The following is a 122,479-nucleotide window of genomic DNA, read 5'->3' as shown; positions in this document are numbered from 1 at the left end:
GTCATAACAACTTCATTTGTTAAAGCATGTTTCAAGCCTTAATCAAACTGGGGGAAAAAACAACGTTCCTAACATGTTAATGAATAACAGATGTGGACAGAATGACTCTGCATAGACACGGATGGTCCCGTGTCTCAAGGGTCGCTGTTGTGAGAGCAGTCATGTGATACTGCTTCACATCCTTTTAGATAACTGAACCTAGAAGCTTGACATAACTCAAACCCCATCCTGTCTGTGTTTGTTCAATTCCATGGACGATTGGCTAGACACCTCTAAAAATAGATACATAAATGACTATCTTAGGCAGCCTGTCCTATAATAAACTACTGGAGCCTAATGAATTCCCAAGATAATTGTATAGAATAACATCTGTGCTGTCTACTGTGTACGGTTCTAAAGTATTCTATCACTTGAGTTTTAGTTAGGCATTGATGGGCATATGAGCAGGGTGTCTGCTGTGAGACAGGTTCCCATCACAGTCAGTTGAAATGAAGATAGAAGAAATTAACTCCACTGCAGGCATTTGATAGCTAAGACAAAGATATCACAATGACGTGTGACATTCCATTATTGTCACCTCAGGTACCTGAGATTCCTCCCATATCTGCCCTCTGGGACTTTCCAGCCATGTCTTTATGATTACTCACTCTACTCTCCAAGCCTCATGTGCCTTCCTTTCCCAACCCACGGACCCTGTTCCCATACGCCAGCCATTTCCTCCTGAGAGAGACACATGAAAAGCAGAAAAACACACAAGTTTGTTAGACTAAATTGGTCTTGTTCTTTCATATTTTTACAGCCCTGATTCAAATGGTATTTGTCAGATGCTCCGAACACAACAAACATAAGTTAGTTGAAATCAAATCAAATCATTTAAATACAGTAAGACATTGTTAGTATGGCAAAAAAACCTAAGCCAACATATTTGTGGGTTACATCTTTTGTCCAATGGAAAATAATTGCAAAAAAGGCAGATGACCTATGTAGTTAGTTAGGCTAAATTAGGCTAAAGATCTTACAGTGAAATGCTTACTTACAAGCCCTTAACCAACAAAGTAGTTTTAAGAAAAATAAGAGTTAAGAAAATATTTCCTAAATAAACGAAAGTAAAAAAATAAAAGAGCAACAATAAAATAACAATAACGAGGCTATATACAGGGGGTACCAAGTCAATGTGCAGGGGTACAGGTTAGTTGAGGTAATTGGAGTAATATCTACATGTAGGTAGGGTAAAGTGATTATGCATAGATAATAAACAGCGAGTAGAAGCAGTGTAAAAAAGGAATGGGGGGGTGGGGGTCAATGCAAATATTTCGGGTAGCCATTTGATTAACTGTTCAGCAGTCTTATGGCTTGGTGGTAGAATCTGTTACGAAGCCTTTTGAACCTAGACTTGGCGCTTTGGAACCGCTTGCCACACGGTAGTAGAGAGAACTAGGGCGGCTGGAGTCTTTGGCGATTTTTAGGACCTTCCTCCAATACCGCCTGGTATAGAGGTCCTGGATGGCAGGAGGCTTGGCCCCAGTGATGTACTGGGCCGTACGCACTACCCTTTGTAGCGCCTTGAGGTCAAAGGCTGAGCAGTTGCCATACCAGGCAGTGATGCAACCAGTCAGGGTGCTCTCGATGGTGCAGCTGTATAACCTTTTGAAGATCTGCTGACCCATGCCAAATATTTCAGTCTCCTGAGGGGGAATAGGTTTTGTCATACCCTCTTCACGAATGTCTTGGTGTGTTTGGACCAGGATAGTTTGTTGGTGATGTGGACACCAGGGAACTTGAAGCTCTCAACCTGCTCCACTACAGCCCCGTCGATGAGAATGGGGGCGTGCTCGGCCCTCCTTTTCCTATAGTCCATGATCATCTTCTTTGTCTTGATCACGTTGAGTTAGAGGTTGTTGCGCTGGCACCACACTGCCATGTCTTTGACCTCCTCCCTATAGGCTGTCTCATGAATGCATTTGTTTATAGAGATACTTCCATTTTCCTCCAAGAGTGGCTGAAACTCTTATGTAGACCCAAAGTCTTTTAAGCCGCCATGTGTTTTCCCTGTTGCCAGGTCGGATTTGTTTTTCATGTCAGCTATTAACAATCTGTAGCAGACGATCCACTACAAATACAGTGCGGCTCAAATTAACAATTTGATATTCAAAGTACTCTGTTCTTTAATTCAATCCAAGGGAGGTTTTTGTCCAGGAATAGTTGTTTGGAGCTTCTAAGTGCTCCTCAGAGAACAAAGTCTGTTGGTTCTAATGTAAAGACCATTCAATTCCATGTTTTCAGTGAAAGCTCATATCCACTCTGGGCCTTTAGTGTGGGGAGTCTGATACGGGGGCAGGAGGTTTCAGAGATAATGACAGCCCTAGTGGGTTTCTCTAGATTGAGACTGCTGGGTACAGTAGCCCCAGGTTCCTCTCCTTGCAGGGGTTACCTCAGCCTGGGATCCCCTCCCTCATGGCTTTCTGGCTCCACTTCTCCATCCAAACACTTCCTCTTGACCAGAGAGTCTGGAAGCCCTGAGGCTGTCCCTGGCTGAAGTCGACACTTATTCATGAAAAGCAACAGGTTGCCTAGCAGTGTTTTTCCTCCCCTGTAAAACACGGACTCACTGCTCCCAGAACTGACCACAAGACACACATGGCTGGCGTCATGTCAGGAGAGTGGCAATGAAACCTTGCAACACCTCGAAAGTGGCACGACTACTGAAAAGTACTGCCATTTTCCGCCTATAAAGTAAAATTGTTCTGAAGTTCTGAAGAAAATGTCAGAAACATTTGCAAACATACTATATGCTTCTGAGCCTCTATTAGCATTGGGGCGGCAGGTAGCCTAGCGGTTAAGAGCATTGGGCCAGACACCGAAAGGTCGCTGGTTCGAATCCCTAGTAAAATCTGCCGTTCTGACCTTAAGCAAGGAAGTTAACCCCCAACAACACAACAACAACTACTCCCTGGGCGCGGATGACGTGGACGTCGATTAAGACAGCCCACCTCACCTCTCTGATTCAGAGCGTAGGGAGCCTCTGATTGATATACCATGAAGTAGGTGTGATTAACGGTGAACTCTCACCGGGGTCGAGGAGAGGGGGAAGTGCGAAAGAGGTGAAGCCAGGCCAGGGCATAGGCAATTAGCGATTAGACAGCTGACGCCAGACCTCTAAGAGCACTCCAGCTCCCCTGAAGCTCCATCAATCACACACAGATAAAAGGGTTGAGCTGCAAAGGCCATGTTTAAGCAGAGGAACACTGTCAGACGGATAACACAACTATTTCCTCCTGTGTCAGCCAACCACAGATGTGGGGGAAGGACCATCATTTCTGAGGCTAAGCTAAAGCAGTGAGAGAGACAATAATTCCTGGGCTACGCAAGCAGTACAGTGAGGATATTGGTCATGCATGGGTTAAAGCCATTCTCTTTCAGGTGGGGAAAATACATACATACAGCAGGCTGGGGGAGTGGAGGCATCGGAGAGACAGGCAGGCTGGCAGTCTTCAAAGCGGCATTGAGATATCATCCAGACAGCAGACTGATAGTTCCATCAGGGATCTGAAGCTTAACAAATAGACTGGGGGAAAACGACAGCGAGTGAGACCATGTAATGCTTCAATGCATTAACATCAGCAGACTGACTGCATAATCTTATAGTTTACAGCTTTGAGATAATGAGGCTTTTTTTCTACATTTCTTTAGGGTTTTGGGTGACTCACTGCAGTGCATTTTATACTCTATTTTAGAATAACTTCATTGTAAGGTTCACATAGTTTATCCCATAAGAGTGAATGGATCTGGAAAGGGTATAATGTAAACTGACATATAAAAGCAGCTAGCATGAAAAGAGACTCAGGGTAGAGCCTGTCAGAATGACTTATTGACAATCCTTGAGTAGCCTACTCTCAGTGGCTGTGATGTTCAATGTAAAGCCACAGCCTCTGCTCCATCAAGATTCAAAGTCAGCTCACTTGTCAAATGTTTCACCCTCCATACACCCTGTAACCAATACACCAGCTGCCACTGAGACATCTCAACAACTACGCTATAGAGTGATACTCTGCAAAGTTGACTTTTGTATATACAGTACCGGTCAAACGCTTGGACACGCCTACTCATTCCAGGGTTTTTCTTTATTTTACTATTTTCTACATTGTAGAATAATAGCGAAGACATCAAAACTATGAAATAACACATATGGAATCATGTAGTAACCAAAAAAGTGTTAAACAAATCAAAATATATTTTATATTTGAGATTCTTCAAAATAGCCACTGTTTGCCTTGATGACAGCTTTGCACACTCTTGGTATTCTCTCAACCAGCTTCATGAGGTTGTCACCTAGAATGCATTTCAATTAACAGGTGTTCCTTGTTAAAAGTTAATTTGTGGAATTTATTTCCTTCTTAATACGTTTGAGCCAATCAGATGTGTTGTGACAAGGTAGGGGTGGCATTTAGAAGTTAGCCCTATTTGGTAAAAGACCAAGTCCATATTATGGCAAGAACAGCTCAAATAAGCAAAGAGAAATGACAGTCCATCATTACTTTAAGACATGAAGGTCAGTCAATACGGAAAATTTCAACAACTTTGAAAGTTTCTTCAAGTGCAGTCGCAAAAACCATCAAGCATTAAGATGAAACTGTCTCTCATGAGGACCGCCACAGGAAAGGAAGACCCAGAGTTACCTCTGCTGCAGAGTATAAGATCATTAGAGTTTACTGCACCTCAGATTGCAGCCCAAATAAATGCTTCACAGAGTTCAAATAACAGACACATCTTAACATCAACTGTTCAGAGGAGACTGCGTCAAGCACCACTAAAGGACACCAATAATAAGAAGAGACTTGCTTGGGCCAAGAAACATGAGCAATGGACAAATCTGTCCTTCAGTCTCATGAGTCCAAATTTGAGATTTTTGGTTCCAACCGCCTTGTCTTTGTGAGACCCAGAATAGGTGAACGGAGGATCTCTGCATGTGTGGTTCCCACCTTGAAGCATGGAGGAGGCGTGATGGTGCTTTTCTGGTGACAATATCAGCGATTTATTTAGAATTCAAGGCACACTTAACCAGCATGGCTACCACAGAATTCTGCAGCGATACGCCAGTCCATCTGGTTTGTGCTTAATGGGACTATCATTTGTTTTTCAACAGGACAATGACCCAAAACACACCTCCAGGCTATGTAAGGGCTATTTGACCAAGGAGAGTGATGGAGTTCTGCATCAGATGACCTAGCCTCCACAATCACCCGACCTCAACCCAATTGAGATGGTTTGGGATGAGTTGGACTGCAGTGAAGGAAAACCAGCCAACAAGTGCTCAGCATATGTGGGAACTCCTTCAAGACTGCTGGAAAAGCATTCCTCATGAAGCTAGTTGAGAGAATGCCAAGAGTGCGCAAAGCTGTCATCAAGGCAAAGGGTGGTTAATCTAAAATATATTTTGATTTGTTTAACACTTTTTTGTTTACTACATGATTCCATATGTGTTATTTCATAGATTTGATGTCTTCGCTATTATTCTACAATGTAGAAAATAGTAAAAATAAAGAACCCTTGAATGAGTAGGTGTGTCCAAACTTTTGACTGGTACTTTATACTGTATATTGAATTCCAACCCAATGAAATCACACTTTCATAGTTTACAATACATTAATAATAGACATGAAGAATACAAAAACGAAGCAGCCGCAGGTTGCATTCAGATCAAACATCCAAACAAGGAGAAAACCATCCATCCCATTCTCACATTGAGCAGCTGGATAAGTAGAGCAGAGTGAGGCCTCTAAAAGAGTCATAGGGGTAAAATAAAGAACAAACAAAAAACAGTTTTGGCTGCAGGCACACAGAATGTGATTCCCCTAGCCATGATCAGAGCATTAGTAGTCGACTGTGGGCTGTAGACAGCCTTGTTACCCCAACCTGCCTGCCTGGCCTAATGGCTGCTGTTTAACAGGGGGGCTGCAGGTGTGACTGGAGTCAAGGACGCTGTTATCAGCGGTCAAGGGGAGAGGCCCCTTTGTGTGACAACATCCTCCTTCTAAAACTATGGTCTCGCTCGCTTAATAAATGAAGCATACAATTGCTATTATCTGTGAGCAACAGGTGCTTGTGTGTTTTGCTTATAATATTGTTTGAGAAGCTTGCGAGGTGATGTTAATATTTTGTTGTTATTGAGCACGGTAGGCCAATAAACCTGATTTAAGCCATATCTCCACATACAGTTACAGTGGGGCAAAAAAGTATCTAGTCAGCCACCAATTGTGCAAGTTCTCCCACTTAAAAAGATGAGAGAGGCCTGTAATTTTCATCATAGGTACACTTCAACTATGACAGACAAAATGAGATTTTTTTTTCCAGAAAAGGATTTTTAAATGAATTTATTTGCAAATTATGGTGGAAAATAAGTATTTGGTCACCTACAAACAAGCAAGATTTCTGGCTCTCACAGACCTGTAACTTCTTCTTTAAGAGGCTCCTCTGTCCTCCACTCGTTACCTGTATTAATGGCACCTGTTTGAACTTGTTATCAGTATAAAAGACACCTGTCCACAACCTCAAACAGTCACACTCCAAACTCCACTATGGCCAAGACCAAAGAGCTGTCAAAGGACACCAGAAACAAAATTGTAGACCTGCACCAGGCTGGGAAGACTGAATCTGCAATAGGTAAGCAGCTTGGTTTGAAGAAATCAACTGTGGGAGAAATTATTAGGAAATGGAAGACATACAAGACCACTGATAATCTCCCTTGATCTGGGGCTTTACGCAAGATCTCACCCCGTGGGGTCAAAATGATCACAAGAACGGTGAGCAAAAATCCCAGAACCACACGGGGGGACCTAGTGAATGACCTGCAGAGAGCTGGGACCAAAGTAAGAAAGCCTACCATCAGTAACACACTACGGCGCCAGGGACTCAAATCCTGCAGTGCAAGACGTGTCCCCCTGCTTAAGCCACTACATGTCCAGGCTCGTCTGAAGTTTGCTAGAGAGCATTTGGATGATCCAGAAGAAGATTGGGAGAATGTCATATGGTCAGATGAAACCAAAATAGAACTTTTTGGTAAAAACTCAACTCGTCGTGTTTGGAGGACAAAGAATGCTGAGTTGCATCCAAAGAACACCATACCTACTGTGAAGCATGGGGGTGGAAACATCATGCTTTGGTGCTGTTTTTCTGCAAAGGGACCAGGACGACTGATCCATGTAAAGGAAAGAATGAATGGGGCCATGTATCGTGAGATTGAGTGAAAACCTCCTTCCATCAACAAGGGCATTGAAGATGAAACGTGGCTGGGTCTTTCAGCATGACAATGATCCCAAACACACCGCCCGGGCAACGAAGGAGTGGCTTCGTAAGAAGCATTTCAAGTTCCTGGAGTGGCCTAGCCAGTCTCCAGATCTCAACCCCATAGAAAATCTTTGGAGGGAGTTGAAAGTCCGTGTTGCCCAGCAACAGCCCCAAAACGTCACTGCTCTAGAGGAGATCTGCATGGAGGAATGGGCCAAAATACGAGCAGCAGTGTGTGAAAACCTTGTGAAGACTTACAGAAAACGTTTGACCTCTGTCATTGCCAACAAAGGGTATATAACAAAGTATTGAGATAAAAGTTTGTTATTGACCAAATGCTTATTTTTCACCATAATTTGCAAATAAATTCATTAAAAATCCTACAATGTGATTTTCTGGATTTTTTTCTTCTCATTTTGTCTGTCATAGTTGAAGTGTACCTATGATGAAAATTATCACATCTTTTTAAGTGGGAGAACTTGCACAATTGGTGGCTGACTAAATACTTTTTTGTCCCACTGTAAGTTGTAAAATCACAACCACATGTTAAACAGTGACTAAGGATCATTATTATGCAGCTACAGTTACAGCATAGGGTCTTTAGTAATTTAATTTGTCTTTTTCTCCTCTTTCATTACAGCTCTTTCAACTCTATTCAGAATTCTCTTTCAACCTCTTGATTCCCACTCAGCCTCTTGACCGACTGAAAATACCTCCCACGTCCCAGTTTCTGTATCTCTCGTTTGATCAGATTAGGTTGCTTTCTTGAGAACCACACAAAGTTGAGTGACTAAATGTGAACAGATGTTTCTGATCAAGCGTATCTCTGACAGTTAGGCGGAGCCAGTTAGGCGGCCTCTCGGAGACTCTTGGAGCCCAATTCCAGCGGATGTTGAGCAGTAATCCTGCCTCTCCCTCCCACCGAGTATCTGCGCCCACCTGACACCTCTGTTGCGCTACACAAGAAAGGAGGCGCGTGAAACATTCATGATAATCTATTAAATATGAATCCCATCAAACAGAAAGGAGGCAGATGAAGATTAGGCTCTGTCGTCATCCAAAGGCCTCGCATATGGCTTCTTCCCATCAATTAGTAACAAGAGACCTCAGTGACTGTTTTTCATTAACAGGTGAAAGATCAACTCAAGACTGGATTGCTGATAAAGGTGATTGAGAGCTGTAGAGAACACCTGGGCTAGAATCCATGGAATGTTCTGAAGAAGAAGTCTGATGCCAACTGAAACAAACAGGTAGCTGTAGATAAGATTATGTGCCAAAATCACTTGGGTAGCCACAACTGCTTCTGTAGCTGATGAATAACAGTATGGAAAACCACTTCAAACACAGAAAACAGACTATGATCCTAAACAAACAGCCTTTGTGAAAGACATCCAAAGATTTTAGGTAGTTTGTCAACTATAGTTTAATTCAGTAAAACATGACACCATCCTTTCAATGTAGAATCAATATACCAATTTAATGGAGAGAAACCTAAATACATTACTGCTCAAGTGCTTGAGCAGAGGGAAGAGAATATTAAAGAATGAAATGAAATGTTTCTAGCATTTCTCTCTGTGAAGCACTGACTCACTCAGCTGCAGTCCCTTTTGTCCTCTGAAAAATGCAAGTCTATCCAACCAAGAAGAAGCAGCAAGCATGCCATTGACCTGCCACTGTAGAAAAATAAAGATTTTAAGCCACTACTAACTGAATGAAACCACCAATACTCTGTGATTTACAATATTCAAAAGAGGGCGAGACAGTGCGCGCGAGAGAGAGAGGAGGGAAAACTAGAGTACAGGACTATGGAGCCTCTGATTAGTAACGCTTGGTTCTGCTTGTCAGCTGACAGAGATATCAGGTTAAATTTAGCAAAAGTTCAGTGAGGCGAACGGAAGAGTCAGTGTCAGAAAACACTGTGTTTTACAGTTGTGGATACTTGCCTTAAAACTTCATGTTGGGGTTTAGTTATGATTTATTTACATTGTGTGGTACTGCAGGAGCTATTTTCATCATAGTTCCTTTGAGTCTAACGTTGGCTTCAGGTCTGTGTACTGTTAGTTGTCAGCTCTCTACTCTTTTAAATGGATTATGACAGTGCTTAATTCATGGTGTTTGTCCTTAAAGAGTAACGTCAGGGATGATGAGCTGCTGTGGAGAGAGTTAATACACTGAACAAAAATATAAATGCAACAATTTAAAATATTTCATATAAGGAAACCAATCAATTAAATAAATGAATTAGGCCCTAATCTTTGGATTTCACATGAATGGGAATAGAGATATGCATCTGTTGGTCACAGATACCATTTAGAAAAAGGTAGGGGAGTGCATCAGAAAACCACCATGTAGCCACTAGCCTCGTGTAGCCACTAGCCTCTGCGTAAAAACAAAACGAAAGAGTTCATCTCCTTCGCATAGAGTTGATCAGGCTATTGATTGTGGCCTGTGGAGTGTTGTAACAGTCCTCTTCAATGGCTGTGCGAAGTTGCTGGATATTGGCGGAAACTGGAACACACTGTCGTACACATCGATCCAGAGCATCCCAAACATGCTTAATGTGTGAGTATGCAGGCCATGGAAGAACTGGGAGATTTTCAGATTCGGGGAATTGTGCACAGATCCTTGCGACATGGGGCCATGCATTATCATGTTGAAACATAAGGTGATGGCGGCAGGTGAACGGCACAACACTGGGCCTCAGGATCTCGTCATGGTATCTCTGTGAAGAGCACACTTCTCCAGCGTGTCAGTGGACATCGAAGGTGAGCATTTGCCCACTGAAGTCAGTTACAGTCAGGTCAAGACACTGGTGAGGACAACAAGCATGTCGATGTGCTTCCCTGAAACGGCTTCTGACAGTTTGTGCAGAAATTCTTCAGTTGTACAAACCCACAGTTTTATCAGCTGTCTGGGTGGCTGGACTCAGATGATCCCGCAGGTGAAGAAACTGAATGTGGAGGTCCTGGGCTTGTGTGGTTACATGTGGTCTGCAGTTGTGAGGCCGGTTGGACGTACTGCTAAAATCTCTAAAATGGACATTGGAGGTGGCTTATGGTAGAGAAATTGACATGACATTTTCTGGAAACAGCTCTGGTGGACATTCCTGCAGTCAGCATGCCAATTGCATGCTACCTCAAATCTTGAGACATCTGTGGCATTGTGTTGTGTGACAAAACTGCATATTTTAGTGGCCTTTCATTGTCCCCAGCACAAGTTGCACCTGTGTAATGATCATGCTGTTTAATCAGCTTCTTGATATGCCACACCTGTCAGGTGAATATATTATCTTAGCAAAGGAGAAATGCTCACTAACAATGCTCACTAATAAGTTTTTTGTGTGTATGGAGAATGTCTGACCTCATGAAACACTTTACATGTTGTATTTATATTTTTGTTCGGTGTAGTATGAAGATAGTATACATTTGGCATGAGGGGAAGCATAATGAAAAGCATGCAGGATTTAATACTCCCAAACAGTGTGACTTTGCTCCCTCTCCTTGGTGTGGTACACTAAGCACACTAAGCCAAGCAGGTGCTCCACTGAAACATGAGTGTTGCCATCTGTCTGTTTAAAACATTTAATAGGTAAATCATTACATATCGCACCATGTGAAAGCACAGTTAATATGTTGTCTTACAGAGATGCCTGCATTGACAGCTTCAGGGGATTTCTATGAGAGCAATACATCTCCCAAACACCTCTTACAAACAGCAAGCAAATTATTTCCTAAATGCTGTGTCAGAAGTCACTGGTGGGTCAGAGTGAATTCCTCCTGGGTCATGTTCAGTAGGGCACACCGTAGCGAAACCTTTTTCAGTGGAAAACAAAAATGTATTTGTATTCTGTATTCTTAATGGACTAGAATACAACCCTCATGTTATGGCTTTATGATTGGTTAGTGGCTTAAAATATGCTTGAGTAAATTCAAAGTATACTGAACAAAACTATAAACGCAACATGTAAAGTGTTGGTCTCATGTTTCATGAGCTGAAATAAAAGATCACAGAAATGTTCCATACGCACAAAAAGCTTATTTCTCTCAAATGTTGTGCACAAATGTGTTTACATCCCTGGCAGTGAGCATTTCTCCTTTGCCAAGATAATCCGTCCGCCTGACAGGTGTGGCATATAGAAGCTAATTAAACATTATGATCATTACACAGGTGTACCTTGTGCTGGGGACAATTTTTGTGCATACAGTATGGAACATTTCTGGGATCTTTTATTTCAGCTCATAAACATGGGACCAACACTTTACATGTTGCATTTATATTTTTGTTCAGTGCAATTAGGGGGCTGTGAGTCACAGTGCTATAAGATATTTAGACAGCCTGTGCTGCCTTGCGCTGGCTGATGCATTCTGGTTGTTGTACGGAGACCAACCATCTGTGCACCACAGACAGGTCATTGGCGTCCCTGCAAAGAAGCATCGTCATAGCTGTGTTCACCTCAGAGATGAAAGAAGGCCAGAATTCAAAAGGACAGCCAAGCTCTACCCACCACTACCCACCCAGCCCATTTAACTCATCAGTGGCACTGCCAAGCCCAGCCCAGAGCCCATCCACACTGCTGACAGTCACAGGAAACACAGATAACTGAGCCAACAGATAGAGCCAGAGCATGGCAACAATTGCCTCAGCCAGACCATCAAATCAGATATATGACAGAGTCATCCAACCATCCCTGGCCTCTACTACCAGAGCTGCCATGGGGGTTTGTGTCTGGCGTCCACCTCGGCTCACCATCAGTCAGTCACAGACTTGTCGCCAATAGAAATTAAAGGACACCTGGTTTCCACATTGGCCACACATGATCTTCCAATAACTTCAACATGCTGCCCTCAAGGCATAGAAGTGTTTGATTTGCAATGTTGATGTACTCAAAGTACTAAAGTAAGGCAAGGAATTGACGTACTCAAAAATGGTTGAGCTATCTGATATTTTGGGATAATGACCAGCTACCCTTTTCTCTATCGCCGCATAAAAAAGTAGGGCATTTCCATGTAAAAAAAAAAAAAAAGTATGATTACTAACATGTGAAGTTCATATGAGCATATCAAATTTGGTGTCAAATGAAAGCTAAGAGTCTGTGTTTTAGAAATTAAGGCATACAGTGCATACGGAAAGTATTCAGACCCCTTCCCTATTTCCACATTTTGTTATGTTACAACCTTCTTCTAAAATCGATTAAATAAATAAAAATCCTCATCAATATACACACAACACCCCATAATGACAAAGTGAAACAGGTTTTTAGAATTTTTTGCAAATGTATTAAAAATAAAAAACAGAAATACCTTATTTACATACATATTCAGATCCTTTGCTGAGACTCAAAATTGAGCTCAGTTGCATCCTGTTTCCATTGATCATCCTTCAGATGTTTCAAGACCTTGATTGGAGTCCACCTGTGATAAAATCAATTGATTGGACATGGTTTGCACACACCTGTCTATATAAGGTCCCACAGTTGACAGTGCATGTCAGAGCAAAAACCGAATCATAAGGTTGAAGGAATTGTCTGTAGAACTCCAAGACAGGATTGTGTCGAGGCACAGATCTGGGGTAGGGTACCAAAAAATGTCTGCAGCATTGAAGATCCCCAAGAACACAGTGGCCTCCATCATTCTTAAATGGGAGAAGTTTAGAACCACCAGGACTCTTCCTAGAGCTGGCCGCCCAGCCAAACTGAGCGATCGGGGGAGAAGGGCCTTAGTCAGGGAGGTGATGAAACAACCTGATGGTCACTCTGACAGAGCTCCAGAGTTCCTATGTGGAGATGGGAGAACCTTCCAAAAGGACAACCATATCTGCAGCATTCCACCAACCAGGCCTTTATGGTTGAGTGGCCAGACGGAAGACACTCCTCGGTAAAAGGTACATGACAGCATGCTTGTAGTTTGCCAAAGGGCACCTAAAGGACTCTCAAACCATGAGAAACAAGACTCTCAGGTCTGATGAAACCAAGGTTGAACTCTTTGACCTGAATGCCAAACGTCACATCTGGAGGAAACCTGGCACCATCCCTACGGTGAAGCATGGTGGTGGAGCGTCATGCTGTGGGGCTGTTTTTCAGTGGCAGGGACTGGGAGACTAGTTGGGATCGAGGGAAAGATGAACAGAGCAAAGTACAGAGAGATCCTTGATGAAAACCTGCTCCAGAGTGCTCAGGACCTCAGACTGGGAAGAAGGTTCACCTTCCAACAGGACAACGACCCTAAGCACACAGCCAAGACAACGGAGTAGTGACTTCGGGACAAGTCTCTGAATGTCCTTAAGTGGCCCAGCGAGAGCCCGGACTTGAACCCGATCGAACATCTCTGGAGAGACCTGAAAATAGCTATACAGCAATGCCCCCCATCCAACCTGACAGAGCTTGATAGGATCTGCAGAGAAGAATGGGTGTGCCAAGCTTGTAGCGTCATACCCAAGAAGACCCGAGGCTGTAATCGCTGCCAAAGGTGCTTCAACAAAGTACTGAGTAAAGGGTCTGAATACTTATGTAAATGTGATATTTCAGTTTTTATTTGTAATATATTTGCAGAAATGTCTAACAACCTGTTTTTGCTTTGTCATTACGAGGTATTGTGTGTAGATTGATGAGGGAAAAATACTATTTAATCAATTTTAGAATAAGGCTGTAATGTAACAAAAATGTAAAAACGTCAAGGGGTCTGAATACTTTTTGAATGCATGAAACAATGCCAGAAACATCTGGCAGAACAAGTCTTAAAAGGTATCAGAAGTACATTAAAACACAACAATGTTGAAATAAAGACCCCTTCCAACTAATAAACACTTATATTTAGTTTAGGATATTTTTTTCTGCCTTCTGTAAGTTTAAGAAACATTACCTTGTGCCTTGAAATTTCGTTACCAAAAACCCACATATATAAGCTATTTGTTTATTTCTCTCCCTCGTGAGGAGGGAGAATAATGACAGTTTACAGAAGTAACAAGTAAAGGTAGACCTACCAATACAATTGGTAGATCTACCTAATGTATTAAGTGATTAAACTGCATCATTCTGTTTCCAAATCAGTAACAGAATGACCCAAACATTTTTACCAGAATGAATGCAACTGAATTGGCTACAATGGTTATTCATAGTGGTCACAAACCACAATTGGGCCACCTACTACTGTCCTCCCTTCCACTGGCTACTGTTATGTTCAGCTCATAACTGTTTTATTTGTTCTGCCTCGTGGTGATTAAAGCAAGAGTGTGAAACCATTCTGGACAACTCCTGCCTCTCTCACTCTTCTCTCTCTCTCCAGTTAATAGCAGCTCTCCGAGCTCTTACTGACACCTATCCATGAGCCCTGTCTATTTTCATTTACTGTAACCAGCCCTCTCACCCACTGACCATCAACCGACACTGAACATCCATGGACGTTGAAAAGTAGTTGGAATTTGGTCAGTCCAAATCTGAACCAATCATAGGTTTCTGTTTCACAAGTTTGAACAGCACAGTGCAGTATAACACCCTAGAGTAGAGTACAGTATGATTTACTGTATTGCACTGTACTTTACTGAACTACACTGTACTGTAATGAACTCTAATCTACTGTAGTGATCTGTACTGAACTTTACTCTACTGTACTATACTGTTCTCTACTGTGCTGTACTTTGACGTCCAAACTTGTGAAACATAGACATCTATGATTGGTACAGATTTGGTCCGGTCAAACCAAATTTGGTCTTGTTTGGGGGCGGAGCTCATTCGAATAATAGCCTGTGTGTAGAAAAATACCCAAACATACAAAGGAGGTTCTTCCATTTTTCTACTTAATCAGGATACATCACCATATTGAGAATGACATTCATAATTAAGCCTGTCTGTATAGTATAGATCAGGGACCCATGATGTCATTCTGTTACCATCATTCTCTAACCAGATGTTAATCAACTTAATTTACTGTAGTTCAATAACAAAAAGGTGTTTTATCATAGCTGACACCCTATTCTTTCTGTAGACATCTTTGAATCTTAATTCAGGGTAGACATTTAACAGGGAGTTTGGAAAACGTCACATAAACTGAGGGAAATTTTACCGTCATTATGTCACTAAACTTTACATCTGAACTGTTTGAGTAAGTCTGTTTTTGTACAGTTTTCAGTATAAATTGTTAAAACTAGTCCTTGTGCATGGAGTTGTATTGTTTGTTTAACTTTGCAATCAATGTTTTTTGTTTGGCATACTATTTAAGTGAATAATCAAAGTCTCATTCTGTTATTCCATTATCGTGGAATAGCTCAGTATACATTCCCAAATTATTGAGAGATAATAAAATCAAAGTTCTTGATAATGATGATATCTTCAATAAAACCAATCAGATCTCCACATATCTTCTAACTCTGGACCATTAGATCACTTGGTCACACAAGAGCAAGTGATAAAAGTACTACAGGACAGCTGCCATGACATCATAAAAACGAGCCATGCAAATATTAGATCTGGGAATGTTTATGCCATTCTTAAGTTACTGATATCAACTTACCCCCACTGGCAACTTCCTGCGTGCCCTTCACCTATTTCTGCCATGCTTACATATAAGACCACCACTCCACAAGCACACTGCTGTCTCTGGCAGGCCTCCAAAACGTTTGACTGACTGACTAATCCACACAGTGGGGCACTGCTGGGGTGCAGAGATCAGCAGTTAGTACATCACCACCCAACCATGCATTGCATTTCTCCGATTGAAATATACAGTATCATCTTTTCTCAGGAGTGGCAACAGACCAAAACTAGAGCGAAAGGCCAGCCTTAATACGAGGAAAGATATAATAAAGAACATACACTGCTAGTCCAAGATCACTTATCTCCCATAATTTGATCAGCTGCGATATGGGCTAGCATAAATAAACCTAGTCCTTAAGGCCACACATCTCCACATCTCCCAGTCTATCAGCCTCACAACAGATGATAGGCCTGACAGTTGACTGACAACTGGTTTAAATGGACTTGTTTACTAGGAGGCGCAGTAACCACCTTCAGCTCTGGGTCTTCTCTCCCTCTTCTCCAGCTTTATCCTAGCAGCCTGATGCTTGGTAACAGACTGCGACCACTTCCTTCCCCCTTAAGTGCAAGAGGCCTGCCTTGGAAAGGCTTCAGAGGGGCCTGTCATTGAACCATGGGATACAGGCTCCAACATGTTCCCCTCTACTCCTGTGTTCCTGTGCTGGTTCAGAGCAGCTGAGCAGGCTGTCTTTGGGGAGAAGGAGGAGAAGGCGGTAGACCAGGCGGCTGGGAGCACGTCTGGCTGGTGCTGATGACAGAACCGTACAGCGGGGAGAGGCAAGAGAGACCAAGCTAGAAACCCCAAAGTCTGTCAATCCCATCAGAGTTACTAACCATCACACAATGCTAGGCAAACCTGGCCAACATGGGGCCCACTCTCAGTCCTAGAAGAATGTGAAAGCCAAAACGGGAGTGGAAAGTGACCCTGCATCATAATACTGAAGCACAACATCTTTCTCAAATCATCTGCTGTTTCTATTTTCTAGAAATGTTGTTCTTGCAGGCAGTTTCAGTGAGTAATACTGAAAGTGGGATGTAGGGTGAAAGTAGAATTAATTTCTTCCCTGTACTGGAACTCATGGGCCTGCACCAAACATTTTATGGGGCTAATCATAGAATTACATACAGAATCCCTATTAATTCAATAGGATCTCTGTGGCCATATTCATAAAGATGAATCATTTAAAATGTATTACCTTTTATTGTGGCATAAACACAACCAGTCTGATTGTCAAATAATCACTTCAAAGGGCTCCTTTACTAGACTACCAGCGTACGTTCATTCACTTGCAACATATTTCCAGCCTCCAAACAGTGGTGAATGGAAAGAGACATCTGTTACATAAAACACCAAAAAGTGTAATGACATTTGGTGATTGTCATTAGGCCAGAGTTTATGCGTCCACTGCTGTCCGTGCGTGTCTCGGTGTCGGCCACTCATCTCTGCCTTGCCAAAATGTCAGTGTTCTCGTCGAGCCACATCGCATTTTGGAGCGTAGGCCATAAGCTACCTCACGTTTTCAAGTCCATTCCCTCATTTTTCATGCCTCTGACTTCCGTGATAAAAAAAGGGGTGTAATAGCATACAGTTTTGTTGACATTTTGTTTTACTTATGTGATAGGCTCATGTTTTAGCAGTATGGTGTACCCCCACTATTTATCTTGCTGGGATGCTGTACCGGACCGTACCGCCTAACTATGAAACACCATGGCACAATCAAAAATAATAGCTAATTTCATCTCACTACCTCTGAAAGGCCTCCTAAACTATTGTGTCAATAAAACATTTTAAACACAAGGATAATGGACAGACTGCTGTACTGTACTTTATTCCCAGTGTGCCATGCTGTGTTCACACTCCTGTCACATTCTTTTATAGACGGCCAGACTGGCACATGGGTCAACACAGCCTGGGGCCAAGCTGCCTGGTGCAGACAGCCCTCTTCCTGGGCACGGGCGGGCAGGCACGAGGACATCAGAACTATTTATATCCATTTATCTCCACTTATTTGACCAGCACTGTTTTCCTAATGAAGCTGTGTCAAATGATAAGGCAGGAAGAGGAAAGAGTGGACCCAGATCTACTTTATGCAGTACGAAATCCCCCTTGTAGATTGTACATATATTCCAACCTTTAGGGAACCACTCTAGCCCTTGATATTGATGGATGAATGCCAGAGGAGCAAAGTGATTATTCAATCTACTTCATAGAATGTTTTGTTTTTGTAAAAAAAAAAACTATTGAGATGACCCAGTTGAGTGAATTATGCCATTATTTGCAGCAAAGCATGTAATTGTATAATATATCTGATTTAGAGTATACACTGACTGTATAAAACATTAAGGACACCTGCTCTTTCCATGAGATAAACTGACCAGGTGAATCGAGATGAAAGCCATTATCCCTTATTGATGTCACTTGTTAAATCCAATTCAAATCAGTGTAGATGAAGGGGAGGAGAGGTTAAAGAAGGATGTTTCAATTGCCTTGAGACAATTGAGACATGGATTGTGTATGTGTGCCATTCAGAGGGTGAATGGGCAAGACAAAATATTGAAGTGCTTTTGAACGGATATGGTAGTAGGTGCCACTGGTTTGTGTCAAGAACTGAACATGGGCCAACAGCTGTGTGGATGGGGGGGGGGCATGGGTCAATAACTATGAATGTTATGAACGTAACCAGACAAAGGCCATTACCTTATCAGGATCAGCTAACAGACATATTCTCATTCCGCCATGGCCAAGACAAAATATTCATAAAATAACAGGAAGCTGACACAACACTGTGAATCCATCACCCCAGTCACCTTCTTTGAGTCTCGCTGGCAGTACAAGCAATACAGCTGGAAAGTATTCACTGTGAACAAAGAGAAATTGTGAAGGGAAACTCAACAATCATCCTAGGTTTAAGTGGTAAACTCGTGCACAATCTCTGAGCTCCGATTTCGCACACATGCTGAACTCTGACGTCATATATTAAGGAAATTGTCTCAATAACAGCATTTTCGTCAGTAAAATGCAACAACAAAACAGTATTATAGAAAGCAATCTATTAATGTGTTTTTTTAACACTATAATTTGTTTGCGAGCATGATAGCTGTACTTTTTGTCGATGGTTGACATGAGCCAATCGGCGTTTCTCAACAAGTTCAAAGCACGTGAATGCACCCAACTCGTATTTACGACTTCACAACTGGTAATTACCATCTTCCCACTTAGTTATCAACGCAGCAGAAGTCCCAGCACCCCAAGCGATACAGCTAGCTAACTAGCAAGCCAAACCGGCTTTTGACAAATATTTCCTATAACAAATAATTTGTGGGTGCAAAATCAATTTCAGATTAATACATAGGAAACGGACATTATTGATGTTGCATACTGAATAGGTCTGTATGTTCTGGCTAATATAAATGTGCCTCAACAACCCTACATCCTTGCAACAAAACAAAAATACTAACTTAGCTAGCTAATGCTTTTAGCCTTAGTATAGGCAACAACAAAAAAACATGTATAGTTAACAAGTTAGGTCACAGATGAAAGCGTTAGTTATAAGTATCTCTGGCTAGGTAGCTATTTTTACTCGATTACAAGCTCGGGTACATCAAGCAATGTAGCATGTCAGAACGAAAGAGGACGCAAATATCCGTACCTGAGTCCGAGGACCAAGTAAAAAAGGTCGTGTCACAGAGACAGGTGAGGTCTACCGTCCATGACCATGAGAGCGATGATGTTAAACCAGGGACAGTGAAGAGTCAGTACTTCTCCAAGGAGGGGGACCCTCAAAGGCTTGGAGAAGAGTTCTTCAACCAGCCCTGTATAAGTTTGGCTAAAGCATTCCTGGGAAAGGTACGTTTCCTAGAATCAAACATCATTGTAACCCAAACCGCTGTTGAATAACCCTTGATCAGATATAGATTATAACACCGTAGATAGGCCTAGGACTAGGGCAGCCCTTGTGATGGGAAGGGGGCTCTTTGTAGACTGTCTACCTCTGATATAGCTACAGATTGTTACACCAGATAATGGGATTTAACTTTTTTTGCTCCCTGAAGTAATCCAACAATGTGTACGCCACCATCTTGTCTATTTCAAGTCTTTTCTCATTGATCGACCCCCCCCCCCCCCCCCCCCCCCCAAGGTGCTCATGTCATGAAGTACAGACACCTGTCTCGATCAATGAGAGAAGACTTGAAATAGACAAGATGGTAGCGTACATATTGTTGGAATACTTCATGGAACAAAAATGAAAAACAAAAATGATTATCTGGTGTAACAATCTGTAGTCACCTCAAAGGATTATTGTTGCAACTAAGAGTTGGAAAGGTCATCTATTTTAATCCTCAACAGAAACATTGTGCTTGCATTCAAACGACCAGCAAATTTCAAAGCCAGAAAGTGCTTGGTATGCAGAGTTACTATTAATAATCATAGCCATGACTCCTTTGCACTTTGCTTCTTTTTAAGCCCTCCAGTGGCTGAATCCTGTGCATGTTTGTGTTTAATTAAGCTATGTATGGACCAGTTTACAGGAAGGCTGTAATAAAAAGTATGAAAGCCATTATCATGTGGCAAGGCTTCCGGGCTGGTTGTTAATTGTCAGAGAAGTTTGGTTCCCCCCGGTGTGATCATGCATTCCACCAGCCTTCCAGCACACACTGCCTCAGAACACTGTGTGGTTTGTGAACAGTCCTTTGCTCAATGCTGAAATAATTGCTCTCCTCAATAGTGACTTCTTTCAACGGCACTGAAAGAAACCCTCTGACTCTGAGTAGTTGGTGCTGACTGAGAGCCAAACAACTGATGGGAGAGGACTTATCTTGTAGAGAAATATTTTTTTCCTTCTCACATTAACCTCATTTTATACTACTTTGCCCCCCCCCCCCCAGCTCCATCTATACTAAATGCCTTCTCAATTGAGTCTCATGGCCTCTGTTGATTTTGGATTTGTATTTATTATGGATCCCCACTCTTCCTGGGGTCCAGCAAAATTAAGGCAGTTTATACAATTTTAAAACATTGCAATGCATTCACAGATTTTACAACACGCTGTGCGTACTCAGGCCCCTACTCCACCACTACCACATATCTACAGTAGAGGTCGACCGATTATGATTTTTCAATACCAATACCAATTATTGGAGGACAAAAAAAGCCGATACCGATCAATCGGCCGATTTATTTAATAATAAAAAACATTAATATATCATACACACACACACATTAATATATCATACACACACACATTTTTGTAATAATGACAATTGCAACAATACTGAATGAACAATGAACACTTATTTTAACTTAATATAATACATAAATACAGCTCTGAAGTGACAATGATACTGAAGAGTCTGCTTAGGAGACAAATACTCTCAACTGTTTGAATAAAAATAGAGTTTAAGTTACCTGTGATGAATGTTGAAAACAAAAACTTTAATTTCTATATGCAGGAAATCCTAATTTAATAATGGGCATGGTAAGAATTGACAACCAAAGTGCAAGTCATAATTCCCATGACACCTTCTAGCAAAATCTGAAAAGCGGTTCCTTCATTTATTCCATAGGATATTTTTTAGATTCACTTAAAATAAGGTCTGTGTTTCGTGTAGGCTTACATCACCGTGCCAATTTTATAACTGTGTAGATATCCATAGGACAAGGTAACTCTGATCAATATTGGCTAAATATAAGCGAAGATAAAACAAATTGTAGAGTGGATTTATGAAAATATGTTGACAAACGTTACCTTATCCTAGTGAGATTTACACGGGTATCAAAACGTTGAGGTGGTTTAAGCCTGCACGAAACACAGACCTTATTTGAAGTAGATCAAGACATTCTCTATGGAAGACATGAACGGTAAAATAATGAAGGAACCCCTTTCAAATTCAGCCGCAAGTTATTACAGGAATTATAACGCGTCGACTATTTCTCTCTAAACCATATACCTTTGACTAATCCGAAAACTATCACCTCGAAAACAAAACGTTTATTCCGTTCCGTATGTTATCTAACGGGTGGCATCCATAAGTCTAAATATTCCTGTTACATTGCACAACCTTCAATGTTGTCATAATTACGTAAAATTCTGGCAAATTAGTTCGCAAAGAGCCAGGCGGCCCAAACTGTTGAATATACCCTGACTCTGCGTGCAATGAACGCAAGAGAAATGACACAATTTCACCTGGTTAATATTGCCTGCTAACCTGGATTTCTTTTAGCTAAATATGCAGGTTTAAAAATATATACTTGTGTATTGATTTTAAGAAAGGCATTGATGTTTATGGTTAAGTACACATTGGAGTCATTGATTTGACAGTCATTGATTGATCATTGACAGTCATTGATTCATTGTTTTTTATAAGATAAGTTTAATGCTAGCTAGCAACTTACCTTAGCTACCTGCATTTGCTAACAGGCAGGCTCCTCGTGGAGGGCAATGTAATCAGGTGTTAGAGCGTTGGACTAGTTAACTGTAAGGTTGCAAGGTTGGATCCCCCGAGCCGACAAGGTTAAAAATCTGTCAGAGGCGTTCCTAGGCCATCATTGAAAATAAGAATGTGTTCTTAACTGACTTGCCTAGTTAAATAAAGATTAAATAAAGGTGTAAAATAAATAAATAAATAATCGGCAAATCGGCGCCCAAAAATACCGATTTCCGATTGTTATGAAAACTTGAAATCGGCCCCGATTAATCGGTCGACCTCTAATCTACAGTACTAAATCCATGTGTATAGTGTGTATGTTATTGTGTGTGTGTATGCATGTGTCTGTGCCAATGTCTGTGTTGCTTCACAGTCCCCGCTGTTCCATAAGGTTTTTTAAAATCTGTTTTTAAAATCAAATCTTACTGCTTGCGTCAGTTACTTGATGTGGAATAGAGGTCCATGTAGTCATGGCTCTATGTAGTACTGTGTGCCTCCCATAGTCTGTTCTGGACTTGGGGACTGTGAAGAGACCTCTTGTGGCATGTCTTGTGGGGTATACATGGGTGTCCGAGCACACATGTCCGAGCTGTGTGCCAGTAGTTTAGACAGACAGTTCGGTGCATTCAGCATGTCAATACCTCTCATAAATGAAAGTAGTGATGAAGTCAATCTCTCCTCCACTTTCATCCAGGAGATATATTAATGCATATTATTAATATTAGCTCTCTGTGTACATCAAGGGCCAGCCGTGCTGTCCTGTTCTGAGCCAATTGCAATTTTTTTGTGGCACCTGACTACTCGACTGAACAGTAGTCAAGGTGCGACAAAACTAGGGCCTGTAGGACCTGCCTTATTGAGTGTTAAGGCAGAGCATCGCTTTATTATAGACAGACTTCTCCCCATCTTAGCTACTACTGCATCAATATGTTTTCACCATGACATTTTACAATCTAGTTTTACTCCAAGCAGTTTAGTCATCTCAACTTGCTCCATTTCTACATTATTTATTACAATATTTAGTTGAGGTTTAGGGTTTAGTGAGTGTTTTGTTCCAAATACAATGCTTTTAGTTTTAGAAATATTTAGGGCTAACTTATTCCTTGCCACCAACTCTGAAACTAACTGCAGCTCTATGTTGAGTGTTGTAGTCATTTCAGTCGCTGTAGTAGCTGACGTGTATAGTGTTGAGTCATCCGCATACATAGACACTCTGGCTTCATTCAGTCAGTGGCATGTTGTTATTAAAAATTCCTGATTCTAACTGGATTATATTTGATAGGTTTCCATTAAGACAAGTAACTCTTTATCCACATTATAGCAGGGGGTGTAAAGCCATAACACATATGTTTTTCCAGCAGCAGACTATGATCGATAATGTCAAAAGCTGCACTAAAGTCTAACAAGACAGCCCCCACAATAATTTTATCATCAATTTCTCTCAGACAATCATCAGTCATTTGTGTAAGTGCTGTGCTTGTTGAGTTTCCTTCCCTATAAGCATGCTGAAATTCTGTTGTCAATTTGTTTACTGTAAAATAGCATTGTATCTGGTCAAATACAATTTTATCCCAGAAGTTTACTACGGGTTGGTAACAGGCTGATTGATCGGCTATAAAGGGGGCTTTACTATTCTTGGGTAGCGGAATGACTTTAGCTTCCCTCCAGGCCTGAGGGCACACGCTCTAGTAGGTTTAAATTGAAGATGTGGCAATATCATCTGCTATTATCCTCAGTCATTTTCCATCTAGATTGTCAGACCCTGGTGGCTTGTCATTGTTGATAGACAATCATTTTTTCACTTCTCGAGTTGATGAGTTGAATGATCTAGATAAACATGGTGGGAAAATGTGTGTTGTTTCTGTATTCCTGTATCAACATTGGAGTCCAGCTAGCGGTTGCACAGCCATTGGCACACACACCATCAGCAGGGCTTATTGTGACCCCACACATGTAGTCTAGTTCTCTTCAGAGACAACAATAGATCAAGTTCCTACTGAAGACTTACCCACTGAGGACACACATGAAAAAAAGTCTTTATTTAGGCCATCCCTTGTTTGTGCTGCAAGGTATTGGTGCGTCGGAGTGCGGATGGCACTGAGCTGAGAGGGAGGGTGGTGGAGACTGAGGCCTACCTGGGAGGAGAGGACAAGGCCTCTCACTCTGCTGGGGGGAAATGCACTGAGAGGAACACAGCAATGTTTATGAAACCTGGCACCATCTATGTATACCCCATCTACGGCATCTACCTCTGTATGAATGTTTCCAGTCAAGGTAAGACCATACAACAAAACAGTACAACAGCCAGGCTTACCCTGAAGGCAGTGGAACAAACCACCATTAATAAACCAAACTGCCATTAAAACCACATGCAGTAATGTTCAGTGTGTTGGCCTTATCTGTAAGAAAATCACCTCATTAGAGACTAAGTAGTGTTGTATCTCCCAGGCTTGTATCTCCCATGTTACTTTCATTAGGCCATAGTTCTCTTTTTTTCAACTGTTTCTCATTATTGAAGACGTTATATTATATGTTGCACCACGTTATTATCCATTCACACTGGAGAAAGGGCAAAGGAAGGAGACAGTATGGCTCCGCTCTATCATGCCCTGTGTTTGTTCTCTCTAGGGGAGGGTGCTGCCGTGCTTCTGCGTGCTCTGGAGCCTCTACATGGCCTGCCTCTAATGAGGCAGCTGCGGACAGCCAGGCGGAGGGACGGGGCCCGGCCCCTGAAGGACAAGGAGCTATGCAATGGTCCCTCAAAGCTGTGCCAGGCCCTGGACATACCACGCTGCTTCGACCGGAGAGACCTAGCCTCAGAGCCAGAGGTGTGGCTGGAGAGGGACCCCCAGATAGGACCGCAGGAGCCAGACCTCAAGGAGGTGGTCTCAGCAAGCCGGATCGGCATTGACTCTCATGGGGAATGGGCCATCAAACCCCTGCGCTTCTATCTGCGTGGTCACCACTGTGTGAGTGTAGTGGACAAACAGGCAGAGACAGAGAGTTGAAACTGGGAATATTTTTGGAATTGTATCAAACCATGAGGAGTACATACTTAACGTTTTTTTCTTAACTATAACCAGGTTTTTACAGACATAATGCTAGAGCAAGTGAAAACATGTCAGCTATGAGCTATTTCAGTAATTTGGTCTAGCTATGGGGAAATCATTGCATAAGACCCCAAGCCAAAATCTTTGCTTCGAGGGGAATCCAGACTCAATAGATATACACATTGTTGCACAAACACAAATCCCACAGATATGGAATATGCCATATTTGTATGCTACAAATGATTAAACTACATTCCAAACATCTGTAAAATATTTGATCTAGCCTCCCCTCCCGGCTATCAAAGCAACTAGAATTTCCATTCCAGTCATTCTCAATCTTCCACCTGTTTTGTAATAAAAGTCCTTGCTTGAAAAGTTATTTTGTAATCATTGATGTCACAGATGTTTGGAACGTCGTGCTCCTCCTCTCAAAGCAGAAACAGCATGTCTGATATTTGGAACGTCATGCTCCTCCTCTCAAAGCAGAAACAGCATGTCTGATGTTTGGAACGTCATGCTCCTCCTCTCAAAGCAGAAACAGCATGTCTGATGTTTGGAACGTCGTGCTCCTCCTCTCAAAGTAGAAACAGCATGTCTGATGTTTGGAACGTCGTGCTCCTCCTCTCAAAGTAGAAACAGCATGTCTGATGTTTGGCATCTTGTCATTCTTTCCCTCCCACTGAGACTCCTGGGGGAGGCAGCCTTGCCTGTAGCCTGGAATGAGCATTGGGGTTGTTTTCCTACATTGTGTTTGTTGGAGATGATTTAGCACTTTTGGGAATCCCCCAACTGGAAAGGCTCAAGTAGAGTACAGTGTTTAAACTGCCCAATTTATAGGTATTAGTAAAGCTCTTCACACACTGTTATTCAATCATGTAGTATTGAAAACAAGGCATTGAACGTAAAACATCTAAGAGACAAAGGGACAAATTAAATCATCTAAAAGCTATATACATTTACTCACATTTCCCCCAAGCAGAGCAGACAGTTATGCTTTTTTAAATCAGTATTTTTTCCCGGTGCATTGATAGATGAGTACAGTATATTAGTTACCTCAAATTGCAATATTATCCAGTTGGCTGAAAGCAGCAAGCACCATAATAAGGCCTTTGTACAGCAGCAGTATGTATCATTCTGTCCGTCTGGTATTTCAGAAAGGGTCCTTCATCTCATGACAGACCTCTCTAATCCAGAGGAGACTGGAAGAGGGAGATGACAGACCTCTCTACTCTCTCTATTCCAGAGGAGACTGGAAGAGGGAGATGACAGGGTCCTCATGGTTGGTGACCACCAGAACACTTCTGAATTTGTCAAAGAGGGTCTTCAGCTGAGAGCGCCTCATGTTTTCATTATACATGATCTCCTCCAGGTGATGGTGCCCTCGGAAATAGTGTAGCAGCCTGGAAGGAACATCACACAACAGGCAGAGAAATGAGACTAAAGCAAATTCTCCACCAAATCATTAGCTGAGTAAATCTAGCATCAAGCAGCACTTGTTAGAGCCAGTAATCACATTAGTGCATCCTGCACACTATGCTGTCACACTATTGATTCACTGCTTAGGGATTTGGCATTTTCCTTCAAGCTTTTTCTCACTTCTGCAACTCAACAATTGTTACACAACCGAAAAATAACATTCTCTTTCCAATATATTCTTACATGAAGACAGGATGATAAATATTTTTTCAAAGCCTTGAACAAAAATCCTTTAATTCTCCACAAGACCAAGCTGACAGATGTATGTTTGTTCTGAAGATATACGAGTCACAAGAGCCTCCAGCCCAGGTCCTTCAAAACGACCCAGCCCACCTGTCATACTGGCTGTTACACAATAGAGGGCACCATTACGCCACTGTCCACTGCCACTGAAATACAGTAGCCCACCTTGGTGCCAACTAGTAAAGGGCAGGGGACATACTGTACCTGGCAAACATGCGCAGGTCTTCAGGGCTCTGTGCAGCCGGGATGTTGAGGATGACCTGGCGCTCGTGCTCTGTCAGGCTGGCCAATAACGTCTCGGTCATCCTCCAGTTTAGTGGAGAGTCTCCACCAGGAAGCAGTTCTGCACTGGAGTTATCCATACTGGGACTGGTCAGGGTCATGTCATCACTGCTGGCTACAGAGAGAGAGAGAGTGAGGGGTGGAGAGAATGAGAGAGACAGACATTGATTGAGGAGGAGGAATGACAGACAGGGGTTGATGATTAGCTAACTCGAGGCACAATTGTAGCAGGTAACCCTATTGAACAGGTTAACCAGGTACGGTAGTACATAAAAACATCCTCTATCATAAAGATAGAGCGTACTTCATCAACACTTCATCCCCAGAGTGCAAGACAGCTGGTTGAAGGGGAAGTTCACATACTTGGGGATCCGAAGCTGAGTGCGCTGGGCGTGCTGAGGCTGCGTCCCCCCACCCGGGTCACCAGGGGGAGCTCCTCGTCCCGCAGCAGACCTGGCTCCTCCTCACTGGGGGGCACCAGCAGACACACGTAGGTATGGAGCTGGATCAGCAGGCGCCGCTGGAGCATCCACACCACCATCTGGATCAGCTGGGCCTGGCCAGAGGAGGAGGGAGGTGGAGAGGAAAGGAGAAGGGACAAACTGGGTCAGAGACACCACTCAAAGAAAGAAACTGAACAAGTGGAACTGGAAGAAGTGTCACCCTGTAACTGGGCGCATCCGTTTCAGACAGGTTTTAACCTGGCCTAAAATAGAGCCAAGAAATAGCTGCGTGTTCTGGTCTTGTTCTCATGAAAAATAGATGTTGAGAAGGATGGAGTTGATGTGATGTCTTTTATAATTTATCATCTTCGCTTAGAGAGCTCGGCCAAACCAGGATGGGTCTGGGAGAGAGCCCAGATGTTCTTTCTGCTTCAGACATCAGCATTTCTGATTATATGCTGAGTAGCTTTCTGGAAGCTATCTTTTAGTCAAAACGAGCGTGTGTATTTCCTAATAGACCTACCTCCTGCACAGAAGCATCCAGTGGGTTCCTAAACTCAGACAGTGAGAGGGGAAGGGAGAACTTGGCCAGCATGGAAGGCAGGTCATAACCTGGGAACTGCTGGCGAAACGCCTCAGCCAATGGAGAGTACCTATGCAAGAAGAAGGAGATGGTGATTTCTTACTTCATATTCATATTGTACCCGGTACAAATGTTCAAGCAGGAAAGAATCCTTTCAGTCTACAGTACAAAACACAGATGGACACAGTGGCCCAAAGAAAATCTAATTTAGTCAACAAAATAATATGACATCACATTTTGTTATAGATTCACCATCCAATCATTAGGTCATAATTCAACATTAGCACCCTGATGCTCATGATGACAGCTTATTATGTTGGTATAAAATGGATGTACAGATTACAGTGTCTGGTTCATTAGTTTAGCCACCTCTCAGTACACACCCTGTTAATGAGGCATGGCAGGAATGAGAGAAGGAGAGAAAGGGAGCACGAGGCTGTTCAAACACTCAAACACACACAGATACTCACAGGCTGATGTTGGCGTGTGGGGACAGCATGTAGACATTGTTCTCACACAGAGGGTACACTATGATGGCTTTTCCCCAGTACACCAGGTGAGCAGCAATCTGGAAGATCTGCACACACAACGAACAGAAACAAAAATGTAACTGTAAAAATGCATTATTGGGCATGGACAGAACATGTGTATTGAAATGAAACATTACTGAAGACAAAGAAGATTCCTAATTTACTCCACTAGATGGCAGTATGAGAACAGCAACATGACACCAATGCTATGGTGTGACATTGAGGACAGTTTGTAATGACTTGCTATTCTTTATATTGACAATTCTTTATATTGCAGCATGTTAGTGTTCAGCAACTTACAATTAATTATAGTCCCCTTTTGAAAAGTGGGCCGATGTCAACTAAACCTGGCTTCAAATACTATTTAGGGTATTTCAATTGCTTTCAAATACATTTGGAAGTATTTATATTTAATTTTTAAAGACAAGTAGTTGAATATTGGAACGTATTTGGAAATACACTTTGGAAAGTATTTAAAAATACTAAAATACACTGACTCAAATACACTCCTATGCATTTAACCCAGGCATTTGAAAATAGTATTTGAAATTAGTATTTGAAAATGCTTTCAAATAGTAGGCTATTTATATGAAATTATTTAAAATACATTTACATACTTCCAATAAGTATTTTATTCAGACACAATATTTGAAAATACTCAAATACACAGAAAATAAGTATTCAAATAATAACATCAAATACCCATGTATTTGAACCCGAGGCTGGTGTCACTGATACAAGGTGCTCCTACCAACCTGTAGCAGGTTCAGGTCTGCATCCTGTGCCAGCTGTTGCAGGTTCTTGACTGCAGAGCAGGTCTTAATGAGGCGCACCAGAGCAGGAGAGCAATCCAAAGGCAGCTGGGCCAGCAGAGCCTTCTCACTGTCCAGCAAAAGCAGAGCATGATACGGCCTGGGAGACAACAACACATACATTTAAAACAGAGCCCATGTTAATGACTAATTATCACTAGTTACATTCTATATAGTCCTTGAAGTGTATGGAAATACACTTAGTGCCCCTTTATTGCTAGAAATGTACTCATTTTTCTCTCTTGGAAAACACTAAATAATATATATATAGCTATCATTATGGCTTATATTTAAGTTTCAATGCATGTTTTACTAAGGGAAAAATTGGAGTTGTATTAGTATTTTGAGATGAAGACGCTGTAACATTGGTCTGACTAAACATAAGCATGTGAAAGGCAGAAGAAGTAAATAAAGAATGCCATTAGGTGGCACTGTGGCCTACAGGAAATGATTGGTAAAGCTGCTCACCAGATGCAGTTAATAGTTCCACATAAAGAAGCAGGCCACAAGAGCTAACTGTTACCACAAAGAGTTCTCTCTCACGGCCTTTGTATATTATTACTGTAAAACTTTCCATAATACAGATCTGATCAACCAAATGTCCACATACAATGAAAGCCTACAAAGTTCTGCCGTCAGTTACAACTTGTAACCCACACGTCACAAACAGTGTTCAGTAGCTCACAAAAGGACAAACTCACACACATACACACCTTATGGCCTTGAGGCTACGCTCCAGAGCCTCTGGGGGTACGTGGTTGCCCCCTACCCGGTGGATCTTGTGAGGTAAACAGAAGCTCACCTCCAGCCAGTTGTTGATATGGAGCCTCACCACCCCTGTTGTACACAGGCTAGAAACACAACACAGACTCTATTATTACACCTGCACTGTAAGAACAAAGAAACTATCCACAAATACATGATTTTGTAGGGTGTTTTTACAAACCTGTCATAAGCCTCCTTCAAGTCCCTGGCAAGCTTGCATTTAGGAAGGATTTGTCTGAACGGTGACTGAGGGCTGCCATCAGCTAAGAACGAAAACACCGAAAATCAAGTCACATACATTGACCTCTCCATGACATTGTAAATCCATGTCGCGTGAAGACTTTGACAAAGACACCTCTCATCCCCATCTTCTTTAGAACAATATGGAGAGGAAAATATCTGCATTGTTCTGTAAAATGCTATCAGAGTAAAGTGGGTACTTCATGGTATATGGTACTTAATGGCGGGTGCATTTTGGTACTAGACTCAAGCACTGAGTGGTGTGTTTTGGGTATGTAGTATGTGACTCACTCTCGGTCATGTTGGTGACCTCGTCCTGCACGGCCAGCATCAGCTTGGCCTCTCTGGTGAGGTACTGGCAGCGGCGCTCCTCGTGCTGCAGGGCGATGGCGATGCGCCGGGACAGGTTGTGCATGCAGCTGATGACTGACGGGTCGGCGTTGGCCTGTAAGGGGCGCAGGGACAGAGAGACGGCATAATGAGACACTGGTGCAAAGCAACTGGAAAACTGATCACACTTCAACACTTGGTTAAAGGGATACTTCGAGATTGTGGCAATTAAGGCCCTTTATCTAATTTCCGATGCCATTATGAGACATTATCAATACCATTTTTATGTCTCTGCGTCCAGTATGAAGGAAGGAAAAGGTCGTTTCGTGAGCCAATGCTTACTAGCGTTAGGACTAGAAGTTTATAGACTTCCAGTCATTGCGCTAACACTAGTTAGCAACTTCCTTCAAACTGCACGCAGAGACATATAAATGGTATCCACGAGTTCATCAGACTCTGGTGAGGTAGATAACGGGCCTTAATTGACAAAATCGTCGAAATATCTCTTATTTTTTACTACTAAAATGTACTTTATTATTAGTTTGTAGATGATTTTAAATCTGTAATAGTTATAACACATTGGTTGAAATTGTGACCATCTACTAAATCATTACATTGTAATAAATAGGAAATCTATGGTCCGGCAAGTCAGTAACCCAAGATATCGGTTTGTTTACATCACTAGATCTGAGTATTAGTAGCATTGCTGACTGCAAAACATGTTGACTTTAAAATATTGTAATCTCTAAGTAACTTCAAAACAGCAATATTAGCAACATAATCCATTTAGAGGTTCAATAATATATATATATATTTTTTTAATTATTGACTGGTAAAATGGCCCTAGTTCCAAACTGCTAATTTAAAACATTTGCATACTATACAAAATATAATATCAGATATTTTATCAATACATGCATGTCAAATTGTATTTTTGCAGCTAAATAATTTTGGGTGAACCGACATTGAGTGACATTACTGGCACTCAATTACAAAAAAATATGAATCAATAGTGTATTTAAACAAATTACTCATATTTCAAAATAAAAACCAAACAAGTCAAAAGGGCAGGACATAATTTTCTGCATTGTCATGTTAGGCGCAGAGCCGTAGAAAATGCCAGTGAGTGACAGGCTGGGTGGGTTGCTGGGCAGATATGAGGTTAGAACATGACTGTGCACATTCCGCCCAGTCTCAGCTGTGCAGGGCTAGGCAGCCTCCAGTGAATCAGCAGTCTGCCAGGCTGAGTCATGCCCAGGGGAGGGTAGTGCCATGCCGGGTAGAGTGATTAAACAGAGCCCAATGCCCCCGCCCAGCTCTCACCCTTCTTTCCACCACAGATAGACCCCATGCTGGAATGTTATCACCCCAAGAGACCCATCCCTTTCTGAGAAAGCACTCTCCCTGACCTGGCCTCACCCACCCAAATTACCAGCTGATTTATTTAGAGAAAATGTATTTATCACCAATGTGAATGTGGTGTAAAATAAGCACACAATGTGGAAAACATTTAGCTAATCCAAACCTGAGTATTAGCACTTATTCATCAAATTAAGAGGAATATTATTGACATGACAATAATTATATTTAAGAGGAAATAGAAAGCTATTTATGGAAAATAAAATAAAAATGGCTTTCTTACCCTCAGAGCAAACACAACACTGAACAGGATCATGGTGGGCATCTCCCTCTTAGGTGAGGGGTCTGTCTTAGACACCTGGACAGAAAGAAATAAGATAATAAATATAATAGATGTTCTAAATCACTCTGACTATGATCAATGGCTTTGCACATCACTATTTAAATCATAATACTTGCTATTGTATGTATTGAAATGTATAAAACAACACAGTGAAAACATTCATGTTAGTCCTGTGACAAAGCTCTCTAGACAAGAATAAACAGCTGTAAATGTCTCCTTTTATTCATGCCTTTTATACTGGTATTTTCAACATCTTATTTACAAAAATACATAAATATATAATTGCACTTTTTAAAGCTTGGTTTATTACAGTAGGTATTCAATTAAGCTTTGAAATAACATTCTATGAGAGCCATAGCTCATGAATTGTTGGTATAATTTTTGAAAAGGGCCATTTTGTAAGGATTCTAACATACAGCTCAGGCTCGGTTTTTAGGAGATCACACTGATGAGAAATTGCCATTTGGATACAATCAACAGCATACAATTCACATGGATTAAATACATGTCTTTATGGAAAGCAAATGATTCACTGCATCAGTTGAGTAATTTGTTATCAGGTTCATCAGGACACTAATTTCAACCCTCCAATAGGCTACATGTAGTCCAGCGAATGGAATAGTACCTATAATCAACCTACTTAGGTTAGATACGTTTTAGTTACGTTACAAACATTTCAATATTTGTTTAGAATTTCACTCCAAATTATTTCTCCACTCCTCACCCCTTATATTTAACCATTCTATCTTATTTCAGTGAATTGTCAAATAATTATTGTGAAACACTGAGATGTAAGGCACTTCTTCCACTAGATGGAGCGAGGGACCTGAATTCACAGTCTCAGAGTGGAATTAGAAGGAGAATTGCTGTTTCAGATCAAGCGGAGAAGAACTGCCCCCTCTCATTGAAGCCACGAAGTTCAAAGCTGACCGCAGTACTGCAGGAATTGTTTGCAGAAAATAGTGATTGGGAAAATGTAGTGATTGGGAAAATGTCAATCTTCGTGGTCAATCTTCGTGTAAATAAATGAAAATATTCTAAGACAAGCATGGTACAAATAATTGCTTCTATTACACCAGATGTATGTCGTTGAACTGATTATTTTAAAACCGAAAGGTTGCTGGTTCCAATCCCCGAGCCAACTAGGTAAAAACATCTGTCAATGTGCCTTTGAGAAAGGCACTTAACCCTAGCTGCTCCTGTAAATCGCTCTGCAGAAGAGCATCTACTGAAAGACTAATGAAAGCCTGCAGTACCCCGGTAGGCCTTCAACTTGATATAATCATTGAGAGGGGGCAGCACTGAGCTAGCCTGCAACGTCACTTTCTGGAGTAGCTCAAACTGCGCATGTTATGTATCCATGAGACGCCATATTAACCGACTTCCTTGGCTTCAAATGTGCTATTGAGTCTTCACAAAGGGATGAATTGTGTCACGTGACTGATGGCTTTGTCCATCCATTCATATACAGTCATTGTTCAGATCTCACGGTACTACTGGACTGACTGACAGAGATTCTCCCTTGGTGAATGTGTATTTATGCTCAGGCCATCACAAATTCACAAAAAAGTATTTTACCTGAATGGTGTGAGGATGCTGGAGGAGGGTGGGGTGCCCAACGAAACGCACATTGTCTATCTTCAGCTCAAACTTCTTCCCACACATATCAGACTTGGTGGCCAAGATAGTGGCGAGGATGATGTCAGAGAACCTTATTGGAGAAAGAGAGGAGAAAAAGACCTAAGTAAACCAGCTGAGAGTAGAGCAGGAAGGGAGGAGAGCAACAAGATATCTGAGAAAGTGCCAATTATATCTAATTCGGTTTCATTGTCTTTGTTTTATTATTTAGTCCATCAACCTATAATGGTAGCCATAGTGTTTCTATGGATAGGAGGGTTAGGTTAATCACATGGATCAGCCTACAACCTGATTGATGGATCACAGTTTGAAAGGAGCTGGTGTAAATAGTACTTGGAGAGGAGAGACGACAGTGAATAAGCCCCCTCTGGCAGAGAATGTGAGGGCTTTGTAAAAGGGAGGTGACAGACTCATGCTGGTTTACATAGCTCATGCTGCAGGCCGGCCCCATCATCAAATACAAATTATATAATCATTATTAGGTGGTATTATTCCACCAGAAAACCCGATTAATCCAATCTTAATCATGGCTATGTTTATGTTCTGAGAAATAAGTAAGGATATTATTATGGCTATGCTTGGTTTAGCCATGTAGAAGAAGTCTATGTATCCAGAATTGATTTCCCAACAATCAAATATCATCAGATGAAGTGGATTCCGATGCTAAATTAACTGAAGAATCTACGTTGCTGGTTTTGGAGCAATCATTTAGCAAGGCTTAATTGAAATGCAGGATTTACCAAGATAGACCAGTGAATCATTTCATCTGTAATAATTCAACAGGAATTTCAGAGATTAAGGTTGGCGTAGGTATATATATGTACACACACAGGATATATATTTATATATATATGCAAGACAAAACAGGAAGGAAGGAGTGGATAAAGACAAGGGTGTTCTAAACAAAGGAATGGTGGTTTTAGAATGATTTGGTCTTACCCTGCTACCAACTGTTCATCAGTTAGTGGAGTTTGTTCTCTGAAATGGGAATAGGGCCATAAAAAAAAAAGAAACCGCAAACAAAAGAAAAAATGCAGCAGACAATTGGACAGAATGCATAACAGAAGGACATCACAAACAAAGCTAAATAAGGTTACCACTTGAGAGTGACTTTAATAAATATTTAAAAGAAAATTGATCTAATTTTTGTACCAAAGACTTGATTACAGAAAATGTTGTGACACTTCACGATGCATTGCTCTTGTTCTGGAGTACAAATGCTGTAATTAACCCAGTAACAATGTTATGAACATGTTATTACAAAGTAATTTAGCATTTGTTTTGTAATTGCATAGTAGTCAACATTCGTTTTTTTGTTAGTGGACTCAACTCCATTAAAATGCAACAACAAAGCAATAACTAAGTAACAACAAGTTACTAGAGTAATTACCATGTTAATATCATAGATGGGTTGAAATAGGTAAAGAGTAAGCCTAACTTGATGTAAATAGTCCTGTAGCTTTTATTGAGTAACTATCAATTGTAGGCATGTGTATTTTTGTTAAATTCTTGCTTTTAAATTAAATTAGTCACTGAAATAAATAAAAAATTAAATGCTGTATCTTGTGGCCACTATTTTGCATGCCAGCCATTTCTTATTATCTGAATGTCACTTGAAAATATAAATGCAAACATTTTAAAAGCCCACATGTTAAACAAAAGGCACTTATGTAACAAGGTTAAAAAGCTCATGTAATTATCCATTTATTTGACATACATATAGAGTGACTTTCATAATCACATATTCAAAATAACAGATAAGGGGTGTATTGCCATGAACCCATGCTCTAATATCACAGACAAATTTGCAAGAGGGCACAAATACAACTCTAGCCGCCTTGGGTGAACGCGAGCCAATAAGACCCTAGCCAACACACATGCCGCAATTGTTTTAATCAAATGTTGACTAATTTTGTTCTGATATGAACATATCCTAAACTTGACTGGTTAACAAAACGTATGATGAATATGCTGAAGCCTGTCACACTGGTGCAGTGTCACACAGTCCCCTACCCCATTCATAAATGCTAACTACTTTAGCACATATTGATGATAGTATATTCCGACTAGGGCAGTTTTGTTGAGAGCCCCAACACTTGCTCTAAACATTAACAAGCATTGCCTGAGGTACTATATTGGAAACATAAGGAATGTATCTTTCATATCAGTGAGAAATACTTTTTTATGTTTTATTAAAGTTACTACACACCTTTATAGGGTTAGTGTTCCCACATGGCCATATCTCCATGTTACAGAGCTTGTTGATGGAAGACATTGGCCGCCACCTGTGAAAATTGTCTATCTAGCGTGCTCCGAACACCTGTGTGTAAGCTAACTGAGGAGGAAGTGTAGTTCATAAACTGGGCCCACACAAAGTGTATGGATCTGTGTAAAACTACTAAAGTAAGTGTATTGTAACGACCCTGGGTTTATAAGCGCGGAAATCGACTCTGCTGCACGAGCATGCTTTTGCGGCAGTCGATAGTGCGCCGGACCTCGGGCTAGAAGGTCGAGGGTTCGAGACCTGCTCCCTGCTGTTTCATTACATTGGTGTCAGAAGTGATCGGACTTTGCATCCACGACAGTGCGTGTGCTTGGACGGTGAGCGCGTTCCTGTAAGACGTAGAGTCGCAAGCTAGCGCGAGGACGCGCTCTTTGAAAGGAGGGAGTAGTGTAACGACCCTGGGTTTATAAGCGTGGAAATCGACTCTGCCGATGCTTTTGCGGCACAGTCGATAGCGCGCCGGACCTCGGGCTAGGGAGTCGAGGGTTCGAGACCTGCTCCTTGCTGTTTCATTACAGTATCTTTTTTATTTGAACGATTATTTCTCGCTGACATGAAAGATAGGGGGCATATCAGCATACGTTTCGAAAACCGCTTCGAAAGCAATGATTATTGACATTTTTAAACCTTAAAACACAGCATCGGAATTGTAGTTTACACCGAGCCAAATGCGGGCGAATGTAATGGCTGAAAATCCTACATAATGAGAAGGGTTTTCGAAAGCTAACAGTCCCCATTCAAAGGGATGTTGTTTATTTCCCTGTCGTGATATAGGCCTAAACATGGAAACAATATGTAGGTGACATAATATGATGACCAATACCTTGAATCTCCATCTGGGTCCTCAAGAACATCTCCTGTAGTGTTCAATGCATATGGACTTCGCTGTTTTGCTATTGGGCAAAGACATCAGATTAGAAGATTGTTTACCAAATCTTACATATCACATCACATAGCAAGCTAACGTCACACACACAGTAAGGACTACTTACTCGTGAATGATGATGTGCAATCTGCAACCCGTTGAAATGGGTACCTAAAGAGCAATTTGTTCCCTCGGCTACCCGAAGTAACCAAAATTACACTGATAGGGCTTGTCTTTTCACCACATTTGAAGAACCTATTTTCAGACTGTTTATACATAGATTTTCGCTCGCCTTGTAAATCAAATGAAGATGAATGAATGTACATATTTCAACGTCGAGTTAACAAATTGTTTGTCAATTAATATTTAACATTACTGTAGCTAGTCACATGGTTATAAGAAACCTAGCTACCAGTTGCCAGACTTTCCAACAATTATCAAATATAGCTAGCTCCGAGCTAACTAGCTTATGTTAGCTAAGAAATGTTGAGGGTTAATGTTAGCTATCGCAGCACCATTAGTTACATTAATTAACTACTTAACAACACTAGGTAATATACTGGTGACAATATATTTGAGTACTTATATAATTCCGTTATCTGCTAGATTTCTTGTTGTTTCTCTACTCCAGCTCAACGCTGCCTGCCAATGTTTTGTGTTACACTGATATGTGATGTAGACCGTACAAATAGTTCCGCTAGTGGGGTGGGAGATTATAGTGACTATGTCTGATTAGCGGTCGATTCTAAAACAAATACCCTGTTGTAAAACTCGCATTTTACCAGTTAACATCATCACTGTTATTTTTCATAATCAATATTTAGCAGATGTTATCGCGGGTGCCGCGAAATGCTTGTTTTTCTAGCTCCAACAGTCCATTAGTATCTAACAATTCACGACAATACACAAATCTAAAAAATAATGGAATGGAATTAAGAAATGTATAAATATTATGATGAGCAATGTTGATCAATTGACTAAAATACAGTAGAATAAAATACAGTATATACATATGAGATGAGTAAAGCAATATGTAAACATTATTAAAGTGACTAGTGTCCCAATATTAAAGTGGCCAGTGAGTCCATGTCTATGTATATAGGGTAGAAGCCTCTAAGGTGCAGGGTTCAGTAACCGGGTGGTAGCCAGCTAGTGATGGCTATTTAACAGTCTGATAGTCTTGAGATAGGAGCTGTTTTTCAGTCTCTCGGTCCCAGCTTTGATGCACCTGTACTGACCTCGCCTTCTGGGTGATAACGGGGTGAACAGGCCGTGGCTCAGGTGGTTGATGTCCTTGATGATCTTTTTGGCCTTCCTATGACATCGGGTGCAGTAGGTGTCCTGGAGGGCAGGCAGTGTGCCTCCAGTGATGCGTTGGGCAGACCGCATCACCCTCTGGAGAGCCCTGCGGTTGCGGGCGGTGCAGTTGCCATACCAGGCGGTGATACAGCTCGACAGTTTGCTCTCAATTGTGCATCTGTAAAATTTTCTGAGGGTATTAGGAGCCAAGCCACATTTCTTCAGCCTGTTGAGGTTGAAGAGGTGCTGTTGCGCCTTCTTCACCAAACTGTCTGTGTGGGAGGACCATTTCAGATTGTCAGTGATGTGTACGCCGAGGAACTTGAAGCTTTCCACCTTCTCCACTGTGGTCCCATCTATGTGGATCGGGGCGTGCTTCCTCTGCTGTTTCCTGAAGTCCACAGTCAGCTCCTTCGTTTCGTTGAGGTTATTTTCCTGGCACCACGCTGCCAGGGCCCTCACCTCCTCCCTTAATTATTGTTGGTAATCTGTTGTCGTCTGCAAACTTGATGATTGAGTTGGAGGCATGCGTGGCCACGCAGTCATGAGTGAACAGGGAGTACAGGAGGGGTCTGAGCACGCACCCTTGTGGTGCCCCTGTGTTGAGGATCAGCAAAGTGGAGGTGTTGTTTCCTACCTTCACCCCCTGGAGGCGGCCCGTCAGGAAGTCCAGCACCGAGTTGCACAGGGCGGAGTTCAGACCCAGGGCCCTGAGCTTAATGATGAGCTTGGAGGGTACTATGGTGTTGAGCTATTGTCAATGAACATCATTCTGACATAGGCAATCCTCTTGTCCAGATGGGATAGGGCAGTGGCAGTGTGCAGTGTGATGGCTATTTCATCGTCTGTGGATCTATTGGGCCGGTAAGCAAATTGAAGTGGGTCTAGGGTGTCAGGTAAGGTAGAGGTCATATGATCCTTATCTAATCTTTCAAAGCACTTCATGTGAGTGCTAAGAGGCGATAGTCATTTAGTTCAGTTACCTTTGCTTTCTTGGGTACAGAAACAATGGTGGACATCTTGAAGCAATTGGGGACAGCAGACTGGGATAGGGAGAGGTTGAATATGTCCGTAAACATTCAATCCAGCTGGTCTGCGCATGCTCTGAGAACGTGTCTAGGGATGCCGTCTGGGCCGGCAGCCCTGCGAGGGTTAACATGCTTAAATGTCTTACTCACGTCGGCCACGGAGAAGGAGAGCCCACAGTCCTTGGTAGCGGGCTGCGTCGGTGGCACTGTGTTATCCTCAAAGCGGACAAAGAAGGTGTTTAGCTTGTCCAGAAGCAGGACGTCGGTGTCCGCGACATGGCTGGTTTTCCCTTTGTAGTCCATGATTGTCTGTAGATCCTGCCATATACAGTATGTCTCGTGTGTGAGCCATTGAATTACGACTCCACTTTGTCTCTATACTGATGTTTTGACTGTTTAATTGCCTTATGGAGGGAATAACTACACTTTTTGTATTCGGCCATATTCCCAGCCACCTTGCCATGGTTAAATGGGATGGCTCGCGCTTTTAGTTTAGCACGAATGCTGCCATGAATCCATTGTTTCTGGTTCGGGCAGGTTTTAATAGTCACAGTGGGTACAACATCTCCTATACACTTCCTGATAAACTCAGTCACCGTATCAGTGTATTCGTCTATGTTGTTCTTGGAGGCTAATCGGAACATATCCCAGTCCGTGTGATCAAAACAATCTTGAAGCGTGGATTCCGATTTGTCAAACCAGCGTTGAATAGTCCTGAGCACGGGTACTTCCTGTTTGAGTTTCTGCCTATAAAAAGGGAGGCGCAAAATGGAGTCGTGATCAGATTTGCCAAAGCGAGGGCGGGGGACTGCCTTGCATCCCGGACGTTGAAGTAGCAGTGGTCGAGTGTTTTAGCAGCGCGAGTACTACAGTCAATGTGTTGATAGAACTTCGGTAACGTTTTTCTCAAATTTGCTTTGTTAAAATCCCCAGCTACAATAAAGGCGGCCTCAGGATATGTGGTTTCCAGTTTGCATAAAGTCCAGTGAAGTTCTTTGAGGGCCATCGTGGTATTGGCTTGAGGGGGAATATACACGGCTGTGACTATAACCGAAGAGAATTCTATTGGGAGGTAATACGGTCGGCATTTGATTGTGAGTTATTCTAGGTCGGGTGAACTAAAGGACTTGGGTTCCTGTATGTTATCACAATCATACCATGAGTAGTTAATCATGAAACATACACCCCCGCCCTTCTTCCCAGAGAGATATTTATTCCATTTCAAATTTCCACTCACGCAGCTCTCCAGACCCTAGAACTGAGCATTGTTTTGTTCATTTTTTATTTGACGTTTATTTAACTATTCAAGTCAGTTAAGAACAAATTCTTATTTACAATGATGGCCTAAGAACAGTGCTTTGTTCAGGGGAAGAATGACAGATTTTTACTTTTTCAGCTCAGGGATTCGATCTAGCAACCTTTCAGTTACTGTCACTACGCTCTAACCACTAGGCTACCTGCCGCCCAGCATGAGTAAAACCCTTTGCTTGATACTGTTATTCATAATTAAAGTCGACATTAGAATCTAGTTTATTTTTAACCAACTTTGAGATGCCAAACTTTTCAAATGATCTTGAATTGTTACTTAGAGAGGGAAATCAAGGGTATGACCAATTTGGAAGACAACTGGTGTTAACCATAAATCATAGACAACAGATTTTGGATGGTGTGGCAAGAGCTATTTATGAGAGGAATGAGTATCCAAGTGAGTGGGACTTTGAAGATGCTGCAAAAGCCTTAGTCCACTGACATAAATTCCTTGCTGACAATGGGTCACCAAAAGGGTGGGAGGGATGGAAGAATGGCCTTAAGTTTAAAGTAGGGAAATACAGAACGAAACTAGGCAGAGAAAGGTGTCCTGAGATGGTGTCCAATTTAGATTTTAAAACTATTTTGCATCTGATCGAGGAAGTGGTCTAGTGTTGATTAAATGTAGCTTGCACCTGGGCCTAAAAATGATAAACATGGTGTTTATTGGTCATTGGTAATTATTAGATTAGTCGTGTGTAAAGTGTCACTGTGGATGTCTGTCTGTCTCCAAGAAAATGTGGTGTATGAAGCCCTGAATTAAGAGTAATGTTTATGTTCAAGTGATATAACCTCTAAAGAGTTAACTGCATGTCATATAAAAGCTGGTTAATTTGGAATTTGGGACGGGCATCTGGAAGGATGTATTATTTTATACTGAAGCCTTCTCATCGGCCAAAGGCAACATCTTCTCTGTGATCATAGGGGTGACTTTCTCCAAGTGCATGTGCAGTAGTAAACCTCACACACAGGCGGCTGACTTCCCGCCAAGGTTTGTACGATTACGTTTATATAATTTAAAGCTACATTGCATTAGGGAGCCAATTTCTGAAATCAATATATAAAAGCCATTAAATAGTACAACCGGTCCTATTTTTTTTGACATACAAAATTCTGTATGTCAAATATCTACTATGAATACAGGCAAAAAACAAATGCGATATTGGTCTCCATTCCACAGAAATCACATTTATAGTCAATATTCAGCTTGAATCTTTCCAAAACATGTTTCACAGGATAAATTCTATGTAACGTTTTAAATGAACTTCCTTTACCGTGTTACTGATACAATATGTGTTAGTAATTTTACATGCTTTCCCCCATTGTATATCACCATAGATATTTGACCAAAAGATGTAGTATATTTAATTAAACTGCTAATAATACTAGGTACATTTCATATTCAAAAATGCAAATGGTCTAATTCAAAACCTAACTTTTTGACTTTATAAATGGATTGAAACAATATGGCACTACTTTAACTAAAATGAAAACAAAAAGACCATTAAACTTGTTGTATTATGTGTTTGTTTAGGATTCCTGGCAATGTAAATAGTTTGTATGTATGCTTGTGTCACATTCGTTTGTAGAGAAGGACCAAGGCGCAGCGTGATTACAGTTCCACATAATTTATTAAAGTGAAACTATGAAACAAAACAAGAAACGAACCGTAACTACAGAGGTGCTACATACACTAACTCAAAATACAAAATTCAATATCCCAAAAAACACAGGTGTAAAAAAGGCTACCTAAATATGATCCCCAATTAGAGACAACGATTACCAGCTGCCTCTATTTGGGAACCATATCAAGCACACCAACATAGAAATATGAAAACTAGAACGCCACATATAAATAATAAACTAGAACGCCACATAGAAATCATAGACTAGAACACCCCAGTCACGCTGTGACAGCTTGTTTGCATGTGTCATGACGCTGGCCTGGGGGTAGGTTTATGACAGTCATAAATACCTCTCCCCCCTTTTTTCCTTTCTCTACCCTACTGATGTGTCACGAATCCCGCTTCCTGAGTCTGTGTTTGCCTGTGTGTCTGTCCTGGAGTGTGTTTCCGGTGTCCTGGAACGCACCCTGTCTGGTTGCCGGGCGAATTAGCTTGTTGGGAGATTGATGTTCACCCGCACCTGTATCCCATCAGTAATCTGCACACCTGTCCTGATCATCACCTCTCCCCTTCAAAAGCTCTGACCTGACTTCCATTCCCTGCCGGATCGTTAGACATGAACAGTATGTTGTGCCATAGTATCAGCCTCAAGTTGGATAGTATTTGTTTGTTGTTTTTGTTTACGTATTGCTTGCCTTGAACTTACCTCCGTTTGTTTTGTCTTCAGTTACTCACCCGGATCATTCACCCCATTCCCGCCTGGTTGACGGAGGATTCCGCTACTCCATTGGATTCACCTATTTACTCCCATCCACTCACCTCCGCTGCCCGCTACGCCACCTGGATATATCTACTCATTCACATTCACTTGTAAATAAATACTCGCCTTCTTTCTACGCTCCTTGTCCTGGTCTGCTTCTGGGTTCGATTTTGAAAGAACGTGACATGATGTGACTATTGAAAATCCCTTGGTTAACATAGAGATTTTGGGAACATCAGAAGGTGGGGGGAAATGAACCATATTTTGGTAATCAAACCAGTTGAACATATGCTTTGGTACTTAATGAATATGATGTCAGTTCGGTTGTCATCTGAGACATTCTCATCAATGATAGGATGACATAAACGGTACAGTGGAAAGTCTACACATGATAGTTATCAGATTCACATGGAATTGTTGTGCAATTGAAATGTTTGAATATGAAATTATTTGTGGGGATGAAATGTGATTTTAACTTCTAAAATGTGAGAATTGGGTTTTCATGAGTGAATTAGGCCCGACTCAGTGGCCCGCCCACGTGAAGAGACATAGGTTATGAACTATGAAATAGGCCCTCCTCTCCCTTCCTATATAAAGCCTTGACGACAATATAACTTTCTGTTCCGGGTACATTAGGATGACGATCCGATGTCAGAAGGGTTCAGATAATAACTACAGAACGAAGCCAACCTCACGTGAGCTTTGGTTGCGAATGGTATGAACTTTGAACTCTTATACACTACAGAAGGGATACCTCCTAGCCGTTGAGTTAGCAACAGCAGCTGCAAACGTGGGCTAGGAAAGAAAAGACAGAGTATCCCGTCTACCACACAACGACGTTACTACAACGTATCCAATTTACCACCGGAGACATTCTTCCGAGGACAGGAAGATCTCTGTTGGCAAACACGACCAGCATCTACGACCAACCTACCGAAGCGCAGCTCAGAGTAAATATTTATTGCATTTTCCTTTTCCAAATGGGCGGTAATTTAGAATGCATAAGATTCTGTATTTACGATAGAGTAGCTGCCTACGGCCCCATGGAGACATCGCTTCTCCCTTTGTTCTTCAGTCTTCCCACTCTTTCACTCAAACCCAACCCACTTTTCTTTGTGTAACCAGCTGTCATATCTGCTAGGTCCGCTAGCGACGTTTTCCTTTATGACATAATTTGTAAACAAGGTATGATTCATTCTGTGTATATGATTAGTTAGGTATTTAGTAAATAAATAATTAAACCCAATTTTGTATTGCTGATTCAACTTGTTAGCCAGGGTTCGTGAAGATAACCAAGAATTTACAACTTTCAGATGAGACTGAAATAAGGTGATGATTAATATTGACTGCTATTGATGTAAAATATTACTAGGTCTATAAGAGTTTATTCGGAAGATAACTGCTCTATAAATATTATTTTGTGGTGCCCCAACTTTCTAGTTAATTACATTTACATGATTCGCTTAATCATGTAATATTAATTACAGAGAAAGGATTTTATAGAATAGCATGTCATATCACTTAATCCGGCATAGCCAAAGACACGACACGTGACTATTCCTCTTTTGTTTGTTGATATTTGTTAATAAAAAAGTTTTTTTTTTTTTAATGAATTAGGGAGACAATTGTGAGCACTGAAATCTAATGTAGTCTCATTATTTGATGTTTTAACTGGTTGGCAGCACGCCTCAACAATTAGGTAGCCTAGCTAACGTTAGGGGGGAGTAAAGCAGTTTTCAATTGCCTTTGTACTTTGTTTGAGGTATGTGCAGAGTACCATCGCATCACAAACCAGCAACTCCAGGATTCGTTTTATTCCATGTTGATCAACACACAGAACACTTGCTCGCCCTATCCAGAGAAGCAGGGAAAGACTGGAAGAAATGGACAGAAGATAGCTGCCATTCGGGAATATGTACAGCCAGGTATACAAATTAAATCAGTAAGCAAAATGTAAAGCAAATGATTGGATTGAAATGTTACATTTTAAGATCAGTGATGCCCTTACACAGATATATATATAGTTTGTTTGTAATGTTTCTCTGGAGCAACCACACGATGTGAACACAGATCGAACTGTTGTCCTCAGATGTCTTCCAGCAATACTCCAAGAGGATGACTCTGGAGTGTTCAGAACTTGCACGGTGGGTTGTGTTTGTGTGTGAGGTTCAAATATTATTTGACCCAAAATAAAGGAGGGGAGAAACTACTTGTGTGTCTTCATAAGAGTTTACATAATGGAGTTAAAATTGTCGTGGAGGAAGAAATGTAAATTGTCAAGATTAATCTTCATTTTAAACAGTTGAATGCAGTGAAGTTGTTAGACTGTGAAATGGATGTCGCACATCACTACCTCATTTTTATTTAACATTTTAAATTGAATGGAAGCTACCACATCAGTTGAAAGTGTTAATTGGAGAAGGGTCATTATACTGTGCTTATGTTTTAATAGTTAAGTTGTTGATGGGGAATGTTGCAGTGTTACACAGTATTGAATTGATTGAACATTTGAGGTTTGTTATCGGAGTCTTTTAAAAGTTCTGTTCAAATGAGCCATGCTGTAGAGAAATGGCATTCATCTATTGATGGATGCTAAAACAGATGAATCATGTTTGGTGCATTCATCTATTGATGGATGCTAAAACAGATGAATCATGTTTGGTGCATTCATCTATTGATGGATGCTAAAACAGATGAATCATGTTTGGTGCATTCATCTATTGATGGATGCTAAAACAGATGAATCATGTTTGGTGCATTCATGTAATTAGAGATGTGTTTCTGAAGACGCGGTGTTTTAAAGAAAATGTCATTTTATAAAAAATAAACTGTTATAAAGCTAACTTGCTTTAGACAAGTTGACTGAAAGAAATAACTTGGATTTTAAGAGTAGTCATTGACTTAAAATGTTGAAGTGCAGCTGGTGTCCACAAATTCTTTGAGTTACTTAACAAAAAATATCAAGTTACACACAGTAACAAATATTGTGCCCTGTTTACTTAAAGAAATGTAGGTAACTATTTGCATCAGCCTTTTAAGTATAATATACACTTCACTCTTAGTGCATTACAAATTCAAATATATTAAGTGCAAACAACTAACAGGATCTCAAAAATTCCTTTCATTCAACTTCATTTCATCAGGTTCAGAATGTTTTTGGTTTGTTTGACCTGCTCAAGTGATTCAAGTCCCAGAACTAATGTTAAGTTTGATATACTTAATGTAATCAGTTACAGAACTAATATTGTAAGTTTAATTTGCTGAATTTCCTCAGTATCATAATTGATATTCTATGTTTAATCTACAAATGTTTTTTGCTCAGTTACTTATGGTACTCAGGTTAGTAAAATGTATTTAAATTGGGTTCCTACTACTCAAATATACTCTATACTTAATATACTCTATACAAATATACTCTATACAACTATACTTAAAAAGCTGATGCAAATAGTTACCTCAATATACTTGGAATAATTTACTAAAAAGTATACATTTACTAAAAAGTATATTCTATACAAGGGAATATGCTAAAAGAAAAAACAGTGTTCAACTTCAAACTTCAGCTTTATTTTGAATGAAGGTTTTCTTCAAACTTCAATCTCAAATTGCCCCTTAAACCCTACTCCTTTAGCATTTTTGTGGAGCTCATTAGTAAGTAATCTGTAAGAATTCTGGGTATAACGACACCTTGCCTCCTTAGGTAAAGTTACATCCAGATAGCTTGCACCTGACTACAAATCATTTCAGATCTTCACAATTGCATTAAGTTTAGGTGATAGTTTGGGATTAGCACTTTGATCTCACATCTTGCACCGTTTGGAAAGAATTCTCTGGTGGTCTGTGTGCCCCTTAACAACAAAGCGATATTTTAACAGAAACGTAAATTAATTATGTATCTTAGTCTTTACACAAAGCACAATATGAACTTTAGCTCAAATACAACCTCATTCAAACTGTTTTATATTAATCAAAACCTACATTGCACATATTGTTACAAAATATATGCCAAAATGTCCCTTAAACCTGACTCCATAAGCACTAGTGAAGTCCATATGGCAGCCCAGCCTCACATTCAATTTGCGCATATATGTACCAAATGTATTTCAGCAGATTTTGTGTGTTTTTGTGCATTTTTGTGTGGTTCAATTCGTTCGAAAATACACACATATGGACATATTATTTTGACAGCTATAAGCATTCTGGGTATAACTCCACCTTGCCTCCTTAGGTGAAGTTACATCCAGATAGCTTGCACCTGACTACAAATAATCTCAGAAATTCACTAGTGCATATGTGTAACAGTTCCAATGGTGGAATGAAAGAGTCAGGTGCAGAGAGCAGGTGTAACAGTATAACTTTACGTCGTCCCCTCGCCCCGACACAGGCGCGAACCAGGATCCCTCTGCACACATCAACAACTGACACCCACGAAGCGTCGTTACCCATCGCTCCACAAAAGCCACGGCCCTTGCAGAGCAAGGGGCAACACTACTTAAGTCTCAGAGCAAGTGACGTAACTGATTGAAATGCTACTAGCGCGTACCCGCTAACTAGCTAGCCATTTCACATCCGTTACACAGGTTAATCTCAATCAAGTGGATATTTATTTCTCCCAGAAATAATCACATAAACGGCGACGCCACACAAACAACGGGCGCGTCAAAATACTGTCCAATAAAAGTAGGACTGAAATCCACTATAAGAAACACCACCAACACAAACAGAAAAACAAGCCCGCACAAAAGTCGGTGGGCCAACTGGGTTTAAATACCCCCTACCCTAAACACAAAACAGGTGATACAAATTAGACAAACTCAAAAGAAAACAGAAAAGGGGATCGGTGGCAGCTAGTAGACCGGAGACGACGACCGCCGAGCGCCGCCCGAACGGGAAGAGGCACCATCCTCGGCGGGATTCGTAACAGTACCCCCCTCCCGACGCGCGGCTCCCGCAGCGCGCCGACCCCGGCCTCGAGGACGACCCGGAGGGCGAGGAGCAGGGCAATCCGGATGGAGGCGGTGAAAGTCCTTCAAGAGGGACGGATCCAAAATGTCCCCCACCGGTACCCAGCATCTCTCCTCCGGACCGTACCCCTCCCAGTCCACGAGGTACAGCAGGCCCCTCACCCGGGGACCCCTCGATGTCGAGAGGGGGAGGAGGGACCTCCGGTACCTCACCTTCCTGCAGGGGACCAGCTACCACCGGCCTGAGGAAAGACACAGGAAACGAGGGGTTAATACGATAGTAAGAGGGAAGTTGTAACCTATAACACACCTCGTTTATCCTCCTCAGGACTTTAAATGGCCCCACACACTGCGGCCCCAGCTTCCGGCAGGGCAGGCGGAGGGGCAGGTTTCGGGCCGAGAGCCAGACCCTGTCCCCTGGTGCGAACACAGGGGCCTCACTGCGGTGGCGGTCAGCGCTCCTCTTCTGCCGTTCACTGGCCTGCCTGAGAGAGTCCTGGACCGCTCGCCAGGTCTCTCTAGAGCGCTGTACCCACTCCTCCACCGCAGGAGCTTCGGTCTGGCTCTGATGCCACGGAGCCAGGACCGGCTGGTACCCCAGTACACATTCGAAGGGCGACATGTTCGTTGATGAGTGGCGGAGTGAGTTCTGGGCCAACTCCGCCCACGGGACGTACCTCGCCCATTCTCCTGGCCGGTCCTGGCAATACGACCTCAGAAACCTACCCACTTCCTGGTTCACTCTTTCCACCTGCCCATTACTTTCGGGGTGTTACCCAGAGGTGAGGCTGATCGAGACCCCCAGACGCTCCATAAACGCCCTCCACACCCGGGACGTGAACTGGGGACCTCGATCAGATACGATGTCCTCCGGCACCCCGTAATGCCGGAAGACGTGGGTAAATAGAGCCTCCGCAGTCTGTAGGGCCGTAGGGAGACCAGGCAATGGGAGGAGACGACAGGACTTAGAGACCCGATCCACAATGACCAGAATGGTAGTGTTCCCCTGAGATGGAGGAAGATCATTCAAAAAATCTACCGAGAGATCAGACCATGGCCGTTGTGGAACCGGAAGGGGTTGTAACTTCCCTCTCGGTAGGTGCCTAGGAGCCTTACTCTGAGCGCATACCGAGCAGGAGGAGACATAGAGTCTCACGTCCTTAGCCAAGGTGGGCCACCAGTATTTCCCTCTAAGACCACGCACTGTCCTCTCCATCCCCGGATGACCCGAAGCAGGTAGTGTGTGAGCCCACCGAATCAATCGATCACGGACACCAAGGTACGTACCTAAGGCCAGTCGGACACTGGGATGGCACAGGTTCTACCCTCAACGCCCGCTCGATGTCCGCGTCCACCTCCCATACCACCGGGGCCACCAGACAAGAGGCGGGAAGGATGGGAGTCGGATCGATGGGCCGGTCATCCGCGTCGGCCTTAGTGTTGAGGGAACCTGGTCGGTAAGAGATCGTGAATCTAAAACGAGTAAAGAACATGGCCAACCTCGCCTGACGCGGATTCAGTCTCCTCGCCTCTCGGATATACTCCAGATTGCGGTGGTCAGTCCAGATGAGAAAAGGGTACTTCGCCCCCTCAAGCCAGTGTCTCCAAACCTTCAGGGCTTTTACCATAGCTAGTAGCTCCCTGTCCCCCACATCATAGTTCCGCTCCGCCGGACCCAGCTTCTTAGAAAAGAAAGCACAGGGACGGAGCTTCGGTGGCGTGCCCAAGCGCTGTGATAGCACGGCTCCAACGCCAGCCTCGGACGCATCCACCTCCACTATGAACGCTAATGAAGGGTTCGGATGCGCCAACACGGGAGCCTCAGTAAACCGTGCCTTCAACTGGTTGAAAGCTCCCTCTGCCACGGCCGACCACTGTAGACGCACCGGCCCTCCCTTTAGCAGTGAGGTAATGGGTGCCGCCACTTGGCCAAAACCCCGGATAAACCTCCGGTAGTAATTGGCAAACCCTAAAAACCGCTGCACCTCCTTTACCGTGGTCGGAGTCGGCCAATTACGCACGGCGTTAACGCGGTCAGTCACCATCGCCACCCCTGAGGTGGAAATGCGATAACCCAGGAAGGAAACGGCTTGTTTGGAGAACACACATTTCTCAGCCTTGACGTATAGGTCATGCTCCAGCAGCCGCCCAAGGACCCTGCGCACCAGGGAGACATGCGCGGCGCGTGTGGCAGAATAGATCAAGATGTCATCAATATACACTACCACACCCTGCCCGTGCAAGTCCCTGAGAATCTCATCTACAAAGGATTGGAAGACGGCTGGAGCATTCTTTAACCCATACGGCATGACGAGGTACTCATAGTGGCCTGATGTGGTACTAAACGCTGTTTTCCACTCGTCTCCTCCCCGAATACGCACCAGATTATACGCGCTCCTGAGGTCCAGTTTTGTGAAAAAACGTGCTCCGTGGAATGATTCCACCGCCGTAGCGATGAGAGGTAGCAGATAACTAAATCCCACTGTGATTGAATTTAGACCTCGATAATCAATGCATGGACGCAGACCTCCCTCCTTCTTTCTCACAAAAAAGAAACTCGAGGAGGCGGGTGACATGGAGGGCCGAATGAACCCCTGTCTCAGAGTTTCCGTGACATATGTCTCCATAGCCATTGTCTCCTCCTGTGACAATGGGTACACATGACTCCTGGGAAGTGCAGCGTTCTCCTGGAGGTTTATCACGCAATCCCACCGTCGATGAGGTGGTAATTTGGTCGCTTTCTTCTTACTAAAAGCGATAGCCAAATCGGCATATTCTGGGGGAATGCGCACAGTGGAAACCTGGTCTGGACTCTCCACCAATGTGGCACCGATGGAAACTCCCACACACCTACCTGAACACTCCTCTGACCACCCCTGAAGAGCTCCCTGTCTCCAGAAAATGAGGGGATTGTGAATGGCTAGCCAGGGAACCCCCAACACCACCGGAAACCTAGGTGAATCAATAAGGTAGAAACTAATCTGCTCCCTATGATCCCCCTGCGTTACCATGTCCAGCGGAATCGTGGCCTCCCTGATCAGCCCTGACCCTAACGGTCGGCTATCTAAGGAGTGCACAGGGAAAGGTGGGTCTATCTGTACCAACGGAATACCCAACTTACGGGCTAGTCCGCGATCCATAAAACTCCCAGCTGCGCCTGAGTCTACTAGCGCCTTATGCTGGAGAGAGTGGAAAAACACAGGGAAAAAAATTACCAAAAACATGTGACCGACAGGAAGCTCTGGGTGAGTCTTGTGCCTACTCACCTGGGGTGACCGAGAAGTATTCCGCCTGCCATCTCTACTCCCAGAGGCGCTCCTCCAGCACCGGTCCGAAGTGTGTCCTCTTCGGCCACAATAGGTGCAAGAGAAGCCACCTCCTCCGGACCCCCTAAATGCAGCCCCTCCCAACTCCACCGGAGTTGGAGCGGGAGGGCTGGGAGGTGGAACTGACAGGACCCCCTCTGAACGCCCGCGGGCAGCTAGCAGGTTGTCCAGTCGTATAGACATGTCAATGAGCTCATCGAGAGAGAGTGTAGTGTCTCGACAAGCTAGCTCCCGACGGCCGTCCTCCCGAAGGCTACATCGGTAATGGTCCATCAGGGCCCTGTCATTCCACCCCGCACCAGCAGCCAAAGTCCGGAACTCCAAGGCGAAGTCTTGCGCACTCCTTGTCTCCTGTCTGAGGTGGAACAGTCGCTCACCCACCGCTCGGCCTTCCTGAGGGTGGTCAAATACGGGTGAACTCTGGGTAGTGGTCTCGAACCGAGTCTAGGCCGTTCCAGACCGCATTAGCCCATTCCAGGGCTCTACCCGTCAGACAGGAGATGAGGAGGCTAACACTCTCCTCTCCAGAGGGAGTCGGATGAACGGTGGCCAAGTAGATCTCCAACTGGAGCAAAAACCCCTGGCACCCAGCCACCGCTCCGTCGTACTCCCTTGGGAGCGCGAGACGCAATGCGCCTGAACCAGATGCCGACGTTGAAGGAGTAGGATGCGACGTCTGTGAAGGAGCTGGTGTAGATGTGGGGATACCACTCCTCTCCCATCGCTCCATCCTCTCCATCATCATGTCCATCGCCGACCCAATCCGATGGAGAACGGCGGTGTGATGAAGGACACGCTCCTCCATCGATGGAAGAGGGGTGGTTGCTGCTTCTGCTGACTCCATGGTTGGTGCGGGCTTCTGTAACAGTTCCAATGGTGGAATGAAAGAGTCAGGTGCAGAGAGCAGTTTAATCTCAATCAAGTGGATATTTATTTCTCCCAGAAATAATCACATAAACGGCGACGCCACACAAACAACGGGCGCGTCAAAATACTGTCCAATAAAAGTAGGACTGAAATCCACTATAAGAAACACCACCAACACAAACAGAAAAACAAGCCCGCACAAAAGTCGGCGAGCCAACTGGGTTTAAAATACCCTACCCTAAACACAAAACAGGTGATACAAATTAGACAAACTCAAAAGAAAACAGAAAAGGGGATCGGTGGCAGCTAGTAGACCGGAGACGACAACCGCCGAGCGCCGCCCGAACGGGAAGAGGCACCATCCTCGGCGGGATTCGTAACAATATGGAGTAAGTTTTAAAACAAAGCTGTCTTTTTAAACAGGAATTGACAATGTCTCGTATGACATCACCTGAAAAAGAGCATAATGTAAACTGTCGATCCTATACCACCTAGCAACTAGCTTTTCAGCTTTCTTGCTACTTACTAAAACGTTTTGTATTGAATAAACTTTAAATTGTTGCCCATTCTATCTGGGGCAAAGTAGATATCAATGAGGTCGGACCACTGGCTCTGGCAAGGTAGGTCATGGCTTCAGCCTCATTCAAATATATCATTTAATATAGCTTATAGTGGAGATGATCATGAGTAATTATAACACTATTATACTTGTCCTGTTATCTATCATTACTATTAATATTGAGTTGATATTGTTAAGTTTGAATGGAGCATGTTACAGTATTAATTAGGCATATAATTGAAATACATTTGAAAATAATTCACATATTTCGTTTTTTCTTGCAATGACAGAGTCCTGATCGTCTATCCCTGGACTCAGCGTTATTTCGGCTCTTTCGGAGATGTGTCCACTCCCGCAGCAATCATGGGCAACCCCAAAGTTGCTGCTCACGGCAAGGTCGTGTGTGGAGCTCTGGATAAAGCTGTGAAGAACATGGGCAATTTCTGGGGAAAGTTCCACCACAAAATCCATAACATCAATATTTAGGCAATATAGATATGGGCATTGACCGATGGGGAACGGATGGTTTAGGGTCATGGACTATTGTCTGAATGAAGGGCGGCTACACTGTAAACCCTTATTAGTTATCATTAATCAAACGTTTCGTGGAAACCCGCTGCACTAGTATTCTAGAGTACAGTTACTTACAACGTTAGAGCTGGCTCTACTCAAACTTAAAGTATCACATGACCCCAAATGGGAGCACTGATGGTGCTCTTCTCGGCGTCTGTCCAGTCAACCATGTTGTCAGTGTTTGTTTTTCGGTTTTGCAACAAGATTGAACAATTAATGTCTTGTGTAGGGAGACACTTTGCCTGCAATTTATATTTATGAGTGCTCTCCGCCCACTGGAGACGGCGCATATGATTGGCTCTGGCAAAGATCAGTATTGGCCAAGTGAGCGCTTCAGCTCTCGAATTTGATGTTATTGAGAATTCAGTTTCAAAATCCAATAATTTATCTGTTAAAAACAACAGTAAATGTTAATTTATTAGCTGTTGCAGAATCAATTATGTTGGTTAGATCCTAAAATCTGAAATCATATGTAATTAGGCCTATACAGTTTTATCTAGATTACCAACGTTTCAAAATTCGTGTGATCCCCAGCTAAACCGTTTTGTTGATCCAACTGACGCAAGATTATGGCAAAACTATTCTAAATATCTTCCTTGCCGTGTGTAAGGCAATTCAAATAAACGTTTCTAAAGGGATGCAATCACTTTAATTAAATGTTTTAATGAGTTTTGATAATTTGATAATTCAAGCTAATTCAATTTGGCATTTTCTTATCTAGGACAATATTATGCCTTCCTTTTTTATCGAGGGATTCAGACCGATCCGCCCATTTTAAGTGATTAATTTCAAGACATTACATATGATAAGCAGGAATGTCCTGTATTATTTGTAGATAGGTCTGTACCCATGTCCTCGCATGACTTCTGACTTTTTTCCCGATCATCATTCGAAGTCCAATCAACCTTCTAATTGGGGATCATATCGAACTTTAATTGAACAAATGTCAAATATGTCACCTTGAATAAATATTCTCCAATTAAATGGAGATCTTTGAAGGTGGATTTGATTTGTACAATTTAATGTACTATGTGCATCGTAATTTTAAATAGCTAATTAACTAGTTAACTCAGCTTTAGAATTAGCCTATTGGAAATATATGATTGATTATACAGAAATATTTCGTTTTATGCAACGAAATAAATAATAATAATTATTATGTATTATTATTATCATATTTATCAATCAAACAAATTGTAAAATTGTTGCCAGCTCTGGTACAATTTATTTCCATACATTGTTTCACAGTACAGTCAGAAGACGAAAACATAGGCAAAAATGTTTCAGACAAAAGTTAATGATGTATATTATTACAAACATAGACCTCGGACATCTTATGGAAGGGCCTAATATAGAAATTCTGACTTAACATTTGATAAAAGCCAAGATAACGTTTCTTACTCTTGGATTTTGACCAAGATGGTTGCAGTGTAGGGGGAGTGTAACCTAGTAGCTGGGCGTGTCTGCCGCTCTACTGTAATATAAAGGGACCTAGTTGTATAGGCAGTCATCTTCAGATCATTTCTTGTAGATTTAATACAGGCCAATCAGAAAGGAGCAAAATGAGTCTGACAGCTAAGGACAAATCTGTGGTCAAGGCCTTCTGGGGCAAGATTAGTGGAAAGGCAGATGTCGTCGGTGCTGAGGCTCTGGGAAGGTAAGACTTCTTAATGAAAGAATTATGAGAATGATTGTGTTTAAACTGATGACAGCGGCATATTGCCTGCCCTGACCAAGCACTTTAACATACAATAAGTAAACTACTTTGATTACATTGTAGACAGAAGACGAGAGGAGTAAGACACGCATAATGCTTAAAAGTTAAGGATTCTAAATACGCCTAAAATGGTACACAAACTCATTTTTGCAGGATGCTGACTGCTTACCCCCAGACTAAGACCTACTTCTCCCACTGGGCTGACCTGAGCCCCGGCTCTGGCCCAGTCAAGAAGCATGGAGGCGTCATCATGGGTGCAATTGGTAATGCCGTCGGAGTGATCGACGACCTCGTCGGAGGACTGAGTGCTCTCAGCGATTTGCACGCCTTCGAACTGCGCGTTGACCCTGGAAACTTCAAGGTTTGCCCCCAGACAACTTATTATCTTTATATATATCAATCTCAACTTCAACTCTAAGTATGTTGCTGGCTTAATCCTTCAATATTAACTTTGAAAATATACTTTTCAGATTCTGTCACACAACATCCTTGTCACCCTGGCTATTCACTTCCCTGCGGATTTCACTCCCGAAGTGCACATTGCTGTGGATAAATTCCTTGCAGCTTTGTCCGCTGCCCTGGCTGACAAATATAGATAGATTGGAGTGCAGTTCCTGCTCAGTTGTTATCACAATGAAATAAACGGGCAATGAATTACGTTATTTTCTGTGTTTGTGTCCTTATTCCACCACATTTCACAATCAAGGTCATATTTGAATGTTGGCAATACAACAGGCTAAATAATGTAGATTCAAACATTTCAAACAATGGCATGACAAAGGAATGAAGACATTATTAAAAAAATTGTGCTTTAGGCCCGCAATGCGCTATGTTGTTTCCCATCATTTTGGCTAGCCTATCTAATACGTGTAACATTTTTTTTGATGAATGTGGAGTAGTTGCTGAATGGGATACTATAAGAGACAGCATAGGCACAATGAAAACCTCGAGATGGATAATATTTATTTCACATGAATTTGAAATATTTAATTAGGATTCTTTTGAGTATTTTGTCACTTGTACTGGGGTAAAATCAACGTGTAATTTGTAACAAGATACTTCAGAGAATGGTATTTACTATTTTCAATGCAGTGAATTTGGTCCAATGCAGTGAATTTGGTACTTAGATTTCTAAAATGGGTGGTTCGAGCCTTGAATGCTGATTGGCTGACAGCCGTGGTATATCAGACCCTATACCACGTGTATGACAAAACATTTATTTTTACTGCTCTAATTACGTTGGTAACCAGTTTATAATAGCAATAAGGCACCTTGGGGTTTGTGGTATATGGCCAATATACCACGGCCAAGGGCTGTATCCAGCCACTCCGCATTGCATAAGAACAGCCCTTAGCCCTCGGGCCTTATTGCTTAAATTACCCAGTGGGTCAGATCAGAAGATTGGAGACGTAGTTTAGGGGTGTGGCTTTCTGGTAATTATGTTTAGCCACCATGAGAATTAATGTCATTCTTGTTAATCTGTTCGGTTGTATAGTTATCACATGTTAAGGTTGAACATTCACTTTATTGTATCTTCAGTGTGGCTTATAGAGTGTATGAGTTCCCTAAGAGCCTATGCAAATCCCATTGTTGGGATAAATACCACCTTATTATAATATGTAATGCATAATCTGAATATTCTAGAATAATGTTTAAAATGCAAACATTTTAAAAACTCTTAAATATAACCAAATGTTATCTAAAATTTAATATACATAATCGGCAAAATTCATGATTTATCATGAGAGGGTCATAAACAATAGTAATACTGCATACTCCAAGAAATGTTAAAATCTCCCCTTTCTGGCAGAAATAGTTATAAATTGCTGAGGTGTAGTCACTTTTGAGGACACAAGCAAAAATAGGAAATATTTATATGATGTATTTCCTATTCAACAAAACTGCATGAATAAGACTTCAAATTACTTATATGCTTTCTAAATATAGTATAATCAAATTATAAAATGACTAACTATGAAATTTCACCTTCCTTATTACTATAAAATACATATTTGTATGTACAGTGTTAGAGAAAATGTGCATATTTTCTAAAGGTCTCTCTTGATCCAAATGTCTTCCCCCATTGCTGTAAATGTCTCACAGAACTCTTCCTGAACTAACTAGGAATTTGCCTTTCATCTCATTTTAATCTGGTCCATCTATGACAAACAGAAAGTGGTTTTCGTTTGAAATATATTAATTATTTTAGATTACTGTCTATCAATCGATCTCTGAATGTGCTACAGCGACGAGACCACTGTATCATGTTGCTTTATGATGTAAGGATTCCAGGCATATGCGTTGTTAGTTGTTAGTGGCTGTGACATATTGTTCATCCAGGAGTTGATAGACAGTGAATTGATGCAATAAATAATATACAGTATATAGGCCTATATTACATTTTTTTACCTCCAATTCCGTTATATCCAATTGGTATTTGCAGTCTTGTCCCATTGCTGCAAATCCAATACGTACTCGGGCAAGGCAAAGGTCGAGAGCCATGCGAACCCGGATCTGTAGTGACGCCTCTAGCACTGTGCTGTGCCTTAGACCGCTGCGCCACTCGCGAGGACGGAATAATTCTTACAGCACTATTTTCTATTTTATCGAATTTGTTTGAATATAGCTCTGCATCAGTTGCCCTCGTTTTGCAAGACGGCGCGATCTGTCACATTGCTGTGGATAAATCCGACAATGGTGAGGGCAAGGCTCCAAAATCATCGTTTAAATGGATTGTGTTAGGCTAATCAATTAATGTGTTGGAAATCATTTCACATGATTGGGGTATGACGTTTAAAATGTTGCTAAAAAGACTGAATTAAATGGGTTTTTAGGTAAAAGCATTTGTTGACAGTGGATTTCAGTCATACTAGGGAAATACATATTTAAATATCTAAAACAAAGAAAATACTATTTAAATATACTGTAGTTATCATATTACAATTAGAAAACATTATGTGATGGTCGGCAGGTAGCCTAGTGGATAAGAGTGTTGTTAACCGAAAGGTCGTGTGTGCCATTGAGCAGGACACTTATCTCTGATTTAGCAGACTCTCTGGATAAGAGCATCTGCTAAATGTAAAACATGTGATCATCTGCCCACGTTTTAGGAAATCATTTATTTTCAAACTTGCAGATGTGTAGGCTAGGCGATCTACATCGCTTATTTGAATCCACTGAGGGCCTAACTAGAACCCAATTGCCACCAGGAAAATTGCAGGAGATCATTTTCCATCGAAAAACAACACTTCAAAAAGATAAATGCTTTTACATGTATTTTATTATTTTCAATATGTGTCGCTATGGCACAGCTTCCTGCCTAACAGACTGGAGTTGGAGTGTCATCTCTCTTCCATATTGATGCTGTCGAGTGATGCTCTAGTGGTACTGTCTGCCAAGAGCGGACACAACGACAGCCAGGAACTTCTGGAAGGCTTCCTGAGTGTCAGCACTGAAAACCGCGGGACCGAGCTTGGCCGCCACGCACACGGTGATGCAGTCGGCGAGGAGCTGTGGAGAGGGGACCGTAAAGGAACCAGATGGAGAATGTAATATTGGAATAAGCTTTACATCGGCTCATAAGTCTATTTCATTCACAAGACTATTTATTTTTGTATTTTGTTTCAGTTTGCTAAAGTGTAATACTCACCCTGAAGTTGTCGGGATCCACGTGCAGTTTCTCGGAGTGCATCACACTCAGTGCAGTATAGGTGTTCTTGATGTCATCCAGGTTCTGCACAGCTCTGTCCAGTCCGTGCATCACGGTCTTTCCGTGCTTGGCCACGGCGGGGTTACCCATGATGGCAGCGGGTGTGGACAGGTTGCCGAAGGTGCTGAAGTGTCTCTGAGTCCATGGAGACACGATCAGAAGTCTAAAAATGAATACAACAGGCATTACAATTATACTTAACAATCAATATGGTCTGTATCGCACCAATGGTGAACACCGCGATTTCCTACTACGCAATTAGTGCTAAATAACCTAGGTAGCCTATTATCGTGATATTATTTAATGATATGTACATAAATATTATAAGAATGTACCTGGCCAGGGCCTGGGGTCCGATCTCATCCACGCTGATCTTTCCCCACAGGCCTACGATGGCACTGCGCTCAGCATCTGTCCAGTCGACCATGTTGACGTTTGTTTGTTGATTTCCGTTTGTACTTGCAAAATGTTACAAGAGATCCCTGAGCTTTTTGTCTCATGGGACGTCCAATTTATTGATGTTCAGTAACTCCGCCCTGAACAGAACACAGAACATGGTTGGATGAATGTCTTGGGGGGGGCAAGGTCCTCGAGTGTGGCACATATCGGCATTGTGCCAACCTCATCCCACCTTTAAAGATAATGCTTGGTCATTTAGGCGTTGCCAAATTCTAATTATTACGGATGGAATTATCAAGCCATGATTAGCCTTCATCGGCATTTTTGTCGACATTTAGTTATTGACATAGTCTTGTTCTGTTCAATGTTCTCTACACACTGCAAATAGTAGTTAACACCCCAATTCATTGTTAAGTTCAAAATAATATCTGACACCATTCAAATCAATGAAGGTTCAGAACTTTCATGACAATTATCTCAGTGTAGAACCTTATTTGGCCCTAAATTCTATTTGAATGTATCGTTGTAATAATCACATTTAATTGCAATATTATCTTTATAAAATGCTAATTATTGATGTAAGTGTTTATTTAGGGTCTCCTTTAAAAAAAAGAAAAGCCTAGATTGGGAGTAAACTATTAAAGAAAGAGCATGACTCAAATTGTTTTATCTTAATATTCAGAAGGCCCCACCCATTTGATAGTTCCATATTTCTGGTCCTTTTGAATGATTATCTACATGTCAGTTGGTGAAAAGTCGTTTTATCTGCCTTCATCAGGGGAATTACATGATGGGTTCTAACTGGACACTATTCAATGTGGATATCAGCCTATTTACTTCAATGAAACCACAGCTTTTTGTTTAACCCCACTGAAATACAATGCGCGTAGCCTATATATTATTAAAATGTTTAGTGATGGGCATAGGGTACGCTTTTTAACCGAAACAAAACCTTTCCGATTATCAGGTATATAATTTGTCTCAGTATTTATGTGTTAACTGTGAATATTGACTACATAGGCCAAATGGGATATAAGCCAACACGTCTTGATTTGGTTGCTAGTTGCCAATCCAATCACGTTGCAACTATTTGTCAGTGTTGGGGAAGCTACTCTGAAAATATAGTTTACCAAGCTAGCAATTACTTCACACTGGAAGAAATTAAGCTACTCTAAAGCTACCCGTAAGAAAAATATAAAGTTACTATGGAAAAGAAGTTCACTATCCAAACTACTTCGTGAAAAATGATCATATGTAAATCTGAAATGTAATAGAGTAAAAATTGTAAGTCAGAGAACTTTGGGGTAAAATGTTGACAGTGTGTATTTTAGCCAATTAGCAGAAAAACGATGTTTCAAGTCAGAATTAGGCAGGTATAATCACCAAAAAGTAAATGATTGCCTACTTCATCCATATTTTATTTTAGTGTGTGTAGTTTCAGTAGTTAGCTGCTACATGGGGGAAAAGTAGTGTGTAGTTCCAGTAGTTAGCTGATACATGGGGGGAAAAGTAGTGTGTAGTTCCAGTAGTTAGCTGCTACATGGGGGGAAAGTAGTGTGTAGTTCCAGTAGTTAGCTGATACATGGGGGGAAAAGTAGTGTGTAGTTCCAGTAGTTAGCTGATACATGGGGGGAAAAGTAGTGTGTAGTTCCAGTAGTTAGCTGATACATGGGGGGAAAAGTAGTGTGTAGTTCCAGTAGTTAGCTGATACATGGGGGGAAAAGTAGTGTGTAGTTCCAGTAGTTAGCTGATACATGGGGGAAAAGTAGTGTGTAGTTCCAGTAGTTAGCTGATACATGGGGGGAAAAGTAGTTAACTACTGAAAACCCTAGTTAGATTTCAATGTAGTTCAAGTACCACCAAGCTACTGCAAAATGCAGTTAAATTACTAGTTGAATTACATGCAGTCCACTACTCCCCAACACTGCCTTGTGTACAGAATCACATAGCCTATACTCTGCAATATCAGACCGTATGACTAAACCTTAACTGTAAAGAAAATATTGAGGTATTAAGTGTTTCAAAGACACTTTGTTATTCAATCTATATGAAATAAATACATACAATGTTATGACAGCATTTTTACAAACGAAATCGATTATGTGCAAATGTCATATTTTGGGCATTATACGAATTGGCTCAGTTCCATAACATGTAAAAAAAAAATGTATTTAAAAAAATCATCTTGTCTTGGAAAAATGCCCAATCAGAGGAGGAGCCGAGATTATATCGGGGTGTGCCTTCTCTCTTGCCTCAATAAAAACAGCCTCTGAGAAGTGTAAGCTCACACGCTTCTTTTCTTAGCATCCTCATTTAAGTGGATAAACGGACAAGACGCAGCTATGAGTCTCTCAGCCAAGGACAAAGCCAACGTGAAGGCCATCTGGGGCAAGATCCTCCCTAAATCCGATGAGATTGGAGAACAGGCTCTTTCCAGGTAATTACATAACGATGTATGATACATTATAGACTATAACACGTATTCCAGTTATTAACACATAAATCCTCTGTCAATTATAATGGAAGCTATGAATGCGTATAACTATCTCAGCAAAAATATGGACCGGATCCCCGGCCGTGTGAATGATTATTTAAGATGAATTTTGTCTCACATCATTTCTAATGTCCACGACAGGATGCTTGTCGTCTACCCCCAGACCAAGGCCTACTTCTCCCACTGGGCTTCCGTGGCCCCCGGTTCCGCTCCAGTGAAGAAGCACGGCATCACCATCATGAATCAGATCGATGAATGTGTTGGCAACTTGGACGACCTTTTTGGTTTCTTGACCAAGCTCAGTGAACTGCACGCCACCAAGCTGAGGGTGGACCCCACCAACTTCAAGGTAAGAGAAAAAGACACACAAAAAAACACTTAAAAAATCGGAGTTTTTACCTGTTTGAAGGTGAAATAATCTATTTCAATTTTCCTTTGCAGATCCTGGCTCACAACTTGATTGTGGTCATTGCCGCCTACTTCCCCGCCGAATTCACCCCCGAGATCCATTTGTCCGTGGACAAGTTCCTGCAGCAACTGGCTCTGGCCCTGGCGGAGAAGTACCGCTAAACTGTCATCCGAGCTACAAGCTCTCACAGTCTTACATCAGAATTAGACGTTCATCCATGTTTCTCAAACGTAATGTCCTTCCGATATTGACACACTGACAATAAACCTAAATGAAACTCATACTGAGGTGTTCCTTTTTCATTTTCGTTGTCTCACATTCAATATCCATAGGGGGCAGAAGGACACGTACCCCCTCATGTTGTGCAACACAGTTTCACAATCAATTCGTGCGTATATGTACATAATGCATTTCAGCAAATTTCGTGCGTTTTTGTGCGTTTTTGTCTGGCTTAATTCGCCCGAAAAGACACAAAAATTGAACCAGTAGGCTACACACAAGCCTTTGCAACAACCATATAGACGCGAGAGTTTATATTTAAATTTTGTTCTTATTAATGGCTAATTCAACGTTATGAATATACAGAAATGTTGTCTTTGTTTAACCATGTTTTAAAATGTGTCCTTGTATGCCTATATGTACTGTTTTAGACTTGCTGAACAGAATTTTTGAGAAAAGACGCACATTTACGTGCGACTTAATTCGTGGGAAATATTGTTTAATTAATGCCAATGCTGTTTTCTGTGCTTGATTTCGCTTAATACTTTGGATACTGGTGCACTTGTAATCAGAAGGCCTTTTTGTCATGTAGGCAACAGTACACGATTTTCTTCATAACCCATTTCTTATTTCGTGGAGCCTAAATTACAAAATTTTCTTCATAATGCATCTATTACATGTTAAACAGGTTAATGTAAAATAATGAATTATGTTGGCTTACACTTATGGCACTTCCAAGGCCTTTCCATTATGATTATTACGGTCATGTCACTCAGGTTATATACTTAGGCTACAGTAACACGTTCAACCAGTTAGAAAGTCAGAAATGTCCGTTTCCTAGTACCGACTAGCACTTGAATGCAGTATTATGCTGGCTTCACATTCTCGTGGGAAATGGGAAAATGGGAAGTTGTAACTCCGACATGATTGTGTTCAAGTGCTTTTGAAGTCTGAACAATCCTTAAACCAACAAGATTGGCCACATATTTTTCTAATTTCCCACTTGTAATTCCTATTTGGAGGGTCATTCAAGTGAAACTTCCCAGTCGGAACTAGGAATTCCCAAGAACTCTGATAGTACCTGAACGAGGCATTAGTATGTGTAATAGCAGCCAACATACATAGCCTACATCTGTCTTCAGATTTATTTTATGGGTGATTTTTCCATTGAAAGAAATGTATTTAATCTTCCACTCCACTCTTCCGATACATTTATTTGCTGCAGACAAGATGATATTCAACAGGTAGGCATTTTGAAACAGTTCAGAGATTACTCCAAGTAATGGCACTCTTTGGGATCTTTGCCAGGGAACATTTAAATACATTATCAATGGCAAATACTGTTTTCTATGCTTGATTTCACTTAATATTTTTGGGTGTTGCGCTCATTGCAGTCAGAAAACATATGTTGGCCGATCAAAACCCCTGCGGTGATGTTGCTTTCTCTCCCCAAGTCGTACGAGAAAATAACGGAAAACTGACCCAAGATCAGTACTGTACATATGCAACTTCAACCCCATGTAATGCGGAGCGCGTTCCAGCTCGTCAACACAATCGGTTGCAGGGGAGGTTACTTTCTGTGTTGTTCAGTTTATATAAGAATATCAAATTAAATGAATCTAAGAAACAATTTTCCAGGCAGTTTGAATGTATATTCTTATTCTGTGCAGAATCTGTGTAATTTAACCTACAACACAAATGCGCATCATGACTTCAACAAAGAAGGCAACTTGGAACGTACCCGATCCTCCCAAGCGATCATTCTCTTTCCCGGTAAGTGAAGTATGCAAATAAACAATGTGGTTGTAATCGCTAGTATGTAATGTTATGTAGATTGATTTGTTGCTTTTGACGACATTTCTCAAACCACTATGCATTTTCACTGATCTGTCAAGGTTTTCAATCAAAATCTTAGCTACAGGCCTACTCAACAGTTTCAGCTAGGCTACAGTCTGTGGAGTTTCATGGTGGGCGCAGGGTTTTGTACTGGGCAACATCTACACACCTGATTAAACTAGTTTGAGTGGTTAATTACTTTAATCCACGTGTCAAACTACTACCATGGGAGGTCCGAGTGTCTGCAGGTTTTTGCTCCACCCTTGATTGATAAATGAAGGTCACAAATTACTAAGGAACTCCCCTCATCTGGTTAGGTTGTCCAGGTTAGATTGTCCAGGTGTTCATTGAAATTAAAAAAACAAAAACCAGCAGACACTCGGCCCTCTGTGGAATAAGTTTGACACCCCTGCCTAATAGAGCTAGTTCAACTTGTCTTTGCAAAGTCTTTCTAAATTAGACAGTTTTAGATCTTGTGGAGAAAACAATTCCAAACAATGGATGAATTGGGACAACAAGACAGCAATGCTCCCATCCACAGTGAATGTGTATCTATCCAATGGTCATCTTGTTATCCATCATTCACAATCTTTACATTTTTGTACACCACCTGTATTTTTTGTGATTGTACACTTACAAATTAAGTACATTTTAATGCTCAGTTAATTCTTTTAATTAAAATAAGTATCCTACATATACAGCTGTGAAATACAATTCTAAACTTGTTCTATTCTCTTTACTTTGCAGCTCCAAATAAAGACCCTTCACACCTACCACCCTTCTATTCAGACCACTCAGACCAACCACCCTTCTATTCAGACCACTCAGACCTACCACCCTCTATTCAGACCACTCAGACCTACCACCCTTCTCTTCAGACCACTCAGACCTACCACCCTTCTATTCAGACCACTCAGACCTACCACCCTTCTATTCAGACCACTCAGACCTACCACCCTTCTATTCAGACCACTCAGACCTACCACCCTTCTCTTCAGACCACTCAGACCTACTACCCTTCTCTTCAGACAACTCAGACCTACCACCCTCTATTCAGACCACTCAGACCTACCACCCTTCTCTTCAGACCACTCAGACCTTACACCCTTCTATTCAGACCACTCAGACCTACCACCCTTCTCTTCAGACCACTCAGACCTACTACCCTTCTCTTCAGACCACTCAGACCTACCACCCTCTATTCAGACCACTCAGACCTACCACCCTTCTATTCAGACAACTCAGACCTACCACCCTTCTATTCAGACCACTCAGACCTACCACCCTTCTCTTCAGACCACTCAGACCTACTACCCTTCTATTCAGACCACTCAGACCTACCACCCTTCTATTCAGACCACTCAGACATACCACCCTTCTCTTCAGACCACTCACACCTACCACCCTTCTCTTCAGACCACTCAGACCTACCACCCTTCTCTTCAGACCACTCAGACCTACCACCCTTCTATTCAGACCACTCAGACCTACCACCCTTCTCTTCAGACCACTCAGACCTACCACCCTTCTCTTCAGACCACTCAGACCTACCACCCTTCTATTCAGACCACTCAGACCTACCACCCTTCTCTTCAGCCCACTCAGACCTACCACCCTTCTCTTCAGCCCACTCAGACCTACCACCCTTCTATTCAGACCACTCAGACCTACCACCCTTCTCTTCAGCCCACTCAGCCCTACCACCTTCTCTTCAGACCACTCAGACCTACCACCCTTCTCTTCCGCCCACTCAGACCTACCAGCCTTCTATTCAGCCCACTCAGACCTACCACCCTTCTCTTCAGACCACTCATACCTACTACCCTTCTATTCAGACCACTCACACCTACCACCCTTCGATTCAGACCACTCAGACCTACCACCCTTCTCTTCAGACCACTCACACCTACCACCCTTCTCTTCAGACCACTCAGACCTACCACCCTTCTCTTCAGACCACTCAGACCTACCACCCTTCTATTCAGACCACTCAGACCTACCACCCTTCTCTTCAGACCACTCAGACCTACCACCCTTCTCTTCAGACCACTCAGACCTACCACCCTTCTATTCAGACCACTCAGACCTACCACCCTTCTCTTCAGACCACTCAGACCTACCACCCTTCTCTTCAGACCACTCAGACCTACCACCTTCTCTTCAGACCACTCAGACCTACCAACCTTCTCTTCAGACCACTCAGACCTACCACCCTTCTCTTCAAACCACTCAGACCTACCACCCTTCTCTTCAGACCACTCAGACCTACCACCCTTCTATTCAGACCACTCAGACCTACCACCCTTCTCTTCAGACCACTCACACCTACCACCCTTCTCTTCAGACCACTCAGACCTACCACCCTTCTCTTCAGACCACTCAGACCTACCACCCTTCTATTCAGACCACTCAGACCTACCACGCTTCTCTTCAGACCACTCAGACCTACCACCCTTCTCTTCAGACCACTCAGACCTACCACCCTTCTCTTCAGACCACTCAGACCTACCACCCTTCTACTCAGACCACTCAGACCTACCACCCTTCTCTTCAGCCCACTCAGACCTACCACCCTTCTCTTCAGCCCACTCAGACCTACCACCCTTCTATTCAGACCACTCAGACCTACCACCCTTCTATTCAGACCACTCAGACCTACCACCCTTCTCTTCAGCCCACTCAGCCCTACCACCTTCTCTTCAGACCACTCAGACCTACCACCCTTCTATTCAGACCACTCAGACCTACCACCCTTCTCTTCAGACCACTCAGACCTACCACCTTCTCTTCAGACCACTCAGACCTACCACCCTTCTCTTCAGCCCACTCAGACCTACCACCCTTCTATTCAAATCACTCAGACCTACCACCCTTCTATTCAGACCACTCAGACCTACCACCCTTCTCTTCAGCCCACTCAGACCTACCACCTTCTCTTCAGACCACTCAGACCTACCACCCTTCTCTTCAGCCCACTCAGACCTACCACCATTTTATTCAGCCCACTCAGACCTACCACCATACTCTTCAGACCACTCAGACCTACCACCCTTCTCTTCAGACCACTCAGACCTACCACCCTTCTCTTCAGACCACTCAGACCTACCACCCTTCTCTTCAGACCACTCAGACCTACCACCCCTCTCTTCAGACCACTCAGACCTACCACCCTTCTCTTCAGACCACTCAGACCTACCACCCTTCTCTTCAGACCACTCAGACCTACCACCCTTCTCTTCAGACCACTCAGACCTACCACCCTTCTCTTCAGACCACTCAGACCTACCACCCTTCTCTTCAGACAACTCAGACCTACCACCCTTCTCTTCAGACCACTCAGACCTACCACCCTTCTCTTCAGACCACTCAGACCTACCACCCTTCTCTTCAGACCACTCAGACCTACCACCATTCTCTTCAGACCACTCAGACCTACCACCCTTCTCTTCAGACCACTCAGACCTACCACCCTTCTCTTCAGACCACTCAGACCTACCACCCTTCTCTTCAGACCACTCAGACCTACCACCCTTCTCTTCAGACCACTCAGACCTACCACCCTTCTCTTCAGACCACTCAGACATACCACCCTTCTATTCAGACCACTCAGACCTACCACCCTTCTCTTCAGCCCACTCAGACCTACCACCCTTCTCTTCAGCCCACTCAGACCTACCACCCTTCTATTCAGACCACTCAGACCTACCACCCTTCTATTCAGACCACTCAGACCTACCACCCTTCTCTTCAGCCCACTCAGACCTACCACCTTCTCTTCAGACCACTCAGACCTACCACCCTTCTCTTCAGCCCACTCAGACCTACCACAATTCTATTCAGCCCACTCAGACCTACCACCCTTCTCTTCAGACCACTCAGACCTACCACCCTTCTCTTCAGACCACTCAGACCTACCACCCTTCTATTCAGACCACTCAGACCTACCACCCTTCTCTTCAGCCCACTCAGCCCTACCACCTTCTCTTCAGACCACTCAGACCTACCACCCTTCTCTTCAGCCCACTCAGACCTACCAGCCTTCTATTCAGCCCACTCAGACCTACCACCCTTCTCTTCAGACCACTCAGACCTACTACCCTTCTATTCAGACCACTCACACCTACCACCCTTCTATTCAGACCACTCAGACCTACCACCCTTCTCTTCAGACCACTCACACCTACCACCCTTCTCTTCAGACCACTCAGACCTACCACCCTTCTCTTCAGACCACTCAGACCTACCACCATTCTATTCAGACCACTCAGACCTACCACCCTTCTCTTCAGACCACTCAGACCTACCACCCTTCTCTTCAGACCACTCAGACCTACCACCCTTCTCTTCAGACCACTCAGACCTACCACCCTTCTATTCAGACCACTCAGACCTACCACCCTTCTCTTCAGACCACTCAGACCTACCACCTTCTCTTCAGACCACTCAGACCTACCACCCTTCTCTTCAGCCCACTCAGACCTACCACCCTTCTATTCAAATCACTCAGACCTACCACCCTTCTATTCAGACCACTCAGACCTACCACCCTTCTCTTCAGCCCACTCAGACCTACCACCTTCTCTTCAGACCACTCAGACCTACCACCCTTCTCTTCAGCCCACTCAGACCTACCACCATTCTATTCAGCCCACTCAGACCTACCACCATACTCTTCAGACCACTCAGACCTACCACCCTTCTCTTCAGACCACTCAGACCTACCACCCTTCTCTTCAGACCACTCAGACCTACCACCCTTCTCTTCAGACCACTCAGACCTACCACCCTTCTACTCAGACCACTCAGACCTACCACCCTTCTCTTCAGCCCACTCAGACCTACCACCCTTCTCTTCAGCCCACTCAGACCTACCACCCTTCTATTCAGACCACTCAGACCTACCACCCTTCTATTCAGACCACTCAGACCTACCACCCTTCTCTTCAGCCCACTCAGCCCTACCACCTTCTCTTCAGACCACTCAGACCTACCACCCTTCTCTTCAGCCCACTCAGACCTACCAGCCTTCTATTCAGCCCACTCAGACCTACCACCCTTCTCTTCAGACCACTCAGACCTACTACCCTTCTATTCAGACCACTCACACCTACCACCCTTCTCTTCAGACCACTCAGACCTACCACCCTTCTCTTCAGACCACTCAGACCTACCACCCTTCTCTTCAGACCACTCAGACCTACCACCCTTCTCTTCAGACCACTCAGACCTACCACCCCTCTCTTCAGACCACTCAGACCTACCACCCTTCTCTTCAGACCACTCAGACCTACCACCCTTCTCTTCAGACCACTCAGACCTACCACCCTTCTCTTCAGACCACTCAGACCTACCACCCTTCTCTTCAGACCACTCAGACCTACCACCCTTCTCTTCAGACAACTCAGACCTACCACCCTTCTCTTCAGACCACTCAGACCTACCACCCTTCTCTTCAGACCACTCAGACCTACCACCCTTCTCTTCAGACCACTCAGACCTACCACCATTCTCTTCAGACCACTCAGACCTACCACCCTTCTCTTCAGACAACTCAGACCTACCACCCTTCTCTTCAGACCACTCAGACCTACCACCCTTCTCTTCAGACCACTCAGACCTACCACCCTTCTCTTCAGACCACTCAGACCTACCACCCTTCTCTTCAGACCACTCAGACATACCACCCTTCTATTCAGACCACTCAGACCTACCACCCTTCTCTTCAGCCCACTCAGACCTACCACCCTTCTCTTCAGCCCACTCAGACCTACCACCCTTCTATTCAGACCACTCAGACCTACCACCCTTCTATTCAGACCACTCAGACCTACCACCCTTCTCTTCAGCCCACTCAGACCTACCACCTTCTCTTCAGACCACTCAGACCTACCACCCTTCTCTTCAGCCCACTCAGACCTACCACAATTCTATTCAGCCCACTCAGACCTACCACCCTTCTCTTCAGACCACTCAGACCTACCACCCTTCTCTTCAGACCACTCAGACCTACCACCCTTCTCTTCAGACCACTCAGACCTACCACCCTTCTCTTCAGACCACTCAGACCTACCACCCCTCTCTTCAGACCATTCAGACCTACCACCCTTCTCTTGAGACCACTCAGACCTACCACCCTTCTCTTCAGACCACTCAGACCTACCACCCTTCTCTTCAGACCACTCAGACCTACCACCCTTCTCTTCAGACCACTCAGACCTACCACCCTTCTCTTCAGACAACTCAGACCTACCACCTTCTCTTCAGACCACTCAGACCTACCACCCTTCTCTTCGGACCACTCAGACCTACCACCCTTCTCTTCAGACCACTCAGACCTACGGCTGACACCTTTAGTCTCTCTCTCTCTCTCTCTCTTTCTTTCTATACATCCTCTTGATACAGATCTCTTGATCTATCCTCTGGCTCCAAGTAAGTGGAAACCTTTTTTTTTTTAATTCAGCTTTCTTCCCATTTCTTGTGTTTTCAAAAACAAACCAGGTTGTACTTTTAAAATGCTAACCAACTGGAGGAGATTATTCAAACATTGTATCTTAAAATAAGTAACCAAATCCCACTGTCCCAGGTAGTGTTTCATCTGTCAACTAACGACACTCATTGCACTGTGCACTTGAAGCTATGGCAGGTAGCCTACATCTAGGTTACAATAGTAGTCAACAGTTAGTATGACACATTACGTTACAGTGTGGCATGTTAAAGCCTCAGGCTTAGTTTTATTACTAGGCGAGGTCCATTATCAGATCTGACCCATATGATTGAGTCATTGAAACCCATGTCACCTTCAAACACACACAGCACTTCTTTTAGTGGGTTTGAGAAGGGTCAGGGCTTGACATTTAATGTGAACTCAACGTCAGCTCCTTAGTTGGCCAAACTATCTTTATTAATTGCTATGTTAGTATAGTTTTTATCTCACAATCTCTAGTTCTCCTTGTCAATTCAAGCCCATTGCCAGAGTGGACCTCCCTGGTGCATTCCATCAGTAAAAGTTATGTGTATAGGGCTTTTTCTCCGGACACTTTCATATCCACCTTTCATGCAGAATGCATCCTGGCTCCAGCCGTAAGCTGTGTCCTAGTTGTAACACATCAGTAGGAGGAGCATCAAAGAAGTGCAAGTTCTATGGTGCAACAATACAGCTAAAGGTCAAGTTAGAGGCCCAAAAAATGAAGGCAACAGACGAATGGGCAAATAAGACAATGAAACATGGAAGATATGCAACTTTGGTTAATGCAGCAAACAAGCTGCTAAGCTTTATTATGTTTTCCTCAAAAAATATCTGTATTTCTATCTCAGGGAAATGTAAGGCCCTATGCACTTATTTGTTGTTGTCTCGTTGTTGTCTCATTTAAGACTGTAAATCTAAATGTCATTATTTGACTGATTTGTTGTGTTTCTGGAAGTTATTTAGTCATGAATGATTCCAGGTAAATAGGTTCCACAAGGTAGGAGTGTACCCCCTGCTACTCCTCAGCAAGAGGAAGAAGGATAACATTTTGTGGTCAACTGCACTGTGTCCTCAGGGGTATGATGAATCAGACCTCAATGGCAGCAATCCAAAGGTTGTATGAGGCAATTGTGAAAGGTATTTGGACAGAACTATGTATGTTTGTCTACCGTAAGACCCTGTCTCTCAACCACCACATCCGTCAGACTGTAAAAAAGTAATTATTCCACTAAGGCAAATTCGCCAAAGTCAGCCCCTCCCTCTCCTGTGCTGCCGGCCGAAACTCTCATCCATGCTTTCATCTTCTCCTGAATAGACTATTGCAACTCACTACTCCCCGGCACTACCACAGACTCCCTCGATAAGCTCCAAATGGTTCAAAACTCAGCAGCCCGTCTTCTAACCCACTAAATCATCCTGGCAACCCATCTTCTAACCCACTAAATCATCCTGGCAGCCTGTCTTCTAACCCACTAAATCATCCTGGCAGCCCATCTTCTAACCCACTAAATCATCCTGGCAGCCCGTATTCTAACCCACTAAATCATCCTGGCAGCACATCTTCTAACCCACTAAATCATCCTGGCAGCACATCTTCTAACCCACTAAATCATCCTGGCAGCACATCTTCTAACCCACTAAATCATCCTGGCAGCACATTTTCTAACTCACTAAATCATCCTGGCAGCATATCTTCTAACCCACTAAATCATTCTGGCAGCACATCTTCTAACCCACTAAATCATCCTGGCAGCACATCTTCTAACCCACTAAATCATCCTGGCAGCACATCTTCTAACCCACTAAATCATCCTGGCAGCACATCTTCTAACCCACTAAATCATCCTGGCAGCACATTTTCTAACCCACTAAATCATCCTGGCAGCACATCTTCTAACCCACTAAATCATCCTGGCAGCACATCTTCTAACCCACTAAATCATCCTGTCAGCATATCACCCCCATCCACTGTGAACTCCACTGGCTCCCTGTCTCCCACCGCATTAATTACAAGATCCTCCTGACCTAAAAAGCTCTCCCCCACCTTGCTACCCCTACCTCTCTGCCCTTCTTCTCTCCTACAAGCCCTCATGCTCTCTCCGCTCAACCACAGTTGGCCACCTTGTCATCCCCAGGTCCAAGCTCCAGAGTTTCAGTGACAGGGCCTTCTCCAGGGTTGCTCCTAGGCTCTAGAACTCTGGAAGTCAATCATCATCTTTCAGTCCCGCCTAAAAACCCACCTCTTCACCATGGCCTACCCTTACCTCCCCTTCCACCATTCCCACACACACCTCTTCTGTTTCACACACTCGTACACATACTCACACATATGCACAACACCTGCTCGCTCACTCACCTGCTATCTCACTCACATACTCACACATCACACCCTTTCCTTGAGCCCTTCTTACCTCTATTTAGCCCCGTTTATACCTGGTTCTAACATGCATTATATGTCCTGATCTTGTCCACAGTCTGATTGTTCCCACATTTTCAGACCGGTGTAGACGATTAAAAGAAGCATTGTGATCAGATCTTCCTGACCACGTCTGGAGTTGACAGTAAAACCATTTAAATATTCCTGCCTTCTAAAATCATTGACAGGTGGCACCATTGACTTATGGAATATATATGTGTCTTAAAATAAATAAAAAAGTATTATTTTGAAAGAATATCTGTCAAAGAATTAGCATACAAGGCGGGACCAGTAAATTTGTTCACAATGCGGACACAGTGGACAGATAAGACCATGTGTAGACACATTTCTAAAAATGTGGGCACAATCAGAATGTGGACAAGATCAGGACAAAGAATGCATGTTTGCGCCAAAGTATTTTGTTCAATGTTTTCTTCCTTTTGTTTAGTCTGCTGTTGTTTAGTTAGATTATTGATTGTTTGTTAGTTTCTACAATTGTAAAGCTATGTATGTTTCATGTATAATTATTGTTATTATTAAAGTAGAGGAGTTAGTTCAGGCAAGCAACATTTCAACACATTATTTTCACATATCCTGTGTAGAAGTTTATTTATAAATCTGGTGGTTCCAGCCCTGAATGCTGATTGTCTGAAAGCCTTGGTATATCAGACCGTATGACAAAACATTTATTTTTACTGCTCTAATTACATTGGAAACCAGTTTATAATAGCAATAAGGCACCTCTGGGGGTTGTGGTATATGGCCAATATACCACAGTTAAGGGCTGTATCCAGGCACTCTGCATTGCGTCATGCATAAGAACAGCCCTTAGCCGTGGCATATTGCTATATACCAGACCTCCTCGGGCCTTATTGCTTAAATATACATGCTCACCTCTGCCAATTGGAAACTGTTGTCCACTTGTCTGTCCCATTTCCTTAATATGTTCTATTTCACAGTGGCAATCAACACCCATGCCCCCACACTCCAACCCTCCTCCTGTTGCTGCCCAATAACTGTCTGATACAGTTGACCCCCAGGAGACCAGCTACACCCTCATCCTCAACCAGGTTGAACCTCTGATTACCCCCACCTCCCAGGAGACCAGCTACACCCTCATCCTCAACCAGGTTGAACCCCTGATATCCCCCACCACCCAGGAGACCAGCTACACCCACACCAAACCAAAGAAGATGGGGAAAAAGTCCTGTCACCCTGTCACCCTCAAAAAAAACTCCAACTCGCTGAGCTTGACACAGTCAACCCCATCCAATCCCATCCAACCCCATCCTACCCCATCCTACCCCATCCAACCCCATCCTACCCCATCCAACCCCACCCTACCCCACCCAACCCCATCCTACCCCATCCTACCCCATCCAACCGTATCCTACCCCATCCTACCCCATCCAATCCCATCCAACCCCATCCTACCCCATCCTACCCCATCCAACCCCATCCTACCCCATCCAACCCCACCCTACCCCACCCAACCCCATCCTACCCCATCCTACCCCATCCAACCGTATCCTACCCCATCCTACCCCATCCAACCCCGACCAAGAAAGAGGAAATATGACTACATGCTAAAAGGTAAATTAGTATCTAACTTATATTGTTTATTCATAAATGTTAATTATGTCAATAACTTAAATTACGCTTTTAATAAATGTATAAAACAATTCCAGTGATTGATGGTCTCCTACTTTTCAGGAGGAAGGCATACTGTAAAGTCTTAGAAAGAAGGGTTACAAAAGGGTTCTTTGGCTGTCCCTAAAGGAGAACCCTTTTTGGTTCTAGGTAGAACTCTATTGGGTTTTACATGGAACCAAAAGGGTTATACCTGGAACCAAAATGGGTTATCCTATGGTGACAGCCAAAGAACCATTTGTAAGAGTGTAGTCTAAGGCTAGGCATAGATGTAAAATGAATAATTCAAATGACTGTCCTGCTAACTTTATTCATGTTCTGGTGGGTGGTGATTAAATAAATACATGCATTTGTTGTTTCAGAGTGTCCAGTGCATCCGGGGCAAACGATTTTCCCTATACTCAAAATTCTTGCCAATAGAACTTCCAAGGAGGTAAATCTGCAGAACATTGACATTCCTGTGACTGTATTTACAGGCTAATCCTAGTGCAACATCAATTTTAGTTAACTTTCAGTGCATAGACCTTGTAGTTAAAGTGGCAATGTGTAACTTTCTAGGTGTCCCGACCAAATTCACATAGAAATGTTAGTTACAGATCATCATTCTACTTGAAAGCAAGACTAAGAAGTGGTAGATCTGTTCTACAGTGTGCGTTATAACTATGCTTCCCGTTCTTAAGTTTTGTTATTGAGTCTTTTATTTTGATTTTGTTCAACAGCTTCAAACAGCTGATATTAGCTATTATGACATTGTGGAACGATTTCTGCACAGTGCAGCTTTAAAATAAAACAGACATTTGTATTTGTTTCATAATAAAGGGTCAGGAGCAGAAAGTGAGGTGGAAGCCATGCTCTGGATGGTATGTTTACTTCAACTAATCTCCTAGAATGAATTGAGGATATACTGTACACTCAACACCATATGTATTGAGGATATACTGTATACTCAACACCATATGTATTGAGGATATGCTGTACACTCAACACCATATGTATTGAGGATATACTGTACACTCAACACCATATGTATTGAGGATATACTGTACACTCAACACCATATGTATTGAGGATATACTGTACACTCAACACCATATGTATTGAGGATATACTGTATACTCAACAACATATGTATTGAGGATATACTGTATACTCAACACCATATGTATTGAGGATATACTGTACACTCAACACCATATGTATTGAGGATATACTGTACATTCAACACCATGTGTATTTGGACAGTGAAGTTTAAATGTACAATTTGACTCTAAACTCCAGCATTTTGGATTTGAAATCAAGTGTTTCATATGAGGCGATAGTACAGGTCACCTTTTCACAATTTAGAAAGGAAATCACTTTATGTATATAGTCCCCCCAATTTGAAGAAGCCATAAGTATTTGGACAAATTCACTTAAAGTGTATTAAAGTTATAGTAAATGAAACATTTTATTTAAAATACTAAATTCTGGAGTATAAATCCAAATTTCACATTTTAGCTTCACTCTCAAAATACATATGGTTTTGGCTGTACCTTGGTATTGGATGTTACAGTGCCTTGCAAAAGTAGTCAGACCCCTTGGAAACGCCTTTGACAGTGATTACAGCTGTGAGTCTTCTTGGTAAGTCTTTTAGAGCTTAACACACCAGGATTGTGCAAAATTAGCCCATTATTATTTTTATAATTCTTCAAGCTCTGTCAATATGTTGGGGATCATGTCTAGACAACAATTTAAAAGTCTTGTAGGTTATTGGACTGCTGAAAGGTGGATTCCTCTCCCAGTGTCTGGTGGAAAACAGGCTTTGCATTTAGGCCAGAAAGTATATTCTCTTGCAGTTTTTTTCAGTACTAACTCCAGTGCCTTGTTGCATACAAGATGCATGATTAGATTTTTTTTCTCTTCTGTATATTTGTATTCTTCTTTTCACTGTAGTTTTAGTCATTATTGTGGCGTTACTACAATGATGTTGATCCATCCTCAGTTTTTTTTACCATGACAGCCCGTAACTGTAAAATCACCAATGGCCTCATGGTAACACCCCTGAGCAGTTGCCTTCATGTCCTGTAGCTCAGTTCAGAAGAACGACTATCTTTAATGTGTCTGGGTGGTTTAATACATAATCCACACCATAATTATTAACTTGACCATGCTTAAAGAGATATGCAATGTCTGATTTGTTATTGTGACACATCTACCAATCACTGCCCTTCTTTATGAGGCTTTCGAAAAGCTCCCTGGTCTTTGTTGCTTGAAATTCAATACCTGACTGAGGGACCTTACAGATGTTCTATGTATGGGGTACAGATGTATGGGAAGTTATTCAAAAATCATGTTAACCCCTATTGAGTCCATATAACATATTATGTGATTTATTAAGCCAAATTTAACTAATTTAGGCATGCCTTTATAAAAAATCAACATTTTCTTCCACTTTGACATTAGAGTACACCATTTTGAGTTGCTTGTTGACATATAAATATAAATTAAATCAATTTCAATCCAACTTTGTAACACAATAAAATGTGGCAAAATCCAAAGGGTTTGAATCATTTTGCAAGGTACTTTATGTAGTTGAAATATTATATTTGAGAGGAGAAGAAGGCACTTGACCGACGTCAGATTAGGTTTAACCAAAAATCATAAAAACCTTTTCAAAGGAATAGGTGCAACCCTTGCTCACAATTACATATTGAATGATTTATTATCTATTTCCGCTTAAAAACATGACATTCCTTATGTTTTCTTTCTTGTCTTACAGTGGCAAGAAATGGGACGATGACTGGATCAAGGCCGAGGACCGGGTTTCTCCAGTTTAACCTACTTTATGCACAAATGTATTCCTCACTCTCCCTTCACATGTATTACTGTCAATCATAAATGGTTGGCCAAATTCACCATGATTTATCATTGAAACATTCATGGAGCATCAGCATGCCAACCATTTGATCTCAATCAGTTTCATGAGAATATGCATTCAGATGTTCTTCATATAAAGTGAGCTACAAACGTATGGCAACAGTGACACATTTTTTGTTATTTTGGAACTGTACTCCAGAACATTGTGTTTGAAATTATACAATGACTATGAGGTTAAAGTGCAGACTATCAACTATCAACCGTTTAGAAATTACAGCACATTTTGTACATAGCCCCCTACATTTTGGGAGACCAAAAGTATTGTGATAAATTCACTTATGTGTATTAAAGTAGTCAGAAGTTGAGTATTTTTGTCTTTTATGTTTGTATTGATTCATTTTACTATGTTATTAAATATTGACGTTTAATTTCACTCTCATTTTTTACCTTTAGCCTGCCTATTTCCATAACACAATGCACATAGCTGATTATCTAATGGAGTAGATACAATTATATTTACCAAAGACAGTTAATTTGCAAGTTTAATAGTCTATTTTTCTCCAGATCAAACGTGTTGGTCTTTCAGCCAAAGCACCCTGAAAATCAGATTAATATCGTGATTTGAAATGCATTGTTTACAGTAGGCAAAAATCATTTTGTGGTCTTCGTTTACTAACTATGTTAGTGACTCTCTCCAGTCTCCACTGCCGTGATTCTGAACTCGACACGGCATACCATGCATTTCTGCCGCACTAGCTAACAGTAGCTGTCCGTGGTCCTGAAATAAAACGCCGGCGCACTATTAGAAAAGGCGCACAGGTTAACATACACAGTTCTTCATTTATGTGGGCCTTTTCCAATATAGTAAAGCTACAACATTCTGTTTGGAACAAATGAATGCAAATCTGAGATTTAAAGGTCACTTGTTTTCTGTCTTTCTACTGGAAGAATGTTAGTTCAATGGATAAAGGTAGTGGATCATTTCTTTCCAAATGCCACCCTATTCCCTTAAGTGCACTACTTTTGACCAGAGGCCTAGGCACATAGTACAATGTTAGACCTAGGGACATAGTACAATGTTGATACATTAGATATGAGCAGTGGATTGGGCTGATCAACTTTAGTACTTAGTGAATGTCTCAGTAATGAGAAAATAATCATCAAAAGTGATGAGAATGTTGCATTTTGGGACAGCATTTTGGCCGACTGACAAACTTCGCAATTCATATCCAAGTTTATTATAGGCCCAAAGGCTAGGCGCAGCTAGGCTATATATTATAATACATAGGCCTACGTGTAAATCAACATAGATTACATATATAAAGATTATATATACAGTATATACAATGCTATTGCATATATTACTTTACCTACATTAAATATGTTGGATATAGGCCTACCTCTGAGTGATATTGGCATGCAACATGTTTAGCGCATAGAGGCAGACCGTCTGCTCGGTCTCTAGGCTAGTTGTCCACGGAAAATATTTAATGAAGGTGAAAGCCAAATCATTTCACAACTAATAATCCTATTTCACAAATAATCCTATGCATGAATTAAACATAATTATGCAATCCCATACCCCTGGTGGCCATGGGATGCTCAGTATCGCCACCAACAGTTGACTTTCCACAAACTTTTATGTTTTTTTTATCAAGAATAGATTAACATATCCGAACGTTATTTGACATGAAGGTTTAGTAAGGGGTTCTTATTAAATCAAAAGAATCACACATGTCAAACTTAAATAGTTATGACGAAAAACACATTTCAGAAAGTGCACTACTTCCGACATTGAATTGGCATGTGCTGATGCAGTACAGCGTTATGTATGTCCTAATTAATGTACAGATCATTCTACACATCAATTAGAATGATATTGGCGAAGATATTTATAAAAAACAAACCGGTTAGGGTTAGTAAAAAAAACTACAAAATGACGCCACATTTGTAGTTCACAACTTTTCCGGATTCTGTAACATAAGAATTTATCTGTTACATCAATTATTTAATAGAATCCGACAATGTTTACGACATTCAAATGAAAGTAACATTGCGCAAGAATAATTTATGAATAGTTTAAAAATGTAATCAGAAAATGTAAAAACACAGTCTATTACGTCACGGGCATTGAGACGCACATAACAAAAACAAATTCTGACCGAACGACCAAACCGAAGACGTGGCCAAACGCTGTGACAACAGATATATATATATATATGTGCATGTTCACAATTCTCCCACCTGCCTGCATAACTTTCATTTTTTTCATCTAATTTCAATAATAATACGGTGTTGCTAATAGTAACGTAAAGAGTATGTCACTTGCAACTGGCCTGTTCAGGATGGGACAACCCCCATTTCAATAGGAACATTTCCAAGTTTGCAGCTTAGACAAGGGCTATGCATTATTCTTCCCAAAATATGTCATGGGTCATAATTGTCATAATTGGGTCAGCATAATAAAATAGAATAATCACTTCAATCATTATGTGTCTATACATTTTTATTTTGTATCCCCTTTTTTCATGTTATCCAATTGTGTTAGTAATTACTATCTTGTCTCACCGCTACAACTCCCGTACGGGCTCGGGTACGGAAACAAAAACAAGCCGCACTGCTACTTAACACAGCGCGCATCCAACCCGGAAGCCAGCCGCACCAATATGTCGGAGGAAACATTGTGCACCTGGCGACCTTCGTTAGCGCGCACTGCGCCCGGCCCGATCCTTAACGGCCAAACCCTCCCTAACCCGGCCGGCTGCGACAGAGCCTGGGCGTGAACCCAGAATCTCTGGTGGCACAGCTAGCGCTGCGATGCAGTGCCCTAGACCACTACGCCACCCGGGAGGCCCCCCTGTGTCCATACTTTTGAGGATTCATTGCGAGTGCCTGTAGATTCTAGGCAACATTTTTCAACGACCCGGTTTCATCTGCAGCTGATGGGAGTCAGTTCTTGTACTCAAGTACAAGTAAAGTAGCCCTCTCGAAAACTCCTTGAGAGTAAAGAAGTAACTGGTCAAAGTACTCGGCACTAGTTAAGCATTTGTACATCTCATACATACATAAGGAATTGTTGACTTAAAAGCCCATGACTAATGTAGCTCCATCAGGATGCAAACAATTACTTGAAGACAATGATAACCTTTTTAGTTTTTTATTAACTAAACTAATAAGCACAGTACATTACAGTTGAACAATGTTTAAATCGGAAATCACCAGGTGAAACCATAAATCGTTCTCCCCGCCAATGGTTCTGTAAAAAGCAGAGGGATGGGGCTGGAGAAAGGTAACCATAGTTTAAACCATATTTCGATGCTATAGTCCAGTGGTGTCAATCTCATTCCATGGAGAGCCTTGTGTCTGCTGGTTTTAGTTTTTTCCTTTCAATTAAGACCTAGACAACCAGGTGAGGGGAGTTCCTTACTAATTAGTGACCTTAATTCATCAATTATGGGAGGAGCAAAAACCCACAGACACTCTGCTCACCCGTGGAATGAGTTTAACACATGCTAGTGTATGTTTACATTTACTTTGTTTACTAACATTCGAGTAGAAAAATATATATATTTTGGGATCTGATGGGTTGCGGCAGGTGAACTATATTCATGAGGCATTTATAAATTATATTCTTCAAGCATCCAAAAGTGGATGTAGCAACTGCAGATTGGCCATTTAAAGGGGTGCATCGGACCTGGTCATGTAACTGGGCAAAAGCAGTAATAGCGCCCTTCTCAAATCTGTACCACATGATCACATTGTCAACAAGGAAGAAACATAAAAGTTTATTTTCCATAAAATGTTCAAACTATTTTTCCTTAGGAAGGCAGATAAAGCACATATGCAAAACAAACTGAATCACTTTTTACCCAGCGCAAACTGCACCCATCCAAACGAACACCTTCAGTCTGTGATAGATTCCTCGTCATCAGAGCTGTAGTGGATGCTGTCATGGATGTCCTCTTCCAGGAGGTTGTCTATGAAGTTATAGGAGGGAGGTGTCTTGGCCCATAGCTTTGCTGTATATCAGTTTGACAGAGTCCTGGTGTCTTCTGAGGCTGCTGACTCTCCTCTGAAGCATGGAGAAGAGACCTCTGCTCCCAGCTTCCGACTGATTCAATTGCCAGCCTAACACCAACAATCGTAATGTGTAGGGTAAATACAATGAAGTATTCCTTAAAAACAATAGCAATTACAGGGTGCCAACATCAATTGTACATATTAATGAAAGTTCCCCTACTTTGCCTGCTTAGGTCAGGTGCCACATGTGAAGCAAGGTCTTGCACATTCTCCGATTCCCTCTTTAGGCTTTCCCAGTGCTGCTTGACTTCCTTTAGGACAATTAACTCTTCCTCCTTCAGCCGTCTCAGGAGCTTCACCGGTCAAAGGCTATTTTATTTGTGAGTATGTCAGCTGTAAATTCATAAGAATGCAATGTGGATTTGTAACTTTGGCAGTGCTGTCTGTGTTTGTGCAACTGAACATTAAATCAAGTTTATTTTATATAGCCCTTCGTACATCAGCTAATATCTCGAAGTGCTGTACAGAAACCCAGCCTAAAACCCCAAACAGCAAGCAATGCAGGTGTAGAAGCACAGTTAGCAAAACAGAAACATAGTTATTGTGACACACAAACATACTACTTACTTTGTCCATGCAGCTCCCAAAGCCATGCATGAAGGTCTGCAGAAAGGATCTCATCTGCAGATGGTATTGCTGAACCTGTTACAAGGGTGTTGTACTCCTCTATGGCAGCTATCAATTTGGACTCTTCTTCCAATATCTTTCTGCGCAGAGGGTGTCTTTTCTTGCATCCATCTGTCATCAAAACAAAATGAGAATGGAATTACTTGTTCAATTGCATGGCTTTGAAATGAAAGAGAAATGAAGTGTGCAATTCAATATTCATGAAATTTAACAAACCTGTCTGACGGAAGAGGTTCTGTTTCCTTTGTTTGATGCTAAGAAACAGGACTTCAATTGTCCTCTGTACTACCTGGGGACCATCCATGTTCTCAGCTGTTTCCTCTGAAATACAATGAAGCTATAAATTAACAACGTATCTCCAACGGTGAGTAGTTAGTTGCACTCACTTCCTGGAGGAAAACAGGGCCTGTGAAGGTTTCTGTAACAAATGATTTGTTATGTGGGGGGTGAGTGAGCCCCAACCTGGATAACCAGGGAATGTTTTGTCTGCCTCCTACCCTTCCACCTGTCCGGCTTGATTGCACCTGCCGGTGGAATATACCCTCTAAGGGTTAGCTCTCAGGGTCATTGGAGTACGCAAGCCTCTCCACTACGTTAAGGTGACAGTCCAGGAGAGTTACATTTTGGATTATTTATTTTTTGTATTCAGTTACCTGTATTAGCCCATTGCTGAACTTCCGTTGTATAGAGTCTCATCGCCTACACCCAAATCACTTAAACTTTGAGAGTCTGGGTCTCCCCCTGGATTTGTGCTGTTAGATAATTATGACAAAAACAAAACAGAATGAATTAAATTAAAATGCATAGATATACATTTATTGATCCACACAATACACCTTCAAGTATCTTCTGGTTGTAACGGTGTTCCTCATGGATTGAACCAAGGCGCAGCGTTGTGAAATGACATGATTTATTAAACAAGACGAAAAAACGAACTACACTTGAATAATTAACAAAACAAATAAACGATGTAGACCAGGGGTGTCAAACTCATTCCACGGAGGGCCTAGTGTCTGCAGGTTTTTGGTTTTTCCTTTCAATGAAGCCCTAGACAACCAGGTGTGGGGAGTTCCTAACTAATTAGTGATGTTAATTCATCAATCAAGTACAAGGGAGGAGCGAAAACCCGCAGACACTCGGCCCCCCGTGGAATGAGTTTGACACCTGTGATGTAGACAGACCTGGACGACGAACTTACACGAAACACGAAGAACGCAATAACAGGAAAACTGACTACACAAAAACCGAACGAACAAAACATACCGAGAACAGTCCCGTGTGGTGTAACAGACACTGACACAGGAGACAACCACCCACCACAAACAGTGAGAAAACACCTACCTTAATATGACTCTCAATCAGAGGAAACGACACACACCTGCCTCTAATTGAGAGCCATATTAGGTACCCATAAACCAACATAGAAACAGAAAACATAGACTGCCCACCCAAACTCACGTCCTGACCAACTAACACATACAAAAACTAACAGAAAACAGGTCAGGAACGTGACACTGGTCAATACTCTGTGCAGGTTTTTTTCCCCCCTTCTGTTCCACCCCATGGCCTGGATGGTTAGCATGTCTGTTCTTGCTAGAGAAGCCAAATAGAACTCCTTATTCCAGATAAGTACTAACATAACTGAATAGAACAACCTTGCCCAAAATGTTTACCTCCTTTGGACATTTGCTTGGAACAGATTGCAGCCCTCGACAAGAAGCTGTTCCGTTGTTCCACTTCCTCCCCCAGAGTTGTGCCAGCTCCTTCCTGATTCCGCCCTCCCCACTTAATCTTCATTTACATTAAAACAAATATTGACTTAATATTGCAATTATGTGAATAACAGACATCTAAATGGGAAGCCTTGTAAAGGACTGAAGCAGGATATTCTCTTTGAACAGTTTAAATAAAAACTTACCGCGCATTTCAAACAATGTGCCTTTGCATGCATTACATTAAAACAAATATTGACTTAATATTGCAATTATGTGAATAACAGACATCTAAATGGGATGCCTTGTAAAGGACTGAAGCAGGATATTCTCTTTGAACAGTTTAAAGAAAAACTTACCGCGCATTTCAAACATGATATGTTTTTATTGGAATAGTGTATAACGAGTCTGTCTTTGAGTCAGATGGCCCGAAGCCAGTCCTATTTCACAGATTAGAAGATACACAGGAAACGTACATGTTTAGTCTTTGTATGGACATAGTTCACAAAGTCAGACACATCCTCATCCTTGCAGATAAATATGCCATCAAAGAATCCTTTGTCCTCAGCCCTTGAAAGGATACGTGAAATCCATTAAATATATAACATATGAAATTTAAATCAACCTCAGTAACTGATTGTGGGACACTTGACAATGTTGATAATTCATTTCATTACAAACTCAAAACATTTAAGCTAAAAATGAGCTCAACTGCATTTGAAAACTTTCACACTGGACAAAAGAAAATGCAAAACTTGTTTGGATTGTTTAAATGATGTAGAATACGGTGTTGTTTGATCAATGATGAATAGTTTTACATACCCTTTTTTGAATCGATACAGCTTCTTGTTCCCGTCCACTGACACTGCAAGCATGCCGGGGGAACAGGCTGGGAGGTCAAAGTACTGTATATCACAGACCTGATCAACTTCAGAGCGGAAATACGTCCACTCAAAGAAGCTTTTTTGAAAAGTGTCCCCACAGATCATTCCGTTCTGGTAAGGGTAAAATACATATAGAAAATATATGAAATAACTTACAACAATAGTATAAACAAAACATACTATAATTCAATATGGCTGACTGGATTTGAGTTAAAGTAGGGCCAGTGCATAGTGTTGACAGCAAAGCAGGTGAAAGCCAATGCAAAAGTAAGACGAGTACTTATGTTGTAAAGAGCAGGAAATATTGGATGCAAGAGGGGCACAGATAAGGGGCATGGCAGGACAGTGGAGCAGGAGGCTAACACATACTGTAGCAAGAGACCTGAAGTTTTAACATAGTTGTAGTACTGGAAATAAAGTTATGTTACACAAAATGTAACCTAGTTAACTTGAAGTCATACATTGGTAAAGCTGAGTATAATTGATTGTTACCCTGCCAAAGAAGTCAGTTCGCTGCTCCAAAATCCACATAAACGCCAGACGGGACATTCCTGGGGCTCCTCAAAAGAGCTGAACACATCTACCTGTTATATGGTGTCACAGTTGACATTGGCAGACCAGTACCCATTCTTTATCAGATCTGCCAAGTTTGCTGTCCAGGTGCTAAGACAAGTTGTGCATGTAGGCACAGGCACTGTGACATTGTAGCGTACTTGAGGGAAAAAATGTAGTCTGAATTAATGTCGTTTTACATTGCATTGCTACATCACTGTACGGTTCTTGTAGATATTGCACATACCATTTATTCCTTACGAGGATTATATGTTTCCCAGGGGCCAACATGGATGGTGCTTGTCAGGCAACCACATATCACCTCTGGTACGTCCAATGGTATGAAACAATCTAGGGACAATATTTATATACAACAATAAACAAGAATACATTTGAACTTTGATGTAATACATTCAGACGCATTTTTTTTTTAACACACCCTGTTCATGAAGTGCATATCTGCCATCACTGTGGAGAGATATGGCTGTGGTTGGAGGAAGGGGCGTGTAGAACCACTCGATCATGGACTCTCTGTTGTGCAGGGGGAACTTTGCATGTGTAGAGACATCGCAGTCTTCGAGGGTAAAGCTGTTTCGGCAGACAGTCTCTACATCGCAGAATAGCCCTTTTCACATTGCATGACTGACAGATCTTCTGAGAAGCATGCTCTGCAGCCAGCAGAGAATCTACAATCTCAGGCCTGGACTCCCTCCACCTATCCTGTGAGAGTTCCTTCCTCACACTCCAACTGTGTGATGCACCAGGCACAGCAGGATTTGAACACTCAGGGTCTTCTAAGTCAGCTAGGAGGATGTTAATTTCTCTATGAAGTATTGCTTTTTTGAAAACACAAAAATGGGAAAAGGATTAAATTAAGAATATTATATAACTAATCTATTAAAACGCACATAGGGATGTGAGTAGGGGACAGCAAATATATCTCTGCACAATCTATGGTGTGACAAGCCAAAAACCTCAGCTTTGATTCTACAGTAAATTCAATTACAGGGCAGACCAAAATGTTGAGTAAAGTCTAAATTGGAATATCAAACAATAGAACTTGATCCCATCGTCGAATAGAAATTCTGAATATTCTTAAAACAGCAATAACACACTGAGTACAAAACATTCTCTTTCCCTGACAGACTGACCAGGTGAAAGCAATGATACCTTATTGATGTCACCTGTTAAATCCACTTCAGTGTAGATAAAGGGGAGGAGACAGATGAAAGGAGGTTGTTTAAGCCTTGAGACAATTGAGACATGGATTGTGTATGTGTGCCATTCAGAGGGTGACTGGGCAAGACAAAATATTTAAGTGCCTTTGAAAGGGGTATGGTAGTAGGTGCCAGGTCCAACAGTTTGTGTCAAGAACTGCAACGCTGCTGGGTGTGTCACGATCCACATTTACCCGTGTGTATCAAGAATGGTCCACCACCCAAAGGACATCCAGCCAAATTGATACAACTGTGGGAAGCATTTGAGTCAACATGGGCCAGCATCCCTGTAGAACGCTTTCGACACCTTGTAGAGTCCATGCCCTGACGAATTGAGGCTGTTCTGAGGGCAAAAGGGAGTGCAACTCAATATTAGGAATATTTTCTACACCCAGTGTATTTTGACTACAGAGTAAACTCTCCTCAAAGGAAAATGCTTTCAGCTTTCACAATTACAGACAGTGGCTGCTAAAGGAACGACACTGTGTAAACATTCCAATAGTGGATTTGAATGAATTCAACTTTGACTAATTCCATAATGTGGAATGGCAGATTGCTTCATATTAAAGGAAATGTGGAGGAAAAAGCTCCGCCAGGATGTTGTTATTGCACTCCCCTACAGAAGTATTTGGACAGTGATGCTAAAATGTTGAATTTGTCTCTATACTCCAGCATTTTAATTTGCTTTGTCGAGAAGCAACCTGCAAGTAAGCATTTCGTTGGATCGTGTTACCATCCGTATCCTGTACATACGACTAATACAACTTGCAACTGGACAAATAAAGTGCTTTCATTTCGAAACGGTAAATCAGAAAAGTCTGAAAATACCCTGAAATAAAAGGTGACGTTCTGTACTGTAACCTCATATCAAACATTTGATCTCAAATCTGAAATTCTGGAGACTTGAGACACATTTCAAAATGTTGCATCACTGTCAAAATAAAGATGTAGTGCAGTATAATTCAGTAACACCAAGATGACCCCAATTTTGACAGTGAAACAATTTAAACATACCTATTTCTTCATCAATATTTAAAACTGGAGTAGATTCCAATCCACTGGTCCTCGTCTCTAAAATAAGATGTGCAAAAAATGAAAGGATTAGACTGAAAGGGCCATTCAGAAGTTGATAAAGCCATTTTTGGATTTATATTAATGATATATGGTTAACACTATTATTTTAATAACATTGATGGTAAGTTATTGCAATAATAGCTCTGTCAATAAATTGAAAGTGGTTACATTTCGCCAACCCCATCACTCAGCTTTTAACCAAAACAGGGGAGGGGAGTGTGTTTTATTATTGTTTCAACTACCAATTACAGATTTAATAAAAATACAATAAATTAATTACAAGGCCACTGAATAACAAGGAATTGTATAGATGAATATATTCAATCGCTCATCAATACCTGATTCTTCCTCGGTGACTGGCCCAAAATGCTGCACTAGTCTGGCTCTTGAAGTACTGGCCCTTGGAGCTGAAAAAATTGCTATTAAAAAGGTTTTTAATTCAAAAGATTTGCTGGAATTCTGACTCTCCTTTCGTTAAATAAGTATTTTCATCAGAGACAGACAACAGTTAAAGACAGGGAAAGGTGGGATCAGACCTGCATGTAACGTATTATGTGCTGTGGGTAGATGGTACCAACCGGCCTATGGCACGGCAACAAACGTTTGATATGCTATGATACAGTATGTTTGAAAGGAAAAAGTCAGATCAGGGACCAATAAAAATAAACACCTAAACGGGATGAAACTTACCAACAGAAGTGGATGTAGTTGCCTTCCTGGTTTGAGGAAAAATCTGTCCTCATCCCTTTGTCTCCATCTGAACCTAATCCCCGGAGGCTTGTTTGTCTTTTCTTATTTTCCTAAAGAGTGCATTTCAATTATCCTGGCTGGCCCACTAATAAAAGTCTCCCACAAGCATGGCTTGCTTGTGCACATATGGAGCACAAGCAAGAATTTTATTTTCACATAAGGTAAGTGATTTGTCAGCTGAGGAAAGGCACCTGCACGCAGAACAGCATGATTGATTTCCCTGCTGTAACTTGCCACACAACCACACAAGGCCATTTATGGAACTGTAGTGAAATGGGACCATCTTGGGAACTTTCCCCCCCAGTTGACTGCAGCATGCCAGCCTTATTTGCTATCTTGGGTCAGACTCAGATCATAGCATATAGTTTGCACACATATCTTTGTATAATTTTATTAAATATTTGAAAGAATCAGGACACAAACAACCTTGTTTAACATGAGAATAGGATGTTTGACGTCTTCAAGATGTAAGATGACAACACGGTGTAACATTTTACATTTCAGAATTGAAGGCAATTCATTATCAGTGGGAGAAGGCTACGTTTGCTAGGCAGATCTCAGGAGCTTGTTGGTGTTCCAATAGGCCTATGTTGTAGCGGCCTATAAAACCAACAATGTTAATACCATATTATTGCTTTAGTGATAATTAACCAGATTTTGAATCGACAATGATCAAGAGCTCATTTTTGATTTTCATTGAATAAGATTTGACTGCTTATTTGACCAAAACACAGACTTGACTACAGGTTAACCTAGGTTGTGTAGGCAATCACTTTGACTATGGCTGCAAATAGGCTATTGACGGCTTATTATGCTTTACGCAATAATTGACTAAATCACAGATCGAGCACATCATTGCGCACTTGTTGTCACATATCATGAAAACATTGAGGCAAAAAGTACACAGTATCCTCGTGAATATGAATATGAAATTGAGTTCAGTATGATTGAAAAAGCCTTTATATGCCCATGTATGTAGATTGTTTTAATACAGCCATCTTGGTTTTCATTTGAACCATAATTGTATCCTTGACTTGTTTGTAAGAATTGCAGATACTTCGGCAACTTTGTTTTTGTAGTCAGCTTCGTTCTGTTGTTATCCGCAGTCACAGTCAGACAGGCTAGACATCTTGCTTCTATGTTTAGCAGAGATCTTCTGTAAATGAGTGACGCGGAAGTGCAAGAAAACATCTAACCATGCACTTTGGCTGCTCTGTTAGTGGTCTATGTTAAGAATTATGTCTTGGAACTGACCCCCCCCCCCCCACTCCTTCTTAAAAAAAATCACTTTTTATAAATACAAATACAATAGATTGTTTCGATGTCTTTATTTTCACTCAGGCAGGGATGTCAGAACATAATCACTTGTCTGGGGTGCATTTAGAAGTACCGACTGCCCATGGCTGCGACAACCACTTTCATGAACTTCTGCCAGGTTGCCTGGATTTCAGGAGTGAAAGAGGCTCCGAACTTGGCGGCAACGACAATTGTGAGGACGTCAGCCAACACCTGTAGACAAAAAAAAAAAAAGAAGAAAGATGTTGCATTAGACCGTCGATTTTGTTTTACCTTTGGAATTAGTCGTATTATTCTGAATGTTATACGTGTAGCCTAAAACATATTGCGCAAGACAAAAGGCCTACCCTAAAATTTTCAGGGTCGACGAAGAGTTTGTTGGCGTGGGTCTCGCTAAGTGACTTGTATGTAGCCAATATGTTGCCCATGTTCTTCACAGCTTTATCCAGAGCTCCACACACGACCTTGCCGTGAGCAGCAACTTTGGGGTTGCCCATGATTGCTGCGGGAGTGGACACATCTCCGAAAGAGCCGAAATAACGCTGAGTCCAGGGATAGACGATCAGGACTCTGTCATTGCAAGAAAAAACGAAATATGTGAATTATTTTCAAATGTATTTCAATTATATGCCTACTTAATACTGTAACATGCTCCATTAAAACTTAACAATAACAATTCAATATTAATAGTAATGATAGATAACAGGACAAGTATAATAGTGTTATAATTACTCATGATCATCTCCACTATAAGCTATATTAAATGATATATTTGAATGAGGCTGAAGCCATGACCTACCTTGCCAGAGCCAGTGGTCCGACCTCATTGATATCTACTTTGCCCCAGACAGCACTGATGGTGCTCTTCTCGGCGTCTGTCCAGTCAACCATGTTGTCAGTGTTTGATCTTCGGGTTTGCAACAAGATTAAACAAATTAATGTCTTGTGTAGGGAGACACTTTGCCTGCAATTTATATTTATGAGTGCTCTCCGCCCACTGGAGGCGGCGCATATGATTGGCTCTGGCAAAGATCAGTATTGGCCAAGTGAGCGTTTCAGCTCTCGGACTTGATGACATCAATTCCAATAATTTATCTGTTAAAAACAACAGTAAATGTTAATTTATTAGCTGTTGCAGAATCAAGTCTGTAGGTTAGATCCTAAAAACTGGAAGCATATGTAAATAGGCCTATACATTTTTATCTAGATTACCAACGTTTCAAAATTCGCATGATCACTAGCTAAACAGTTTCATTTATCCAACTGATGCAAGAATAAAAGCAAGGTTATGGCAAAACTCTTCCGAAGATTACACGTCCTTCATTGCAGTGTATAAGGCTATTCTAATGAAAAAATAGAAAGAGATGCAATCACTAAACATTTTTATGAATTTGGAAAATGTGATAATCCCAGATAATTCCGGCCTACAATTTGGCACAGTTTCTTATCTACGACAAAATGATGCCTTCCTTTTTTTATCGGGGAATTCAGACCGGTCCCGCCCATTTTAAATTATTAAGTCCAATGCATTAAATATGATAAGCAGAAATGTCCTGTATTATTTGTAGATATGTCTGTACTCATGTCCTCGCACGACCTCTTTCTTCCTCTGACTTTTTCCCCGATCATCATTCGAAATCCAATCAAACTTATAATAGGAATTCATGTCCAACTTCCATTGAACCCCAGAGTAGGCATATCATAGATACATACAGACCGTCATTGTAAATAAGAATGTGTTCTTAACTGACTTGCCTAGTTAAAAAAAGGTTAAATAAAAAATACAAAATACAAATGTAACACGTCACTTTTAATAAATATTTTCCCATTGAATGCAGGTCTTTGTGAAGGTGGATTTGATTTTTACAATATAATTTACCAATGTAATATATATTATATGTGCTCGATTAGGCTACTCTCAAATATTTCGTTTTATGCAACAAAAAAATTAAATAATATTTATAATAATTATCTTTATCAATCAAACAAATTGTAAAATTGTTGACATCTCTGTTGCATCTGGTGCAATTGATTTAAATGCATGACATTTTGCCAATTAACTAAAGATGTATTATTTGGCTGTTTCGGCAAAAGCAGCTGCAATTTTAGGATTAACCTATTGGAAATATATGCTTACAATGAATGTATTTGCATTGCGCAAAAAGGTTAAGGATGGATATGATTAGAAACATAGCCCTCTGACATCTTATTGAAGTTTTTTATATAAAACCCTAACTTAGTATTTGATAAAACCCAAGATAACGGATCTTACTCTTGGATTTTGTCCAAGATGGTCAAAAAGACACGCCCTAGTAGCTGGGCGTGTCTGCCGCTCTACTGTAATATAAAGGGACCTAGTTGTATAGGCAGACATCTTCAGATCATTTCTTGTAGATTTAATATAGGCCAATCAGAAAGGAGCAAAATGAGTCTGACAGCTAAGGACAAATCTGTGGTCAAGGCCTTCTGGGGAAAGATTAGTGGAAAGGCAGATGTCGTCGGTGCTGAGGCTTTGGGAAGGTAAGCCTTCTTAATGAAAGAATGATGAGACTGGTTGGTTGTGTTTAACCTGCTGACAGCGGCCTACGTGCCTACCCCGAATAAGCATTTTAACATACATTAAGTCAACTACTTTCAATACGTTGTAGACACAGATGATGGGAGACATATGATACGCGTAATGCTTAGAAGTTCAGCATCTAACAAAAACTCCAATATAAATCGAACTATTCTGTACCTTCCTTTGCAGGATGCTGACTGCTTACCCCCAGACTAAGACCTACTTCTCCCACTGGGCTGACCTGAGCCCCGGCTCTGGCCCAGTCAAGAAGCATGGAGGCGTCATCATGGGTGCAATTGGTAATGCTGTCGGACTGATGGACAACCTCGTGGGTGGACTGAGTGCTCTCAGCGATCTGCACGCCTTCGAGCTGCGCGTTGACCCTGGAAACTTCAAGGTTTGCCCCCAGATAACCTATTGTCTGTATATTGATCACTCTCGACATCAACTCTGTCTGTTGCTAAGGCTTAATCCTTCAATATTAACTTTGAAAATATACTTTTCAGATTCTGTCCCACAACATCCTTGTCACCCTGGCTATTCACTTCCCTGCGGATTTCACTCCCGAAGTGCACATTGCTGTGGATAAATTCCTTGCAGCTTTGTCCGCTGCCCTGGCTGACAAATACAGATAAGACCATCATAAATGTCCAAAATTGGACTCCAGTTTCTGCTCTGTTGTTATCACAATAAAATAAACAGGCAATGAATTAAGTTATGTCCTCTGCTGTGTCCTTATTCCACCACAGTTGACCATCACAAAGTGATATTTGAATGTCATCACTATCACATCTAGTAGATTGAATAGATTGAATGAAGAAAGGAAGGGATTAAGTACTAAATGATGCTTTAGGTCCACCATCCACTAGCTCACTATGTTATTCTCCATAACTTTGGTTAGCCTATCTAATACGTGTAACGAACCCCTTATCCTTAAATAACCTTTTGAATAACATTTTTGGGGTTCATTTTTGAACTACCCCCCTCCCCAGTTATTATTCTCATGAATAATAATACGCATAACAATAACAACAATAACACAATATTTTAGTTCTCAGTGTTTATTATGATTTTAGTGGCAAGCAGAATAAAATAAAATCTAAATATGAGGTAAACTCCCAGCAGAGCCCCAAGTCCAATGGGTTTATCATCTGGTACGTTGATGTTAATGTGTTGATGTTCTCCATATCCACAGCCAGAATGATTTTGAGTGCATGGGGATCGAACAGGTTTCCTGTTATACTCATCAGAGGTGTAGGGAGGGAGAAGTATGAGGTCATTATTAAATAGTAATTATAAAGATGATTAAAAAAAACATGCACACCGCAGAATTCATACACTCTAAAAATGAGGGGTTCAACAAGGGTTCTTCTAAGGTCCCCAAAGTTCTTTGTAGAACCTTAGGGTTCTTGGAACTGAAAATGGCCCCCAAAAGGTTATTCCAAGAACCCCATTAGAGGTGGGGTTAATCGAGGAACCTCTTCAGCTGCCCAACTGAAACATGTGGATTTGAAAGGGCAGCAGGTGCCGGTAGTTAACTGAAAAATGTAAAGATCTCCTCAATTTAAGAGAAGGTTTGTACCTTGTATGAACTGAATGTATATTGTTTAATGATGATCTATCTTTTCATATTTGTGCAAATCTTTCTAAAACAAATAATGGACACAATTCAATGGATATCAATCAACAAAGAGGTAAGAATATTTAGGCAATAAGAATATTTTGAAGGCTGGCTGTATTGGGTGCAGATGGTTGAACTGCTCACGTGTGTGTCTGCAGGTACACAGACAAGTAGGCATACAAAGGTATGTCAATTGCTATTGGAATGTTATGCAGATCACATTTGCCATCCTCTTTCCTCTCATCAATGAAAATCCCATAGGCCTCTAGATTATGAACAAAGTATCTGTATGAAAACAATCATCAAAATAGTTTTTTTCATTCACATTCCCTATTTTTTAGAGTGTAGAAACCATGTGCCATCAGTACAATTGCTGGAGAACGGTTTCCATAAAAACAACACTTCAAAAAGAAACGATTTTAAATTGATTTTATTTTTTCAAATGTGTAGCTATGGCACAGCTTCCAGCCTAACAGACTGGAGTTGGAGTGTCATCTCTCTTCCATATTGATGCTGTCGAGTGATGCTCTAGTGGTACTGTCTGCCAAGAGCGGACACAACGACAGCCAGGAACTTCTGGAAGGCTTCCTGAGTATCAGCACTGAAAGCGGTGGGACCGAGCTTGGCCGCCACGCACACGGTGATGCAGTCGGCGAGGAGCTGTGGAGAGGGGACCGTAAAGGAACCAGATGGAGAATGTAATATAGGAATAAGCTTTACATCGGCTCATAAGTCTATTTCATTCACAAGACTATTTATTTTTGTATTTTGTTTCAGTTTGCTAAAGTGTAATACTCACCCTGAAGTTATCGGGATCCACGTGCAGTTTCTCGGAGTGCATCACACTCAGTGCAGTATAGGTGTTCTTGATGTCATCCAGGTTCTGCACAGCTCTGTCCAGTCCGTGCATCACGGTCTTTCCGTGCTTGGCCACGGCGGGGTTACCCATGATGGCAGCGGGTGTGGACAGGTTGCCGAAGGTGCTGAAGTGTCTCTGAGTCCATGGAGACACGATCAGAAGTCTAAAAATGAATACAACAGGCATTACAATTATACTTAACAATCAATATGGTCTGTATCGCACCAAAGGTGAACACCGCGATTTCCTACTACGCAATTAGTGCTAAATAACCTAGGTAGCCTATTATCGTGATATTATTTAATGATATGTACATAAATATTATAAGAATGTACCTGGCCAGGGCCTGGGGTCCGATCTCATCCACGCTGATCTTTCCCCACAGGCCTACGATGGCACTGCGCTCAGCATCTGTCCAGTCGACCATGTTGACGTTTGTTTGTTGATTTCCGTTTGTACTTGCAAAATGTTACAAGAGATCCCTGAGCTTTTTGTCTCATGGGACGTCCAATTTATTGATGTTCAGTATCTCCGCCCTGAACGAACACAGAAAACGATTGGATGAATGTATTGAGGGGGCAAGGTCCTCGAGTGTGGCACATATCGGCATTGTGCCAACCTCATCCCACCATTAAAGATAATGCTTGGTCATTAAGGCGTTGCCAAATTCAAATTATTACGGATGGTTTAAACAAGTCATGATTAACCTTCATCGGTATTTTTGTCAAAATGTTGTTATTGACATAGTCTTTTTATGTTCAATGTTCTCTACATACTTACATGTCGTGTTTAATACCCCAATTCATATTGTTAAGTTCAAAATAATATCTAACACCACTCAAACCAATGAAGGTTCGGAACTTTTATGCCAATTATCTCAGGATAGAACCTTATTTGTCCCTAAATTCTATTTGAATGTATCGTTGCAATATTCACATTGAATTGCAATATTATGTTTCTAAAATGCGAATTATTGATGTAAGTGTTTATTTATGGTCTCATTTGAAAAAGAAAAGCCAGGATTGGGAGTAAACTATTAAAGAAAGAGCATGACTCGAATTGTTTTATCTTAATATTCAGAAGGCCCCACCCATTTGATAGTTCCATATTTCTGGTCTTTCTGAATGATAATCTAAATGTCAGTTGGTGAAAAGTCGTTTTATCTGCCTTCATCAGGGGAATTACATGATGGGTTCTAACTGGACACTATTCAATGTGGATATCAGCCTATTTACTTCAATGAAACCACAGCTTTTTGTTTAACCCCACTGAAATACAATGCGCGTAGCCTATATATTATTAAAATGTTTAGTGATGGGCATAGGGTACGCTTTTTAACCGAAACAAAACCTTTCCGATTATCAGGTATATAATTTGTCTCAGTATTTATGTGTTAACTGTGAATATTGACTACATAGGCCAAATGGGATATAAGCCGACACGTCTTGATTTGGTTGCTAGTCCGATCATATTGCAACTATTTGTCAGTGTTGGAGAAGATACTCTGAAAATATAGTTTACCAAGCTAGCAATTACTTCACACTGGAAGAAATTAAGCTACTCTAAAGCTACCCTTAAGAAAAATATAAAGTTACTATGGAAAAGAAGTTCACTATCCAAACAACTTCGTGAAAAATGATCATATGTAAATCTGAAATGTAATAGAGTAAAAATTGTAAGTCAGAGAACTTTGGGGTAAAATGTTGACAGTGTGTATTTTAGCCTATTAGCAGAAAAACGATGTTTCAAGTCAGAATTAGGCAGGGCTAATGCACAAAAAAGTAAATGATTGCCTACTTCATCCATATTTTATTTTATTTTGCAAAAAAGTAGTGTGTAGTTCCAGTAGTTAGCTGCTACATGGCAAAACAAAAGTAGTTAATTACTGAAAACCCTAACTAGACATGCCGTCCACTACTCCCCAACACTGCCTTGTGTACAGAATCACATAGCCTATATACTCACCAATGAGTGCTGCAATATTAGACCGTATGACTAAACCTTAACTGTAAAGAAAATATTGAGGTATTAAGTGTTTCTAAAACACTTTTTTATTCAATCTATATAAAATAAATACATACAATGTTATGACAGCATTTTTACAAACGAAATCGATTATGTGCAAATGTCATATTTTGGGCATTATACGAATTGTCTCAGATCCACAACATATAAAAAAACATTAATCTTGTCTTGGAAAAATGCCCAGAGGAGGAGTCGAGATTATATCGAGGTGTGCCTTCTCTCATGCGTCAATAAAAACAGCCTCTGAGAAGTCTATCCTCACACGCTTATTTTCTCAGCATCTTCATTTAAGTGGATAAACGGACAAGACGCAGCTATGAGTCTCTCAGCCAAGGACAAAGCCAACGTGAAGGCCATCTGGGGCAAGATCCTCCCTAAATCCGATGAGATTGGAGAACAGGCTCTTTCCAGGTAATTACATAACGATGTATACATTATAGACTAGGAACATGTATTCAAATTATTAACACATAAATCCTCAGTCAAATCTATGGAAGCTATGAATGTGTATAACTATCTCAGTAAAAATATGGACGCGATCCCCGACCGTGTGAATGATTATTTAAAATGAATTTTGTCTCACATCATTTCTAATGTCCACGACAGGATGCTTGTTGTCTACCCCCAGACCAAGGCCTACTTCTCCCACTGGGCTTCCGTGGCCCCCGGTTCCGCTCCAGTGAAGAAGCACGGCATCACCATCATGAATCAGATCGATGAATGTGTTGGCAACTTGGACGATCTCTTTGGTTTCTTGACCAAGCTCAGTGAACTGCACGCCACCAAGCTGAGGGTGGACCCCACCAACTTCAAGGTAAGTGAAAAAGACACACAAGGAAAACACCAAAACAAATCTGAGTTTTTACCTGAATGAAGGTGAAATAATCTATTTCCCTTTCCTTTGTAGATCCTGGCTCACAACCTGATTGTGGTCATTGCCGCCTACTTCCCCGCCGAATTCACCCCCGAGATCCATTTGTCCGTGGACAAGTTCCTGCAGCAACTGGCTCTGGCCCTGGCGGAGAAGTACCGCTAAACTGGAGTTCAGCTGCTAGACTGTCATCAGAGCTACAAGCTCTCACAGTCTTATATCAGAATTAGACGTTCATCCATGTTTCTCAAACGTAATGTCCTTCCGATATCGACACACTGACAATAAAGCTATTTGAAACTCATACAGAGGTGTTTGTTTGTCATTTTCGTTGTCTCCCATTCAGAGGGGCCATATCCGTAGAGGGCACAGGGGCACGTACCCCTTCAGAGTTGTCCTCTTAAAAAAACGAAATAAAGATAATAATAATCTTTTTTTCTCTGTAGTACTACTAGCCATTTAGCAATTGTATGACGTTCGCTTCAGCTAGTTCAGATGAGTTCCCAAACTCATATCTATCTACCAATAAGCCATTTCAGGCTATCAATTAAGTTAGAGAAGCAAGCGTGTCAAAATTCTCCAATTTAGGGACGACCCCACTCCTCACTTACTTTATGTCCCCTCAGAATTTTGCGATGCATGAAGCCCCTGCTCACTTTGTCTTGTGATTTATAGTGCATTCGAAGGTATTCAAACCCCTTTACCTTTTACACGTTTTGTTAGGTTACAGATTTATTTTAAAATGGATTAACAAGTTTTTTTAGCCTCATCAATCTACACACAATACCCCATAATGACAAATCAAAAACTGTTTTTTAGAAACGCAAATGTATTAAAAATAAATAAACTGGAGGTGTCACGTGGGACCGCCGAAGAAGATGGCAGCAGTTTAGAGAGCTCCTAATACCCACATGTAAATACTGAAATTCAACCGCATATACTTTCATTTTTGTCTTAATATATTGACTTGCGGTACAGTTTAATATACAGTTAGTTTACATTTTGAAACATCTCGCTAAAGTGGCGTTATTGGAATGTCGACACACGCTAAAAATGTATTCAACACCCCCACCAATACATGGATAAACACGTAAATCCAGAGAAATCGGTAAATCTATGGGATCTATTTGAGCAAATCCGAAAGATGAACACGATTTTATTGGATGTTGCATCCGATGTCTCCACGATAAAAACAACAACTACCGAGCTAAAGGAAAAAGTTGGTGCGAAACAAGAGAGAGGATGGATTGGGCAGAGTGACGGATTTCAACAGTGAATGATGCCACCTCCCGTCTGGAGAAGGCTAATGAGAGTCATGTGAAAAAACGGGATATATTGTGGAATCGTGTTGAATAATTTGAGAACAGAAATAGGAGAAATACGGTGAGATTGGTTAATCTGAAAGGGGGGAGTGAGGCTGGCGGTGGACTAATCTCGTGTGTGCAAAAATTAATCGCAGAAGGATTTAGATTTGATGACAGGCACGAATTCGAAATTGAACGAACACATCACAGTTTAACGGTTCTCATCCGCTTCATACGATCTACAGCCCGGGACAAAGGTATTTAAAGCGACGAAAGAAAGGTGTGGCGTTCAGTGGGAAGGCCGCTGGCTTAATTTCCCCCCGGTCCTGTTCAGGAACTGGCAATGAAGAGGAAGAAGTTTGCAACGGCGAAGAAACAGCTACACGAGCACGTCAGGCACCCACTCCTCATTGACCATAAGGCATTTTGAGTTGAGACTGCAGGTTATTTTCTGCAGCATCAAAGACAGTTCTGTGATGATTGACTCATCTGAGAAGCAACGTTAAATTCCTAGTTGCTTTGTTTTATCTTGGGATAGGATGAAACTTTATTTATGGGGAATGATCAACGTGGTGAAAATGGTTGTAGTCCCACAAATGAATTATATCTCTGCAATGAATAATCCAGACCGGTATTTTAAACAATATGACAAATGAACTAAATACTTTTTGTGGGATAGGAAATAAAACAAGATTAATATGAAGAAGATGTGGCTTTACCAGATGTTACATTGTACAATGTATCATTTGAAATGGCTAAATAGGCGAAACATTGGGGCTAAAGGGATGCTGGCTTGGAATGGATAACAAAAGAACGGGAACTAAGTTATCCTCTGTCACATAGTCTTACAGGGCAGAGGTCTGTTCATACTCCCAACCCAATTTTGTTACACTCAAAAGAGGTGTGGAGAACAGTACACAAGATATGTGGATTTTAACATCTAAAACAAGGATACTCATCATTGTGGCACAATCCTAGGCTACGGATAGGAAAAAAGTATGTTTACTGGAAACAGTGGCCAATGAAAGGAATTCATACTATACGTGATCTGTACAATGAAGATGTTTTAACGTCATACTCAGATTTGGTACAAAAATATGATGTGGGAGACAAGGGTGTCACGCCCTGGCCTTAGTATTATTTGTTTTATTTATTATTTTAGTTAGGTCAGGGTGTGACATGGGGTATGTGTGTATTTTGGCGTATTATATGGTAGAGGGGGTGTTGGTTGTAGTTATGGTTTTGTGTTGAGTGTATGTATCTAGCTGTGTCTATGGGTGTGTAGTTTTCTAGGAAAGTCTATGGTGGCCGGAATGGGTTCTCAATTAGAGACAGCTGATTTCTGTTGTCTCTAATTGGGAGCCATATTTAAGGCTGCCATAGGCTTTAGCTGTTTGTGGGTCATTGTATATGTTTATGTCGAACGGAAGTAGTTTGTGTGTGCACTTGCGTTTTAGGTTTCACGATCGTTTGTTGTTTTTGTTAGTGTGTATAAGTGTTACGTGTTCATCTTCGTCGTTATAATTAAAGAAGATGTATACCAGTCATGTTGCGCCTTGGTCTTCTCATTCATGTCAACACGATCGTGACAAAGGGGCATTTCTGGAAATACTAGGAATTGAGAGAATGTTAACCGGCTATCAACGAAATCCAGGAAAGAACCCAATAGCTGAGTATTTGGAATTACCCAAACATAAAGCAGCCATTTTCTACTCAATATTTAGTCATCTGCAGAGTAAAGACTGTCAAAACTTCAGAACAATATGACAAATTGACCTAAAGTGTGAAATTGAGGATGATACCTGGTTGAAGATCTTGTCCAGCCCAGGGTGAAACATAAGGGAAGCCAGGGGGAACCTTCCTCAATATAAGATACTACATAGGTTTTATTGGACCCCAACAAGGCTTCATAAGATGGGGCTAACCAAGAATTCTCTGTGTCGGAAATGCCAAAAAGACACATTTTTACACACAATATGGAAATATACATTAGTGCTAACTTTCTGGAATAATGTTTTGAAATATCTGGAGGAATGGTTGGGCTTAACAATTCCAGTTTCACAGAGAATATGTCTCGTAGGTGATATACAACAGAGTTACCTAATGTAACAAATGAGGAATTTGCACTGATCACTGTTGGTATCAGCTAGAGTAATCCTTAGAATTTGGAAAGGTCATGCCATTCCTACTCTGAAACAGTCCATAGAATCAATGTTGGAGGTGGCATCTTATGAACATATGCTTGCTAGGATCACTGGTAGAAACAACAATTCTAGAAGCTGGACGTGTTTAATTTGTCATGTTTCTAAGACTGGGAGGTGATTACTTATGCTTGTGAACCCATTTAGTTCTGTATTGTGACCTGTACGATACTATTTGACTGTGTATATGTGCTATGTTGGAGGATATGTCTTGATGTCATGCTCAATGTTTTTATGCTGTACAATATTTTATTTTTGTTTAATAAATGCAACTTTAATAACAAAAAAACACTGAAATATGACATTTACATAAGTATTCAGATCTTTACTAAGTACTTTGTTGATGCACCTTTGGCAGCGATTACAGCCTCAAGTCTTCTTGGGTATGATGCTACAAGCTTGGCACACCTGTATTTAGGGAGTTTCTCCAATTCTTCTCTGCAGATACTCTCAAGCTCTGTCAGGTTGGATGGGGAGTGTCGCTGCACAGCCATTTTCAGGTCTCTCAAAAAAAATTTAATCGGGTTCAAGTCCGGCTTCTGGCTGGGCCACTCAAGGAATATTCAGAGACTTGTCCCGAAGCCACTCCTGCATTGTCTTGGCTGTGTGCTTAGGGTTGTTTTATGGTTGGAAGGTGAACTTTCTTCCCAGTCTGAGGTCCTGAGCACTCTTTTTTATTTTATTTTATTTTTTATTTATTTTTTAATACATTTCACCCCTTTTCTCCCCAATTTTTGTGGTATCCAATCGATAGTAATTACTATCTTGTCTCATCGCTACAACTCCCGTACGGGCTCGGGAGAGACGAAGGTCGAAAGCCACGCGTCCTCCGAAGCGCAACCCAACCAAGCCGCACTGCTTCTTAGCACAGCGCGCCTCCAACCCGGAAGCCAGCCGCACCAATGTGTCGGAGGAAACACCGTGCACCTGGCCCCCTTGGTTAGCGCGCACTGCGCCTGGCCCGCCACAGGAGTCGCTGGAGCGCGATGAGACAAGGATATCCCTACCGGCCAAACCCTCCCTAACCCGGACGACGCTAGCCCAATTGTGCGTCGCCCCACGGACCTCCCCACAGCATGATGCTGCCACCACCGTGCTTCACCCTAGGGATGGTGCCAGGTTTCCTTCAGACGTGAAGCTTGGCGTTCAGGCCAAAGAGTTCTTTTTTTCATCAAACCAGATAATGTTTATTCTCATAGTCTGAGACTCCTTTAGGTGCCTTTTGGCAACTCCAAGCGGGCTGTCATGTGTCTTATACTGAGGAGTAGCTTCCGTCTGGCCACTACCATAAAGGCCTGATTGGTGGAGTGCTGCAGAGATGGTTGTCCTTCTGGAAGGTTCTCCCATCTCCACACAGGAACTCTGGAGCTCTGTCAGAGTGACCATCGGGTTCTTGGTCACCTCCATGACCAAGGCCCTTCTCCCCCGATTGCTCAGTTTGGCCGTGCGGCCAGCTCTAGGAAGAGTCTTGGTGGTTCCAAACTTCTTCCATTTAAGAATGATGGAGGCCACTGTGTTCTTGGGGACCTTCAATGCTGCAGAAATGTGTTGGTTCCCTACCCAAGATCTGTGCCTTGACACAATCAGAGACCTGGCAGTGTGGTGCCAGGACAACAACCTCTTCCCTCATTGTGAGCAAGACAAAGGAGCCGATCGTGGACTACAGGAAAAGGCGGGCCGGACAGGGCTGTAGTGGAGTGGGTCGAGAGTTTCAAGTTCCTTGGTGTCCACATCACCAACAAGCTATCATGGTCCAAACACACCAAGACAGTCGTGAAGGGGGCACGACAACACCTTTCCCCCTCAGGAGACTGAAAAGATTTGGGTCCTCAAGGAGTTCTACAGCTGCACCATCGAGAGCATCCTGACCGGTTGCATCGCCACCTGGTATGGCAACTGCTCGGCATCTGACCATAAGGCGCTACAGAGGGTAGTGCTTACGGCCCAGGACATCACTGGGACCAAGCTTCATGCCATGCAGGACCTACATAATAGGCGGTGTCAAAGGAAAGACCAAAAAATTGTCAGACACTCCAGTCAGAGATTTGGGTAAGTCATAGACTTCTTTGCTACTGCACGACAAGCGGTACCGCAGCGCCAAGTCTAGGACCAAAAGGATCCTTAACAGCTTCTACCCCTAAGCCATAAGACTGCTGAACAATTAATAAAATGGACACAGTACTATTTACGTTGACCCCCCCCCATTTGCTTTGTACACTGCTGCTACTCGCTGTATATTATCTATGCATAGTCACCTCTACCGACATGTACAAATTACCTCGATTAACCTGTACCCCTGCACATTGACTCGGTACCGGTACCACCTGTATATAGCCTATTTATTATTATTTTATTTATACTTTTAAATTATTTTCTACTTTAGTTTATTTGGTAAATATTTTCTTAACTCTTCTTGATCTGCACTGTTGGTTAATTAAGGACTTGTAAGTTAGCATTTCACGGTAGTATTTTATTGTAAGTGTTGTATTCGGCGCATGTGACAAAGTTTGGTTTGATTTAGATGCCCATGTATGTAGGTTGTTTTAATACAGCCATCTCGGTTTTCATTTGAACCATAATTGTATCCTTGACTTGTTTGTAAGAATTGCAGATACTTCGGCAACTTTGTTTTTGTAGTCAGCTTCGTTCTGTTGTTATCCGCAGTCACAGTCAGACAGGCTAGACATCTTGCTTCTATGTTTAGCAGAGATCTTCTGTAAATGAGTGACGCGGAAGTGCAAAAAAACATCTAACCATGCACTTTGGCTGCTCTGTTAGTGGTCTGGATCACTCGTAGATGTGCAAAGGTTTTTAAGAGCGTTTTTAAAAGCCACGTTACTAACGAGGCCACTGGGAAACGACTCGGCTACTAAGACAAGAATGTTCTAGCAATGATCTTAAGGCTAGGAAGGCTCTGGGAAACGATACCCTGCGACTTATATGTATGCTTTGTAAATATTACCTGTAAATAGTTTACTAAAGTGGTCTGCATCGTACTGGCCGCCCACTTGTTTTCTTTCTTCGATTGCCTACCATATAGGGGTCTAGCTCCACTTCCCTCATCTAAATAGGGTATAGCCTAAAATAAAGATGTTAAGAATTTTGTGGTGGAACTGTCCCTGCCCCCCCTTCTAAAAAAAACGTTTGTATGAATACAAATACAATAGATTGTTTCGATGTCTTTATTTTCACTCAGGCAGTGATGTCAGAACATAATCACTTGTCTGGGGTGCATTTAGAAGTACCGACTGCCCATGGCTGCGACAACCACTTTCATGAACTTCTGCCAGGTTGCCTGGATTTCAGGAGTGAAAGATGCTCCGAACTTGGCGGCAATGACAATTGTGAGGACGTCAGCCAACACCTGTGGACAAAAGACAAAGGAGGAAGATGTTAAATAAGACTGACGGTTTTGTTTTACCTTTGGAATTAGACGTGTTGCTCTGATTGTTATGTGTGCAGGCTTACATCAATAAAGCCTAAAATATAAGCCTATTTCTCAAGACAGAAGGCATACCCTGAAATTTTCAGGGTCGACGAAGAGTTTGTTAGCGTGGGTCTCGCTAAGTGACTTGTATGTGGCTAAGATGTTGCCCATGTTCTTCACAGCTTTATCCAGAGCTCCACACACGACCTTGCCGTGAGCAGCAACTTTGGGGTTGCCCATGATTGCTGCGGGAGTGGACACATCTCCGAAAGAGCCGAAATAACGCTGAGTCCAGGGATAGACGATCAGGACTCTGTCATTGCAAGAACACCGAAATATGTGAATTACTTTCAAATGTATTTCAATTATATGCCTAATTAATACTTTAACATGCTCCATTCAAACTAAATAATAGTAACGATAGATAACAGGACAAGTGTAATAGTGTTATAAATACTCATGATCATCTCCACTATAAGCTATATTAAATGATATATTTGAATGAGGCTGAAGCCATGACCTACCTTGCCAGAGCCAGTGGTCCGACCTCATTGATATCTACTTTGCCCCAGACAGCACTGATGGTGCTCTTCTCGGCGTCTGTCCAGTCAACCATGTTGTCAGTGTTTGATCTTCGGTTTTGCAACAAGATTAAACAAATTAATGTCTTGTGTAGGGAGACACTTTGCCTGCAATTTATATTTATGAGTGCTCTCCGCCCACTGGAGGCGGCGCATATGATTGGCTCTGGCAAAGATCAGTATTGGCCAAGTGAGCGCTTCAGCTCTCGAATTTGATGACATCAATTCCAATAATTTATCTGTTAAAAACAACAGTAAATACTAATTTATTAGCTGTTGCAGAATCAAGTCTGTAGGTTAGATCCTAAAAGCTGGAAGCATATGTAAATAGGCCTATACAGTTTTATCTAGATTACCAACGTTTCAAAATTCGCATGATAAGAGCTTAATTAGCAGTTTTAATTTATTCCACTGATGCAAGAATAAAAGCAAGGTTATGGCAAAACTCTTCCGAAGATTACACGTCCTTCATTGCAGTGTATACGGCTATTCTAATGAAAAATCAGAAAGAGATGCAATCACTAAACATTTTTATGAATTTGGAAAATGTGATTATTCCTGCTAATTCCGTTTGGGGGAGATTTTCGGCACAACAACGGCCTACTATTTGACACAGTTTCTTATCTACGACAAAATTAAGCCTTCCTTTTTTTATCGGGGTATTCAGACCGGTCCCGCCCATTTTAAGTTAATCATTTCAAGACATTAAATATGACACGCTGTAATGCCCTGTATTATTTGCAGATAGGTGTGTACCCACCTCCTCGCATGACCTCTTTCAGGCCGTAAATGTAAATAAGAATGTGTTGTTAACTGACTTGCCTAGTTAAATAAAGGTTAAATTACAAAATAAAAAAATACAAATGTGAAATACGTTACTTTGAATAAATATTTTCCAGTTGAATGCAGGTCTTTGTAGGTGGATTTGGTTTTTACATTTAAATTTACCAATGTAATATATATTATAGCACTCTACAATCAAATATATAGTCTACCTTTAATATAGAAATTGAAGCTTAATATTTCATAAATTACAAAATAACTTTTCTTGATCTTTTTAATTATTTAACGTTATTTAGGATATAAAATTAAATTTAGCCAATTAACTATAAATTAAATATTTGGTTATTTTGGCAAAAGCAGCTGCATCTTTAGAATTAACCTATTGGAAATATATGCTTGATTACATTGAAATATTTCGTTTTATGCAACGAAATAAATAAAGATTATTATTATAATCAAATTGTGAAATTGTTGCATCTGGTAGGCCTACAACTAAAGTATTTGCATTGCGCAAAAAGGAACAAAATAAATGATGGATATTATTAGAAACATAGCCATCTGACATCTTATTGGTGGTTGCAGTGTAGGGGGAGTGTACCCTAGTAGCTGGGCGTGTCTGCCGCTCTACTGTAATATAAAGGGACCTAGTTGTATAGGCAGTCATCTTCAGATAATTTCTTGTAGATTTAATATAGGCCAATCAAAATGAGTCTGACAGCTAAGGACAAATCTGTGGTCAAGGCCTTCTGGGGAAAGATTAGTGGAAAGGCAGATGTTCTCGGTGCTGAGGCTCTGGGAAGGTAAGCCTTCTTAATGAAAGAATTATGAGAATGATTGATTGTGTTTAACCTGCTGACAGCGGCCTACGTGCCTACCCCGAATAAGCATTTTAACATACATTAAGTCAACTACTTTCAATACGTTGTAGACACAGATGATGGGAGACATATGATACGCGTAATGCTTAGAAGTTCAGCATCTAACAAAAACTCCAATATAAATCGAACTATTCTGTACCTTCCTTTGCAGGATGCTGACTGCTTACCCCCAGACTAAGATCTACTTCTCCCACTGGGCTGACGTGAGCCTCGGCTCTGGCCCAGTCAAGAAGCATGGAAGTAGCATCATGGGTGCAATTGGTGAAGCTGTCGGACTGATGGACGACCTCGTGGGGGGAATGAGTGCTCTCGGCGAGCTGCACGCCTTCAAGCTGCGCATGGACCCTGGAAACTTCAAGGTTGGCCCCCAGATAACTTATTGTCTGTATATTGATCACTCTCGACATCAACTCTGTCTGTTGCTAAGGCTTAATCCTTCATATTAACTTATAAAATATACTTTTCAGATTCTGTCCCACAACATCCTTGTGACCCTGGCTATTCACTTCCCTGCGGATTTCACTCCCGAAGTGCACATTGCTGTGGATAAATTCCTTGCAGCTTTGTCCGCTGCCCTGGCTGACAAAAACAGATAAGACCATCATGAAAGTCCAAAATTGGACTCCAGTTTCTGCTCTGTTATTATCACAATAAAATAAACAGGCAATGAATTAAGTTATGTCCTCTGCTGTGTCCTTATTCCACCACAGTTGACCATCACAAAGTGATATTTGAATGTCATCACTATCACATCTAGTAGATTGAATAGATTGAATGAAGAAAGGAAGGGATTAAGTACTAAATGATGCTTTAGGTCCACCATCCACTAGCTCACTATGTTATTCTCCATAACTTTGGTTAGCCTATCTAATACGTGTAACATGCATTTTGCTGACCTCATTTAATATTTGATGAATATGGAGTAGTTACAGATGGGGTTGGTAAACTGAATGGGCTGTATGAAGACGGTATTCAACCTATTCAGAGATGAACAAATATGTATTTTATTCTACACGATTTTTAAATAGTTTAACTTTTAAAAAAGGTAAAAATGACCATGTCATTTGCAACAAGATACTTCATAGAATGGTCTATTTTGTATTTTCAATGCAGTGAATTTGGTGGGTGAAGTGAAATCGACTTTGAAAAACGATCACTTTGTGTTATGCTGTATATACTACACTATACACTCACTCCCATTCTGGAAGTTCCGTGCCTCGACTTTCTCTCAAACTAAACACCTTTCGGCACCGCGGCATTTTGTAGTTTACTTTGATACATTAGTCTTTGGGATTGTTTTTATTTTGTAATAAAAAAGTATATCTGCGCATCTCTGAACCTAAATGTCTGTAAGTTAAATGGTTTTACTATTTCGTACAAACGTGTATTGTTTTATACATTTGTTGAGATTTAGTCTAGTAAGCCTACTAGTAGGATAGTTTTTCGGGCTTTTGTTGCACGCCCTTGTTCCTGATTGGTTTTACGCGCAGGTTAGGCGCAGACATAGCCTAAGATTACACATGAGAGTAATTCAATTCATATGCAGTTTGGCACCGCAAACTTTGTTTGATGGAACTACGTGAATTGATGCAATAATTATTGGAACACTATTTTGTATGTGCATCGGATTTGTTTGAATAAATCCCTGCATCAGTTGCCCTAAAGATGGTTCATCTATCAGTGCGCCTATTTAGTAAAGCCCCAAATCATATTTTAAATGTATTGTGTTACTGCAACAACTACACATACTAATGCCTCGTTCAGGTGCTATCGGAGTTCTCGGAAATTCCTAGTTCCGACTGGAAAGTTTCACTTGAATGACCCTCCAAATAGGAATAACAAGTGGGAAATGAGAAAAGGATGTTGCCAATCCTATTAGTTTAAGAATTGTTCCGACTTCAAAAGCACTTGAACACAATCATGTCGGAGCTCCAACTTCCCATCTTCCTATTTCCCACGAGAATGTGAAGCCAGCATAATACCTCATTCAAGTGCTAGTCGGTACTAGGAAACTGACATTTCTGACTTGCTAACTGGTTGAACGTGTTACTGTAGCCTAAGTATATAACATGAGTGACATGACCGTAATAATCATCATGGAAAGGCATTGGAAGTGCCATAAGTGTAAGCCAACATAATTCATTATTTTACATTAACCTGTTTAACATGTAATAGATGCATTATGAAGAAAATTTTGTAATTTAGGCTCCACGAAATAAGAAATGGGTTATGAAGAAAATCGTGTACTGTTGCCTACATGACAAAAAGGCCTTCTGATTACAAGTGCACCAGTATCCAAAGTATTAAGCGAAATCAAGCACAGAAAACAGCATTGGCATTAATAAAACAATATTTCCCACGAATTAAGTCGCACGTAAATGTGCGTCTTTTCTCAAAAATTCTGTTCAGCAAGTCTAAAACAGTACATATAGGCATACAACGACACATTTTAAAACATGGTTAAACAAAGACAACATTTCGGCATATTCACAACGTTGAATTAGCCATTAATATGAACAAAAATTAAATATAAACTATCGCGTCTATATGGTTGTTGCAAAGGCTTGTGTAGCCTACTGGTTAAATGTGTGTCTTTTCGGACGAATTAAGAAGCACATAAATTCGTGTCTTTTCTCACGAATTAAGCCAGACAAAAACGCACAAAAACGCACGAAATTTGCTGAAATGCATTATGTACATATACGCACGAATTGATTGTGAAACTGTGTTGCACAACATGAGGGGGTACGTATCCTTCTGCACCCCTATGGATATTAAATGTGAGACAACGAAAATGAAAAAGGAACACCTCAGTATGAGTTTCATTTAGGTTTATTGTCAGTGTGTCAATATCGGAAGGACATTACGTTTGAGAAACATGGATGAACGTCTAATTCTGATGTAAGACTGTGAGAGCTTGTAGCTCGGATGACAGTTTAGCGGTACTTCTCCGCCAGGGCCAGAGCCAGTTGCTGCAGGAACTTGTCCACGGACAAATGGATCTCGGGGGTGAATTCGGCGGGGAAGTAGGCGGCAATGACCACAATCAAGTTGTGAGCCAGGATCTGCAAAGGAAAATTGAAATAGATTATTTCACCTTCACACAGGTAAAAACTCCGATTTTTTTAGTGTTTTTTTGTGTGTCTTTTTCTCTTACCTTGAAGTTGGTGGGGTCCACCCTCAGCTTGGTGGCGTGCAGTTCACTGAGCTTGGTCAAGAAACCAAAAAGGTCGTCCAAGTTGCCAACACATTCATCGATCTGATTCATGATGGTGATGCCGTGCTTCTTCACTGGAGCGGAACCGGGGGCCACGGAAGCCCAGTGGGAGAAGTAGGCCTTGGTCTGGGGGTAGACAACAAGCATCCTGTCGTGGACATTAGAAATGATGTGAGACAAAATTCATCTTAAATAATCATTCACACGGTCGGGGATCGCGTCCATATTTTTGCTGAGATGGTTATACGCATTCATAGCTTCCATTATAATTGACAGAGGATTTATGTGTTAATAACTGGAATACGTGTTATAGTCTATAATTTATCATACATCGTTATGTAATTACCTGGAAAGAGCCTGTTCTCCAATCTCATCGGATTTAGGGAGGATCTTGCCCCAGATGGCCTTCACGTTGGCTTTGTCCTTGGCTGAGAGACTCATAGCTGCGTCTTGTCCGGTTATCCACTTAAATGAAGATGCTGAGAAAAGAAGCGTGTGAGCTTACACTTTTCAGAGGCTGTTTTTATTGACGCATGAGAGAAGGCACACCTCGATATAATCTCGGCTCCTCCTCTGATTGGGCATTTTTCCAAGACAAGATTAATGTGTTTTTTTTTGTGTTTTTTTTTTACATGTTATGGAACCGAGCCAATTCGTATAATGCCCAAAATATGACATTTGCACATAATCGATTTCGTTTGTAAAAATGCTGTCATAACATTGTATGTATTTATTTCATATAGATTGAATAACAAAGTGTCTTTGAAACACTTAATACCTCAATATTTTCTTTACAGTTAACGTTTAGTCGTACGGTCTAATATTGCAGCACTCATTGGTGAGTATATAGGCTATGTGATTCTGTACACAAGGCAGTGTTGGGGAGTAGTGGACTGCATGTAATTCAACTAGTAATTTAACTGCATTTTGCAGTAGCTTGGTGGTACTTGAACTACATTGAAATCTAACTAGGGTTTTCAGTAGTTAACTACTTTTCCCCCATGTATCAGCTAACTACTGGAACTACACACTACTTTTCCCCCCATGTATCAGCTAACTACTGGAACTACACACTACTTTCCCCCCCCATGTATCAGCTAACTACTGGAACTACACACTACTTTTCCCCCCATGCATCAGCTAACTACTGGAACTACACACTACTTTTCCCCCCATGTATCAGCTAACTACTGGAACTACACACTACTTTCCCCCCATGTAGCAGCTAACTACTGGAACTACACACTACTTTTCCCCCCATGTATCAGCTAACTACTGGAACTACACACTACTTTCCCCCCCATGTATCAGCTAACTACTGGAACTACACACTACTTTTCCCCCATGTAGCAGCTAACTACTGGAACTACACACTACTTTTCCCCCCATGTATCAGCTAACTACTGGAACTACACACTACTTTCCCCCCCATGTATCAGCTAACTACTGGAACTACACACTACTTTTCCCCCATGTATCAGCTAACTACTGGAACTACACACTACTTTTCCCCCCATGTATCAGCTAACTACTGGAACTACACACTACTTTTCCCCCCATGCATCAGCTAACTACTGGAACTACACACTACTTTTCCCCCCATGTATCAGCTAACTACTGGAACTACACACTACTTTTCCCCCCATGTATCAGCTAACTACTGGAACTACACACTACTTTTCCCCCCATGCATCAGCTAACTACTGGAACTACACACTACTTTTCCCCCCATGCATCAGCTAACTACTGGAACTACACACTACTTTTCCCCCCATGCATCAGCTAACTACTGGAACTACACACTACTTTTCCCCCCATGTATCAGCTAACTACTGGAACTACACACTACTTTTCCCCCCATGCATCAGCTAACTACTGGAACTACACACTACTTTTCCCCCCATGTATCAGCTAACTACTGGAACTACACACTACTTTTCCCCCCATGCATCAGCTAACTACTGGAACTACACACTACTTTTCCCCCCATGTATCAGCTAACTACTGGAACTACACACTACTTTTCCCCCCATGTATCAGCTAACTACTGGAACTACACACTACTTTTTTTGCAAAATAAAATAAAATATGGATGAAGTAGGCAATCATTTACTTTTTGGTGCATTAGCCCTGCCTAATTCTGACTTGAAACATCGTTTTTCTGCTAATAGGCTAAAATACACACTGTCAACATTTTACCCCAAAGTTCTCTGACTTACAATTTTTTCTCTATTACATTTCAGATTAACATATGATCATTTTTCACGAAGTTGTTTGGATAGTGAACTTCTTTTCCATAGTAACTTTATATTTTTCTTAAGGGTAGCTTTAGAGTAGCTTAATTTCTTCCAGTGTGAAGTAATTGCTAGCTTGGTAAACTATATTTTCAGAGTAGCTTCCCCAACACTGACAAATAGTTGCAACGTGATTGGATTGGCAACTAGCAACTAAATCAAGACGTGTTGGCTTATATCTCATTTGGCTTATGTAGTCAATATTCACAGTTAACACATAAATACTGAGACAAATTATATACCTGATAATCGGAAAGGTTTTGTTTCGGTTAAAAAGCGTACCCTATGCCCATCACTAAACATTTTAATAATATATAGGCTACGCGCATTGTATTTCAGTGGGGTTAAACAAAAAGCTGTGGTTTCATTGAAGTAAATAGGCTGATATCCACATTGAATAGTGTCCAGTTAGAACCCATCATGTAATTCCCCTGATGAAGGCAGATAAAACGACTTTTCACCAACTGACATGTAGATAATCATTCAAAAGGACCAGAAATATGGAACTATCAAATGGGTGGGGCCTTCTGAATATTAAGATAAAACAATTTGAGTCATGCTCTTTCTTTAATAGTTTACTCCCAATCTAGGCTTTTCTTTTTTTTAAAGGAGACCCTAAATAAACACTTACATCAATAATTAGCATTTTATAAAGATAATATTGCAATTAAATGTGATTATTACAACGATACATTCAAATAGAATTTAGGGCCAAATAAGGTTCTACACTGAGATAATTGTCATGAAAGTTCTGAACCTTCATTGATTTGAATGGTGTCAGATATTATTTTGAACTTAACAATGAATTGGGGTGTTAACTACTATTTGCAGTGTGTAGAGAACATTGAACAGAACAAGACTATGTCAATAACTAAATGTCGACAAAAATGCCGATGAAGGCTAATCATGGCTTGATAATTCCATCCGTAATAATTAGAATTTGGCAACGCCTAAATGACCAAGCATTATCTTTAAAGGTGGGATGAGGTTGGCACAATGCCGATATGTGCCACACTCGAGGACCTTGCCCCCCCCAAGACATTCATCCAATCATGTTCTGTGTTCTGTTCAGGGCGGAGTTACTGAACATCAATAAATTGGACGTCCCATGAGACAAAAAGCTCAGGGATCTCTTGTAACATTTTGCAAGTACAAACGGAAATCAACAAACAAACGTCAACATGGTCGACTGGACAGATGCTGAGCGCAGTGCCATCGTAGGCCTGTGGGGAAAGATCAGCGTGGATGAGATCGGACCCCAGGCCCTGGCCAGGTACATTCTTATAATATTTATGTACATATCATTAAATAATATCACGATAATAGGCTACCTAGGTTATTTAGCACTAATTGCGTAGTAGGAAATCGCGGTGTTCACCATTGGTGCGATACAGACCATATTGATTGTTAAGTATAATTGTAATGCCTGTTGTATTCATTTTTAGACTTCTGATCGTGTCTCCATGGACTCAGAGACACTTCAGCACCTTCGGCAACCTGTCCACACCCGCTGCCATCATGGGTAACCCCGCCGTGGCCAAGCACGGAAAGACCGTGATGCACGGACTGGACAGAGCTGTGCAGAACCTGGATGACATCAAGAACACCTATACTGCACTGAGTGTGATGCACTCCGAGAAACTGCACGTGGATCCCGACAACTTCAGGGTGAGTATTACACTTTAGCAAACTGAAACAAAATACAAAAATAAATAGTCTTGTGAATGAAATAGACTTATGAGCCGATGTAAAGCTTATTCCAATATTACATTCTCCATCTGGTTCCTTTACGGTCCCCTCTCCACAGCTCCTCGCCGACTGCATCACCGTGTGCGTGGCGGCCAAGCTCGGTCCCGCGGTTTTCAGTGCTGACACTCAGGAAGCCTTCCAGAAGTTCCTGGCTGTCGTTGTGTCCGCTCTTGGCAGACAGTACCACTAGAGCATCACTCGACAGCATCAATATGGAAGAGAGATGACACTCCAACTCCAGTCTGTTAGGCAGGAAGCTGTGCCATAGCGACACATATTGAAAATAATAAAATACATGTAAAAGCATTTATCTTTTTGAAGTGTTGTTTTTCGATGGAAAATGATCTCCTGCAATTTTCCTGGTGGCAATTGGGTTCTAGTTAGGCCCTCAGTGGATTCAAATAAGCGATGTAGATCGCCTAGCCTACACATCTGCAAGTTTGAAAATAAATGATTTCATAAAACGTGGGCAGATGATCACATGTTTTACATTTAGCAGATGCTCTTATCCAGAGAGTCTGCTAAATCAGAGATAAGTGTCCTGCTCAATGGCACACACGACCTTTCGGTTAACAACACTCTTATCCACTAGGCTACCTGCCGACCATCACATAATGTTTTCTAATTGTAATATGATAACTACAGTATATTTAAATAGTATTTTCTTTGTTTTAGATATTTAAATATGTATTTCCCTAGTATGACTGAAATCCACTGTCAACAAATGCTTTTACCTAAAAACCCATTTAAGTCAGTCTTTTTAGCAACATTTTAAACGTCATACCCCAATCATGTGAAATTATTTTCAACACATTAATTGATTAGCCTAACACAATCCATTTAAAATATGATTTTGGAGCCTTGCCCTCACCATCGTCGGATTTATCCACAGCAATGTGACAGATCGCGCCGTCTTGCAAAACGAGGGCAACTGATGCAGAGCTATATTCAAACAAATTCGATTAAATACAAAATAGTGCTGTAAGAATTATTGCGTCCTCGCGAGTGGCGCAGCGGTCTAAGGCACAGCACAGTGCTAGAGGCGTCACTACAGATCCGGGTTCGCATGGCTCTCGACCTTTGCCTCGCTCGAGTACGTTTTGGATTTGCAGCAATGGGACAAGACTGCAAATACCAATTGGATATAACGGAATTGGAGGTTAAAAAATTGAATATAGGCCTATATACTGTATATTATTTATTGCATCAATTCACTGTCCATCAACTCCTGGCTGAACACTATGTCACAGCCACTAACAACTAACAACGCATATGCCTGGAATCCTTACATCATAAAGCAACATGATACAGTGGTCTCGTCGCTGTAGCACATTCAGAGATCGATTGATAGACAGTAATCCAAAATAATTAATATATTTCAAACGAAAACCACTTTCTGTTTGTCATAGATGGACCAGATTAAAATGAGATGAAAGGCGAATTCCTAGTTAGTTCAGGAAGAGTTCTGTGAGACATTTACAGCAATGGGGGAAGACATTTGGATCAAGAGAGACCTTTAGAAAATATGCACATTTTCTCCAACACTGTACATACAAATATGTATTTTATAGTAATAAGGAAGGTGAAATTTCATAGTTAGTCATTTTATAATTTGATTATACTATATTTAGAAAGCATATAAGTAATTTGAAGTCTTATTCATGCAGTTTTGTTGAATAGGAAATACATCATATAAATATTTCCTATTTTTGCTTGTGTCCTCAAACAGCCCAGTCTCACATTCAATTCGCGCATATATGTACAAAATGTATTTCAGCAGATTTCGTGCGTTTTTGGGCATTTTTGGGGTGGTTCAATTCGTTTGAAAATACACGAATTTCTGTGCTACTTAATTCGTGCGAAAAGACACGAATTTAACCAGTAGGCGACACTCAAGCCGTTGCAACAACCATAGACGCGATCGCCTGTATTTATTTATTTTACGTTATGAATATAAAGATATTTTGTCTTTTTTTAACCATTTAACCATAAGAGGTTATATATATATATATATATTGTCTTTATTTAATCCCTATTAAAACATTGTGGTTTTATGCCTATATGTACTGTTTTCGATTTTTCTGAACAGACTTTTCAGGATAGAATGAATGTAAGCAATGCATGATGGTTAATGGTGTTTTATTCAGTTGTAGTTCCATGTATTTCTTAAAAAATAAACGTGTAAACCATTTTTATTGACCAGAATGTAACTGAAAATACAATGGTAGCCTTGCCATTGTCCATCAATAACAAAACTTTTTTTTTTCGTATAACATTTGGGGAAACGTATGCAGTCATTGTAGTCTTACATTTTGTTGGCCAACCAAAATTACCAAAACGTTAACCCGTAATAAGGCTAGGGTGGCTGAGTGTAAATACATGGCTCTGAGTGTAAGCACCTTTTCACTAGAAACGCTCTTGTGTTCAAATTACCGTCAGTGCGAAATAGCTAGAAAGCTTTCGTATTTCCACTTGGCTGCACCTACGGTTACGATAACTGCGTCGACCTGTGTCGAGCAGCAAAACACCGGAAAGCTTCTAGCCTACCGGAAAGTTACAAGAAGAACAAGAATAGTTACCTCATCCGGTCATGTGACACTCTGGATGCCCCCTAAAAGCAATTTCAACGGTCATGTGACACTCTGGATGCCCCCTAAAAGCAATTTCAACCGTTTTGAAAAATGACGCCTGGTAACCCCAAAAAAATACCAGGTGCATGAAAAGTTTGGACTTAGAATATTTTTTGAAAACCTCCATAAATCACTCAGGCCATTGACTCGAGAAGAAAAAACATAAAATATTTTCCAGAAGAAAAAACAGAATATTTTTTGAAAACCTCCATAAATCACTCAGGCCAGCACCCATTGATTTGGGGCGGTAGTATAGCGCTCCCAGAGCGGGTATGGAAGTCTGGATCCCCCCTAAAAGCATTTAAGGCTCTGTGTGTCTTTAAGCACCATACTTTTTCACTCCATCCTTGCTGTGTGTGTGTGTGTGTGTGTGTGTGTGTGTGTGTTTGTGTGTGTGTGTGTGTGTGTGTGTGTGTGTGTGTGTGTGTGTGTGTGTGTGTGTGTGTATGTGTGTGTGTGTGTGTGTGTGCGTGTGTGTGTGTGTGTGTGTGTGTGTGTGTGTGTGTGTGTGTGTGTGTGTGTGTGTGTGTGTGTGTGTGTGTGTGTGTGTGTGTGTGTGTGTGTGTGTGTGTGTGTGTGTGTGTGTGTGTGAGAGAGAGAGAGCTTTTCTTTGACATCTGTTTAGCAAAATTACTGATTTACAGTTCATGAGGGTTGACCGATTCACACATTTAAAGTTTTGGAAAGATCTGACTTTTTTAAACCTTCGAAACAGCACCTATGACCCCATTTTAAGGCACTTCCGGTTGGCACAGGAAGCTAGAAGTAAATACATATCCTGATCGGGGTATGCTTTTACAGAATCCTGAGTTTTAAGTCTATACGTTAAGAACTGACTGATTTACACAGGGTTGAATGCACTATATATCACAAACTGCTGGTTGGGTATGGCAAAAGACTTTTAGGGTGATTTTATCACTTCCGGTTGCTCCATGAAGCTTAGAATCAACACAGGTAGACCTCATAGTGGCTTGATGGATTGTCATTGAAGACAGGTTCATAAGACATTCATAACCCACATAGGCTTCAGGATGAATTTAGGGGTGCAGGCAATGTGTTCCTATGGGGTGAGATGTCATTGTAAACTGTTTGATGTAAACACCTTCTTTTAACTGTTAAGGATTAATGCCACACGGTCAATGTTAGGCTTGCACAGAGACCTTAGGAACGTTCCTGAGGTCAAATTGTGCTTCTAAACCTTAACAGTTCTCTCTCTGTCTCCCAAAAGCAAAAGACTTGAAATGTAGGTCAAGGGTCATCTTCTTGTCACTGTCGCTGCGCTCAGACCGAGCAAGCTACGGTCAAGCGGGGCATCTCGTTGAACTCGGCACGGCCTGGAGATAATGGCAATGCCATTGCAGGCTTTGTGTGTCTTTAAGCACCGTACTTTTTCACTCCATCCTTTTATCCCCTTTTCTTCGTGGTATCCAATCGCTAGTAATTACTATCTTGTCTCATCGCTACAACTCCCGTATGGGCTCAGGAGAGACGAAGGTCGAAAGCCACGCGTCCTCCGAAGCACAACCCAACCAAGCCGCACTGCTTCTTAACACAGCGCGCCTCCAACCCGGAAGCCAGCCGCACCAATGTGTCGGAGGAAACACCGTGCACATGGCCCCCTTGGCTAGCGCGCACTGCCCCCGGCCCGCCACAGGAGTCGCTGGAGCACAATGAGACAAGGATATCCCTACCGGCCAAACCCTCCCTAACCCGGACGATGCTAGGCCAACGGACCTCCCGGTCGCGGCCGGCTGCGGCAGAGCCTGGGCGAGAACCCAGAGACTCTGGTGGCGCAGCTAGCACAGCGATGCAGTGCCCTAGACCACTGCGCCACCCGGGAGGCAGATCTGACCTTTTTAACCCTTCGAAACTGACCCTATGGCACCATTTGAAGGTACTTCCGGTTGACATAGGAAGCTGAAAGTGAACACATATCCTCCTTGGGGTAGGCTCTTATATAATATTGAGTTTTAAGTCTTTATGTTAAGAACTGACTTATTTACAGAGGGTTAAATGAGTGTGTGTTATTTCATAAAATCACATAAAATCACAGAATTCTGGCAGAGCTTCGAGACCCACTTAAAAAATGTTCGTCTGATTACACTGCAACTGGATCTGTAATTATTATTTTTTTTTAACTCCTTTTTGTGAACATGACCAATTTGTCAATGTACGATTTCTCTTAAATTACGATAGATAAATGGCTGGTTCTTTTTTTCCTGACACCGTATGCTTATGTACTTTGACGTGAAGCGGTCAAATTAGCACCCTACTTTGCGTTTTTGACCTTTAATCCCAATCCCATAACTCAAAAAGCGTTGAGGCCTCGACGCCATCTTGTTCGGGGCCAACTGTCCATTACGTCTTCGAAATATTTTCCGTTTAGGAGAAAAGGTCACATGCATTTGCAATGTGCTTGTGCATTTGCAATATTATTTATTTTCCCTCTGGTGGGAATTTCCGAGACTGCGGAAAAATGACCAAAATTTGTTATTTTTATAAAACGGAAACCGAACGTCCGAGAGATTTAGTTTGATGACTTCCTGAAAGATCTCTCCCCCGCGCACGGCCCGACGCCGTCCGCGAATTTTAGAAACGTTGCAGGACGTCTAGTAAGGGACCTTACATTTGCAATGTGGCGTTTCTCACTAACCATATGGCGAGTGCTAAAATGTTCCCTTAAGGTATGGAAAGGCCTTGGAAAGGCCATAAGTGTAAGCCAACGTAATTCATTATTTTACATTAGCATGTAATACATGCATTATGAAGAAAATGAGGTAATTTAGGCTCCACGAAATATGAAATGGGTTATGAAGAAAATCGTGTATGGTTGCCTACATGACAAAAAGGCGTTCTGATTACAAGTGCACCAGTATCCAAAGTATTAAGCGAAATCAAGCACAGAAAACAGAATTGGCATTAATAAAACAATATTTCCCACGAATTAAGTCGCACTTAAATGTGCGTCTTTTCTCAAAAATTCTGTTCAGCAAGTCTAAAACAGTACATATAGGCATACAACGACACATTTTAAAACATGGTTAAACAAAGAACATTTCTGCATATTCATAACGTTGAATTAGCCATTAAGAAGAACAAAAATGAAATACAAATTATCGCGGTCTACATGGTTGTTGCAATGGCTTGTGTGTCGCCTACTGGTTAAATTCGTGTCTTTTCAAACGAATTAAGTAGAACAGAAATTCGTGTATTTTCGCACGAATTAAGTAGCACAGAAATTCGTGTATTTTCAAACGAATTGAACCAGCCCAAAAATGCACAAAAACGCACGAAATCTGCTGAAATACATTTTGTACATATATGCGCGAATTGAATGTGAGACTGTGTTGGAAGCCAGCATAATACCTCATTCAAGTGCTAGTCGGTACTAGGAAACTGACATTTCTGACTTGCTAACTGGTTGAACGTGTTACTGTAGCCTAAGTATATAACATGAGTGACATGACCGTAATAGTCATCATGGAAAGGCCTTGGAAGTGCCATAAGTGTAAGCCAACATAATTCATTATTTTACATTAACCTGTTTAACGTAATAAATGCGTTATGAAGAAAATCGTGTGCTGTTTCACCAGTATCCCAAAGTATTAAGCGAAATCAATCATAGAAAACAAAATTGACATTAATTTTTTTTAAATCCAACGAATTAAGTCGCACGTAAATGTGTCTTTTCTAAAAATTATGTTCAGCAAGTTTAAAACACTACATATAAGCATACAACGACACATTTTAAAACATGGTTAAACAAAGACAACATTTCTGTATATTCATAACGTTGAATTAGCCATAAAGAAGAACAAAAATGAAATATAGTCTATAGCGTCTATTGTTGTTGCAAAGGCTTGTGTGTAGCCTACTGGTTAAATGTGTGTCTTTTCGGACGAATTAAGTAGCACATAAATTCGTGTCTTTTCTCAGGAATTAATAATTATGTACATACAGTTGAAGTCGGAAGTTTACATACACTTATGTTGGAGTCATTAAAACTCGTTTTTCAACCACTCCACAATTATCTTGTTAACAAACTATAGTTTTGGCAAGTCGGTTAGGACATCTACTTTGTGCATGACACAAGTCATTTTTCCAACAATTGTTTACAGACAGATTATTTCACTTAGAAATCACTGTATCACAATTGCAGTGGGTGAGAAGTTTACATGCACTAAATTGACTGTGCCTTTAAACAGCAGGGAAAATTCCAGAAAATGATGTCATGGCTCTAGAAGCTTCTGATAAATGATGTCAATTAGCCTGAGTCAACTGGAGGTGTACCTGTGGATGTATTTCAAGGCCTACCTTCAAACTCAGTGCCTCTTTGCTTGACATCATGGGAAAATCGAAAGAAATCAGCCAAGACCTCAGAAAAAAATTGTAGACCACAAGTCTGGTTCATCCTTGGGAGCAATTTCCAAACGCCTGAAGGTACCACAATCATCTGTACAAACAATAGTACGCAAGTATAAACACCATGGGACCACGCAGCCTTCATACTGCTCAGGAAAGAGACGCGTTCTGTCTCCTAGAGATGAACGTACTTTGGTGCAAAAAGTGCAAATCCCAGAACAACAGCAAAGGACCTTGTGAAGATGCTGGAGGAAACAGGTACAAAAGTATCACAGTAAAATGAGTCCTATATCGACATAACCTGAAAGAAAAAAATAAAAAATCACCCCCATCCACTGTGAACTCCACTGGCTCCCTGTCTCCCACCGCATTAATTACAAGATCCTCCTGACCTAAAAAGCTCTCCCCCACCTTGCTACCCCTTACCTCTCTGCCCTTCTCTCCTACCAGCCCTCATGCTCTCTCCTCTCAACCACAGTTGGCCTTGTCATCCCAAGGTCCAAGCTCCAGAGTTTCAATGACAGGGCCTTCTCCAGGGTTGCTCCTAGGCTCTGGAACTCCCCCTTCCAGCCATCCGTGACTCTGAGTCATCATCTTTCAGTCCCGCCTAAAAACCATCATCTTTCAGTCCCGCCTAAAAACGATCATCTTTCAGTCCCGCCTAAAAACCATCATCTTTCAGTCCCGCCTAAAAACCATCATCTTTCAGTCCCGCCTAAAAACCATCATCTTTCAGTCCCGCCTAAAAACCATCCTCTTTCAGTCCCGCCTAAAAACCATCATCTTTCAGTCCCGCCTAAAAACCATCCTCTTTCAGTCCCGCCTAAAAACCCACCTCTACACCATGGCCTACCCTTACCTCCCCCTCCACCATCCTCACACACACCTCTTCTGTTTCACACACTCGCACACACACTCACACATCCGCGCAACACCGGCTCGCTGTGGACAAGATCAGGACAAAG

The 122,479-nt window shown here is 41.6% G+C and overlaps 13 protein-coding genes across 14 annotated transcripts; 7 read left to right on the top strand and 6 right to left on the bottom strand.

Moving 5' to 3' along the window:
• Positions 1-19,032: 19,032 nt before the first annotated feature.
• Positions 19,033-25,662, top strand: mpg (N-methylpurine DNA glycosylase). Its single transcript, XM_055894126.1, has 3 exons — positions 19,033-19,658; positions 24,307-24,511; positions 24,866-25,662. Exons 1-3 carry the CDS (start codon positions 19,428-19,430, stop codon positions 25,243-25,245), a joined length of 816 nt encoding a protein of 271 aa, XP_055750101.1. The 5' UTR covers positions 19,033-19,427; the 3' UTR covers positions 25,246-25,662.
• Positions 24,254-38,163, bottom strand: LOC129831078 (GATOR complex protein NPRL3-like). Of its 2 annotated transcripts, XM_055894106.1 has the most exons (14): positions 37,608-38,163; positions 37,439-37,508; positions 35,271-35,309; positions 34,272-34,404; positions 32,634-32,708; positions 30,953-31,106; positions 30,603-30,684; positions 30,370-30,507; positions 29,600-29,756; positions 28,785-28,891; positions 28,255-28,384; positions 27,652-27,844; positions 27,211-27,403; positions 24,254-26,687 (listed from the first exon to the last, which is right to left on the bottom strand). In XM_055894106.1, the coding sequence occupies exons 1-14, from the start codon at positions 37,804-37,806 to the stop codon at positions 26,522-26,524; spliced, it is 1,836 nt and encodes a 611-aa protein (XP_055750081.1). In that variant the 5' UTR covers positions 37,807-38,163; the 3' UTR covers positions 24,254-26,521. The 2 variants fall into 2 exon arrangements, with proteins under 2 accessions (XP_055750081.1, XP_055750090.1); XM_055894115.1 differs by lacking the exon at positions 35,271-35,309 and having other exon boundaries at positions 37,608-38,162.
• Positions 38,164-55,311: 17,148 nt separating this feature from the next.
• On the top strand, positions 55,312-56,168 carry LOC129831070 (hemoglobin subunit alpha-like). The gene is made up of 3 exons (XM_055894094.1): positions 55,312-55,446; positions 55,660-55,867; positions 55,977-56,168. The coding sequence occupies exons 1-3, from the start codon at positions 55,352-55,354 to the stop codon at positions 56,103-56,105; spliced, it is 432 nt and encodes a 143-aa protein (XP_055750069.1). The 5' UTR covers positions 55,312-55,351; the 3' UTR covers positions 56,106-56,168.
• A 2,600-nt stretch (positions 56,169-58,768) lies between these two features.
• Positions 58,769-59,711, bottom strand: LOC129831058 (hemoglobin subunit beta-4). The gene is made up of 3 exons (XM_055894070.1): positions 59,551-59,711; positions 59,156-59,378; positions 58,769-59,016 (listed from the first exon to the last, which is right to left on the bottom strand). Exons 1-3 carry the CDS (start codon positions 59,640-59,642, stop codon positions 58,885-58,887), a joined length of 447 nt encoding a protein of 148 aa, XP_055750045.1. The 5' UTR covers positions 59,643-59,711; the 3' UTR covers positions 58,769-58,884.
• A 2,183-nt stretch (positions 59,712-61,894) lies between these two features.
• LOC129831062 (hemoglobin subunit alpha-4) lies at positions 61,895-62,798 on the top strand. Its single transcript, XM_055894082.1, has 3 exons — positions 61,895-62,051; positions 62,250-62,457; positions 62,550-62,798. The coding sequence occupies exons 1-3, from the start codon at positions 61,957-61,959 to the stop codon at positions 62,676-62,678; spliced, it is 432 nt and encodes a 143-aa protein (XP_055750057.1). The 5' UTR covers positions 61,895-61,956; the 3' UTR covers positions 62,679-62,798.
• A 27,371-nt stretch (positions 62,799-90,169) lies between these two features.
• Positions 90,170-91,107, bottom strand: LOC129831046 (hemoglobin subunit beta-1-like). Its single transcript, XM_055894044.1, has 3 exons — positions 90,952-91,107; positions 90,500-90,722; positions 90,170-90,365 (listed from the first exon to the last, which is right to left on the bottom strand). The coding sequence occupies exons 1-3, from the start codon at positions 91,041-91,043 to the stop codon at positions 90,237-90,239; spliced, it is 444 nt and encodes a 147-aa protein (XP_055750019.1). The 5' UTR covers positions 91,044-91,107; the 3' UTR covers positions 90,170-90,236.
• Positions 91,108-92,514: 1,407 nt separating this feature from the next.
• Positions 92,515-93,426, top strand: LOC129831039 (hemoglobin subunit alpha-like). Its single transcript, XM_055894033.1, has 3 exons — positions 92,515-92,672; positions 92,902-93,109; positions 93,219-93,426. Exons 1-3 carry the CDS (start codon positions 92,578-92,580, stop codon positions 93,345-93,347), a joined length of 432 nt encoding a protein of 143 aa, XP_055750008.1. The 5' UTR covers positions 92,515-92,577; the 3' UTR covers positions 93,348-93,426.
• A 1,321-nt stretch (positions 93,427-94,747) lies between these two features.
• On the bottom strand, positions 94,748-95,689 carry LOC129831026 (hemoglobin subunit beta). The gene is made up of 3 exons (XM_055894008.1): positions 95,528-95,689; positions 95,133-95,355; positions 94,748-94,993 (listed from the first exon to the last, which is right to left on the bottom strand). Exons 1-3 carry the CDS (start codon positions 95,617-95,619, stop codon positions 94,862-94,864), a joined length of 447 nt encoding a protein of 148 aa, XP_055749983.1. The 5' UTR covers positions 95,620-95,689; the 3' UTR covers positions 94,748-94,861.
• A 1,779-nt stretch (positions 95,690-97,468) lies between these two features.
• LOC129831029 (hemoglobin subunit alpha-4) lies at positions 97,469-98,392 on the top strand. The gene is made up of 3 exons (XM_055894022.1): positions 97,469-97,628; positions 97,824-98,031; positions 98,125-98,392. The coding sequence occupies exons 1-3, from the start codon at positions 97,534-97,536 to the stop codon at positions 98,251-98,253; spliced, it is 432 nt and encodes a 143-aa protein (XP_055749997.1). The 5' UTR covers positions 97,469-97,533; the 3' UTR covers positions 98,254-98,392.
• Positions 98,393-104,761: 6,369 nt separating this feature from the next.
• Positions 104,762-105,698, bottom strand: LOC129831019 (hemoglobin subunit beta-1). Its single transcript, XM_055893998.1, has 3 exons — positions 105,545-105,698; positions 105,111-105,333; positions 104,762-104,957 (listed from the first exon to the last, which is right to left on the bottom strand). The coding sequence occupies exons 1-3, from the start codon at positions 105,634-105,636 to the stop codon at positions 104,829-104,831; spliced, it is 444 nt and encodes a 147-aa protein (XP_055749973.1). The 5' UTR covers positions 105,637-105,698; the 3' UTR covers positions 104,762-104,828.
• A 1,354-nt stretch (positions 105,699-107,052) lies between these two features.
• Positions 107,053-107,937, top strand: LOC129831011 (hemoglobin subunit alpha-like). The gene is made up of 3 exons (XM_055893985.1): positions 107,053-107,184; positions 107,414-107,621; positions 107,730-107,937. Exons 1-3 carry the CDS (start codon positions 107,090-107,092, stop codon positions 107,856-107,858), a joined length of 432 nt encoding a protein of 143 aa, XP_055749960.1. The 5' UTR covers positions 107,053-107,089; the 3' UTR covers positions 107,859-107,937.
• A 2,141-nt stretch (positions 107,938-110,078) lies between these two features.
• LOC129831007 (hemoglobin subunit alpha-4) lies at positions 110,079-110,984 on the bottom strand. The gene is made up of 3 exons (XM_055893971.1): positions 110,826-110,984; positions 110,420-110,627; positions 110,079-110,327 (listed from the first exon to the last, which is right to left on the bottom strand). Exons 1-3 carry the CDS (start codon positions 110,918-110,920, stop codon positions 110,199-110,201), a joined length of 432 nt encoding a protein of 143 aa, XP_055749946.1. The 5' UTR covers positions 110,921-110,984; the 3' UTR covers positions 110,079-110,198.
• A 2,896-nt stretch (positions 110,985-113,880) lies between these two features.
• LOC129831000 (hemoglobin subunit beta-4) lies at positions 113,881-114,828 on the top strand. Its single transcript, XM_055893958.1, has 3 exons — positions 113,881-114,046; positions 114,219-114,441; positions 114,581-114,828. The coding sequence occupies exons 1-3, from the start codon at positions 113,955-113,957 to the stop codon at positions 114,710-114,712; spliced, it is 447 nt and encodes a 148-aa protein (XP_055749933.1). The 5' UTR covers positions 113,881-113,954; the 3' UTR covers positions 114,713-114,828.
• The last annotated feature ends 7,651 nt before the right edge of the window (positions 114,829-122,479 follow it).

The sequence above is a fragment of the Salvelinus fontinalis genome, chromosome 2 (assembly GCF_029448725.1).
Source record: "Salvelinus fontinalis isolate EN_2023a chromosome 2, ASM2944872v1, whole genome shotgun sequence".
Lineage (NCBI taxonomy): Eukaryota > Metazoa > Chordata > Actinopteri > Salmoniformes > Salmonidae > Salvelinus > Salvelinus fontinalis.
This window is presented reverse-complemented; position numbering and strand designations above follow the sequence as displayed.

What these genes read in the sequence shown, in the direction of transcription:
- mpg (XM_055894126.1), top strand. Translation starts at nt 19,428, where the DNA reads ATGTCAGAACGAAAGAGGACGCAAATATCCGTACCTGAGTCCGAGGAC. An exon ending in CTAAAGCATTCCTGGGAAAG is followed by an intron (nt 19,659 to 24,306) that starts GTACGTTTCCTA and finishes TTGTGCTGCAAG; the next exon opens with GTATTGGTGCGTCGGAGTGC. An exon ending in TATGAATGTTTCCAGTCAAG is followed by an intron (nt 24,512 to 24,865) that starts GTAAGACCATAC and finishes TGTTCTCTCTAG; the next exon opens with GGGAGGGTGCTGCCGTGCTT.
- LOC129831078 (XM_055894106.1), bottom strand. Translation starts at nt 37,806, where the DNA reads ATGTACATTCATTCATCTTCATTTGATTTACAAGGCGAGCGAAAATCT. An exon ending in GACCCAGATGGAGATTCAAG is followed by an intron (nt 35,310 to 37,438) that starts GTATTGGTCATC and finishes TTCCCATTTCAG; the next exon opens with AGAACAAACTCCACTAACTG. An exon ending in CAGACCTGAACCTGCTACAG is followed by an intron (nt 28,892 to 29,599) that starts GTTGGTAGGAGC and finishes TTGTGTGTGCAG; the next exon opens with ATCTTCCAGATTGCTGCTCA.
- LOC129831070 (XM_055894094.1), top strand. Translation starts at nt 55,352, where the DNA reads ATGAGTCTGACAGCTAAGGACAAATCTGTGGTCAAGGCCTTCTGGGGC. An exon ending in GGTGCTGAGGCTCTGGGAAG is followed by an intron (nt 55,447 to 55,659) that starts GTAAGACTTCTT and finishes TCATTTTTGCAG; the next exon opens with GATGCTGACTGCTTACCCCC. An exon ending in TTGACCCTGGAAACTTCAAG is followed by an intron (nt 55,868 to 55,976) that starts GTTTGCCCCCAG and finishes TATACTTTTCAG; the next exon opens with ATTCTGTCACACAACATCCT.
- LOC129831058 (XM_055894070.1), bottom strand. Translation starts at nt 59,642, where the DNA reads ATGGTCGACTGGACAGATGCTGAGCGCAGTGCCATCGTAGGCCTGTGG. An exon ending in GGACCCCAGGCCCTGGCCAG is followed by an intron (nt 59,379 to 59,550) that starts GTACATTCTTAT and finishes ATTCATTTTTAG; the next exon opens with ACTTCTGATCGTGTCTCCAT. An exon ending in TGGATCCCGACAACTTCAGG is followed by an intron (nt 59,017 to 59,155) that starts GTGAGTATTACA and finishes CCCTCTCCACAG; the next exon opens with CTCCTCGCCGACTGCATCAC.
- LOC129831062 (XM_055894082.1), top strand. Translation starts at nt 61,957, where the DNA reads ATGAGTCTCTCAGCCAAGGACAAAGCCAACGTGAAGGCCATCTGGGGC. An exon ending in GGAGAACAGGCTCTTTCCAG is followed by an intron (nt 62,052 to 62,249) that starts GTAATTACATAA and finishes TGTCCACGACAG; the next exon opens with GATGCTTGTCGTCTACCCCC. An exon ending in TGGACCCCACCAACTTCAAG is followed by an intron (nt 62,458 to 62,549) that starts GTAAGAGAAAAA and finishes TTTCCTTTGCAG; the next exon opens with ATCCTGGCTCACAACTTGAT.
- LOC129831046 (XM_055894044.1), bottom strand. Translation starts at nt 91,043, where the DNA reads ATGGTTGACTGGACAGACGCCGAGAAGAGCACCATCAGTGCTGTCTGG. An exon ending in GGACCACTGGCTCTGGCAAG is followed by an intron (nt 90,723 to 90,951) that starts GTAGGTCATGGC and finishes TTGCAATGACAG; the next exon opens with AGTCCTGATCGTCTATCCCT. An exon ending in TCGACCCTGAAAATTTTAGG is followed by an intron (nt 90,366 to 90,499) that starts GTAGGCCTTTTG and finishes TTTTGTCTACAG; the next exon opens with GTGTTGGCTGACGTCCTCAC.
- LOC129831039 (XM_055894033.1), top strand. Translation starts at nt 92,578, where the DNA reads ATGAGTCTGACAGCTAAGGACAAATCTGTGGTCAAGGCCTTCTGGGGA. An exon ending in GGTGCTGAGGCTTTGGGAAG is followed by an intron (nt 92,673 to 92,901) that starts GTAAGCCTTCTT and finishes CTTCCTTTGCAG; the next exon opens with GATGCTGACTGCTTACCCCC. An exon ending in TTGACCCTGGAAACTTCAAG is followed by an intron (nt 93,110 to 93,218) that starts GTTTGCCCCCAG and finishes TATACTTTTCAG; the next exon opens with ATTCTGTCCCACAACATCCT.
- LOC129831026 (XM_055894008.1), bottom strand. Translation starts at nt 95,619, where the DNA reads ATGGTCGACTGGACAGATGCTGAGCGCAGTGCCATCGTAGGCCTGTGG. An exon ending in GGACCCCAGGCCCTGGCCAG is followed by an intron (nt 95,356 to 95,527) that starts GTACATTCTTAT and finishes ATTCATTTTTAG; the next exon opens with ACTTCTGATCGTGTCTCCAT. An exon ending in TGGATCCCGATAACTTCAGG is followed by an intron (nt 94,994 to 95,132) that starts GTGAGTATTACA and finishes CCCTCTCCACAG; the next exon opens with CTCCTCGCCGACTGCATCAC.
- LOC129831029 (XM_055894022.1), top strand. Translation starts at nt 97,534, where the DNA reads ATGAGTCTCTCAGCCAAGGACAAAGCCAACGTGAAGGCCATCTGGGGC. An exon ending in GGAGAACAGGCTCTTTCCAG is followed by an intron (nt 97,629 to 97,823) that starts GTAATTACATAA and finishes TGTCCACGACAG; the next exon opens with GATGCTTGTTGTCTACCCCC. An exon ending in TGGACCCCACCAACTTCAAG is followed by an intron (nt 98,032 to 98,124) that starts GTAAGTGAAAAA and finishes TTTCCTTTGTAG; the next exon opens with ATCCTGGCTCACAACCTGAT.
- LOC129831019 (XM_055893998.1), bottom strand. Translation starts at nt 105,636, where the DNA reads ATGGTTGACTGGACAGACGCCGAGAAGAGCACCATCAGTGCTGTCTGG. An exon ending in GGACCACTGGCTCTGGCAAG is followed by an intron (nt 105,334 to 105,544) that starts GTAGGTCATGGC and finishes TTGCAATGACAG; the next exon opens with AGTCCTGATCGTCTATCCCT. An exon ending in TCGACCCTGAAAATTTCAGG is followed by an intron (nt 104,958 to 105,110) that starts GTATGCCTTCTG and finishes TTTTGTCCACAG; the next exon opens with GTGTTGGCTGACGTCCTCAC.
- LOC129831011 (XM_055893985.1), top strand. Translation starts at nt 107,090, where the DNA reads ATGAGTCTGACAGCTAAGGACAAATCTGTGGTCAAGGCCTTCTGGGGA. An exon ending in GGTGCTGAGGCTCTGGGAAG is followed by an intron (nt 107,185 to 107,413) that starts GTAAGCCTTCTT and finishes CTTCCTTTGCAG; the next exon opens with GATGCTGACTGCTTACCCCC. An exon ending in TGGACCCTGGAAACTTCAAG is followed by an intron (nt 107,622 to 107,729) that starts GTTGGCCCCCAG and finishes TATACTTTTCAG; the next exon opens with ATTCTGTCCCACAACATCCT.
- LOC129831007 (XM_055893971.1), bottom strand. Translation starts at nt 110,920, where the DNA reads ATGAGTCTCTCAGCCAAGGACAAAGCCAACGTGAAGGCCATCTGGGGC. An exon ending in GGAGAACAGGCTCTTTCCAG is followed by an intron (nt 110,628 to 110,825) that starts GTAATTACATAA and finishes TGTCCACGACAG; the next exon opens with GATGCTTGTTGTCTACCCCC. An exon ending in TGGACCCCACCAACTTCAAG is followed by an intron (nt 110,328 to 110,419) that starts GTAAGAGAAAAA and finishes TTTCCTTTGCAG; the next exon opens with ATCCTGGCTCACAACTTGAT.
- LOC129831000 (XM_055893958.1), top strand. Translation starts at nt 113,955, where the DNA reads ATGGTCGACTGGACAGATGCTGAGCGCAGTGCCATCGTAGGCCTGTGG. An exon ending in GGACCCCAGGCCCTGGCCAG is followed by an intron (nt 114,047 to 114,218) that starts GTACATTCTTAT and finishes ATTCATTTTTAG; the next exon opens with ACTTCTGATCGTGTCTCCAT. An exon ending in TGGATCCCGACAACTTCAGG is followed by an intron (nt 114,442 to 114,580) that starts GTGAGTATTACA and finishes CCCTCTCCACAG; the next exon opens with CTCCTCGCCGACTGCATCAC.